At 44.6% G+C, this 140,746-nt stretch overlaps 2 protein-coding genes across 4 annotated transcripts; both read right to left on the bottom strand.

Moving 5' to 3' along the window:
- Positions 1–42,348: 42,348 nt before the first annotated feature.
- Positions 42,349–61,602, bottom strand: LOC147861043 (ADP-ribosylation factor GTPase-activating protein AGD3-like). 2 transcript variants are annotated; one of them, XM_087323292.1, is made up of 19 exons: positions 61,309–61,602; positions 51,946–52,022; positions 51,478–51,578; positions 50,133–50,203; positions 49,040–49,102; positions 48,182–48,226; positions 48,027–48,092; positions 47,886–47,933; positions 47,658–47,753; positions 47,533–47,574; positions 47,144–47,359; positions 46,618–46,749; positions 46,341–46,466; positions 46,165–46,251; positions 45,750–46,082; positions 44,774–44,922; positions 44,341–44,434; positions 43,155–43,639; positions 42,349–42,928 (listed from the first exon to the last, which is right to left on the bottom strand). In XM_087323292.1, exons 1-19 carry the CDS (start codon positions 61,351–61,353, stop codon positions 42,817–42,819), a joined length of 2,388 nt encoding a protein of 795 aa, XP_087179418.1. In that variant the 5' UTR covers positions 61,354–61,602; the 3' UTR covers positions 42,349–42,816. The 2 variants fall into 2 exon arrangements, with proteins under 2 accessions (XP_087179418.1, XP_087179419.1); XM_087323293.1 differs by lacking the exons at positions 51,478–51,578; positions 51,946–52,022; positions 61,309–61,602 and having other exon boundaries at positions 50,116–50,190.
- An 8,650-nt stretch (positions 61,603–70,252) lies between these two features.
- Positions 70,253–74,437, bottom strand: LOC147861042 (FAD/NAD(P)-binding oxidoreductase family protein). Of its 2 annotated transcripts, none has more exons than XM_087323768.1 (10): positions 74,173–74,437; positions 73,459–73,694; positions 73,094–73,204; positions 72,919–72,972; positions 72,551–72,838; positions 72,211–72,402; positions 71,611–71,769; positions 71,287–71,523; positions 70,376–70,803; positions 70,253–70,342 (listed from the first exon to the last, which is right to left on the bottom strand). In XM_087323768.1, exons 1-9 carry the CDS (start codon positions 74,387–74,389, stop codon positions 70,489–70,491), a joined length of 1,809 nt encoding a protein of 602 aa, XP_087179894.1. In that variant the 5' UTR covers positions 74,390–74,437; the 3' UTR covers positions 70,253–70,342; positions 70,376–70,488. The 2 variants fall into 2 exon arrangements, with proteins under 2 accessions (XP_087179894.1, XP_087179895.1); XM_087323769.1 differs by having other exon boundaries at positions 73,459–73,685.
- Between the last annotated feature and the right edge of the window lie 66,309 nt (positions 74,438–140,746).

The raw sequence follows: 140,746 nt of genomic DNA, 5'->3' as shown, positions 1-140,746 counted from the left end.
CATACTCCTCACTGTCGATAATTCCATGGGCGGCGGCGGAGGAGGTTGGCGTCCCGGAATGCGAGAAGGATGATAGAGTTCGAGGAGAGAGACATGGAAAACATTGTGAAGGCGAAATGTGGGGGGAAGTGCTAACCGGAAGGCAACTGGGTTAACGCACTCGAGGATACGGAAGGGGCCTAGCTTTTTGTAGTCGAGCTTCGCGTAAGGACGGGTGGTTGCGATATGCCGACGTAGCAATCAAACCATGTCACCGACTGCGAAGGTCGGCGCGACTAAGCGATGTCGGTCAGCGTGAGCTTTATACTGTTGGCCAACAACATGGAGCTCGAGGGAGAGGTCACGGTGGACATCTTGTAAGGTGTGGGCATGCTTCTCGGCCGACGGATTGATGGATATCTCCGGAATGGAAATGCTGAAACGAGGGTGGAAACCGTAATTTGCAAAGAATGGGGAAACTTTAGTTGAGGCATGGATACTGTTATTGTAGGCAAATTCTGCCATGGCAAGGAGGTTCACCCAATCATCTTGTTGGTAGCTAATTGAACAACGGAGGTATTGTTCGAGGATTTGGTTGACTCTTTCGGTTTGGCCATCAGTTTGAGGGTGGTGCATGGTTGACAAGTTCACAGAAGTCCCGAATGTCTGTAGCAGTTGGCGCCAAAAGTGGGAGATAAATTGAGGACCTCGATCAGAAGTGACATCCTTAGGAAAACTGTGTAAGAGGACGACATTTTTCAGAAAAAGGGAAGCTGTCTCCTCCCCTGAAATGGTTTTCAAACATGGGACAAAGTGAGCCATCTTCGAAAACCGATCGACGACCACTAGCACCGTGTCATGGTCACCGACTCGAGGAAGGTCGGTGATAAAGTCCATGGAGAGAGATGCCCAAGGTCGACTGGGGATTGGAAGTGGGTGTAGAAAGCCATATGGATGATGGTGAGCCGCTTTGGAGTGAGCACAGACTGGGCCGTGGTGAAGAGGGTCTGTGGCCGTTTCGACAAACGGCGAGAGTGGGTCGATAAAGGATCAACAGGGGCGGGCTCTATAGCAGCAAGGAAACTCGAGCCGACCCCGCCAGTGCAAAGGGAAGAGACCCAAGACTGGCTCGAGACTGGATCGACTTCGATCGGCATGGTCAAAGGTTCGTCCGGAGGAGCAGCTCTAGAGGAGCTGACTAGGATGGTAAAGGACCTCTAGATTGCGCAGGCACGGAGGGACAGCGGCGAACAGGCCCGTGACCGAAGGCCTCTGGTTGGAAACCAGTGTTTGTGGTGCGACGCGGTCGGCCATGTCTGGAAGGACTGCGGGGACTTCGCCGAGGCAATGAGAGCCAACGTGGTGTACCTATGGAATGGTCGGGTGCACGCTAGCGAGACCCGAAGGGCCCCTGGACCTGAATGTCGGACGAGGGGGTATGAAACGGCTGATGGAAGAGGCAGCGGCTCGCCACGCGAAGACCGTCCACTACTCAGCGTCGGCTGGGATCCAGGTCGGAGGTGGTGAGGCCCGGAAGATGAACGAAGCTAGATTCTGGCCGCTGATGCTGGAAGGCCTCGTCGGCGCATGGCTAAGGAAAGAAGAAGCAGACCGCGCGCTATGGAAGAACTACATGGAGCCTGCCTGAATGTACGGGTGAAAATTGGCGATGTTGAGATCGACCAACACTTCTTCGTGCAGGAGACGTCCTCACATCCGGTTATACTAGGAGAACCATACATCACGGCAGCACGGATGGAGACCAAGGTGTTGGACAACGGTTCGGCCTATGCAAGAGTCAAGAGCCAGGACGGGCGTCACTCGGTCCAGTTCCTGACGGTGCGACCAAACCATGAGCGTAACCGCGAGACCCTCGGTGGCAAAACCCGAGGGGATTTTAAGAGAGGGCTATCAAGGTGTGGGCCGCGATAGTCCGGACACCCCGGAAAAACCCCACAAATGTACAGTACGGAAGAAGACCTGTACCATAGGTAGGAAATTTTGGTTCTCCGACAACAGAGGTTGTACTATGGCCGGCGTCAGCGGCCGGGAAAGGAAGCGAGTGGAGGAGCGGCTCAGGGGATGCAGAGTCCTCTCCCCTGACGAAGAGATCAACGGTGCCATGGAGGCGGTCTCTTTTGACGACACCTTGGGCGAGTTGCGAAAGGTGATCGGTGAAGACCTTAGAGAAGACCGGACCGTTCCGCTAGGTTCGATCGGACGGCCCGCGTGAGTACAAAGTACAAGACTGTGGACTGGAAGGTAAGGCTGGTCGCGGCACCCTTGCCGGAGGGCAGCGAGGAGCGGATAAAGGGGGTCGCATCGGACCCAAGTTTACGGAATCCGGCTGGCATAGGGCACCGGTTCACCGACATAACGCTACGGGAGCTCAAGGTCGGTGGGGGTGGCTTTCTACTGCCGGTGAAGGAGAACAGGTTTGGGAGAATGCTTGGAAGGAATGGGAAAGCCTTCGTGTTCTCACTAGAGGAGATCGGGTGCGTAGACCCGACGATCGTCGAACCGATGGTGATCTTCACGGTACCACATGTACCGTGGAATATTAAACCGATTCCGGTGCCGAGAGCTCACATCTCGAAGTTGATGAAGCTTTTGAAGCAAAAGGTGGAGATGGGCATCCTCGAACCGTCAAGTGCCCTGTATTCGAATCGGTGGTTTACGGTGTGAAGAAGAACAGCACGCTGCGCTTCATTCAGGACCTGCAACTGGTTAACAAGGTGACCATCCGTAATGCTGGAATCGGACCGACCATAGACGAGTTCACGGAGGCCTTTGCTGGAAGGTCGATCTATTCGGTCGGTGACTTATACTCGAGGTACGACCAGTTCCAGCTAGCCGTGGAGAGCAGGGATATCGCGACGATGTGAACTCCTCTCGGCCTAGTACGGATGTGTACCCTACCACAAGGCGGAACAAATTCGGTGGCGCATATGGTGAACGCAATGAACAAGGTGCTAAGGGACTGCATCCCGGACATCACCATGCCATTCTTGGACGACATCCCGATAAAGTGGTGTCCGGTGGATGACGCGGACGAGACTGTCGGGCCAGACAGATGTCGGAGGTTCGCCGTGAACCACGTCAACGACTGCGAGAAGGTGCTGCAGAGGCTCGAAAACGCATGACTCACCTTCTCTGGAGAAAAATCGGCGTTCAGGCAGTCAGAGATGTTACCGGATGGCAAAGGAGTCCAGAGTGTGAAACGGAGGAGTTATTTAATTATTAGGAATGGTTGTAAGTAAGCTATTAGTGTGGACGGACGGACCGGAATCGGTATGCCGTTCCGGATCCGGACCGATCCCGAACAGGTGCGGATGGCACCGTTTTGTACTACAGACCGGAAACCTATTTAAAGGCCCGGATACAATGTAATGAGCAGCGGATAATTAATGAAGCTTAGTGTTTTTTATCTCTGTGTGTTAATTACCGTTCTGCATTCATTGCCATATCTTACGCGTGTGATTATTAAGGACGATCTTGCTAAGTAACCTAATTAAGTCGGATTAATCGTTGAGCCTAATCCTCTTGCCGTAACACCCCTTTGGTGAAGTGTCTTCCGTAGACACCCTGTGTTAGGCCATTGTCCGGTCCTAAGAGTTAACACAGTTTTTGGCGACCATGATTCTTGTTATTGCAACGAACGACGGCATGAATGGATGACTAGATCAACGCACGACCTGGTTACAGATCGAACTCGACGCCTTGCCGAAAGGCAAAGGAGACGTGAGGCTTTCCAGCAAGCGGCGCAGGAAATTAGAGCGGATCGCTCGTTTTCCAACGTAATCCGGAGAGTAGCGGAGGAGGCCCTCTGGTTACAACAAACATCGCACCCGGACGACGGTAGCAGCCTCCGGGAAACCGAATCCCTTCTCCAGGCGTTGGCAAGCGGAGAAGGCGAAGCAGAAGCCTTTTCAACGTATGAATCTGATTCCGAAGGGGAATACAACGTGCACACGAACTACCGTAGCAGCAATGAAACCCCGGGCAGATCGGAGGACGAAGGATCAGACACCTTACCGACACCGGAACCGAAAGTGCTAAGGTTGGAACCTCCGGAACCAATAGAGGAAGAGCGACCTCCAACACCGGAAGTCGAGGAGGAGAGGCCTCCGTCACCAAAAGAAGAGGAAAGACCACCGATGCCGGAAACAAATCAAGGAAGACCACCGACGCCGGAGAAAAACCAGGAACGACCACCAACACCGCCAGCCCGCGCACCGATACCGGACGATGACATGCCGTTCCAGTACTCCAAGTATAGAGATGATCCGGATGCGGAAGCTCATGTTCACGCCTTTGAACAGACATGGGAAGCAAACCATGTGTCCCAGCGATTGACCCCGGAGGAAGAGGAACGCTCTAAGATAGCGGAATTTGGCGTCACATTGGAGGGACTGGTAGCAAGATGGCGCCGGACGCAGGACCCGTCTACCATCACCACCTTCGCAGATTTAAAAGCTAAATTCTTGCATTTTTTCCAAAAGGAGGTGGACCAGACAGTAATGGTGGGCTTATTTTATACCATCCGACATGAGGCAGGGGAGAGCATTCCCCATTTTGTCATCCGGTTTCAACGGATGCATAGTCAGCTTGCCTGCGCACCTCCGGAGGAGGAATTACGGACTATATTCCTAAATGCGCTCCGGGAACCCCTACGCACGGTTTGCACGGTAATTGACTTCCGCGCAAGTACCATCAACCAGGTCATTGACCGGGTGAGAGAGATGGAAAAGACAAGCTCCTGGCTCACATTGGGAGCACTCCAACGGGCGTTACCATCCGATGAAGACCTCCGGTTTCGGCAAGCAATACAGTGCACAACCTGCTTGAATTCCGGACACTCGGCACTAGAATGCACTATGAGGACGCAATGTGTAATCTGTCAATCCAAGGACCATACGACGGATAGGTGCGAGTATAATCTATTGAACCGGCAAGCACCGCCCATCCGACAAATAGAGCCTCGCAGCAGCCAGGATGAAGAAGAGGAACGTTGGCGGTGAATGGACCGCGACCGACCGGCACAGGATGTCCGGTATGGCGATCGACGGGAGAATGATGTCTGGTACGGTGATCGGTAGGATAACTGCGACCGGTATGATAGATATGATCGGTACCGGGATTACAATCGACGATACGAACATTACGACCGGTAGCACTCCCCCGGGTATCGTCAGCAACGGGAGGAATACGACAGATATAACGACCAACCTCGTCAAGAGTACCGCAATAAGAAGAACTATAACAAAAAACGGCATTTCAAAAAAGGCGGCTACCCACGGGATCCGGAACAAGGAGCTTCAAGCAGCCAACCGGCCCAAAACCCCGCGCTTACCATGGGACCTGCCTCTGGTACAACAGACAATGCCGAATCCAACAATACCCGGAAAGCCTACTGCTACTACTGCCGACAAGAAGGCCATTATAGTAATCAATGCCCGGCGAAGAGCTATGACAAACGACCGTCAGTAAATATGGTAGTCCCTGAAGTGGCCGATCTGCAGCAGGTGACCACAAGATCGAAGGGCATGGCCAAGGAATGGGAGACGCAGGACACCATCCGGAAGCAAGCGACGGAATGGGTGAAGAAAGCAAACAAGCAAAACGTAACAGACTTAGAGCGGCAAAAGGAGAACACCGTAGCGGCACTCCGAGAATGAGACATGGCAGGTGTTGCAGGAATGCCAGATTACGCTGCCACTAGGAAGACTCCTACAGCTCGTGCCGAGATTCATGGAAGGACTGAAGACAACCATGACGGAAGGAGAATCATCACCGGCACCGGTACTCTTCTCGAATCCGGAGGAGGGACTAACGGTGGTGGACACCAACAGTCCGGTAATTACTGCCATTGTAAAAGGGAAAGAATTCCCCGGCACAGTAATAGACGGAGGCTCCGGTGTGAATGTAATAAGCCTCCGGACGTGTGATGCCCTCGGAATCCACGAGTGGGAGCCGTGTCCATTCTGGTTATGGATGGCCGATACAAGCTCGGTGCGGCTGACATGATTAATATGGAAATTAGAAGTCACCGTTGGCGGTCATACATTTCACATCTCGGCAGTACTGCTACAATTATAGGCACAAGGCGCGTACCCGCTATTGCTGGGGCGGCTGTGGTTGAAAACGGCACATATCAAACAAAATTGGAGGAAAAATATAATTACCTTCCGGCGAGGAAAAGCCAAGGTACGGGTACCAACACAGCCAAGGACGAGCACTGGCAAGGAATGTACACCGTTGTATGTAGAGTGCGTCAACATGCTAGAAGGGTTAGCTGACGAAGAAGAAGCTCAGTACTTGCAGGAAAACCCGAAGATCGTACCCCTCTTCGAAATTGACATTGCCGAAGCAGTAGCACCATACTTACCGCAGCCGGAAGAGACTGAAGCAGAACCAGATAAAGTTGCAATCCGAGAGTTACGGCAAGCGCAGGAAGCGTTGGAACGGGAAATGGCCGTTTCACAACGCGTAAAAGCGTCGCAACTTGATGAGGTGAACCTAGGGACCATGGACGAAGCAAAACCGGTGCACATCGCCAAGGAGATGAAGTCCGAAGACAAAACGGCGATGATCACACTTCTCACAGAATTTCGCGACGTGTTCGCCTGGTCATACGAAGACATGCGAGGGCTTGACCCTCAATTATACCAGCATCAGATTCACTTGAGCAAGGACGCAAAACCAGTGGCACAAAGACGGTACCGGATGAATCCCAATTATGCCGCCAAAGTCAAGGAGGAAATCGACAAACTGCTAAGAGTTGGCTTTATCCGTCCGGTAAAGAAAGCGACATGGCTGAGCCCGATCGTAGTCGTACTGAAGAAGAACGGAAAAATTCGAGTTTGTGTGGACTACCAGAAATTCAATGCGGCAACGGTAACGGATGCGTTTCCACTTCCGTTCACAGATGGAGTGTTGGATGCCGTCGCCGGCCATGAGGTATATAGCTTTCTAGACGGATTTAGCGGGTATAATCAGATCCGGATGCACCCCGACGACCAAGAGAAAATGGCTTTCGTCACCGAATGGGGGGTGTTTGTGGCCGTGGTGATGATGATCGGACTCAAAACCGCACCGGCAACATTTCAATGAATCATCATGGAAATCTTTGGTGAATATATCTCGGCTTTTATGCAGGTTTTCCTTGACGATTTCGCCCCGTCTATAGCCGGGAGGAGGACCATTTTCAGCACCTCCGTCTTTGTCTAGAAAAGTGTAGAGCGTACCGGCTAAGCTTAAATCCGACAAAGTGTGTATTTGGCGTGTCCAGTGGAACCTTACTAGGACATATTGTGAGCCAAGAAGGCATTGCAGTCGACCCAGACAAAGTGAAAGCCATATTAGAAGCACCGACACCGACAACGACAAAGGCATTGAGCCGGTTCTTAGGCCAGATCCGGTGGCACAGCCGGATGCTTCGATACTTGGCCGACCTAGCTACACCGTTGCATGCCGCCGTACATCGGATACCATTCCAGTGGACCGACACCGAGGATAGGGCATATAGGGCCCTCAAGGTACTATTGTCGCAAGCACCGGTAGTGCAGCCTCCGGATTGGAGTAAAGAATTTCATGTGTTCGTGGACGCCTCCGACATCGCAATCGAAAGCGTACTGATGCAGCTTACGGAGCCAAAGTGGTACCGGCCAGTGTACTATGCCAGCCGAAAGCTATCCCAAGCGGAACGGAACTACTTTACCACGGAACGGAAAGCTCTAGGGATGATCTACAGTGTGACATAGTTTCGGCATTATATATTGGGAAGGAAGTTTTCCTTCCATGTAGATCATTCGGCGCTCCTCTACTTGGTGTCCAAGGCGTCACTCACCGGTAAGTTGGCCCGGTGGACCTTACTGTTACAGGAATTCGAGTTCGAAATATTCCACCGACCCGGTATACAGCATGCCGTAGCGGATTATTTAAGCCGATTAGAGTCCGGAGAGACGAGCGACGGAGTAGCGGACGAGTTTCCAGATGCGGAGCTGTTTCGAGTCACTACGGAGACGGGCTGTGCGCAGCGATGAAAAGGACCTCATACTGAGGGAAGCCCACTGCGAAGTTGTCGGAGGTCACTATGGTGGAGATGCGACGGCCAGGAAAATATGGCAAAGTGGCCTATGGTGGCCAACTACATTAAGAGATGTTGTACGATACGCAAAAGAATGTGACCTATGCCAGCGAATGAGCCAGCCAACGGAGCAGGCTCGGATGCCACACCAGCCTGTACTACCACTCAAACCATTCCAGAAGTGGGGGCTGGACTTTGTTGGACCGTTCACACCACCGGCAATGAGAACAGGTAATCGGTACGTCATCGTCGCGACGGATTACTGCACGAAATGGGTGGAGGCCAAAGCCTTAAGAGACAACACCGATGCGTCAACGGCAAAATTTCTATACGAATACATCTGGTACCGTTACGGATGCCCAATCGAATTAATAAGCGACCAAGGGGGGCACTTTCTCGGCCAAGTAGTTGAAAGCCTGACGACATTCTATGCCGTTGTCCATAAACGGAGGACACCATACTATCCGCAAGCAAACGGGTTAGCTGAATCGACGAACAAAACGCTCCAGAATATCCTCCGGAAGATCGTCAACGAAAACCGAACGGATTGGGATACCAAGCTACATAGCGCGCTTTGGCCATACCGGACAACATATAAAACGAGCATTCGAACAACACCGTTCCGGTTAGCGTTCGGACTAGAAGCGGTAATGCTGGTGGAATTCCAAGTACCCAGCTTACGGATCCAACTATGGGAATGGCTGAACGAGAAGGAGTCGGAGCCAATACGGTTAATAGCGCTGTGTGAACTCGAGGAACAACGATTGGCAAGCATCCTGCACTTAGAATTGGAACAACGGCGACGGAAAGCATTTTTCGACCGGCACAGGAAAGGAAATGAAAAAATGTTCGCAATTGGCAAGCCGGTGTTAGTATTTCAGACCCGGATGGGCAAGATGCCTGGTAAACTACGGTTTAGATGGACCGGCCCGTATTGGCTGACACGTGAGTATAATGAGTCCTACCAGTTAGGTGACGGGAACTGCACGCTCCGTATACGCAACACTCGGCCACAACCGAGCTTAGAATCATACACAGAAAACGGGAAATAAATGCACGACACGAAGAAGAGAAGAGTATACAGGATGTTTACGTGGAAAACCCCAAACTAGGGAAAAAACCACAACAGCCCACAGGCTGCAAACTATCACTATGTTAGAATGTACAACAGTGAGTTCACAGAGGCAACGACCTCGTGCTCACAATCTTCGCCACAGGCGGCGGTTTCAACAGAGGCAACAACCTCGTTCTCTCTCTCTCTCTCTCTGTACACAGTTACACGCTCTCTCTCTTCTTGCACCAACAAGAAAATAACAACTACGTCTAAAAGGTTTGCCCTAAGTCATATTTATACTAATATGACTTTTCGGCTATTTACAAATATAGCCATGATGGACTCTCAGAAAACATATTTACGAATATGTCACTTCATCCGGTGAGCACTCCTCACCGGGTTTGCACCATCCGGCTCTCCGTAGCCGGGTACTCCTCATCCGGTTCTCACCGGGTCTCCACCATCCGGCTCTCCGTAGATGGGTACTCCTCATCCGGTTCTCACCGGGTCTCCACCATCCGGCTCTCCGTAGCCGGGTACTTGTCATACGGTTTCGGCCTCGTCCTATCGGCCTCGGCTGAGTTTGTTCATCAACACTGTTCTTCTCCCTTCCCATCCGGAGGGACCTGTCTCCCAACAAACTCCCCCTTCACTCCGGCATGGTGTGTCTTACTAGTCCGATCCTCTTCCGGCATGCATCGAGCTTGTTGGGTATCAGCATTTTGGTCACAATATCTGACCCGTTCTCGGCCGTGTGGATCTTCGTCAGTGCGAACTCCTGGTCATCTACTCTTTCCCGGATCCAGTGATATCTTCGCTAGATATGCTTCGTCCGGGAATGGTAGGCCGCATTCTTAGCAAGATGGATGACACTTTGACTGTCGCAATAGAGTCAGTATTCATCTTGCCGGATACCGAGCTCTCCGATGAAGTCCTTCATCCATAATATTTCCTTGCCGGCTTCCACAGCCACCATGTACTCCGCTTCCGTGGTTGACAATGCAACCGTCTTCTGCAGCCTCGACTGCCACAAAACAACTCCCCCTGCATATGTCATTAAATACCCGGATGTAGACCGGCTGGTATCCACATCAGCCAACATGTTCGAATCGGTGAAACCGTCAAGTGGAGGTTTTCCGGAGCCGAATCGGAGACACATATTTGAAGCGCCCTTCAAATACCGGAGTATCCATTTGACCGCGTTCCAGTGCTCCTTGCCAGGATTGCTCATAAACCGGCTCACCACTTCGACTGCGTATCCTATATCCGGTCGGGTACACACCATTGCGTACATCAAGCTCCCGACGGAAGAGGCATATGGAATCTTCATCATATCCGCCTTCTCTGCTTTCGTCTTCGGGCTTTGCTTACAGGATAGCCTGCAGTTTGCCGGAAGTGTCGATCCGACCGGTTTCGCATCTGACATGTTGAACCGCTGAAGCACCTTTGTCACGTATTTCTCCTGTGACAGCCATAATTGCTTCATTGACCGGTTCCGAATAATATGCACCCCTAGCATCTGTCTTGCCGAACCCAAGTCTTTCATTGAGAAGGTCCGGTTGAGGGCCCTCTTCAGCATCCGTATTTCGACTTGGTCCCGTCCGACGATCAACATGTCGTCCACGTACAGAAGGAGTATCAAGAAGTCGCCTCCTTCGAACTTCTTTACAAACACGCAGTAATCGGCCTGCGTCTTGTGGTACCCTTGATCGGTCATGAAGGAATCAAATTTCCGGTACCATTGTCGGGGAGCCTGCTTTAGTCTGTACATGCTCTTCTTCAGCCGGCATACCAGGTGCTCCTTCTCTTTCTCCACGAATCTTTGCGGTTGCTGCATATAGATCTCCTCTTTGAGGTCACCGTGAAGGAATGTCGTCTTCACGTCTAGCTGCTCTACCTTGAGGTCCATGCTTGCCGCTATACTCAGCACCGTCCGGATGGAGGTCATCTTTACTACTGGGGCAAATATCTCGTCAATGTCCACGCCCTTTTTTTGTTGGAACCCCTTCACCACGATCCTGGTTTTGTATCTTGGGGGGTTGCCGGCATCTCTCGGTTTCAACTTGTACACCCACTTGTTTCGGAGTGCCCGCTTTCCTTTCAGCTACTCCACCAATTCGTACGTATGGTTCTCATGCAGGGAATCCATCTCATCCTACATGGCACTTAACCATTTGCGGCTGTGGGTGTTATCCTTCGCTTCTTCGAAGCTTTCCGGCTCCCCCTCATCGGTCAGCAGAACATGCTCTGCATCCGGAAATCTCCGGGGCGCCCTTCTCTCTCTGAGAGGATATCTCCGTCTTTGGGCTTCGATAACCGGCTCCTCCATTTGCTCTTCATCCGAATCCGATTCGGGGTCTTGGCCGGTTCCGGTTTCAGCTTCCTCTACTTCTTCTTCAGCCTGTTCGGTATCCTCACCATAACCGGCTGGTCCCTCGAGTGCTAACCGGTCTCTTGTCGGTTGGGTCTACTCATCGTACAGTCGATCCTTACCGATCGACTCGGAGTTTATTATCTTCTTCTCCAACTCCTAGTCGGCGAGCGTCTTGTCCTCCATGAAGATAATATCTCGACTCCGGAATACCTTCTTGTCGACCAGATCCCACACTCGGTAGCCGAACTCATCGTCACCGTAACCGAGGAATATGCATGGCCAGGTCTTTGGATCTAGCTTTCCTCTCCGGTCCTTAGCTACATGCACGTACGCGAGACACCTGAACACCTTCAGTTGCCGGTAGGATACTTCCTTACCGGTCCACACGCTCTGTGGCGTGTGTCCGTCCAACGGTACTGAGGGTGATCTATTTATCACATATGTCACCGTCGACAATGCCTCAGCCCAAAACTTCTTGGGTAGTTTTGCATGCGCTAGCATACTTCGGACCCTCTCCATTATGGTCCAGTTCATCCTCTCAGCCAGTCCGTTTAGTTCCGGCGTCTTCGGCACGGTAAATTCGAGCCAGATTCCCTTCGAGCGGCAATACTCCTCAAATTGCCCCCGGTATTCACCTCCGTTATCTGCTCGAACCGCCTTCAGCTTCCGCCCAGTTTCTCTTTCCACTCTCACGTGGAGCTGTTTGAAGACGGATAACACTTGATCCTTCGTCTTCAACGGTGTGGCCCATAGCTTCCAGCTGTGGTCATCTATGAACGTCACGAAGTACTGCGCTCCGGCATATGACTTCGTGTCTACTTGACACACATCCGTATGCACCAACTCCAGTGGTGCATTACGTCTCATCGGTGGCCTTGGTCTGAAGGAGGTTTGGTTTTGCTTACCGGCCAAACAATCAGTGCACTTCTCCATGTGCACGTTCTTCACTAGAATGAGGTTGTCATCTGCAAGCCTCTTCATCCCCTTCTCGCTCATATGACACAACCTCTTGTGCCACAGCTCACCAGCAGTGTCGGATGCCACGTTCACTTCTTCCGGACATAACTAGGCATTCATTAGGTACAGTCTGTTGATCTTCCGGGCCCAAGCCACAATCAGGCTCCCTTTGTTGAACTTCATGACACCGTTCCGGATGCTACCCGTGTAGCCTTAATCATCTAGTCGACCGACTGATATCATGTTCAGACGAACCTCCGGAATGTGTCGGACATCCTTCAGCAACAACTTGCATCCGGTTGGTGTTGTCAGCCACACGTCTCCTATGCCGACAATTCGGCATGTACCTTCATTCCCCATACGGACACAGCCGTGATCACCGGCTATGTAGATTGAGAAGCATTTCCGGTCCGGGGTAAGGTGGAACGACGCTCCGGAGTCTACCACCCAGGTCATCTCGTCACCGGCAAGGTTTATCTCACTCTCCTCGGTGATGAGCATCAACTCTTCTTCACTTGCCGTGATTGCTGTCGTTCCCTTCCGGTCCGGCCCCCTCCGGTCTTTACCGTTCCGGTCCGGGGTCCACTTCGAATCGGTACCGTCGGTTTCCTTGTCTTTTTGGAAATGCCGACAGTTCTTTTGGAAGTGTCCCAGTTTGCCACAAAATAAGCAAGTAGGCCTCCCCCTTGACTTTGACCGTGTCTGCAACTTTTCCCGGTTCTGGGGACTACGGTTTCTATGTCTTCCGCGTTCCGATTCGGTAAGGAGCGCTTTGGAGTCGGAGCTCGTATCTTTATCTTTCCGACGCACCTCCTCATCTAGCAAGCTCAACTTTACTCTTGCTAGGGATAACCGCTTTCCTTCCGGCCCGGCGTTGCCCAAAATGACAACCAACGTCTCCCAGCTATCCAGGAGGGAACCGAGCAGGAGTAGCGCTAGTACCTCGTCGGCGAGAGGTACTTCCAATGATGTTGCCTGGTGTATCAGCCCCTGGAAGGCATTCATTTGCTCCGCCATGCTGGAACCATCTTAGTACCGGAGTCTTACAAGCTTCCGGAATACCGAAACCTGATTAACAACATTTTTGTTTTGAAACATTATGCCGACCTTCTCCCAGAGCTCATGAGCCTTGCTCTCTTCATTGAAGTTGTTGTATAGGCTCATGTCGATGAAGCACCATATGTACGCCGTTGTCTTCATGTGCATCACCTCCCATATCGTGGCATCGATTTTGACCGGTCTCTTGTCCCCAAACTGAACCGGCAGCCAAAGGTCTTTAACCACGAGCATATCTCTCATCTTCGACTTCCACACTAAATAGTTGGAGCCGGTGAGCTTGAACATGCCGCCCAACGATTCGTCCATTTTCTGTGTTGTTTCGCTTTGATACCACTTGACAGGAACTGCACGCTCCGTATACGCAACACTCGGCCACAACCGAGCTTAGAATAATACACAGAAAATGGGAAATAAATGCACGACATGAAGAAGAGAAGAGTACACAGGATGTTTACGTGGAAAACCCCAAACTAGGGAAAAAACCACGGCAGCCCACAGGCTGCAAACTATCACTATGTTAGAATGTACAACAGTGAGTTCACGGAGGCAACGACCTCGTGCTCATGATCTTCGCCACAGGCGGTGGTTTCAACAGAGGCAACGACCTCGTTCTCTCTCTCTCTCTCTGTACACAATTACACGCTCTCTCTCTTCTTGCACCAACAAGAAAATAACAACTACGTCTAAAAGGTTTGCCCTAAGTCATATTTATACTAATATGACTTTTCGGCTATTTACAAATATAGCCATGATGGACTCTCAGAAAACATATTTACGAATATGTCTCTTCATTTGGTGAGCACTCCTCACCGGGTTTGCACCATCCGGCTCTCCGTAGCCGGGTACTCCTCATCCGGTTCTCACCGGGTCTGCACCAGCCGACTCTCCATAGTTGGGTACTCCTCATCCGGTTCTTACCGGGTCTGCACCATCCGGCTCTCCGTAGCCGAGTTTGTTCATCAGCACTATTCTTCTCCCTTCCCATCCGGAGGGACCTGTCTCCCAACATTAGGGACACTTGTCGGCGAAGTGCTAGGCAAATGGGTTAACGGATTCTGATTGAAGCCATATAGAGGACCGATGCCCAAGAACCCATTTGAGCAAAGGACCGACACTGGTGCGGAAACGACAACCTATGAGGGAAACGACAACCACCAAGATGGCAGAGACGGCGAGCCGGTAACTGGGGAGAATGAGGCCGGTAAGGGTCCAATAGGACCAACGGACAAGTAACCTCACACTACATTTAAAAATAAATAAAAAAGCGAAGTAATCATGCAAAAGCGAGGTATGAATGGACAAGAGAGCGAGGAGCGAAAAGGTACGTTGTGGGCATTTAAGCACCACCACAAGACATAATGCTATTTTAGTACACGACGTGCACACACTCGAAAAAGGCGCCAGAATGCACAGAGAAAAACCACTACGCGTGGAGACCCTCTACTTTCGCGAACCCAGGAGCACAGAAGCACCAAGGCGCTGGAAGATCATCAGACGAGAACCTACGCACAGAGAAGCCCCGCTTTCTGAACTCTCTCTCTCTCAATCTCACTCTCATCACCATCCAACCTCGCCACCACAATCCGACCTCGACACAGACATGGACCCGCAAATGGTGTCAGAAGCTGCCAAGAAATGGCTAAAGCAACATGAGCTTGAGGGCTTCTTGGCGATTATCGAGGTACCGCCACACAAAGAAGCCGACAAGGTGATCAAAGAAATTGACACAGAGGTCATAACGGCGGAGGCGATCCGTGCGTTAACAGGCCTTCCGGAGGGAGGCATACTCACGATTGACAATCCGACCTCGGAGCAACTCATCAAGTATTTTGGTGAGTACTCCCTAGCCAGCAAGGACTACCGGACACAGGGCGGCGGAGATATGCTGTTCCGCGAGGTTGCCCGTGTGCTCCACGAATACGGCCATGTGTACCCTAGACCCCCTGTCATGCCGCAGAACCGTGCAGAACGGATGCGCAGGAGGAACCACCGGCACGGCCCGTAAAGGTTACACTCCGCCGACCGGTGAATAGAGAAGCGGACCCTTTGGCTGCAAAACTCAACGTCGGGACTCAGGAAGAGGAAATAGAGGAGCCTACGGAGCACCTCCAGCGACAGTCGTCGGCAAGGACCGTTGAGGCAGCCGGGAAACGTTCGGACCCTCAGACGGAGGGAACACCGACTCCCCATACTGAGATTCCCACGCCAAGGGAGGAACCGGAACCGGTGCGCATGGCACCGGAATCAGAAGCCCCTACACCACCGGCAGCACCGGCAAGTCCCATTCCGCCAGAGCCAGAAAGGTCAATGCAGCCTCCCTCGGCCAACCAAGAAAAAGCACAAGGGGAACCAGGACAACAGGGTGCTCCACAGGCAGAAACGGAATTGCAACTTGGCGCAATCAGGCGGGACCACCCACCTACAAGCGAGCCCATCCGTCAAACCTCCGTGCAAGTGCAACAACAAGGCACCGGTAGCCTGTGGCTCCGGTGGATAGGCGAACAGATTGCCGGAGCAGTGGGGTATATTGAGGCAGAAGAAAGAGCGCAAAGAGAACGGTTGCTCGTCACAACCGAACAACTAGAGAAGGCCCGGTCTAGAATCTGGTGCCTTGAAAAAGACTTGGATCAGGTCACGGCAGAAATGGCCAAAATGGCCTTAACGGCAACACAGATCCAATCACCGGTGACTCCGGTAAGTGTACAGAATAAAGAACCAGACAAACCTGTACATACTAATAAGACCCCGGCAACGGAAACCGTCACAGAGAGAGATGTGGCGCAAGCCCAGGAGCTTGCGGAATTGAGAGATGAACTTGCCGCACAAGAAGCGCTAAGGAGCCGTGAACGGGAATTGAAGACAGTGGCCGAAGCAGAATTAAAGAAGACTGTTGAGAACCTCCGCCGGGCAGAGGAGAGCCTCCAGAAAGGCCATCAAGCGTACGATCAACTAAGGGAGGAAAAAGGCAAAGTGCTGCAGGAAAAGGACAAGCTGTGGAAGACGGCGGAAACAGAAATTGAACGGCTAAAGGAGGAGCTCCGCCAGCAGAAGGACCGCGAGGACCGGGCCCATCGACAGATCAACATACGGCTCAAGCAAACGACAGATGATTTTGAGCACCTGCACCGGGACTACAAATGGCTGGAAACGGAGCATAAGGAAAGGATGGCCAAGCTCCAGCAGGAAGTTGATCAGGCTGTGACGGCGCTCCATTGGAGACTCTCGAACAAAGCATTCTGGATATTTTGGACGAAGAATAGCAAGGGTCGGATGGTGGATTTGACGTACAAGGTACTGTCCCACGGGCGTGCCATGTGTTACCGGCCGGCAAAGGAGTCCAGAGTGTGAAACAGAGGAGTTATTTAATTATTAGGAATGGTTGTAAGTAAGCTATTAGTGTGGATGGACGGACCGGAATCGGTATGCCGTTCCGGATCCGGACCGATCCCGAACAGATGCGGATGGCACCGTTTTGTACTACAGACCGGAAACCTATTTAAAGGCCCGGATACAATGTAATGAGCAGCGGATAATTAATGAAGCTTAGTGTTTTTTATCTCTCTGTGTTAATTGTCGTTCTGCATTCATTGTCATATCTTACGCGTGTGATTATTAAGGACGATCTTGCTAAGTAACCTAATTAAGTCGGATTAATCGTTGAGCCTAATCATATTGCCGTAACACCCCTTTGGTGAAGTGTCTTCCATAGACACCCTGTGTTAGGCCATTGTCCGGTCCTAAGTGTTGGGATTACGGTCCCTCCGGATGGGATGGTCGGATGTCCGGGAATCGGGAATGAAGACCCGAATGAGGAGTACCCGGTATCGGAGCCGGATGATGAAGACCCCGGTTACGGAGCCGGATGCTGAAGACCCCGGTTACGGAGCCGGATGATGAAGACCCCGGTTACGGAGCCGGATGCTGAAGACCCCGGTTACGGAGCCGGATGACGAAACTTCTATTGTCCTCGTGCACTTTGTATTTCCCGTTTTCTGTGAGTTGATCCTATTCCTCGGTTGTGGCCGAGCATTGTTTTTCAACAAATTGGTATCAGAGCACGGTAACACAGAAAATGGAAGGCGGCGGTAGTGGGCCTCCGGGCATGATGGTGTTGAACTCACAGAACTACGCCGATTGGAAGATAAAGATGGAAGACCTTCTCATCGTCCGAGACCTGTACGAACCGATCGACAATGCCGAGATACCCAAGGGGGTAATAGAGTCGGAGTGGAAGCTCCTGAACCGGAAAGCCGTAGCGACGATCCGGCAATATGTCGATGTAAGCGTCCTACAACATGTGGCGAACGACACCAACGCATATGAGATGTGGAAGAAGCTGTCGGGCCTCTACGAGAGGAAGAATGCATTGAACCGGACCTCCCTGATGAGGAAGATAGTGAACCTCAAGTACCGAGACGGCGAGAATATGGTGGAACACGTGAGCACGTTCATGGGATTCGTGAACCAGCTTGCGGCGATCAAGTTCCCGTTGGAGGATGCAATGCAAGCCATCATTCTGATGTGTACATTGCCGGAAAGCTGGGAGAACTTGGTGGTGACTCTCAGCACCTCCTGCACCGAAGATAACTTGTCTCTACAAACGGTAAAGACAAGTATTTTGAACGAAGAAGCGCGTCGGAGAGATAAAGAACCGGTTTCCGATCCGAAGATGCTGCTTACCGAATCGGATCGGGGAAGACAATGGAACCGGAGTCCGCAAAGACGGGAGAAGTCGGGGACCCGGTCGCAATCAAGAGGAAGGCCCACATGCTTCCACTGTGGGAAGCCGGGGCACTTCCGGAAGAATTGTCGGCATTACCGAAAGGACAACGGAGCCGACGACACCGATTCGAAGAAGTCACCGGAGAGAAACGGTGCATACCGGGGAGCCACGGACCGGAGAGGTTCGGATCGGCGAGGGCAGGACCGGAAAGGAACGACGGCACTCGCGGCAAGTGAGGAAGAAATCATGCTCATCACCGAAGAAAGTGAAGTAAACATTGCCGGCGATGAGACGACCTGGGTGGTCGATTCCGGAGCATCGTTCCACCTGACCCCGGAGAGAAGATACTTCTCATCCTACACAGCCGGTGAGCATGGCTGTGTTCGGATGGGAAATGAAGGTACGTGCCGGATTGCCGGCATCGGAGACGTGTGGTTGACAACCCCGACCGGATGCAAAATGCTGCTGAAGGATGTCCGACACGTTCCGGAGGTTCGATTGAACCTGATTTCGGCCGGAAGGCTAGACGACGAAGGCTACACAGGTAGCATCCGGAACGGCGTAATGAAGTTCAGCAAGGGGAGCCTGATAGTGGCTCGGGCCCGGAAAGTCAACACATTGTACCTGATGAATGCCCGGTTGTGTCCGGAAGAGTTGAACGTGGCAGCCGACACTGCCGGTGAGTTGTGGCACAAGAGACTGTGCCACATGAGTGAGAAGGGGATGAAGAGGCTTGCAGAAGACAACCTTATTCCAGTGAAGCATGTGCACCTAGAGAAGTGCACCGATTGCCTGGCCGGTAAGCAGAACCGAACCTCCTTCCACTCAAGGCCATCGACGAGACGTAGCGCACCATTGGAGTTGGTGCACACCGACGTGTGTCAGGTAGAAACGAAGTCACATGGCGGAGCCCAGTACTTCGTAACATTCATAGATGATCACAGCCGAAGACTGTGGACGGCAGCGTTGAAGACAAAGGACCAAGTATTGTCCGTCTTCAAAGAACTCCACGCGAGAGTGGAAAGGGAATCCGGCAAGAAGCTGAAAGCGATACGAGCGGATAACGGAGGGGAATACCGGGGGCAGTTCGAGGAGTACTGTCGCTCGAAGGGAATCCGGCTCGAGTTTACTGTGCCGAAGACGCCGGAACTGAACGGGCTGGCCGAGAGGATGAACCGGACCATAATGGAGAGGGTCCGGAGTATGCTGGCGCATGCGAAATTACCCAAGGGATTTTGGGCTGAGGCAATGTCGACGGCGACGTATGTGATAAATAGATCACCCTCAGTGCCTTTGGACGGAGACACGCCGCAGAAAGTGTGGACCGGTAAGGAAGTGTCCTACCGGCATCTGAAGGTGTTCGGGTGTCTCGCATACGTGCATGTGGCAAAGGACCGGAGAGGAAAGTTGGATCCAAAGACCCGGCCATGCATTTTCCTCGGTTACGGCGATGATGAGTTCGGCTACCGAGTATGGGACCCGGTCGACAAGAAGATATTCAGGAGTCGAGATATCATCTTCATGGAGGACAAGACACTCGCCGACTTGGAGTCGGAGAAGAAGATGAAGAGCTCCAAGTCGACCGGTGAGGATCAACTCTACGAGGAGCAGTCCCGACCGGTAAGGGACCGGTTAGCACTCGAGGATCCGGCCGAAGACGGTGAAGAAACAGAACCGGCCGAAGAAGATGAAAATGATACCGGGACCGGTCCCGATCCCGAAATGGATTCGGATGAAGAAGAATCGGAAGAACCAGTTACCGAAGCTCCGGAACGGAGATATCCTCTAAGGGAGAGAAGGGCCCCCCGGAGATTTCCGGAACCAGAGCACGTGCTGCTAACCGACGAGGGGGAGCCGGAGAGTTTTGAAGAAGCAAAGCATGACACCCAGAGCCGTAGGTGGTTGAGTGCCATGCAGGACGAGATGGATTCCCTGCATGAGAACCACACATATGAACTTGTGGAGCTGCCGAAAGGAAAACGGGCACTCCGTAACAAGTGGGTGTTCAAGCTGAAACCGGGAGATGCCGGAAACCCCACGAGATACAAAGCCAGGATCGTGGTGAAGGGGTTTCAGCAGAAGAAGGGCGTCGACTTCGACGAGATATTTGCCCCGGTAGTGAAGATGACCTCCATCCGGACGGTGCTGAGCATAGCGGCAAGCATGGACCTCGAAGTAGAACAGATGGACGTGAAGACGGCATTCCTTCACGGTGACCTCGAAGAAGAAATCTACATGCAGCAACCGGAAGGATTCGAGAAGAAAGGGAAGGAGCACCTGGTATGCCGGTTGAAGAAGAGCCTTTACGGACTGAAGCAGGCTCCCCGGCAATGGTACCGGAAGTTCGACTCCTTCATGACCGACGAAAGGTACCTCAAAAAGCAGTCCGACCACTGCGTGTTTGTGAAGAAGTTCGAAGGAGGAGACTTTCTAATACTCCTCCTGTACGTGGACGACATGTTGATCGTCGGACGGGACCAGGTCAAGATACGGATGCTGAAGAAGGCTCTTCACCGAACCTTCTCAATGAAGGACTTGGGTCCGGCGAGGCAAATATTAGGGATGCACATCATCCGGGACCGGAGGAAGAAGCAGTTGTGGCTGTCACAGGAAAAGTACGTGACAAAGGTGCTTCAACGGTTCAACATGTCGGAAGCAAGACCGGTCGGGTCAACCCTCCCAGCAAACTGCAAGTTGTCCAGCAAGCAAAGTCCTAAGACAAAGGCTGAGAAGGAGGACATGATGAAAGTGCCATATGCCTCTGCCGTCGGAAGCTTGATGTACGCAATGGTGTGTACAAGACCGGACATAGGATATGCAGTCGGAGTGGTGAGCCGGTACATGAGCAATCCCGGCAAAGAGCATTGGAACGCGGCCAAGTGGATACTCCGATACCTAAAGGGCACGGCAAACGTGTGCCTCCGATTCGGCTCCGGTAAGCCCGAACTCGACGGCTTTACCGATTCGGATATGTCGGCTGATGCAGATACCAGCCGGTCCACATCAGGGTATGTGATGACGTACGCAGGGGGAGCTGTTTCATGGCAGTCGAGGCTGCAGAAGACGGTTGCGTTGTCAACCACGGAGGCGGAGTACATGGCGGCTGTTGAAGCCGGCAAGGAAATAATATGGATGAAGGACTTCATTAGAGAGCTCGGTATCCAGCAGGAGGAGTACCGACTCTACTGCGACAGTCAGAGTGCCATCCACCTTGCGAAGAACGCGGCCTATCACTCCCGGACGAAGCACATCCAGCGAAGATATCACTGGATCCGGGAAAGGATAGAAGACAAGGAGTTCGTGCTGACGAAGGTCCACACGGACGAGAACGGGTCGGATATGCTGACCAAGGTGCTCACACCCGACAAGCTGGAAGCATGCCGGAAGAGGATCGGATTGGAGAGACATCCCATGCCGAAGTGAAGGGGGAGTTTGTTGGGATTACGGTCCCTCCGGATGGGATGGTCGGATGTCCGGGAATCGGGAATGAAGACCCGAATGAGGAGTACCCGGTATCGGAGCCGGATGATGAAGACCCCGGTTACGGAGCCGGATGCTGAAGACCCCGGTTACGGAGCCGGATGATGAAGACCCCGGTTACGGAGCCGGATGCTGAAGACCCCGGTTACGGAGCCGGATGACGAATGTACCCGGAGAGAGATCCGGATGCGGGGACATATTTGTGAATATGTTTGCCAAGAGCCCTTGAGGCTATATTTGTAAATAACCCAAAAGTCATATGTGTATAAATATGACTTAGGGCAAACAGTTTATTGTTGTTGCTCATTTTTATGCGAAGTGAGAGCAGCCGAGAGAGAGAGAGAGAGAGAGAGAGAGACGAAGAGGTCGTTGCCTCTGTGTATTACCGCTGCCTGTGGCGAAGACAGTGAGCTCAAGGTTGTTGCCTTGTAGCTTCACCAGTGTACATCCCTGTTCATAGTGATAGTTGGAGTCTGAGGACTCCCGTGGTTTTTTCCCATTTAGGGTTTTCCACGTAAAACATCCAGTGTACCTTTCTCTCTATTGTCCTCGTGCACTTTGTATTTCCCGTTTTCTGTGAGTTGATCCTATTCCTCGGTTGTGGCCGAGCATTGTTTTTCAACACTAAGGTTAACAGAAGATCTTGGTGGTCGGGCACTTGTGCGGGCCCTACGGTAGGAAACCGTCTTCGGCAAAGATAGAGGCCATCTCAGCGATGAGGAACGATTGCGGGTTGGTCACGGAGGTCCACAGATTCTTGGGAGCATGCGTGTTCTACCACATATGGATTCCGCACTACACGCATGTTGCGGAGCCTCTCTACGGGCTATTGAAAAAGGGGCGTGGGTTCGAGGGGAGGACGGAGCACACGAAGTCGGTCCGGAGAGTAAAGGGGGCGCTTACGGTAGCACCGGCCCTCCGTAAAGCGGTTTATGGCGAGGGTGTCCCAATTTGCGTGACGGTGGACACGAGCCCGACCGGGATCGGGTCGGTAATCAGTCAGGAGGACAAGGACGGCGTACGATTCCCGATCCGGTTCGAGGCGAAGGTATTGAGCGAGCGGCAGCGAGGATACGCCCAAGTTAAGCGCGAACTTTGGGGTATCGTTTCGGCAGTCAAGGCCGACAAGGACTATCTGATCGAGACGGAGGTAATAATCGAGACGGACTGCCTGCCGATTCTCGGCATGGTTTCCAGATGCGTGACGCCGGACCTGGTAATGCTCAGGTGGATAGCGTACAGCAAGTCCCTGAATCCGGAGATACGACACATTTCCAGAAAAGACAATGCCATGGCCGACATGCTCTCAAGGGCGAGGTTTGAAAACGAGGACGACATGGTTTCAGAGGACGAGGAAGTCAGCGTAGATTTCTTCGAGGAGGCATACATGACGACCAGAGAGGGGAGCACTCCGGCGCTTAACGAATTCGACGAAAGCAAGTATGACGGGGAGTGGCTCCAGATCGGCGGGCTCCTGAAAACAATGACACCGGACGCGGCGTGGACAAAGGAAGAGACCAACCGGATCCGGAAGAAAGCGTATCGATTCTTCCTTCAGGACAGGTACATATGGAAGCACCCGAAGAAGAGGGACGACATCCCGCTCTGAGTGGTGGGGAAGAAGGAGGAACAAGAGGAGTTGCTGGAGGCCTACCACGAGAGTCCCTGGACCGGACACCGCGTAACATGGGCCACGTTTGAGAAGCTGAAGGGGAAGTACTGGTGGCCAGGACTGTACCGGGACGTGCACCGGTTCATGACGACTTGCGAAAGCTGCCAGATGTACTCCATAGTCCGACACCGGGACGAGCTTCACCCGACCTAGCCTCCGACCGTCCACTTCAAATGGATGGTGGATTTGGTGACGATGTCGATGGGGGTAGGACAGATGCGTTACCTGGTGCTTGCGCGGGAAGACTTAACGAACCAGGTGGAAGGTCGTGCACTGCAGAACAAGACAACCGCGGCGGTATGCCGGTTCCTAATCGAAGAGGTAGTGTGTCAGTACGGGTGCGTCGGGAGGATCGTGGCGGACCGGGGAGAGCTGGATGCGCGGGAAGCTGAGGAGCTGTTTGACCAGCTAGGGGTCAAACTCTCCCTCACTACGGCGTACAATCCGGCGGCGAACGGGAAAGTAGAGCATGGGCACGGGCTGATCGTAAAGGCATTGGTGCGTGCATGTGGAGGGCAGGTCGGGAATTGGTTGCGGCTCCTTCCTTACGCACTATGGGCGAACCGAACTACGCACAGTTCGGTACCCGATTTCATGCCGACAGAGCTTATGTACGGACAGAGGCCGATCATGCCAACGGAGCGAACCATCTCCTCATGGGCCACGGTGGACTGGAGAGATCAAATGAGCCGGGAGGAGCTGCTAGCAGCACGGATTCGACAGCTCAAGCGAAGAAAATCGAAGAAGGCGACTGGGTCCTAGTGTATGACAGCAGCCTTGACAACCAGTACAGGGCAACACGGAAGTTTGCAAGGAGGTGGTTCAGGCCTTACGTGGTGACAGGCGCCAACGACAACGGGATCTACCATCTTCCGGAGCTCGACGGTACGAGGATGGCAATACCGGTGGCGGGGAAGAGGATCAAAACGTTTAAGAAACGACACGAGTGCGAGCAGGATCTGGAAAGCATGGACGGCGACAACGGGCGGTCCGAGGAGGATGACGAACCGGGAGACGACGGGTAAAGCATGGGCCAGTTTTCTCCACCAAGAGCTCTATTTTGGCGCATACCGGTGGATGCGTGGTTAGGTGGGGGCGGATGTCGAGAAGAAAACCGTCCCTAGGCGGAAACCGAGTTCAACATGTATAAATCGGCCCTTACACGCGAGCACACTTTTCGTTGTTTGGTAAGTAGGTAGGTACAAGTCGGATGAGATGAAATCCTAGGTAGCGCGCATTTAATAGGGAGAGAATCGAGTTGTATTTCTGTCCGAAAGGAGAGAGAATTAATATGATGTAACGGATGATAGCGACCTCCCTCCTTGGGCTATTAAAGAGAGGGAGAGGAATGAGAGGGGGGATCGGAGGTTAGAGGGGACGAAATGCTGCCGGACTGAGACCAAGCCCTTCTCCTCTGTCTCTCTCCATAGTCATTTTTGCGCAGGTTTTTGGGAGGCTGACTCTGCTCCATGGAACGCCCATGTGCTTTCGGCAGAGTCTCCATCTCGCTCTTCTGTGTGTGTGTGAGTGAACAGGCGTCGGCGTTCGCCTTGTCGGGCTGTTAGTTGTAACCATCTCGATATATATATATATATATATATATCTTATATATATACGTGTTCATATACTCGGGCTTCGAGTAATCCCGTTTCGCTGTGTTGTCGGATTGTGATTCTTGTGTGCTCTCGTGTCTGTGCGTGTGCAACTGCGTCTGTTGCCTTTCCACTCTCCTCCTTCTCAGCTATTTCTTGGTCCAAGACCCTGGTGGTCCCGCCTCGTTCCCCACGCACGCGCGTAACAACTCGACAACGTTAAAGGATGTTCAAGACGTCCCCGATATCAAATTGAATCTGATATCGACTGGAAGGCTTGACGACGAAGGCTACAGTGGTAGTTTTCAGAATGGCAAGTGGAAGTTCTGCCGAGGAAATCTCATAGTGGCCCGAGCACAGAAAGAAGGCCGACTTTGCAAATTGGAATTAAACGTGGCAGCCGACTTGGCAGGTGAGATATGGCATAAGAGGCTAGGCCATATGAGTGAGAAGGGAATGCACTTTGCTAGCCGACCAGAAACTTCTACCAGAAGTCAAGGGAATGCACCTGGAGAAGTGTGTCGACTACTTAACCGGAAAGCAGAACAGGGTGGCATTCCACATGAGACCACCGAGGAGAAGAGAAGCTGCACTGGAACTAGTGTACACGGATGTGTGCTATGTGGATGCTCCATCGAATCGAGGAGGACAGTACTTTGTAACGTTCATTGACGACTATAGTCGGAAGACATGGGCCTTCGTACTGAAGTCGAAGGATCAAGTACTGTCGGTTTTCAAGGAGTTCCAGGCAAGAACCAAAAGAGAGTCAGGTCGGAAACTGAAGGTTGTTTGAACCGACAACGGTGGCGAGTACAAAGGGCAGTTTGAGGAATACTGCAAGTGCCAAGGTATTCGGATCGAATACATAGTGCCAAAGACTCTAGATTTGAACGGGCTTGCAGAGAGGATGAATCGAACGATCATGGAGAGAGTGAGGAGGATGCTCTCTCATGCGAAACTGCCGAAATCCTATTGGGCTGAGGCGATGTACACAACTGTTTATCTGATCAACAGGTCTCCTTTAGTGCCATTAAAGGCTGATGTCCCACAGAGGGTGTGGACAGGGAAGGATGTCTCTTACCAACACTTGAGGGTGTTTCGATGTTTGGCGTATATGCATGTACCAAAGGATCAGAGGTTGTCGAATACGAGTGTATAATGGCCGTATTCACACTGTCCCTTTGGACAGCCCAAGTTTGGGCTATTTCTGTAAATAGCATAAAGGGCAGTTGCCCTAGGACAGTCACTATATAAAGTGACTTTGTAACCTTTAGAAAAGGGTTGGTTGTCATTCTTTATAACTGTTGCTATTGGAATATAATGTTTCTTTTGTGCCTATCTCTCTCTCTCTCTCTCTCTCTCTCTCTTTGTGTCTATCTGGCATATGCGCATATACAGGTTCTTCTTCATCACGAATGTTGCTTGCACTTCCACATTGATGGCCTTGTCCCCAACATTTGGTATCAGAGCGTTGGAGGTACTTCAACCCGTTGTCGGCCGTCATAGTACACCACACAACATTCTGCTTTCGTTTTCTTTGAAGAACAGAGAAGGGAGAAGAAAAACAAAAAAGAAACTCGCATCTAAATGTGTTAAATCCCAAATTGGAGTAAGCCAGCCGGCTGTACTCTGTTCTCGTGATTGTAACCGCTTGAGGGGAGCTCCTTGTGCAACAACCGACCCAATCGTGCTTCATCTTGTTAAACAACATCTGAATAGGTCGCCGGACATTATTCACCCTCTGCAGTTTGGTCTCCTGGCAACAACCAAATTTGTGCTTCATTCGGTTGATCGACTTTTGGGAGGATCAGTTGGATCCATCCCTCTCATCGATGTAGTCATCCGAAGCAGAATCGGCCCAAACAATCGGTTTCGCGTAATCAATATTCGACATACGATCAGAAGCTAACCGGGCTCACTCCGACTCTGCAACATTCGGGAAGACCAGTCTGTTCTGTCCCTCAAGTTACCAAAGCCACTCCGAGCAAATTCAGGAAACAAATATCTGGAACCGAACCGACTTGGGTTCAAAACCGACTAGAACGCTATCGGGTGAGCCGATCGGCTGTACCCCACTAAGGTTCGTAGTCAACTCCGAACTAGGTCTTCCCCACCGAAACCGAATCAGATGGCATCAACATCCGGCTCATCGGAAATGAGTCTAAGGAGGTTCGACGGTTCGAACTTCAACTTTTGGAAGGAACAAATGCAAGACTATCTCATAGTCAAGGGTCAGATAGACCCGATTGAGAATGAAAATCCTCCAAAAGCATACAAGGCAAACGAGTGGCTAAAGCTGGACATAATTTTCCATGCCACAATTCGGATGCATTTGTTGGAGTCAGTGTACTTCAAAGTGCAATCATGTTCGACAACTTCTGAACTATGGAAAACACTGTCGGAAACTTATGAAAAGAAGGTCACTACAACGAAGATGTATCTGATCCGGCACCTCTACAACTTGCGGATGAAAGAATCTGATTCGGTTCAGGCACACCTCAATGAGTACGAAAGCATAAGCTCCCAAATCTCGTCTCAGGGGACGAAAATCGAGGATTAACTCAGAGCAATGATACTCATGAGTAGTCTCCCCTCGTCATGGGAAACTTTCGTTACAACCGTGTGCAATGCTTCAACAGTTGTCGTTAAGTACTCTGAAGACACGAGCGCAATCCTGACTGAAGCAACTCGGAGAAAGTCTTTCGCCAAAGACTCGGCAGATGAAGCGTATGTAGTACAAGGTTCAATCGACCAATCGAACAACCGGGTGAGAAGTTCTTCCCGACCGCCGAATAATCAGCGAAGCGAGAGCAAGTCCCGGGATAACCAATCTGCAACTACTACAAGAAACCGGGACACATCAAAGCTGACTGTCGGGCACTCAAAGAAAAAACCGACAAAGCTTAGAGAGTGGATCAGAAGAGTAGTCGGCATGAGGAGGTCAACTACGTCGGCTCTTTAGCCGAAATTTTGACGACCGACCCGAACATACTGTCCATAGAGAACCCATTCAAATCAGAAGTTCTTCTTATGACTGAGGAATCGAGCACATGGCTCCTAGACTCGGGCGCATTGTATCATGTGACACCTCACCGATCTCAGTTTCGACAATACTCGGACCGGCACTCCGACTCAGTTCGAGTCAGAAACTCGCAACACTGTGCTATAATCGTAATTGGCACCGTAGAGCTCAACCTTCCGAGCGGCTCTACACTCGTACTACACAACATCTGACACGTTCCTGAGGTCTCAAGTCCCTTGATCTCAATCGGACAACTTGACGAAGCCGGCATCCGTGCCGGATTCTCATTAGGAGGGTGGACACTCCACAAAGGGAACCTCCTACTTGCTTCAGGACCAAAGGTACATTCCTTGTATCCTTTATATGTCACACTCAAAGAGGGTGACTTATTTTTTATTGATATCCCCCTGTCATCGTTATGGCACGGACAACTTGGAGACCTCAGCAAGGCTGGCATAACGCACCTATCCAGAGCCGGTTACATCCCTAAACTCTCCTTCTCATATTACCAATTCTGCAAGCATTGCCAGTACGGCAAACAGGTAGCCGCATCACACCCGACATCAGCACCAAGAGAATCGAGTCCCCTCGATTTGGTCCACTCGAACGTCTGTGGCCCAATGCCACATTAGTCTCTCGGTGGTGCTTCGTACTTCGTCAGTTTTATCGACGACTCGACTCGGAAGGTGTGGGCTTACCCCATCAGAACTAAAGATCGGGTGTTCTCGATCTTCTTCGAATGACTTGCAATGGTCGAAAATCAGATTGGTCGAAAACTGAAATGTCTCTGAACCGACAATGGAGGAGAATTCAAGTCTGAAGAATTCATCAAATTTTGCCGAGAACGCGACATTCAACGTGAATATACGACACCTTATAGTCTGGAGTAGAATGGAATTCCAAAACGTATGAATCGGACGATTCAAGCATGCATAGTATCCATGCTCCAACAATCCGGATTGTCGGATGGCTTCTGGGCAGAGGCTCTACTTACGGCAGTACACATCATAAATATGTTGTCAAGTAGACCTCTAGGACTTAAAATACCTCAGGAAATATGGACCGGCAATAAGCCGAATTATGACAAGCTGAGGATCTTCGGCTGCGAGGTGTATGCCCTCATACTGAAAGACGACTGCCGGAAACTCGAACCAAGATCAAGGAAATGTGTTTTCCTTGGATATGGACCCGATGGCGAGATCAGATACCGACTCTGGGACCCCGAGCACAGACAAATCATCTGAAGTTCAGACATTGTGTTCAACGAGTCGGTTATGCATAAAATGGCCGAAAGGCCTATTGAAGTCCGAAGGGTAACATTCTCCGAAGTGCTAACCCTTCATGAAGGCCCAACCCACAACATGAGATCGGTGTCATGGGTAACCAACAACTCTCGCACCGAATCCATCGATTCGACACAGCCGAATGGCTTGGCTCCCGACCATCCGACATCGACACCCAGTGCGACTAGTCCAGTCATACCTCGTAGATCCGAGAGACTGTCGCAACCTCCAGAGAGGTACTCTCCCGGAATTTTCTTTACCGACGCCGGCGAACCGACGTCTTACGAAGAAGCATCGGCATCTGCCAATTCAGCCACATGGCATCTGGCGATGGAGTCGGAAATGCACTCCATTCGGGCAAACAAGACTTGGAACTTGGTCGAATTACCGAAGAATCGTCGTGCTCTTCCATGTAAGTGGGTCTATCGACTAAAAGAGACGTCCAACTCCACCAACCCAAAGTACAAGGCCAGATTAGTTGCGAAGGGATTTAGACAAGAATATGGCGTCGACTTCGACAAAATCTTTTCACCAGTGGTGAAAATGACGACCCTTCGTTTCATGCTCGACGTCGTGGCCACCGACAACTTGGAGTTGATTCAACTAGATGTAAAAATGGCATTCCTCCATGGTGACTTGCAGGAGGTAATCTATATGGAGCAGTCGAAAGGCTTTGTGGCATCCAGCGAGGAACATCTAGTCTGCCGACTTAGGAAGAGTCTCTACGGCCTGAAACAAGCACCCCGACAGTGGTACAAGAAGTTTGACGACTTCATCCAATCGGTCGGCTTATCAAAGAGCGATGAGGACCATTGTCTCTTCACCAAAACAGCTCAAGACAAGTCTCTCGTCTTCCTCATCATCTACATGGACGACATGCTACTCTCCGGTCGGCATGCCGGAGAGAGCTCACCGAACTCGTTCGGAAACTGCGGTTGAAGTTTGCCATGAAGGACCTCGGTCCGGAAAGACACATACTTGGTATGAAGATTAGTCAGCATCGCGATAACCGACAACTTTTCTTGTCTTAAATCGACTACATCTGACATGTCTTGGAACGCTTCAACATGCACTCAGCCAAGCTTGCCTCGACCCCGCTCCCCATTAACCTTCGGCTGTCTCAGCGAGACTGCCCGACATCCGGTCCAGAGGGGGAAGATATGAAGTCAGTACCGTATGCACCGACAATCGGCTCCCTTATGTACGCGATGGTCGCGACACGGCCTCACATTTCTCACGCCGTAGGAGTCGTCAGCAGATTCATGCACAACCCAGGCCGATCGCACTGGAACGCAGTCAAGCATGTGTTCAGATATCTAGCTAGCACAAAAGACCACGGCATTCTCTTTGGCCCAAACTCAACCTCAGGCGTAGTCGGTTACACCAACTCGGACTTCGCCGGTTGCGTCGACAGTCAGAAATCAACAACTGGATACTATTTGAAATTCGGCAATGGAGCAATCTTGTGGAAGTCGAAACTTCAAGAGTGCACAGCCACCTCAACGACCGAAGCAGAATATGTAGTTGCGTCCGACGCGGCAAAAGAAGCTTTATGGCTCGGTCGGCTGGCGCACACGTTTCGACTAGTCGACCTTGACTCAACTCCAATTTGCTACAGCGATAGTCAAGATGTTGTTGCTTTGTCAAAGAATCTGGTTCACCACAACGCCTCCAAGCATATCGACGTTCGATATCACTTCGTTCGGGATTGCGTCATTTCAGGGAAAATCGGTCTCGAGAAAATATCCACAACCAATAATGTTGCAGATGGAATGACCAAGTGTGTTTCAGTGGATCGTTTCCGGTCCCTTCGGCACCAGATGGGCATAACGAAAAATCAGTCCAGTTAAAGTCGGACACACAGCACAGGATGGTTTCGGACCACCGACATCGGTTCTTTGAGGATCGGCTTCAGCTCTTCCGACCTGACTGGTTCGGTCTTTTGTCTTCGAATCTTATCGACTCTAACAAAACCGATATGTCCGATAAACCTTGTATATACCTGTCATTTTTAGATAACCCATGTATACGCCCATTACGGGGGAGTGTCGAATACGAGTGTATAATGGCCGTATTCACACTGTCCCTTTGGACAACCCAAGTTTGGGCTATTTCTGTAAATAGCATAAAGGGCAGTTTCCTTAGGACAGTCACTATATAAAGTGATTTTGTAACCTTTAGAAAAGGGTTGGTTTTCATTCTTTGTAACTATTGCTATTGGAATATAACGTTTCTTTTGTGCCTCTCTCTCTCTCTCTCTCTCTCTCTCTCTCTCTCTCTCTCTCTCTCTCTCTCTCTCTCTCTCTCTCTCTATGTCTATCTTGCATATGCGCATACACAGGTTCTTCTTCATCACGAATGTTGCTTGCACTTCCGCATTGACGGCCTTGTCCCCAATAGAGGTCAAAGCTCAACAACAAGTCGAAAGCAAGTATATTCATGGGATACTCGGATAATGAGTTCGGCTACAGGCTATGGGACCTAGTCGACAAGAAGGTAGTGGGAAGTCGGGATGTAGTCTTTCTAGAAGACAAGACAATTGAAGACTTGAAGCAACAGAAGTAGGAACCGACTCCCCAGTCAACCTCGACTACCATCGACTTAAGGCCAAGTGAGTCGTCACCGACAACTGTAAGGAGACAGTTGGCCGACAGAGCCGAATCCAAGTCGGTAGACTCAGAAAGACTGACAGACTATGAGTCGGAGTCCGCAGAGCTGCTAAAATCAATTGAGGAATATGAGTTAGATTTTTCCAACCTGGAGTTGCCAATTGATGAGCTGAATCCCGAGCAAAGAGAAGAGTTGGCAGAGACCTCCGGAAGAGAGCCAACAACGAGTGGATGAAGGTACCCACTCAGAGAAAGGAAGGCACCGACTACATATGCTAGTCAATACATTCTCTTGACTGATGACGGTGAACTAGAGTGCTATAAAGAAGCCATTGCCGACGAGAGCAGAGAAAAATGGCTGAACGTGATGCAAGAGGAGATGGAATCCTTGCACGAGAATTACACCTACAACCTAGTAGAGCTGTCGGAAGGTAAGAGAGGACTCAGGAATAAATGGTTCTACAAGGTGAAGACTGAAGAAGTCGACGGCGAGCCCAGGTATAAAGCCCACATAGTGGTGAAGGGTTTCCAATGGAGGAAGGGCGTCGACTTTGACGAAATATTCGCACCAGTCGTGAAGATGACATCCATACGAACTATTCTGAGCATAGCGGCCAGTATGGATCTGGAGATCGAATAGTTGGATGTCAAAATCGCATTTCTGCACGGGGAGCTAGAAGAAGAAATCTACATGCAGCAACCCGAAGGCTTTGAGGAGAAAGGAAAAGAGAATCTGGTGTGTCGACTAAGGAAAAGCTTGTACAGACTGAAACAAGCTCCACGCCAATGGTAGAAGAAATTCGAGTCCTTCATGATGGAACATCGGTTCCAGAAAACATAGGCCGATCACTGTGTGTTCATCAAGAGGTACGAAGAAGGAGATTTCTTGATTCTCTTGCTATATGTTGATGATATGTTGATAGTCGGTCAAGACACAAGGAAGATTGGAAGCTTGAAGAAAGCTCTTGGCAAATCATTTGCCATGAAAGACCTTGGACCGGCAAAGCAAATCCTAGGAATGCACATAACCCGAGACAAAGCTCAGAAGGTGCTATGGTTGTCACAACAGAAGTATGTGACGAAGATCCTAGAGAGGTTCAACATGTCAGATGCAAAGCCAGTCGGCTCCGTGTTGCCGACAAATTGCAGATTGAATGCGAAGTAGTGTCCGAAAGGACAGAAGGAAAAGGCTGACATGAAGAAGGTACCATATGCCTCAGCCATCGGCAGTCTAATGTATGCTATGGTCTGTACGAGACCAGACATAGCATTTGTTGTGGGAGTAGTAAGCCGATATATGAGTAATCCAGGGAGAGAACACTGGGCAGCAGTGAAATGGATACTGAGGTACTTAAAGGGCACCTCGGGGGTGTGCCTAAGGTATGGTGTCGAAAAACCTGTGCTGGAAGGTTTTACCAATTCAAACATGTTAGGAGATGCCGACTCAAGCCGATCCACGTCAGGGTACGTGATGACCTATGCAGGGGGAGTAGTGTCGTGGCAGTCACGACTGTAGAAGTCTGTAGCCTTGTCGACTACAGAGGCAGAGTATATGGCAACGGTAGAGTATATGGCACATGGCATTTGTGTATTAATTACCGACGCTTGAATAAAGTGACGATCAAGAATTCATATCAATTGCCCCAGGTGGACGATCTAAAATTGAGCGTCTCTAGGGAGCTCGATATTTTACGAAACTTGATCTCCGTACGCGCTACCATCAAATTCGTATAAGTGAGGACGATATTGCTAAAACAACATTTCATACGCGTTATGGCCATTACGAGTTTTTGGTCATGCCTTTCGGTTTGACCAATGCTCCGACTACATTTCAACAAGAAATTAATGACATTTTCCGAGAACAACTTGGAAATTTTTTCATTATTGTCTTGGATGATATTCTAATTCATAGTCTTACATTAGAAGAACATGTTAAACATGTCCGCTTTGTTTTACAAACATTGCGCAGCATGCAATTCTACGCAAAGATCTCAAAATGTGAGTTCTTCAAGAAATCAATTACTTATCTTGGACATCTCATAACCGAACGAGGAGTTGAAATTGATCCTTCTCGCATCGAGAAAATCAAACTTTGGCCCACTCTTCGGAATATTCGAGAAGTTCGATCATTCCTTGGTTTTGTCGAGTTTTTGCGAAAATCCCTTCGTAATTACTCCCAATTGATGACGTTGTTTACTGATCTTCTAAAAGGTCAAACGTGTAAGCCTACAAAACCTATTGTGTGGAATGCTACACTAGACGTCGCCTTTAAGGAACTCAAGCACCCGCTTGTGCACAAAGTGATAATGCACTTCTATGTGCTTTGTCCGAGCATGGAACACGGGGTTCTTGGCCAACTGTATGCTACTCATGTTGTCGTAGTAGATCAAGATCGAAGTTGATACTTCGATCTGAAGGTCTTGCAACAACCGCCAAAGCTAGATGGCTTCACAGGTGGCGATGATAGCGCCCCGATACTCAACCTCAGTGCTCGAAAGAGCCACTATTGGCTGCTTTTTGCTACTCCACGCAACAGTCGTGCTCCCAAGAGAGAACATATATCCAGAAGTGGACCGACGATCGGACGTGTCACCTGCCCAATCAGCATCTATATAACCGACTAGCTTTTCAGTTATACGGTGTCGATATAACAGTCCCCAATCCTTACTGCCACTCACATACCTCAATAGTCAATGCATGCACTAAAGGTGCTCGACGGTCAACCTCTGCATAAATTGGTTGATCACTCCAACCGGTTAGCTAATGTTAGGTCTGGTGATTGTTAAGTAATGAGGCTTCTGACAATTTGTCGGAACCGTCTCTCATTACAGGTCGGTCCGGAGTGGGGATGAAGCTTCAGGTTCCAGTCCAGGGGTGTTGAGACTTGTCGACAATCCGTCATGTAGAACTTGTACAACATATTCAACACATAATTTTGTTGTGACAACAATATCCTCGATTATAAATTGAGGCAAACACATCAACAATGGTTGTTTTAAATGGCATGAACTATCAAAAATGGAAAGGAAAAATGAAAGATTTCTTTTTCGTTAAAAATTTGCATTTACCTATGTTTGTGACGAAGAAACCTGAAAAGAAAAATGATGAAGAGTGGTGTTTTGAAAATGAACAACTATGTGGTTTCATTCGTCAATGGGTAGGAGATAATATTTTGAATCATGTTGTGAATGAAACAAATGAAAAGACGTTGTGGAATAAATTAGAAACCTTATATGCTTCTAGAACCGGTAACAATAAGTTGTTTTTACTTAAACAAGTGATGCATTTGACTTATAAAGAAAATAACTCCATTTTTTATCATTTAAATGATTTTCAAGGTTGTTTTAATCAATTGTCTAGTATGGCTATAAATTTTGGAGAAGAAGTTCTTTCTTTATGGTTGCTAAATACTCTTCCCGAGTCATGGGAAATGTTTAGAGTTACTCTAGCTAATGCGGCTCCTAAGGGAGGTGTGACAATGGAATATGTGAAGAGTGGAATTATAAATGAAGAAATGTGGCAGAGGACGCAAGGACCAATATCACACTCGGAAGCTTTGGTTGTTGAAAATAGAGGAAGAAGCCAAAACAAAAGTTATGGCCGAAACAACAAAGGTAGAAGTAGAAGTAAGTCATTTTTGTGGTAAGACATGTCACATAAAGAAATATTGCTTCAAATGGAAGAAGGAGAATAAAGTGTCGAACTACATGAAAGATAAGAAGAATGTAAATGACAATATTGATTCTATTAATGTTGCTTCCTCTAATGATTTACTTGTTGTATGTAATAGTTACAATGAAATAAACATAAGTAGCCATTAAACCACTTAGGGTTCTTGATAGTGGTGCCTCCCTCCATCTTACGTCTAGAAGGGATTTTTCTCATCTTACACTCCATGTGACTATGTTGTTGTGGCGATGGGGAATGATGGATTCGCAAAGGTAATCGGCACAAGAACTATTTGCTTGCAAAGCAACATGGGATTTAAGTTGATTCTACATCAAGTACAACACATGCCCGATATTATATTGGATCTAATCTCTACAGGTACATTACATAACGAGGGCTATAGCTATGTGTCTCAAAAAGGTAAGTGGAAAATCTGTAAGGGTTCTTTGATTGTTGCTAAAGCTAATAAATGTTGTCACAATGGTTTATATCTTTTGCAACCTTCTATCACTACTAACTTTGTCAATGCAATTGAGAATCAAGATGTTTCAAAATTGTGGCATAAGAGATTATCCCATATTAGTGAAACAGGGCTTGACTATCTAGCTAAGAAGAACATATTTCCAGGTTTAAAAGATGGGAAATTAGATACACGTGACCATTGTTTGGTAGGCAAGGCTTAAGAGGGTTTCCTTTAAGCCTTCATTTGTTCGACAAGAAAGTGTACTCGAGCTAGTGCATTCCGATGTGTGTGGACCCTTGAAGGTAAGGTCAATAGGTGGAGCACTTTATTTTGTTACTTTCAATGATGATCAATCTAGGAAGCTTTGGGTTTGAATGTTGAAATCAAAAGATCAAATATTTGATGTTTTTAAAGAGTTTCATGTTTTTGTTTAGAGAGAGAGAGGGATGAAACTGAAATGTATTTGCACCAATAATGGTGGCAAATAATGTGGATCTTTCGATGCATATTGTCGAGAGCAAGGTATCAAGCATCAAAGAAAACCTGCTAAGATTCCCCAATTAAATGGTGTGGCTGAAAGAAGGGACAGAACCCTAGTTGAAAGAGTTAGGTGCTTAATCTCAAATGCGAAGTTACCCAAATCATTTTGGAGTGAGGCTTTGAATATTGTTGCACATATAATTAATCTTTCTCCTACTACTACATTGCAAGGTGATGTACCAAATAGAGTGTGGTATGGTAAGGATGTGTCTTATGATTACTTACGTGTGTTTGGGTGTAAGTGTTTTTCTTATATACCCAAGGATGAAAGATCGAAGTTAGATGCTAAATCTAAACAATGCCTTTTTATTGGATATGGTTGACTAGATGATTTTGGTTATAGGTGTTAGGATCCTGGGGGAAAGAAGCTTATCAAGAATCGTGACGTAGTGTTCATCGAGGACCAAACCATTGAGGATATTGGCAAGGTGGAAAGGTCGAGTTCCTCTTCAGATGGTGATCTAGTAGATATTGACCCAATTCTTATGGCAGATGATGATACACATGAGAGTGATTCACAACAAGAGGAGCAACATGAGGATGTTGGTGAGCCGTTGATTCTAGCAAAACAACATCATAGCTAGCATCATCTACAATCAACAGCTCACCAACATCCTCATGTTGCTCCTCTTGTTGTGAAGCACTCTCATGTGTATCAGCATCCACCATTGGAATTGGACCAATACCTACTAGGTCACCATTTGAAGAGGAACTCAACCTTTCCACCTTGTCAATATCCTCAATGGTTTGGTCCTCGATGAACACTACATCACGACTCCTAATAAGCTTCTTTCCCACATGATCGTAACACCTATAACCAAAATCATCTTGACCATATCCAATAAAAAGGCATTTTTTAGATTTAGCATCTAACTTCGATCTTTCATCCTTGGGTATATGTACAAAACATTTACACCCAAACACACATAAATAATCATAAGACACATCCTTACCATACCACACTCTATTTGGTACATCACCTTGCAATGCGGTAGTAAGAGAAAGATTAATTATATGTGCAACAATATTCAAAGCCTCACCCCAAAATGATTTGGGTAACTTCGCATCTAAGAGTAGGCAACTAACTCTTTCAACTAGGGTTTTGTTCCTTCTTTCAGCCAAACCATTTAATTGGGGAGTCTTAGCAGGTTTCTTTGATGCTTGATACCTTGCTCTCGACAATATGCATCGAAAGATCCACATTATTTGCCACCATAATCGATGCAAATACATTTCAGTTTCTTCCCTCTCTCTCTCTCAATAGAAACATGAAAATCTTTAAAAACATCAAATACTTGATCTTTTAATTTCAACATTCAAACCCAAAGCTTCCTAGATTGATCATCAATTAAAGTAACAAAATAAAGTGCTCCACCTATTGACCTTACCTTCAAGGGTCCACACACATCAGAATGCACTAGATCGAAAACACTTTCTTGTCGAACAGATGATTTCTTAAAGGAAACCCACTTAGCCTTCCCTACAAAACAATGATCACATGTATCTAATTTCACATCTTTTAAACTTGGCAATACATTCTTCTTAGCTAGAAAGTTAAATCCCCTTTCACTAATATGAGACAATCTCTTATGCCACAATTTTGAAACATCTTGATTCACAACTGCATTGACAATGTTATTAGAGATAGAAGGTTGCAAAAGATATAAACCATTGTGACAACATTTATTAGCTTTAGCAACAATCAAAGAACTCTTACAGATTTTCCACTTACCATTTTGTGACGCATGGTTATAGCCCTTGTCATCTAATGTACCTGTAGAGATTAGATCCAATATAATATCGGGCACGTATTGTACTTGATGTAGAATCAACTTAAATCCCGTGTTGGTTTGCAAGCGAATAGTTCTTGTGCCGATTACCTTTGCGAATCCATCATTCCCCATCTTCATAACAGAATAATCACATGGAGTGTAAGATGAGAAAAAATCCCTTCTAGACGTAACATGGTGGGAGGCACCATTATCAAGAACCCAAGTGGTTTCATAGCTACTTATGTTAATTTCATTGTACCTATTACATACAACAAGTAAATCATTAGAGGAAGCAACATTAATAGAATCAATATTATCATTTACATTCTTCTTATCTTTCATGTAGTTCGACACTTTATTCTCCTTCTTCCATTTGAAGCAATATTTCTTTATATAACCTATCTTACCACAAAAATGACAAACTAAATCTTTATATCTAGACCTTAACTTACTTCTACTTCTACCTTTGTTGTTTCGGCCATCACTTTTGTTTTGGCTTCTTACTTTATTTTCAACAACCAAAGCTTCCGAGTGTGATGTTGTTCCTTGCATCCTCCGCCGCATTTCTTCATTTAGAATTCCACTCTTCACATATTCCATTGTCACACCTCCCTTAGGAGCCGTATTAGCTAGAGTAACCCTAAACATTTCCCATGACTCGGGATGAGTATTTAGCACCCATAAAGAAAGAACTTCTTCTTCAAAATGTATACCCATACTAGACAATTGATCAAAACAACCTTGAAAATCATTTAAATGATAAAAAATGGAGTTATTTTCTTTATAAGTCAAATGCATCACTTGTTTAAGTAAAAACAACTTATTGTTACCGGTTCTAGAAGCATATAAGGTTTCTAATTTATTCCACCACGTTTTTGCATTTGTTTCATTCACAACATGATTCAAAACATTATCTCCTACCCATTGATGAATGAAACCACACAGTTGTTCATTTTCAAAACACCACTCCTCATCATTTTTCTTTTTAGGTTTCTTCGTCGCAAACACAGGTAAATGCAAATTTTTAAAGAAAAGTAAATGTTTCATTTTTCCTTTCCATTTTTGATAGTTCATGCCATTTAAAACAACCATTGTTGATTGTTTGCCTCAATTTATAATCGAGCAAAAAAAAAAACAACCTCCGCTTTCATACCACTTGTTGAGGTATAGACACGTAAGAGTGTAACACACGTCACGTTTATGCTCGATTATTATGAGGTAAGGATCAAATAAAAAGACCACAAAACACACACAATGATACAATAAAGATGACACAAGATTTAATGTGGAAACCCCCTCAATGACGAAAACCACCACGGGACAAAGTCCAAAACAATCCAATATCAAGAAAGGGGATACAACACAAATACAAGCTTTACTTCTAGATACAATAGAGAAAAGTAGATATATGTAGCAAAATACTTTCCATTTTTTATAGTTCATGCCATTTAAAACAACCATTGTTGATTGTTTGCCTCAATTTATAATCGAGCAAAAAAAAACAACCTCCGCTTTCATACCACTTGTTGAGGTATAGACACGTAAGAGTGTAACACACGTCACGGTTATGCTCGATTATTATGAGGTAAGGATCAAATAAAAAGACCACAAAACACACACAATGATACAATAAAGATGACACAAGATTTAATGTGGAAACCCCCTCAATGACAGAAACCACCACGGGACAAAGTCCAAAACAATCCAATATCAAGAAAGGGGATACAACACAAATACAAGCTTACTTCTAGATACAATAGAGAAAAGTAGATATATGTAGCAAAATACTACCGACAAAGATGGGTACAATAATCCAAACAAATGATAGCTAACTCACAAACATATGAGTGAAAGAGAAGAGAGAATAAAACCCGGATAAGAAAGCCCACAAGTCGAAGTAGTAAGAGTGTTGATCTCACGTGGAGTTGGAAGGTAGAAGAGTTGAGCACCAACCCTTGTTTTTTGTTCTCTCTTCTTCACTATATCTCTCTTTTCCACACGCTCTCCCTCTCTCTTCTATCTCATTTTCTTCTTCTTATACCTCTCAAAATAAAACGGTCGTTTTGTTTTGTTTTCCCCCTTCTTCTTTTTCTTTGTAGACACACATACACTAAAAACGTAACTTACATTTACCCTTTTCAAGAAATAATGAAAGGGTACTAGTTACTAAAGAAAGAAACAAAACGTTCGTTTTGTTTCTTACTACTACTAATAATAAATATTATTAAAGAAGAAAAAACAAAATAGTGACCGGACACATTAACACCTTTATATTATATATATTACTATCATGTATGCGCATAATTTACGCATAATTGTATGTATACAATTATGTGTGAGTGTGAAATTATTATTCTACGTGAAAGGGTATATGTTATGAAAAAAAGGAAATTATATCTATGAGTTCTTGTGGTTCTCAATGATGTTGTTCATCTTGCAATGTCCAATTGTCACACACTAGGTAGATTGCATCTATGTTTATAGATCTTTGATTCGTAATCCGATGGTGGTCACCACTTAATGGAGGTTGACAATAGATCATTTGTCCTAATTATGGCTATGACAAAAGTTGGTTGGACATTCGACTACTATATTCCTTAACAATCATCAATTACATCATAGTCTGTTCCTTGGGCCCCTCCATAAGAATAGTTGGTCATGCCATAGATTTACATTAATTCAATAATTATAAGTCAAAATGTCATCCACTGCTCTCCAAGAATTGGAGGGCTCAATCGACATTAACAAGTACAATGGTGGTGAAGTTGTCAAGCAATTGTTCCAACCAATGTGGTCGTCATAATTTGGAAATATTCTACAAGGTGTATTTTGTGATTGACCTATGGGGTTACAACTACTACCTTATCCAAGGTTGTCACAACTCACCAGAATGATGGTCGGGAGCAAAGCTGGGGTGGAGTGGTGGTACTGTCAAGATGGGTGCAGTGGTTTAAGACATCATTGTAGAAACTAGGCTCAACACGTAGCCTTGCACTAGGGTCAAAGCTTGTATATGATGTTTGACATCAAGTTAATGGAAGTCAAACATCATATACAAGCTTTGACCATTCTCAATGCTGTGTGCTAGGAACATCACTTAGAAAAGCATGTGATACAATCATTGGAGTCCTATTGGGAATCTACCATCCTCTACACTTTGCCAAAACATGCATTATGGTTGCCAATATTATCTCATTGGGCATAGTCACTAATTTAGAAGGTATGCTTTCCAATCACAAACAATTGAAAGTACCTTTTAAAAGCAAAAGGTGGTTTAGGGTTTAGGGTTTCAATCAAACACCAACTAATCAAGTTAAAAGAATTGTTGATAATGGCCTTTTGCATTTAACCAACAATTGTCTATGTCAAAAGTGGTTTCTTCTAACCAATCTCCACTCTACACCAATGTTTTCCTACCGAATTTTCTTATGCATGATAAGATTTCGAAGTTTTGGATCATTACATAACCAAGAGAGAATTGTTGTCATTCATCTAACATCCCCAAATTGATGAGGTTACATATTAGTTTCGAGTAATGTAACACATTTTTGAGTTTACATAAGATAAGAACAAACAAATAGTTGAATAGATGAGGGAATGGAACCCAATGAACTGGAATGGAGAAGAGTCCATGAATTGAACATAATCATTTTTGGGATGTGGAGGTCAATCTGAAACTTTAATTATACCAATAATAGGAAAGTAAACCAAAATGTTAGAAGTAGATACAAGTCTGACAATATATTTACAAGGATCAAAACTAAGCCATCAATTGTATGGACATATATATATACGTAAATACATGTGTATAGATATTACCATTTACATAAATATGTTCCATCTCTAGCTGATTTCTATCTAAAGATTTCAGGCACAAAAAAACCAGCTAGAGATGCAAACTTGAGAGCTGATGAAGAAAATAGTTTTTGATGGTCTCAATAAGATGGTGCCGTCTTACTACTAATCAAGAATCATGTAAAATAACAATGAAGTACGAGAGATGCACAAGAATTCAAGCATAAATTCACCCTAAACTTGGGAGTCATGATTTAAACTAGTATTTAAACGAATCCCATGTTTTGCCTCTTGCCATCTATAGACAAGGGACTAACTGTGTTAAGGAAAAAAATACATCATGGTAACAACAAACAATGATTCCATAATCTCATGAGTTTCAAAGAATTGATAGTGTGCTCAACCAGAGCAAACATCAAGGTGGTAACTTCAGAGACCTAAAATGAGCTCATATCGGAGTAGAGAATACACCCAATCAGCCTGACCACATTCTGCTTTTCTTCTTTGTACCTCTGAAAATATTGAAGAACGGCATAGTCAATGGTATGAAACACAAGCTGTAATGGACCACCATTGAATCCCTATGGTCAAAATACCACTTGAAGCTTTCTTCATGGTTCCGCATACAATTGGCTAATACACACACATGGAACACTTAATGAACATGATTTCACTACTCAACTATCAAATCTGATCAAGCATCAAAAATAACTCTTCATCAGTTAAAGCACCCATTTCCACGGCTGTTTGTAGTGGTGTCTTTCCATTCTTATCCACAGCTGCCGGATTTGCGCCTCTGAAATTTTTAGTTTAAAAAATCTTTAGCGTTATGTTACTATGGCAAGCTCTCATTCTATTATGCATTTCAAAATGATCTTTATTTAAAGAATGGGAAAACATCAAAAACACCTAACTTTTTCAATATTTACAAGAATCCCAAAAATAAAGTTCAGTATATTGGTGTTTTACCCCAAAAATATGTTGTGTCATATACATATATACATAAATATATCAAGAAATACCTTGTCAGCAAAAGCTTTGCAATCGTGTTTCGTCGATGTAGTATGCAATGATGCAATGGTGTCCTGCCCAAACTGTCGCAGGCATTTATATGAGAACCATACTGCAATAAGAGTTCTATCATACCCAAGTCATCCCCATAACATGCTAAATGTAGAAGTGTCCAACCATACTTTGATAAATCTAGTGTGCTGATTGACAAGGAAGCTTTCTCAAGATTTGGAATAATGTTTTCATAGACGACATCTGTTGAACTATGAGAATTCTTTGGGCTGCTACTTCCTGATGATGAAATTAGTTCAGGCTCTACCACTTCATTGGTTAGTGTGCCTTCTTCGTAAGTTGTATTGACATCAGCATCAAAACACACAATGAGACCATATACAGCATGTTTATCATTTGATTCAACTGCATTCCAGATTTTGTGGCTGACATTTATCGCTCGTTCATGATTCTTGTTTCTGAAGACAAAACGTTTTTCGGCATACTGCAGATGTAAAAAAGTATTCAGAATATATTTGAAGCAATTGGCATCAGCGCTTTCGATTGATGTATGACTCACAACAGAAATCAAATAAGTTATTACATAGCAGTTTATTTTTCTTAGAAAACTTCAATGTATTAATATGACTCCAACTGATAGACAACTATTCACTCAGATGGTCGCCAAAGAGTTAAGGCAATATTGAGATTCACCATCATTATAATATCCACTAGTTCATTATGCTCCTAAAACGAAAATGTAATTGATATTTTCACTAAAATTTAAAAGCAATACTACTCAACAATACAAATGTTTCACAGTTGCTGCTTATAACTTTAGATGTTGATTAAATTTAATCATCTATAGCTGCTAGCATATAATTCATTCACAATTGATCTTGAAATTTTGGCTGTCTTTTTTAGCATATATTTAGCTCTCAAATTCCTACATGTAAATAGGACTTTAGGGTATGCCATTTAACCGCAACCATTGGCAGGGTGGGAGTTGAATTCCTCACCTCTGGCTTACAGGGCAATGGGAGCAATAATTTTTATAGCAGCAATTCTTTAGCACGAAACTAATTCTTTATACATCATGATATTATCTTTGTATTGATTGTAATGGACTGGTTTTGAGTACATTTGGCCTGATTCTATTGAAACTCTTTTTCTATTTTCAGGGCATTTCAGAAGGAAGCACGTTACCTTGGAATGTATATATTTCTCTTTTATTGACAATGGGTCTCTTGCCTCAGGCTTAAAAATTGTCCCTCTTGGTAGTTCTTCATTCAGGTGATTCCTGCAAACAAACTCTATGATTAAGGATTTCACAGATTATCAACTCAAGTGAAGACTTAAAAGCATCATCAACTAGGTCCATACGGTATCCGACTCAATTTCCATGCAACACCTAGGTCATTCAAATTAGATTCAACAGATTCTTCGGGATTCATAGTCTACTTTTTGGCGCATTCTAGAGTTTCAGATGGGTTGTGGACACCCTAGGGGTCCACAGTACATATGCATAATTGACACATCACATGGGTATGCCACAATCCAAAATACATACTTCAAGATAGATTATTTGGTAAGAGTGCAACAGCTAAAGAAATATTGCTTGACAACACAAATGTTGTACCTTTCATTAGTACTAGGCACATCATCAATCTTTTCCCCATCACAGAAGCACTCCTCCCAAATACTATTTGCAAAGTTGTTTCCAATAGACTGAAAGAGATTGATAACAGACGGTTCCCAAACTTTTACATCTAGGGTTAAAGACCGCACCTGCTCAAAACATATGGCAAAAGTGGATGTATGAAATCCTCAACATTTAGAAAAGAAAACCTTTACATCTGGCATTGATGAACTCACCTGCTCAACGTATATCATAGAAGTACATATAAACAATCCAAATAACATGCAAAAGTAAAATAAATTCCAGCAAAGAAACTTTGTTTTATGAAGTCAAAGCATTGGCATTATTTCAAACCTAAGACTGATTCATAAATCAAATAACACTTCATACAAGCTAAAAAATACCATAAGTCACAAGTTTACCCAATTGTTTTATGGCACTCTACTTTGACAGTCAATTAAAAAACATAATAATGGACAGGAAAAATGCACAAAGGAAGTTCCTTTGCAGATTATCATTGCAAAGCTTTAGTTCAACAAGTCAAAAAGAGAGATATACCAACATCTCTAAAATACTATAATGGCCTATGACACCTAAAATTACAATTGCTTATGTTAACTTGTCAAACAAACTTTCACCTTTGAAGAAATCTGTCATTATGTTTTATTATGTATGTAGACACAAAAAAAAAGTAGAAGCCCCTACAAAATTACAGCATCGTGTATGCTATTACTGTATAAATTTCTTGTTAAGTTTCCACAATATTCTTTGCTCCTCATATATACATTGTTCTGAATGAGCATGGATTTCTTTTTGCCCTCATAATCATCCAACAACTGCTTATGTACATATGCATCTTATCCTTCTTGTTATTTGTATGAAAAAAATAACAAAATACCATAACAAAGGTAGTACATTCTTCCAAGGTAATGCATATACAACAGAAAGCAGCATGGTGTGTACTTTAAACAAATACCTTTGAAATATGCACACCAAGGTTGCGATGGACACCAGAACATTCAATGCACAATAAAATGCATAAGTTCAAAGAGGCCCAATCTGGATCGGAAGAGCCGCAATCAGCACAAATATCATTTCCTGAAACTCTTCTCAGCAAATCAATAGGCCTTTCCTGGATCTCTGAAGAGCTTTGCATGCAGTCCTGAGGGTTTGGAAGAGAGCTTCTTGATGTTGCAGAGTCCTCAAATGCAATATGATCAATGTCTGAAGACATCGAACTGCTCTCACTAGCAGTTTGTTGGTGACAACTATCCATGGAGCTTCTTGAAAGTCTCTGGCTACCACCTCCCTAGACCATAATATGCCAGATCAGTTTTGTTGGACAAAGAGAACTGATGAACTATGATTATATGGGCAGTTGATTGTGCAACCTGGTTATGTATTTGAGAATTGAGTAATGACGCAATTACACCAGCTACTTTGTCTATCCAATCCACTCGATCAATTGCACTCTCTGCCTGTACAATGGAAAGACATGGTTAGACAAAGTAAACAATCTGCGTCATAGACAAGTTCAATTTGGGGTGAAGAATTTTATAATGCCTGCCTGAAGTGTATAATTCTTTGTTGGAGAAATAATTCTGAAACAAAATCGCAAATCTTTCTGCTCCGCATCAACTTTGATGGTAGATGTAAGCAAATCAACAGTATTGTGTCCTATAGTCTTCTCATCCTGGTATACAGAGCATTCAAAACAGTGACAAAAATGGAAATTTTGGTTGGCAATGATAAATGATAAAGATATTCAATTGATGAAAATACTGGGTGGCAACCACATGTGATGAAGATATTCAATAATTATAATTGAAGATGAGTTGGCTTACCGTCAGTTTTTCCCAGTGTTTGCGGTAGTAGTATAAGATTCCATGACTATCAAGTACAAAAAATCTTCTCTTCCAATCTCCACGGACACTTGAAGAACGTTTCAGAAGATAGCCTTGCTTGATTATTTGAACCTATAATTCAAGTTCTCTTCAGATTATAAGGCTAGAGATCTTGAAATGGCAGAATATACTGACAGTTCCCATTTAGATCATTAACCTTTACCACATTCAACTCGGAAAATCCATGTTTTGACTACATTTACTTATTTATATTCTTATAAATTATAATATTAATTAAAATAGCCTAATAAATTTTCTACTAATATTCCTGCCTTTCATTGTAGAAAATTTACTTATTTATATACATAATATTATCAATCTAAGATAACCATTCCATAAAGTGAATCATCCTTTTGAGCTCATGCCCATTGTAAATAACAAAGATGTGTGCAATACCAATACAAGGACATAATGAAATGTTGACCTCCATAAACAAAGGAATCCAAAAAGAATTTAATTATGTTACCTTTCCTTTTAATGTTGATTGCATAACTGCTTCTATCATCTTATGTGAGCTCCGACCAACAGTATGAATACCATCTCCAGATGATGACGAGTCTACATCAGATAATGAATGTTGATTATCTCTGTCCATCTGTCGACGGAATTCTTGCATTCTGTCAGCTAGTGCTGCTTGTTCATAGTTGGCCCGCTCCCGAGACTGTTGAGCAAATGTTAAAACCTAAATCCAAAAAAGCATAAAAGGAATTGTTTGTTTTCATACTCATATACTTCTATTTAATGACATTTTTAAACTGCACAGAAATGTGAAAAGAAGCAACATAATATCAGTCAATAAATATGGATCCCCATTGCAAAATGTTATCTACAAATCAAGGAACAAAACAAACCCACCTGATGAATATATGGTTCCATTTGATGAAGCAACTCATAACCCTGTATGATAAATCTGACAAAATATTATACCATGCACAAAAAAATTAGTTATGAGCTGTAAGAAAATATACAGATTGTACTACCTGCTTGAAATACCTAAGATGTGCATCCATCATTCCACTGACAGACTCCAGAAATTCAAATTTCTTCTTAGCTTCAATATTAGATAGAGCAGTAACCTGTGGTTTTCTCAGAGGGTAAGAAATATGGGGACTTGTATCCATATATTAGATATGTCAATTATATGTTAAAAAATGGACCTACACAAATTATAGCTAGAAATGTGGACTAGTGATCTGAATCATACATACTAGATTGAAGCGTGCTTGCTCAAAAGCTGATCTCGCATTTCGAAGGTCCTGCAAGTCGTTTTACGCATGAAAAGGCAAGTGAATGAAAATATCTATTTCAACTTCTCACAAATCCATTCAGGCCATGGTAAAGGCCTCTACCTCTTCGGCCTCAACAACTATGTCTATCTTTGTTCCTTTCTTCAAGGAAAGGAACTTCTCACGAGCCTGCCAACACCTTCACAATTAGAGAAACAGAAGACTCCATGCATACAAGTTTAGGAAGAGAAAATTCTAAAGAGATCATTAACATTAACCTGATCATAGTGCAGATTCGCCTTGTCAAAACGCTTACGGACTTCCTGGATATTTTAATATATAAACAAAAATATTTACCACAATACTGTTGTGTGAGATCTAGTAATATTGATGATATCAACCATTTCCCAAAATCAAAAGCCAAGCCTCTAAGCTGAAGCAAAAACCAAGTAGCAGAATGTTTTGATGATGATCCGCTTATCAATAGGACCATGAAAAGTTCTTTTACAGATAGAGTATAGTTAGCTGAGCCTTTATAGCTCCATATCCAAGTCAAAGCAGCTATGGTGCAATCAAAAAATAATATTCATCTGACATCAAACATTATTGAATAGCTTCCCGTTTGAAATACAACTCACACATAAGGTGTTAAATCCAGTTGGATTTTGCATTAGTGACAGCAAGAGAAATACTATACTCCTCATAATGAAGGACACTTGTTGTCATATCTGGCCATAAACGCAGTGTACAGAAAAATAACTGGGACAGCTAATATTAGCCTTCACCCACCAATTTATTCTTCTATTTGGGTATGGACAGTGAAGCCCTCTTTTAAACCTTATCATGATCACACATGACTGTCTCCCACATTGTTCCAGGATTCTCACTCACTTGGCTTTGTTGGAAACCTTTATCTTATTTTGCTTAATATGAAGCTTCTACCTTATTTTTCTTCATTCAATGCCTCTATTCTCTGCTACATGGATAGTGTAAGATTGTTTCTTTCAAATTTAAGTAAATAAAAATAATCACACTAGATATACAAAATAAACTCTTGAAATAACATTCCTCTGCTTTAGAAATGCAGCTTGACTACCAAACAGCATTTATATTAAAGCAAATGAACTTCCAGTCACCTTTACATCCTGAAGATCAACGCTGGTAAACTTCACCAACCGATCATTGAGCATGTGCTCCACCTATAAAGAGAATTAGAGATAGAACCATAACGGAATTCTTAGACAACAAAACTGAAGGTATATAAAAGCTTGAGAATCTAAATACTCTACCATACACTAGTTATTTTTTTATCCACAAAGCATAACCTAAGGTGAGAAATTACATTCATGATATTAAATCCCATTTCAAGAAAAGCATCATTCAATACTTGAATATAGCATGGAATCAGTCAGACAAACAATGCTAATACCAGAACTTTGTCTGAGTCAAAAGGCAATCTGAACTCATGGTACCTAAAACTGTCATGATGAATAGCTATGGGCCCTACCTAACAGTTGTTTATCAGTTCGAATTTTATTAAACAGTTTGGTTTGGTTTCAAATATAATTAAACGGCTTGGTTTCAGTTCAGTCTGGTTCTACCATTTGGGTTTATTACTGGTTTAATGGTTTATTGCTTTTTTGTTTAACTTCTTTTATTTCCCTAATGGTTTAATTAATGTTCTTTTTGTTTAATGATTTAACTACGTTAACTTAAATGCCTTTTAATTTAATGTTTCTTTTGTTTAATTAATTTGACTTAAATAGTTTGGTTACATTTGTGAATAAATGGTTCGGTTTGATTTCAATTATTCCATAAAACAGTTTGATTTCACCTTTCCCTTAAACTGTTTGGTTGAAATTGCTTAGGTCTAAACAATTTGGTTTGGTTTGGTTTTTGCTATTATAAATGGTTCAGTTTGGTTTTAAGTTCAAGAAATGGAACCAAACAGAAACCAAACCGGGCCCATACCTAATCATGAATCATCAAGCATGACACCTTCTATCTGTGCCAATACACAACCCTTCTGCACATATCATCCATAGACCTAACATGAGTCTAAATAGCTCCAAGTCATTTAATGCAGCCTCAAGGAAGAGAATTAGCTTCATATGATGAGAATGAGCATCTTGCCATTGCGAAAAGGACCATTGGAAGGGAAACACAATATTGTGTCATAGATATAGATCAGAAATAAACATTTCCATAAAACCTACAGTGGAAGGCAACCTGTGAGCGTAGAACTTCCTTATATGTGCCAATCTCACGTAAAGCAATTGTGAACTTGCTCATAACAGGCCCTGCAAAATCAAGATAAAATGAGTCTTTGAAGTTTGAGGCAACCTAGAAACATAAACACGTAAATTAGGTCAAACAAGTTTTGAAGTTCAAATAACATATGAGCAGTCTTTTGATCTCAGTAATAAATTAGATAGAACATGGTTTTGTATTCCTATGACTGCTTTTCCAAGGGAATTTTCACATGGAGTTCGTGGGATAAAGCTACATGAGATTAAGAGTTAACACATTGAGCAGTGTTACAACATAGGAATAATTGTTGCAAAGGATACCCAATAGATTTCATAAGATCATTTCCATATGCCTCTTCAACTTTTAAAATCAAAGTAGAGCACTCTGTAATGAAACCAAAACAATTCACAATCCTTCAACAGTTCTTAACCCCAAGGTAGATAGGCCCCAAATCCGCTTGCAATTGGTCAGTCAGTTAGAATTGGATTTTGATGTGTAGAGGTGTGAGACCAATCCTAAAGTTGTGCCACTATAAAGTCATTTGAAATTTGGATGTTAGGACCTAACTAAAAATTTTAAACGTTATGAGCCGGTTACGATATTTGTGAAGAGGCAGACACTTGACTCGATGAGCAAGGCTTATCTTATTCAATCAAACCTCTTTCCAATGTATAACTCAAAATTCCGTTTTACGCCACCAGAGGCACATTTGAGGCCAAAAATCTGCAAACATTTCACTTAATTGTTTATAATAAATGCTGTGTGTAGTGAAGAGTGCTCTTGAAGTTTCAGGCATCAGTTTCAATTGACAAATTTGGCCTAGACCAGGGTTTTTCTACTGGCTGAGTCTCTAGGTTTAAGATATAATATACTGTATTTTCTTTACTCTGTTTTAAATAAAGAAATATTGAAAAGGGGCCAATTGTTTGAGGTCAATATGGTTCAAATTCGTCGGCCAGGAACAATCTAGCTTCGTGAGTTTGAATCTAAGCCTTAATAAGTCCAAACTCTTCAGGGGTGTTTCTTTCTTTATATAATAATTTCTGGAGGTGAGAATATAGAATTATTATGTTGTTGGTTTTCTACCACCCTTTGGAAACAGAAGAACCAGTATCACTAACCATTGCAACTACACTGCATCATTATAAAATTGTTTTAGCCCAACCACAAGGTGAATTGCCTCTAACTTCACCAATAGACATCATAATATTGCTAAGGTAATTTCGTGAATCAAATATCTACAAGAAAGCTCCAAAGAGAACACTTAAACTTATATATATAATTACAAATGACAAAAAAATGAACTAGGGTGACCAAAATTAACCTCCAACGGCCATACTAATCGGATCATCGTGGCCCCCACCAAAGCCTTCTAATGCACTTGCAAATGCAATATCTCCATCATATGCCTCTCCAAGTTGTTCCCTGAGGCATTTTTGGTTCAAAATCCCAAGATCATTAATGCAATTACTAAGAAAAAATGATTACCATAAAAAACTTGTTTAGAATATGTACGCAAATCCTAGATATGAAAAAACTATAAGAATGCACAAATAAATAATGAAACTAAGCAAACATAGTTAGTGTTGCAGATTCATTCTCCAAGGATAAGAGCAGACATGAAGAATTGTTAGACATTGAAATATACTTTAATCCATATAGCTCCAAGTTTTTTTAATATGTACTTTAATGCAATTTACAAATAACAATAAAAACCGAGTTGTGTCATATCAATCTCAAACAATCAACGACCTTGGTACTCAATTTACAGGAAAAAGTATAGTATTCGTACGTGTATTTACGACAACCTTGGTGCAACCTTTGACAACGGTCTCTCAATAACTCTGCATTTTCTTCCAATATTTGTAGCTACGATTGTATAAAACACAACATTAGCTATTAGATAAAAGCACATGAAGCTTAAACCTAAGAAGCACCACGAGTGGAAAACAACTAGTTACGTTTCAAGTACATGATAATGCATCAAATTGCAAGACATCTAATCAAAATGTAAAAAAAATGAAGACATTCATAATTTTATAGAAAAAGAGACACATGTGCACATAAGGCAAAGATCACATCTACCTATGTCACTAAATCCCATTTCTAAGCGATTTGATGGGAATCGTGCAGAAAATCACTATTAAGTTGACAAAGCTCATATTCAAATTATCGATATTCAAATGCTGTTATTGGTAAATCGTTTCAGGGTCTATTACTTGTAGAAGAGGGGTTATGAGAATTTCTAGAAGTTGCATCCAAAGATGCATAATTATTGCATATATCTTGTAAGGAACTGTTTAGAACCTAGATAAGCGCATTTAGAGAGTGTTATGAAACATAGATAAGCAATTATTCTTGACGAGAGAATCTAAGAATGGTCGAGTAAACAAAGAAAATGATCCAAATCTGAAGTTATTTAAATAGGTTTACCACGTTGTTACACAACCTAGAAAAGAGAAGGAAATTGAAGAACGTAGGGGAGACACATTTTCTTGGCTTGTGATTGCTTTCGAAGCACCAAATAAACACCGAGTATACTGAAACCCATTCTAGACAAGACGCTTGATATGGATGTGATATGCACAGAATGGTGAATGTTACATAATCAATCATAATATAGAAATACGAAAGCAGAAACAGTGAGCCACAGCCAATGAAATGTGGTGAAATACAGAATGGAAAATTAAATAAAGAAAGTAATTTATAAGATACAACACTCTTTGAGCAGGGTTCAATGAGCTAAACCAAAAACTCATCCACAATACAGGGGTTGCAGATACTAGCTGGCAAAAATTCCAACTTTTTACAAAGCACTTATCCTAATTGTACAAAAATCCCATCAGGATAACTGCAAGCCCAGTAGATTCAAATTGAATGATATATATGAAATAACTTTAAAAGAGGGCAACTCTGCACTAATAGCATTCAAAGAAACTCTCTAAGGTATTATTTCCACACGTTCGTCTCAATCTGCTCATGATTGCATTCCCAACACACCTGGCTATCATAAACCGAGGAGCCATCTTCTTCTTTTTCTTTTACAAATGCTCTTAGTGGGTAATTCTTTTAAGAAAACAGGGTTTGTATTAGATGTATAATATGTACATAAGTCTCTAATCAGGTGAACTGACAGATCCGTACACCACCATCAAATGTTGTCACTTGCTGAGGTTTTGTATTAGAAATATGTGCTCGGGTCTACATGCGCTAGCCATGCAAAGAGTATCCAAGCATATCACAAAAATAATAAATATGCCCAATCACAAGTTCCCAAAACAGGTTTGGTACAAAAAACTAGTAAGAGCAAAATCTTCTCATCTGCCTGGATGCTTCATATTATGAAATGGTTTAAAAGATGGAGACTAAAACATCTATTGGTAAGAAGTATGTGATCATCAAGAGGCATGAAATTTGATGTAGGAAGATGCTAAAATGTCAAAATTGGAATATTGCATTGCCAATATTAACCTTTAACATCGGTCCCAATACAAGCTAAAATGCCAAAATGTATCCGACCACATCTTACTACTCTAATGTGCCTTGGCTCTCGAAGAGCCTTAAACACTTCTTTGAACTCGCTTACACAAGGTTGGTATTAAGGTAGCATCATGGCATCATCATTCATGCAAGTATGAAGATACGTGAGGTACACAGTGAAAACCTAGCGGATAGACGAATATCGCTTACTTTAGCACATGCTCGCATATAAGGTAATTTTTGAGAAGTATGATGACTTCTTAGACAGGCATAATAATTTAAGTATCATACTCAAATCTCCAACAAGAAGGTGAGTACATATGTGTGCATTATTTTCACATAGAGTTTTTACTACACCCTTCTTAGGAAGGCATCATATCCAAGACGATACGGTTATTTGGTTCCATATGGGTTCCTCGTGGACGATAAAAAAGACTATATTCTCTCTCTCTCTCTCTCTAAGCTCTCTGTAATCTCTCTGTAAGTTCACTCGGCCATCATTTTCTACGTTCTATAGCTCATTGGAAAGCTCTTTCAGAGAGCTTTCTAAAGAATGTTCATTTACTAAATTCTGTTACTGTGGCGAGAAGTTATGAGCATTTTCATCCACAGCCATCTTTGCCCCACAGTTCCTCAAACGCAAGGTAGATTTTGAAGCCCTAAATTGAGTGAAAGGTACATTCTCTCTCCCTTCCTCTCTGTCTCTCTCTTCCTGTTGGGTTTGTCCCTACAATGGCAAACATTGTAAAGTCGCCACAAAGTTCGGGGTTATAATTGATAATGAGTCGATGTCACCAACAAATCTTGATTCCAATGCAATGGACAAAATGCTTGAGTCACTTGATTTCTCTTCAAGAAACCATAAACAAGCAAGGTGAAGAGATTAGGACGTTAATGAAAGAGAATGTTAAGCTCCAAATTGTTGTCATTGAGAATGAAAGTCTTAAGCAAGTGGTTGCAAAACTTGAAGAAGAGATTCAAGAATGTAAAAGAGCTTATTTCGAAACAAATGAGCGCCTTAACAAGATTGAGTTAAAGGAAGCATTAAAAGAAGAAAAATTGGACACGATGAGGCGGGATGTAAGTGAGATGAAAAATGTATGTACAACGAAGTCATGGGCCAATGTATGTGGTAGGGATGTGGCATCAAACTCATCTAATATGCATGTGATGCATCAAGAGAAGAATATAGAAAGCATAGATGTCCGAGAATTCAAGAAACATGAAAGACGATCAAAGAACATTGTCGTCCGTGGGATTAAAGAAGAGAGTATGGAAACACCCACATCCCTTGGAAAGGCCATTGGTGAATTTTTTAGCATGCATTATGGGATGTCAAATGTGAATGTATATGGGGCACACCGAGTTGGGAAACACGGTGTTACTCGTTCCGAAGAAAGGCCTATTGTATGCACAATGACAGATGATACAATGCGGTGGATCATACTCAAAAATAGTTGGGTATACCTCAAAGGTACGCAATACTTTGTGAGTGAAGATTGTACTATCTCACAACAAAATGCTCGTCGTAAAGCATATGAAGAAAGATTGAAAAATACGGTTAAGGATGTGCCTAAAGATGGAAATCTAGGCAAATTAGGACACGTGACCTATGAGACTAACCCAAGCCTTTTACGACTATGCTTTTGGAATTGCAATGGATACCCATGGAATGCGGGATTTGGCATAGAGGAGTTCACTGATGACTCGGATATCACACTTCTTGTTGAAACATGGGAGCATGATACTCAAAGGATTCAAGGTTTAGGAAACTATAATGTACACTCTTTAATATGGAAAAAAAATCCAAGACAAAGAAGAGGACAAGGAGGGGTGGCGTGTTTGATTAAGAAGGAAATAGAGAAATATGTGTCAATCATAAAAAAATGATGAACATAAATGCTACATATGGCTCAAAATAGAAACACCTAATGATTTGCCCACTTTTGTAGTTGAATGTTACATTCCTCATCAAGATTCTAACTTTTATGCTTGTTTGGATAAAGATCAACTTTTGCCAATCTAAAAGATGATATTGCTTATTTCAAATCCAAAGCGGAAGTTATTGTCTTTGGTGACATGAATGCTCGTACAAGAAGTTTCCAACTTGATTCACAAGAATCTTTCATGCCACATATCTCAAGGATGCAAGAGGATATGCAAATGTATAGCCGCTCTTCTAGCGATGAAAAAGATCCGGACCAATATGGGAAGTTACTCTTACAAATGTGCAATAGTACCGGATTGCTTATTGTAAATGGTATTTCCTTATGGCCCAACACTAATGGTTTTACATGTAGAAAACACAACGGAAATAGTGTGATTAACTATGCGCTACTTTCCGAAGGTATTTTGGATCGTATACATAAATTCTCACTTGGTGAATGGACACCGGAATCCAATCATAGGCCTTTATGTATTGATCTAAAATGTATACATAGGTTTGAGTGTGAGAAGGCTATTGAAGATAATAAACAACCGCACTTGAGCATGAACCTTAAGCGCACTTGTATTCCAAGATGGTTGAGGATATGTTACAAATGATAAAGATACAACATGGTGTCACACTAGAATGCAAATGGGAAGCTTTCAAGAAAGTCATTCTCTCATCTACAAACAAATGCTTTTTGACCAACCGCACATCTTGAAAATGCACCAAGAAACTTAGGAAAAATGGTTTGATAAAGAATGTCGTGAAGCTCGAAAGTGCCTTATGGTTTTGGATGTAGTTAAGGATAAAGAGAATTACAAAAAGCATTTGCATGAGTATAAAAGGCTTATTCAAAGAAGGAGAAGAATATGGGAAGTTACTCAACAATTAATCCAAACGCAAGAGAAAGCACATGCATGTGCTAAATTTTGGGGAAATCTGAAGGGGAAACGTGTTGAGAGTTATGGTGACTTAACTCTTCACGACTTGTCTATGCATTGTAAGAATTTATATGAGTTATCTCTTGCCGAAAAGATGATGTGTTATGGTTCTCTTTCACATGTCTCCCTTCTTTACAATTGAAGATATATGCATAGCACTTAGAAATTGGCCTCTCAAAAGGCAAGCGATCTTCAATGTATAAAGGTTGAAATGCTCAAATGGACGGGAAAAGAAGCACATGTATAGATAAGCGATATGTTTAATGATGCATTGCAACATGGTATGCCGTACGATTGGACTACAAATTGGATCAAACCTTTACATAAAGGTGGAGATGTAAATAATGTAAACAGCTATCGAACCATCATGGTTGGCTCATCACATAGAGAAGAACCTCACATCAACTTCCTAGAATTGCATGTATAGATAAGCGATATGTTTAATGATGCATTGCAACATGGTATGCCGTACGATTGGACTACAAATTGGATCAAACCTTTACATAAAGGTGGAGATGTAAATAATGTAAACAGTTATCGAACCATCATGGTTGGCTCATCACATAGAGAAGAACCTCACATCAACTTCCTAGAATTGCATGGGAAGCATGCAAAAAGATCCAAAAGACACATAAAAGCAAAATTTTATGTTTTGGTTGGATGCAAGATATAGAAAAATGGTTTGGTAGATGGGATGCAAGACACTTGCTTCATGATGCATCACTAGATTCCTCTGTAAATGAGGCCTTTTTGCAACGCCAATGTATCATGACATGGGACAAATGTGGAGGAGGCTCACGCTTCACACATTATACTACACATGTTGCACCTAACTACAAAACCATATTCTTTGCGGAACGGGGAAACCGTTGTCGTGATGTGGCGTACTCGAGAGTGGGAAAAACCGACGAAAGGGGGGGGTCAAAAATGTGAATGTGCAATGTGTGTGCACACAAAAGCGATTAATTGTGCATATGCAAAATAAAAAGGAAAAGAAAGGGTGGAAAGGAGGTATAGAAGCTCGTGCAAAAAGTAAGAGAGAGGAGAGATAAAAGGTAGAGGGGAGACAGGCTATGAATTTATAGAGATAGAATTATATATTATACAAGAGAGAGTTAATGGGCTAGTGGATAGTCACATTGACTTCTAGCTAGAGGTGCACGGTTCAAATCTAGTATTACAGTGCAGCGTGATTTAAGAAATTTTATTCCTTTTTCATTGAAGACAAAATTGGCGACCCCCCTTCCTTTTTTTCTATAAAAGGAGGTCGAGGGGGGCTCATTCGAGAGGACGTTTTGGGAGGAGGAGACTATCGCCAATTTTCCTTCAGAGCTCTTCATCTTCTTATTCACCACTTCTCTTCATCTCATACCCCTTCATCCCCCCCATCGCCATGTGCTCGTCTTCTTCGCGTCGGCACTCGAAGTGCTCGTGAGCCCAAACTTCGTTGGTTCGATGTTGCTCCGCCCCGTTCGTCCTTGCGAGCCCGTGTGCTCGCCGTTCGGGTGGTCGTGGTTCGTTGGGATTGGCATTTTGGTGGTGCTCGTGTGTTCATCTTCACCGTGTTTGGATTTGCTTTTGTCTCTAAGGGCATTTAGTATTTTTGTTTTGATTGAGCTTGTGGTTAACTATAAGTTGCCATTGTAAACAAAACCCTATTTTATAAAGGGTCCTCTTGCGTTGGAATCGAACAAGTATTTATCTCTTTGGTCAATATCATTCATGTTTCTTTCTCTCCTTCTTTCTTTATTTGTGTCTTCCTTGTACGTTCGGCCGTCTTGTGATGAGGGAGCGTTTCGGGCGTGCCCATGCACCTCTCCTCCTCATAAAGACGTACGAGCATTTGTGCGTGTGCTTGTGTCTTTCTTGTACATTCGGTCGTCTTGTGACGAGGGACCATTCGGGCTTGCCCATGCACCTCTCCTCCTCATAAAGGCGTACGAGCATTTTGTGCATGTGTTTGTGTCTTCCTTGTACGTTCGGTCGTCTCGTGACGAGGGAGCGTTCGGGCTTGCCCATGGACCTCTCCTCCTCATAAAGGCGTACGAGCATTTTGTGTGTGTGTTTGTGTCTTCCTTGTACATTCGGCCGTCTTGTGACGAGGGAGCGTTTCGGGCGTGCCCATGCACCTCTCCTCCTCATAAAGGCGTATGAGCATTTGTGCGTGTGTTTTGTGTTTTCCTCGTACGTTCGACGTCTTGTGATAAGGGAGCGTTCGGGCGTGCCCATGCACCTCTCCTCCTCATAAAGACGTACGGACATTCGTGTTTGTGTCATCGTCCCCTTGTGCGTTCATCTTGCTTGTACCCGTTTGGTCACTTGGCTCGTGCGATGATCTCGAAAGGTCGACGAGTCGTGATCAACGAGAGCCACTAGCCTCACAAAACAAAGGGCAATGAGACCTTGCTCGAGAAGGGGTCGAGAAGTAGTATTGGTATAAAGCAAACCTCAAGTCTTCTCTATCCCTTGAGTACTCCCTAGTCCAAGACCCCTGTGGTCCCGCCCAAGTAACACACGTGCGCAAAACTTCGCGACATCGTACACATCGATACATGTTAGAGACCATACCATTATCTACCATTCGAACCATTGCTTCCATGCAACTTAGCTCACATGCACTGCGATGTTAGACAAGGCGTTGGGGCACAAGTGATGAGAGTGGTCGACTATGCACACTTTGCCCTAAACAAGTTCGCTAGTTTGAGTATCATACTTTGATACAATGCTCTGGCTTTGATCATATTCGACCATGCTTTCCACATCTCTTCGACCGAGCCCAATCCTTGCATGAATTCCTCTCACAACCACAATGTGCACTCTTGATTGCAACATTCATTGGTAAAGTTCTTGAACATCGAGAGTCACTACTCACTTTCACACTTATCACGTGAAATGTAATATTTTTGGTTTTATAGGTCATATTTGACCTCCGACGACGATAATATAATCTATCTATCTCTCTAAAGATCCAAAAGACACATAAAAGCAAAATTTTGTGTTCCGACTAGATGCAAGATATAGAATAATGGTTTGAAAGATGGGATGCAACAATAGATTCCTTTGTGAATAAGCCTTTTTGCAACACTAATGTATCTTGACATGGGAAAAATGTGGAGGCTCACTCTCTACACATTATACTACATATGTTGCACCTAACTACAAAAAACATATCCTTCACCAAACGGTAAAACCATATAGATGATTACATGGTAGAATCCCTCCCATTGTCTATAATCTGAACCATTTTTCCAAACGACTTAGCTCACACTCACTATGATAGGAAATGGAGCATTCAGGCACAAGTATGAGAGTAGTCGACTACAAAAACTTTGCCTTAAACAAGTTCGGGAGTCTGAGTATCAAATTTTGATACAATGCTCTGCCTTTGATCACATTCAGCAATGTTTTCCACACATCTTCAACCAAACCCAATCCTTGCACAAATTTCTTTAACGGTCACAATGTACATTCTCATTTGTTGCATTCATTAGTAAAGTTCTTGAACATCGAGAGTTGCTACTCACTTTCACATGTATTATGTGAAAATATTATAGCTTTGGTCTCATAGGTCATATTTGACCTCCGAAGACGATACAAAAAATCTATCTATCGATCTCACACACATAAAAGCTGTAGAAAAATGTAGAAAAATGTAGAAAAATGGTTTGGAATATGGGATACACTATACTTGCTTCATGATGCATCAATAGATTGCTCCATGAATGAGGCATTTTTGCAACACCAAAGTATCATGACATGGGGAGAATGTGGAGGCTCATGCTACACACATAATAATACATACGTTGCACATAAAACAAAACCATATTCTTCACCAAAGGGCGAAACCACATACACAAATACATGTTAGAGCCCATACCGTTGTTTGCAATCCGAACCATTAGTTACATACGAGCTAATTTACACTCACTTTGAAGTGAGACAAGATGTTGGGTGCATGCTAATGCTTATCCTCCCAACCATAGGTCATGCCTTTATATAGTAGCCCTCATACATAGGGGCTACTATGCATGTTTATCCCTTTTCCCCCACAACATTATAGTTGCAATGTCCACACTCACCGCACTCACCCCTAGGGACATCTTAGAATGGGCACCATGACACTTTTCGTCATGACAAATATCAAAATAATTCTCTCAATCAGATGGCTTGAATAGAGCCGTGCATAAGAATCATCATGGGGATGCCATCTAATGTTGCTGACATCAATGGTCCAAATACATAGGAAAATACCCCCCTTATTTATCTAACTTTTACAAGGAGAAGGCAACTGAATCATTGAAGTTTCTAGTTTGAAATATGAATCACAGCAAAAAAATCAGAAAAAATGAGTCAGATGTTGTACATTCTCATGAATAATTTCCTATCATTTCATGCATGTAAGCAAATACTCAGCCAAAATATGTAAAACATTCTACTGAATTCTTATATTTTTGGTGTTTTCGCAAAACTTTCTAAACATCATCAATTTTTAAATATTTTATTTCTCAAAATGCTGTATTGATGTCATACTTCTTCCACATCAAAAGAAAAAACCGCAGAAACTTCCCATATTAAATGCAGTAAAGTCGCAAGAAATTTGATTGCAGAAAAAGATAGGATTTAAATAGATCAGCCGCAAAATCATGATAAAAACTTCCACAGAAAATGCAAATTACTCGCATGACATTCGCCTACCCTTTGCAGCAAATTCGCTCATTGATGCAAAAGCTAGCATGAAATTCTCGGAAAAGGAGACGAGAATATTTCAGAACTAAAAAGGTGCAGAGAAGCTTAGGGATCTGACCTGTTTTCTGAACATTGGGGAGTCATCGAGCTTGCCGAAATGCATGATGTTCTGATGGTTGACTTAAACCTGTTATTTTGAAGAAATCGCCAAAAGAATCAGTCCGCGAAGCAAATCAAAGTATTAAAAGTTGCATGCCACGTCATTGAGAGGCATCGAAGGTCCGTTTCCTTGAGTAGGGTTTATCTGTAGGTGTGTGCCAGAAACGACAAGGAAATTAGGGTTTCTGAGGAATGGCAACGATGGATGGATGGATGGATGGTCAACGAGAGTGGGAATAGGAGAAGAAGGACTATAAAAAACGCAAATGTTAAAATGGAGGAAAAGCGCCCAAAATATCTTCTTCTTCGTTTATTGGAAAAACATGGGAGGAGGAGGAGACACAAGAGGCCTCAAATAACTATAGTCTATATGTAGTAGTAACAGTCAGCAGCAATAGTATACATAGTAGTCGCCATCGGTCATCATCATCATCAATTATTATGTGGGGCTGGCACCGCCCGCCAATATCACCAGAGACACATGACAATGAAAAAAGTATATAGTTTTATCTTTCGTTTGCATATGTCCATAATCAACCCAATGAGCTTCTCAACCAAAAACCAACTCCTCTGTATCCTCCCACTTAACCCTAACACAAACGGCATCATGAATCTATGAGAAAACAACAAAAATACGCAAACGAAGGATTAGCAAGAGATGTGATATATATAATCAAGGATGTGTTAGCTCATCGACATACAAGAATATGAGCCACGTGTCGTGAAGGCGGAATACTTGCTTTGAACCGGAATGCCAAAGATGGGGGTTGGAATTCTACCGCTCTAAAAATTTCGATGTGAAGTCCAACTTCCGACTTTACCAAATCTTGCTCGTGCTTTTTCCAATCATAAACTTAAATGTGGGACATTGGGGAAACTAAGAAATTTTGCCCTTCGACTTGTGACAAGGTTTTAATGAAAGGAGTGGCAAGTGATTCCCTCGGTCTTAAACAGAAAGAGCAACTTTGTAGGTTCAAGGAGGACATAAGCGTGCTTGAGCTGAGTTTTATAGAGCACTTTTCTTGTGTTAAATTGTCAGGAGTGGCATTTTAGGTCTACACAAGAATACACTTTTGTAGGTTGCATGAGAAAACAAAAGTCCTACAAAAGTTCCAATCTTAGAGAACCATGTGAAAGAAGTCTTGTGTGTTTAGCCTAAACAATCAACTTGTCAAATGGATGAGGAAATTTGTCATTCCTCTTCTCCTTCGACGCATCTCTCCTAAAACAAGATTACATAAAGTATTAAAAATGAAGATTAAAATAAAAATGTAAATGTAAGTACGGAGGATTTTAGGGAATTTTAGGATTTCATTGGTGTCAAGATTTAGGGTTTGTTATTCATCTTCCTTGTGAGTTGTGGGAGAGATTATTATCCTTGTTGAATTGTGACGAGGAGGTTTCATCTTCTTCTTGTATGGTTCCAATTAGAGTTTTCAAATGGTGACAGTATTTTGGGTTCTCTTGTTGGAAACAATTGATGTTTTATCGTCTCTCCTTCTAGGTTGAGTTTAGGAGTTTTCCCATATTATTATTTTTTGAGTGGGGTGTGGGATTTTGGAGGTTTTATGTGTTGGATAACAAGTCCCGCCGGATGGAAGTGGAGCTCGAGTTGAGAAAAAGGGGAGAACTGATTCCCATGGAGTTGATGAGTAAACTCGGTCGAGGCCGAAATCGAAATCGAAATTGAAAATTGATTTTATGACCAATTCGAGGGGCTATAATTGTAAATAGTCTAAACATGCCCCTTGTGGGCTATATTTGTAAATAACCTGAAAGTTGTTTTAGTATAAAAACAACTAGGGCAAACTTTATGGAAGCCAGTTGAATCATTATAGTGGTTGTATAGCTACACAAATGGTAGTTGCCTATGTAACTGTAAGATAGAAAGCGAGTGAGAGTTAGTGTGTGTAACTTTGTAACCATTTGTCAGTCAAACGAAGAAGATCTCGAGGTCGTTACCCTAGAGTTTCTTATTGTACTTCCTCTCATCATAGTGATGTGTTCGGAGTTTGTAGACTCCACGTGGTTTTTCCCTTTCGGGTTTTCCACGTTAAATATCATGTCTCTGTATTTTTCTGTTTCCTACTATTTGTGTATTACCTTACTCGTTTCCTTGCACCCGAATATCTATATATAAGCATACGAGCAACTGCTTGTGGCCGGTTCCTATCCCTACATTATGCAGTTGTGATAGGCAGAGTCGTAGTGTGTATGTAATATGTATCTTCTTGGGTGTTGTGTGAGAATCGCCAATGGAGGGAATTACAAGGTGTGAAGAGTTACGTGTGGAAGCTTGTAGACACAACAGGCTCTACCAAATAGCAACAAAAAAATAAATGAAGGTTTAATGGAAAACTTGTAACACAGAGAGTATGCAGGAGAGATTGAGAGAGCAGAAAACAAAGAAAACTCTATTCAAAATAATACTCTATAAAAACACTATGTACATACAATGTGCTCTGTGTGCACTTTTATACAAGTCCTTAAAAGGACTGACAGAAGTACTAACAAGTACTTCAATGCTCGTATTGAGCCATGACACAAACCCCCAAAAATATGCATGTTTAATAGGCTAGGACCGCAGGCCTCTAATGGCCTACTGGTTATGCACAAATCTGGACATTGATCCAGTTCCCTCTGATCCGGCTCTCCGTTCCGGACACTGATCCAGTTCTTCATTCCAGATTACAAACTAGCTCTGGCTTATTCAGCCGATCCGGATCATGTTAAGCTTGTCCACTCAACACTCCCCTTCAAGCTCAACTTGAGGTCGGATTGTGGTGTCTGTCGTTGCCGGTCCTTGCTTCCGACTTCTCTTGGTGTCTTCACGCCTCGCTCACGCTCCTTGACCTATTTGATCCCGCTTTCCATGACCCATTTGGTTCTGCGCACCTCAACCTTCTCAGTTGGCATGTCTGCTCATAAGGCTCATCTGAGCTCCTTTGTTGTTGTGATTTCGGCACTTCGCGATGCGTCCACTCCTCTGTGTCAGTGTCGACTTCTGTCGCCTTCTCATCCGTTTGGCCTTCAATTGATTTGGCTCTTCTAAATTGAATTGTTCAACCGAATCGGCTGCCTCCGATTCGTTCCCACTCTTGACCGAATTGGTTGTCTCCAAATCATCTTCATCCTGTAGGCCCTCCACCACATCAGACCATGTCCAGGTCTTGACCTTCATCTTTCGGTCGGCTCTATCCTTCTTGACTCTGTCACCATTGCAGCCGCTTGTTACGACTTCTTCGGTCGACTCGACTCCTTTTTTCTCCTTGTCTCCCCCTATTTCGGTTTCGTTCTCCTTCTCTCCAGTTGTGCCTTTACCTGTTCTCCCGGTTCCTGTTCCGGTTCTCCCCCTCAAGTTTTGTGTATTTAAACTGAACTTTGTAACGTAGTTTTGTGTTGTTGTTGTTGTTGCCTCCATCTATTGTAACTTCTATTCTTTGAATAATATAGTTGCTCTTGTGTGCCTACTCTTCTCTCTCTCACACACACACTTTGTCTATTGATCACGTTCTTTGTACATCTCGCATAGTTACATGTCAACTTGTTGTGCTTCATAAAGGGTGATGTTTCTTGTTTCCGCATATTAACGGTCTTCGTTTCCAACAAAATGGTGTAGCCGAACAGAAGAATCAGCACATACTAGAGGTGGCTAGCTCAATGATGAACAAGACAAACATGCCAAGGTCGTACTGGGTAGAAGCGGCAAACATTGTCGTGTACCTAATGAATCGGTGCACAAACTCCAACGTGCATGACGTAACCCCTCATGAGAAGTACTATGGAAGAAAGCTAGGCCTATCTCACCTACATTGCATATGTAAACATTCCCGATGAAAAGCAACAAAAGCTCAATCTGAAATCGGAGAAGTGCATACTCATGGGGAACTTGCTCGAACAAAAGAAGGTACGAGTGAGTAGGGATGTCATACTCAATGAATCAACATCCTGGTACATAGTCGACTTAACTCCATCAAAACCTATCGTAACCGATCTCGACATAGACTTAGAGGAGGAGGATTGACTGAGGCTTACACTAGAGGAAAGTTCAATCTCAACCTGGTTGAGTGGACCCAAGAGCCTCAGAGCGATCAAAGCACATTGCAGTCAAGTCCGAAATCAAACAAAGGGAAGGCGAAAATGCTTGAATATGAAGATAGCCAATCCGATGGGGTTGTGTCAGGAATAGTACTAAACAGAGAGCGGATTAGTACTAGAGAAGGGAGGTACTATTAGTACTAAGAGGACGGGCTTGCGTAAGACTCCCGAGAGAGGAAGAGAGAAGAGGAGAGAGAGAGAGAGAGAGAGAGGATGATAACAGATTATATATTATAAGAAGAGTAAGTACAAAAGGGCTATGAGGCTAAAGACTGGCGTAGAACCAATTTGGTTCAACATAATGCCTAGTGCCCTCTTTTATAGTGTTCTCAGGAGTAATCTTAAAGCTTCTAGAATGTTCTAGAGAAATCTGGAATATACTTTAATTTCCTATAATCTAAATGAAAATAATATTCTATGTATTACAATAGATGATATAATGGTCAAGAGCTCGACCCATATAACCTAAGGTCATGGGTTCGAGTCTTGCCATATCATGACACTATCCCCCCTTTAAAACGACGAGTGTCACGAGTTGTTTTGGATGGAGGACCCGGTTTGTGTGGATATTGGCGATGGAAGTCTTCAAGAAGCGCACGAGCATTGGTCACATTCTCGATCGGTTCCCAAGTACGTTCGCTAGGACTATAGCCTAGCCAATCGACTAGATAGTAGAGCTTGTTGCGAACAATCTTGGAATCAAGGATGGCGGAAACCTCGTACTCTGGTCCATCTTCAAGCTTGATCGGGGGTGGAGGTTGTATAATACGTCCTGGGATGGTGCTCTCGTGATAGGGTTCAAGGAGAGAACTATGAAACACTGGATGTATCCGAAGTTGAGGAGGTAGATCGAGGCGAAAAGCGACATCATTAATCTTTCCGATAATACGAAAAGGACCTAATCGCCGATAATCCAACTTCTCACATGGGCGAGTAGTCTTGATGTGTCGTCGTAGCAGCCACACCCGATCTCCAATGTTTAAACTAGATGGAAGTCGATGACGATCCACGTAGACCTTGTGTGTTTGTTGAGCTTGCTGGAGATGTGTAGATAAATCTGCTTATATCTTGCATAACTGCTCCAAACGATCCTCTGCGCAAGGATTTGTGGACACCTCTAGGGTTTCAAGTACACTCCACCGAGGGTGACATCCCGTATAAGCATAAAAGGGCGTAACTTTAGTCGATGCGTGGATAGAGTTATTATAGGCAAATTCGGCGAAGTGGAGAATTTCTGCCCAGTTATCCTGATGATAGCTGAGAAAGCACCACAAATACTACTCCAACGTTTGATTTGTTCGTTCGGCTTGGCCGTCGGTTTGTGGGTGGTAGTCGGAGGAGAGGTTACAAGTGACCTTGAGCATTTTAAAAAAGGTGCTTCCAGAATTTTGACACGAACTGGGGCCCACGGTTGCTGACGATACTATCGGGAAGTCCATGATGCCGACATACTTCACGCATGACAATTTCGGCGGTGTCTTCACTGGAGATTTCCTTAGTACATGGCAAGAAATGAGCCATCTTCGTATATCGATCTACCACTGTTAGAATCGCATTGAACCCCTTAGAGACTGGAAGATCTGTGATGAAGTCTAGAGCAATGGATTGCCACGGCTTGTTTGGAATTGGTAATGGTTCTAATAAACCATATGGATGATTCCTTGGCATTTTCGCTCTGCAGCATGTATCACAAGTCCGAACAAAAGCTTCGACAAATTGTCGCATACGGGGCCACCAGAACCCTAAACCCAGTTGTATATGTGTCATGACAGTTTCGTACTACTCGAAGGCGGCAAGAACCATTAGGAGCATACAAAAGTTCTTTAAAGAAGAGTAATCCATCATGGTATTTGAATTGCCGATAGTCCGTACTTGGTGGTTGCGACTGTGAACACGACGCTCGAGAGGGATCAATTTGTGCTAGTATAGCTTGGGCGAAAGCATCTGTCTTCAGGTCCGCACGTATGATATTGATAACATGGGAATCCATGGGCATGCCAAAAACCTGTGTTGCTTGCAGTCATGTCGGTCCCAAGATTACTTGATTTTGATTATCGAAAGCTGGCTCGCCGGGATGCGGTGTTAGATATGAACGCCGTGATAATGCATCTGCCTTCCCTTGGTGCTTCCCCGGACGATATATAATTTTGAAGTCGAAACGCGTGAGGAAGTGGGCCCACCGAGGTTGACGTCGATTTAACACACGAGCATCCTGAAAGTAGGCAAGGTTTTTATGGTCACTGAATACGGTGACTTGATGAGAGGATCCCTCTAAAAATTGCCTCCATTGCATAAACGAGTCCACTATTGCCAATAGCTCCTTATCATGAATTTCGTAGTTGATTTCGGCTGCGTCAAACTTGCGTGAGTGAAAAGCCACAGGATGTAGCTTCTCATCATTACCCCGTTGTGACAAAATGCTCCCCAATGCGAAATCCGATGCGTCAGCTTCGATAATGAATGGTTTTTCTGGATCGACATGAGCTAGAATTGGAGCTGATGTAAAAGCCTTTTTAAGACTCTCGAAAGCCATATCTGCTTCTTCAGACCAAACGAACGATTGTCCCTTCCTGGTAAGCTGTGTGAGAGGCAGAACGAGCTTTGAGTAATCTTGTATAAACTTCCGGTAAAAATTGGCAAAGCCTAAAAAGCATTGCACATCCCGCACCGAGCGCGGAGTCTGCCATTCTACCACCGTCTTGACCTTAGTTGGGTCCATGGAGATGCCTTTTGATGAAATGACGTAGCCGAGAAATTCCACCTGGTTGCACCCGAAACTACATTTTTCTAGCTTTGCATAAAGACCATGTTCTCGAAGTCGTTTTAGTACTAACAGTACGTGAGAATCATGCTCTTCTTCAGTCTTTGAATAAACCAGTAGATCATCCAAGTAGATGATCAGACACACATCCAAGAGATCTCGGAATATATCATTTGCCATCTCCATCAAAGATCCAATCCTCGTATACTTTGATAACATGGGCAATATTCACCTAGCTCGCAACTCGGTTTTTCACACTGTTACCCCATAGGAGTTGTACGGGGGAGGTATAAGGGTGGAACACTATAAAGTGGTTGTTGTGCATGTGTTCATACACATATTCATACTCACACACTCATACACATACACAACCACTTTATAGTGTTCCACCCTTATACCTCCCCGTACAACTCCTACGGGTAACACATGTGTAATGTAGTTCAAGTCCAAGTGGTCTTGCCTAACCTTACACACACATGCACACATTTTTGCGATATTGTGGTTTGGTTTCTTGTCTCCTTTTGCACATGCCATGTCATGGAAATGATCTTTTACCATTATTATTGATTCCTATCCAACCTTGGCCTTTGATTTTGGTGAACTTCATCAGAAACCTTTGTTAGTGGATTGGTTCATTTCCAAGTCTAAAACCATCTCTTGTGCAGATGAAATTTTTTTTGTGTACTAATGTGGTGCATCTACATGGAATTCCATATGATATAATTTAGATCCAAATTTTGTCTCCCATTTTGGAAGCATCTTTTCAACTTCCATATGATATAATTTAGGACCTCAACTTGTCTCCCACATGTATCATACTTTTCGACAATTCAATTTGATTTAAAGTTTTAACTAAACAATTCAATTTGGTTTCGCATGGTTTATGCTATGCATAAATGGTTTGGTTTGATTTAAAGGTCAAGAAATCAAACTGAACATGTACCTAGGTAAGCATATATAAGCCCGACAAATTCTTTGACTAGATCCAATTTTTGTGGTCATTGATAGTTTTACATTGCTACCCAGATGGCTTTCACAACATCAAGGCGCCCATCTATCGTGTTATCATGGCACTCCAACAAGATCTTGACTTGAGAGGAATTGTTCGAACTGTAGAGTAGGTTATGAAGGAGGAGCTTATCTCCAAATGTTAACTAGTCTAGATCACTACGCTTCAGTTCTTCAGTTGGTTTCAACAAATTTCTTGAAACTCCTAGCGAACCAATCAAAGACGGTTTCTATGATGATATATTTGATTGTTGATTCATCCCAAAGGACTTGGTCAAGCTTCAAAATATATTGAGTTTGCTAACTATAGACCTCTTCCCCCATGACAAAGCTCAAACTTTACACAATGAGAGGGCATATGTTTTAACATGCTATGAACCTAATTGGAATACCGTTTCAACAATGAAGAAGTTAAGCCATCAACCTAGCCCTCAACGAAGCATGCTAGGTTTTTATGGTCGTGATCACTTTCATAGGATGTTGGGATCCTACCAAGTAGGGTTTCCATACCTCTAACATGGAGACGATGACAACCAACTCCTTATCATACAATATGTAATTGATCTCTAAAGGTTTAAACTTTTGGGAGAAGAACACAAAAAATGTGTAGGAGATGACAATCATTTACTTGGGATAGTTTGGCACTTAGGGAAAAGTTGGATGCATTCATTCCACGATGAAGGTTTTAGTTAGATTAGAATCGAGAAGATAGGAGTTGAGGTAAAGGCCCTATTCAAAGTCTCGGAGGTTAGTTGACACTAAGAGAAAACAATCCATACTACTAAGAGAAACCAATAATTTACTTGGGATAGTTTGGCACTCAGGGAAAAGTTGGGTGCATTCATTCCACGATGAAGTTTTAGTTAGATTAGAATCGAGAAGATAGGAGTTGAGGTAAAGGCCCTATTCAAAGTCTTGGAGGTTAGTTGACACTAGAGAAAACAATCCATACCTAATAGAACCACTCTTTGGCTCAGCCTAACAAAGATAGCAGTTGATACTAGAAATTGATCTATATGCACATATCCCTTGTCAATTTAAAAAATAAGAATGTGTGTCAATCTTTTATTCAAAAGAATAATCTTTTCAAGTGTTCTCTTACAAATACAAAAAAACAAAAGGAAAAGTAGATAATCCTATTTTTCCTTTTGGAAAATAGTTAGATAAATGGCACTGCCCTTTTTGGGGCATGCCTAAACAATATGAAGTTGAAAAACAATCATCTGCATATGAATCTCTCGTTGATTCAAATGATAAGGAAGCACTGTTTCTTCATACACCAATCACATCAAGGAGTTCGGTATGTTTCCTTACAGATACAAGGGAATTTGCAGCCATGAGTCCACTTGCAGCAACAGCTGGTATGCCTATTCCCGGAAATGTAGAATCTCCACAACAGAAAAGTCTGGGTATAGGAGTTGACGAATTAGGAAATGTTCCCTTTCCGGCACGGATAGCCGGGCCATATGTGCCACGATCCCTACGAAGAAATCTCCCATGTGTCAATGGAGTACCCACCAACTCTACTTCACATTTATCACGAGAAAATTTTGGTCCAAGAGCCCGCTTCAGAGCTTCCCACATAACCTTCATCCCAAAGATTTCACATATTAGTGTAACAAAAATTAGGGAAATTTTCCAATACACTCCTTGTATTAGGAATAATATCAAACCTATCTGTTGATGTTAAATTTTGTTTTACTACATACCCTTAGTTGTAAAGTACTATCTTTAAAAAATACAATAACTAGTTACTATTTGAGAAGAGAGGTATCATTTAATGACTTCCATAATTAGTTATTCCCCAGCATCTGTGCATAAAACTTACGAATCTTCTTAAATATAACCATTGTTACTCGTATTTTTAGAAATATCACTACATAAACCTCGTAAAAAAGGACAGTAGTTTATCTTTCGAAAATACAGCCAGATGAATTACTATTTGAGAAGTGCTACCAGTATTATATAACAATTTCTCACAACGCCTTCACACAAAAATACATGAGAGGGATATTATAATCATTATGAGAGATCATGTTGTATCATATAATAATTTAATTGAAGGCCTACCTGTGACCGTTCTTCCTTGAGATCCTTATATGCTTTACTTCGTCGATCAAGACCCTCCCATAGGTTATAGGGCTCAGTCCCAGGAGTGTATGCATGCAGCACATGCTTACCTTTTGGTGCCAAGTTGGGGTCTAGAACACTAGGTATCGAAATAAGCACAACATTTTGTGGTGCATCCACTCCAATTTTCCAATCATTAACAACTATATGATGGATTTCTAGATCTTCTGGCAAGTCCTGCATTCAATAATATTTATTAACTTCAACAAACATGATAGAAAATCTTTCGAGAAGAAACATTATAGATAGGATAGACAGAGTTACCTTTCTGTCTATACCAAGATGGAGATGCATAAAGGATTCACATTGCGGAGTGCTAACTGATCTATTACGATACTCTGCAGGGATATCATCTTTTGGAAGCATATTCATTGTGTCCCATATTGAAGCATTACTTATAACTGCCTTCCGAGCTTTAATGACCTACTGACAGAGAGAGTAATGCAATCAGTGCAAATACACTAGTAGATGGATGAAAATTGAAATGAATGCTACATAAAGAATGACCTGCCGGGTAAGGGATGGGGATACTATGTTTAAACCTTCTATATCACATGCATTCATGCCTATTTACAAAAATAAATGACCTTGGCTGTAGATTTTACATGAATGAAATGCACAGTTTAGCTATGTAATCTATCTATAACACATTATAGTTCGCATTTTCTTGATCTCAAATGCTATTGTTATGTATCTATTAGTGAACCCTCGCTCATACCAGAGAATGTCTAAGTGAAAACATCATCATACTTGGGAGGTTCAATTTTCGGCACAATATGTCAAAAGCGTTAAGTTATTAAGCTTAACTTCATCATTGCCAATGTGAACACCTACATCATAATAAAATCAGTAATAATTTCTTACTGTGCCATCTGTAAGTTTGACTCCGATGGCACATCCACCATCTATGATAATTTCCTTCACATGAGATTTCAACATCAGCTTCCCTCCATATTTGTGAAGACCCCGTACAAGGGCATTTACTATTTCCCCAACACCACCAATTGGGTACTCGAGGACACATCCGGGCTTATACCATTCAGCAAACATGTATATCTGCTTTCAGCAATGTATCAAAGTAATTCAAGAGCTTGAAATAAACCGTTTTCTGTTCTGTTTCTATGCTCAAATGAGTTCACAACATCATAAAGACTATATCCATGTAAGGACTCAAGCCAATGTGGCCAGGCATATATATACCTACAATTTCAGCTGACAATGTCCCATCAGCTTTAAGTCCAGAAAGAAGAAAGCAAAGAAGATCCAACCAATTTCGTATGAACGGGTCCTTTAAGTCTAGCAAATCCATAATTACAGAAAATGGCTGCAAGAGCTTGGTTGCTCTAAGTGCATTTTGTGGGCCCATTTGCAATAAAGATTGCATGATCGTGGGTGCATAACGCAATCCAGCTGTACGCAAAACCCCCAAATCCCCTCTAATAGATGCTGGTGGAAGTGCCATTGCTGCTGCCGAAAGAGGAAGAATGCCATCCTGAAACACCATAAGAGCATAAATATAAATACGAACAGTAAAAAAATAATATCATAAAAAGGTGTGATAGTTTAGCATACCAAAAGCTTGCGCCATTCTTCAACTGCATTCGGACCTCCATATTTCTTCAGGTCCTGTTTTTCAATGATGCTTTACTTTACTATGCTAAGACATGACATGGGTGACACAAACAAAAACACACATTCTGTAGTTGCTGACGAAAAGAGCAGTTCAATTGGGAAACAGAAGAAATGCCTTGAAAAAATCAGTTGGTCCAATGCGTGACAGGAACTCTCCTTCAGGTAAATGAACCATCCATGAGTCATATCGTGCACATTCAACCTTCTCATCCAATGCATCCAGAACCTACATAAGAGATTCATGTTGCTTACACAATATGACAGGAAATACTACTTGGTATTTTAAACCTATCCGTAAGAGCAATACCATAAATAGAGGGGAAAGAACTGAACGGAAAAACACCAAGATACCCTTGACTTCTGGGGGTGTGTGTGTGTTTACAGGAATACCCCTAAATTAAGTAGTTTTTGAATACTTGAGGATATACTGATAGATGCCTGAAAGTTTAATTATTTTTCCCAGCTAAAAGCAAATCAAACCTGTGCCATTGGGTTTGCTTGTAATCCACGGGATGAGAGGCCAGAGAAAAGAGAGGGCCCTGAGTCAAACTGATAGCCCTTGATCTCAAAAGAATGCGCGGCTCCTCCTGGTGAGTCATGGCTCTCGAGCACCACAACATCCCCTTCTCCGTACCTCGCTAGCAAGCTACCGCAACACAAACCTCCTATCCCACTCCCAATAACAATGAAGTCCACCTCTGATATCCCTGTAAAGTCTGTATTAATGCTATCGATGTTTAGAATCAACCACTTGTAATTGCATCAGGTGGTGTGTTTTCGGAACTCATAGATTAAAATTTGTGTTGCATTATGAGTAGTTTAATTTTTAGTATGTATGCATGCATGTATATATGTGTATGCATCACCCATAAGATGGCGATTGCATTTGTTTTTCGATCCATCCATTGTCTCACCATATACATAGTTTACGACCAATCGATCTTGGCACCATGAAGTGAAGTAGGCAAATGTTTGTGTTCGATATAAATAAGTGCCAGGCAGTTGAATCCGCACATTACCAGGAATATGTGAAAGCCTATCATCTTACACAAACTCTTTCTTGGTTCCGCAGATTCCAAGAGATGGAGGGAGGACAATAATCTTTGTCCAAATTTGAGTTTCTAGTCAGTTGCAAGGGACGAGGAAACTAATCTTTCAGAATATTGCGGTGTAAAGAAATGTTGAAAAGTGTACCTGGAAAGCTTGAAGATGATGAAGTTGAAGAAGAAGCTCCGACTCGGGAATCAAACCCAAGACGCTGTTGCTTCTGTACTGAATTAGCTGGCCCATAGATTGCTCGTGGTCTGATGGGTCGAGACACATAGTATGAAGGAGGAGGAGGAAGAGGATGAGGAAGAAGAAGAAGAAGGGAAGAGAGCGATGGTGTGAAGGGCAACCACGTAGCTCCCATTGATTTACCTTGTCTTTCTCCTTGGAGAGAGAAGCAGAGAGAGAGAGAGAGAGAGTAGAAAGGAGGAGGAAGCTAGATTTGTGGAAGAAAAGAACAGAAGCCACTTTTACATGCCACTTTCGGCCGACCGGGACCGGGCGGTCGGCCACCCGACCACAATCTCGTAGCGGACAATTGGATGCCGCCACAACCAAAAGCTCTATCAATCCAATCACCACCACAAGTATCGATATCATTCTGCTTTTGAACGATCGACCTCTCCATGGCTCACATGCCCTTGATCCGGGAAATCATACATCCATGAGGTATATGAAACCTCGTTCGCACGGTTTTTCAATGGCATGATCTACATGAGTGGCCCCACTGTAGCGTTTTTTGCGCAGTTACCATACCAAACCCTAGCTTCATCATATGAGTCAATTCAAATGGGACACCTTCTTTGCCAATGTATCATGACATGGGAAAAATATGGAGGCTCATGTTGCACACATTAACTACATATGTTCCACGTAACTACAACACCATATCCTTCACTAAGTGGCGAAACCATACAAGTTCGGGAGTCTGAGTATCACATTTGTTTCAATGCTCTACCTTTGATTACATTCAATTATGCTTTCTAGATATCTTCGATAAACCCAATCTTTGCACGAATTGTAACATTCATTGGTAAAGTTATCTGGAAAGTTCTTGATCACAATGCCCACTCTCGATGGTAACATTCATTGGTAAAGTTCTTGACATTGAGAGTCGCTACTCATGTTCACATCTATTACATGAAATGTAATATTCTTGGTCTCATAGATCATATTTGATGAAGAGGCATAAGTGTATTAATAATATCTCTAAAGTGGCCCTAACACCAAAACATGATACATTACGAGGATGTGAATCCCAATCGGTGTAGTGGGATGTGTACTCAACCGCAAAGTGACACGAACTCTGTCGCCCACATGGTGAATGATATGAAACATTTTACTAAAAATTGCATCCCTAACATTACCATACCTTTCCGAGATGACATTCCAATAAAAGGGTGCTCCAAAGTGGATAAAGATGAGACCTTGGATGGACATGGGTGTAGGCACTTCATGGCTAATCACATTGCCAATTGTGACAAGATCTTGCAAGGACCGGAAGATGCACACATGACATTCTCAAGTGAGAAGTCAAACTTCTCAAATTATCAGAGATTCTCATGATGGGGCTATTTCTGCAGGGCATGCGGATGGAAGCCTTCATCAGCAAAGGTAAATGCCATCAAGGAGATAAAGGAAGAATAAAAGTTGTAGATGGAAGTGAGAAGATTCCTAGGTCCATGTGCTTTCTACCACATTTGGATTCACAATTAGGCTCACATGGCTTAGCCCTTGTATGGGCCACTCAAGAAGGGGTGAGTTTTAAGAAATGGGAAGACGAGCACACAAAAGGCAATGAAGAGGCTAAAGGAGATACTACTAATGTCACTAACATTAAGGAAGGTCAATACGAGTCCAACTGGGATTTTGGTTGGATCATCAATCAAGAGGGTGAAGACAATGGTTGATTACACTAGAAGGTTCGGGGCAAAGGCACTTAACGATTGACAAAGGGGATATGCCCAAGTTAAGGGAGATTTATGGGGCATAATGTTTTTGGTGAAGGCGTAAAAAACTAATCTAATTGGCATAGTGGTTGTGATTGAAATGCATTGTCTTCAAATCCTTGGCATATATCAAGGTGCACAACACTAGACCTAGCCATGCTAAGGTGGATCAAGTTGTCGCGGAAATCTACGACTTGCGGTCAACTCAACAGGACCACCGAGGTCTTGAACCAAGGAGCTTGACAACCTGAGCCGACTGAATGATCACTATGGCCGATTCGGCCCTATATTCGGCTTCCGGTTGGAGAGCACACAGGCTCTTAGAATCACCTCGACAAGCACGAGAGGAGAAAAGAAGACACAAGCAAGACAGAAGAAAGGAAAGAACAAGACAATGATCACCCAATAGACAACACATAGTCGATTACTAGCAAATAAAGAAGATACCGGAATAAGAACGACCAAGACCAAGGTCACAAGCTAGGTACACCCGGATACAGAAAACAACAATTAATCAATTAACGACAAAAGATGTGAGTAAAAGAATGGACATGGGCCGGCTAATCAGAGCACGATGCTTGATAGTTACATGGTTGTGAGCCTCTAGTCGGGAGCACACGGGCTCACTACGCGAGCAGAGGCCGATAGAACGTAATAGATCTAATTAGAACCAGAACCCTTTACTCCAAATTCGACTGCGCTTCGACCTCCTAATAAAAACGATCCCCACAACAGACACCTTCCCTCCCTTTTATAACTTCAAGGAAAGGGAGGGTCCACATCACATCTGGTTGTTATGACAACCATTTTCTTTAGAGATCTTCCCCCCAATCTCCTCCCATCACCTACCCGGTATTCCCCTCTTTTTGAGGGACATTAAGTGCATATTAAATATTCCCACTTGTACATTTCTAACAACCCTTTACTTTACCTAATGTTTATATACAAATTCCCTTTTTGTGTGTGCACGTGCACACCCTTGTTTGCTTTCACCAGTATATTTTCTTGCTGTCGCCGGAATCCTTCACGATAATGTATATAAAGTCGATGAATTCAGAGGTTTTTCACATCTCATGCAAAAAACAATGTCATGATAGACATGCTAGCAAGGGCAAGGTATGAAGATGAAAGAGACATATTATCAGAAGAAGATATCGCTCTAAGATGGCTTGAGCAATTGTTGAAGAATGGAATATGCAAGTGCGCAACACCTTTAATGAAAGCAAGTATTGTCAAAGTTAATATGCAGAAGCTTTGACAAACCGGTTTACTCGGATAGCAATAGAAAATACACATAGGTTTAATGGAAGCTTGAATCACACAGACAGAGAGGAGCAAAACAACATAAACTCAATTCAAAATAATAACACTCTGTGTACGTACACTTAGAAGGACTAACAAGTAATTCAATGCTCATACGAGCAACTGACACTAACTCCAAGGAATATGCACACGTACTAGGCTCGGATCATAGGCTCCAACGACCTACCGGTTGTTACTTGTAGGAGTGTACGGGGCGGTCTAAGGGTGGAACACGATAATGTGGTTGATGTGTATGCGTAATGTATATGAGTGTGTGAGGATGAGTATGTGTATGAACACATGCACATTTATGTGCATGTGTAACAATCTTATTTGTAACGGTCATATTATGTAACCGTTACATTTGATGTACTATATAAACCCCTTATGGGGCATGTAATGCAATATACATTTTTCCCTCTCATTTTGGTGTGTCTTTGTCTCTCTCTCTCTCTCCCTCTCTCTCACAAGTAACCCCCTTGGGAGGAGGGGTGAAGCCATTCACCCCCCACCCATTAACACCGGCACGCTTGAACGACCGAACTTCCCTTGAGAAGAAGTCACTCTCTCCCTCCCTCACTCTTCCTCTTCGTCACTAATCTCTCACTCTCCCTCTCTACGTGTTTGCCTGTCTCGGTTCCTTCCCTCGGCTCGTTCGATCCGGATTCTATCTGGAGGGACCTATTTCCCAACAAACTCCCCCTTCACTCCAGCATGGGATGTCTCGTCAGTCTGATCCGTCTTCGGCACACGTCCAGCTTGTCGGCAGACAGCACCTTGGTCAGCATGTCCGACTCGTTCTCCTCCGTATGGATCTTCGTCAGCAAAAACTCTTTATCTTCTACCTTCTCCCCTAAAACCTTGCAAGCCATCGGATGGGTCCAGAAGGTATCCGGATACTGGAGCGGAAGGAGTTCGGCTGGATCTAGTATGAACCAAAAAATAGGAACATATTAGTAAATATGTTCATATGTGACTGTTGAGGTCATATTTGACTCTCCCGCTGTCGTTGCTTGTTCCGACTTTATCGGATGTACTGACTTCTTCAGTCAACTTCGCTTCCTTTTTCTTCTTGTCTCCCCTTGTCTCTTTGGCTCTTTGTCTGGTGCCATTACCTGTTTTCCCAGTTTCCGTTCCGGTTCAAGTTCTCCTCGTATCAGTACCGGTTCTCCTCCTCATGTCTAGCATGTCGAGATGCTGAAGACCAAACATCTCTGAAAAATGATGCAACTTGTCTAGGATGAGAAATTTGGTGAAGATGTTGGCAACCTACCAATCCGTCAAGACATAGCGTTTGACAGGGTTCTTTTTGCAGGTCGATCGACGCAGTTTCTGCTCTACCGATTTCTTGGCCTTCTTGGCCGACTCAGACTTCTCTTCTGAAGGTTCATCTCGGGAATCAGATTCGCTCCGATCCGACTCATCTCTTCCAGTGTCATACTCCGACATCTTCTTCTTCCCCTTTTCTTTGCGCATGAACCGTCTCCTCGGTTCCTTGCACGGAGAGAGCACGACCGAGTGTCCACTACTCGCCGGTTCGTCATCCGGTTGACCACTCTGACTCAACCTATCCGGATTCGGTCCACTCATCCGGAGAGAAGTCAGACTATTTGTCTATTCAGATTCCGGGACGCTTCCCTCTGTTCTGGATTCCACCGGATCATCAACAACAATCGGCTTGGGTTCGGGTGGCGAGAAGTAACATGATGTCGATTCATCGAAGACGACATCTTGGCTAACTTGGACTGCTTTTGATCGGGGGTTATAACACTTATAACCCTTTTGTTCATCTGAGTACCCGACGAGAATGCATTTTTCAGCTTTCGCGTCTAACTTCCTCCGTTTTTCTTTCAGTACATGCACATATGCAATGCTACTGAACACCCAAAGGTGTGCCAAATTTGGATTCCGCTCAAAATACAGTTTGTGCGATGACTCCTTTGTCCCTGAGGCAGATATCTGATTCTATATGTAGGCGACTGTCTGAATCGTTTCGGCCCAATAAAATTTGGCCATGTTTTTCTCCTCAAGCATCGCCATTGCCGCTTCTACCCGCGTCTTGTTCCGACCATCAACCATGTCCTGCCCCGGCGTGTATATACAGGAGAACTCCCGTCAAATTCCCTTTGTTTGCAGATAACTCGTGAACTGGCTGGAAAAGTATTCTTTTCCGCCATCCGATCTCAAACACTTGATCTTTCTTCCGGTCTCGCGTTCGACAAGGTTCTTCAAATCCCGAAAGCACGAGAAGACTTCACTTTTCCTCTTGATTAGGTAGATCCAAGTGTGACTGTGAAATCGTCGATGAAGGAGACGAAATACCAACTCCCAACGACACATATGAATGGATGAGATCAAGACACACATGAATGGATGAGATCAAGACGATTCCATCTCTAATTCTTCTCATTGGGGAATGGAAGCCTATGCTGCTTCTTGAGCTGGCATGCTTCATAGGTTTGGCCTTTCCAGCCACTGAACTTCGGCAGTCTGGAAATTACGTGTTTTGACTGCAACTCTTGAAGGTTCTGGAAATTGATGTGGCCGATCTGCTTGTGCCACAGGTCGATGTCCGACTTGTCCTTTTGCCCCTTTGCAAACATAGCAGTGCCAACATCATTTGTCTCGAGGATAAACATCCTCCCGTCTTCGCGCCCTTGCGCGACTTTGCCCTCTTCTTCGATGAAGCACCCAAGATGTGTGAACCGAACCTGGATCCCTTGGTCGACAATCTGGCCGACCAAAACAAGATTCTTTGTGATTGTCGGGATGTGTAGGACGTTCATCAACGCCCTTCTGCCCGACATGGCTAAGAGGGACCTCGCCGATGTGCTCGATGGTATGAGGAGTGTCGTCTCCAGTATGGACAACTCCCAGTTGCTCCGGTTTTTCCAGGAATGAAAACCACTCTTCGTGGCTTGTCATATGGTTCGATGCTCTAGAGTCAACATACCACACTTGCTTCGAACCATAAGTGATCTTCTTCATCGAGTTAGCCTTGTGTTTCATCACAAAGGTTGGGTCTGTTCCATTTCTGGAACTGGATCCTTCTAGTCCCTCCGCGTAGTGCGAGCTTTTCCGACTTCCTCCTCCAAGTTTGCCGGATCCAAATTTGTCCGAATTGGCACACTTTTTCCAACATGCGCGCTCTCTCTATGGCCCTTCCGGCCACAATACCAACATTCCGGTGCGGTCTTCTCTTGCTGGTTTCCATTGCTGCTTTCACTCCCCCTGTTTCCGAAGGGTCTGAAACTATTGTTGGCACCATCCTTGTGCCTTCGGTTCAGCTCTTGTCAACCGCTTCCACCGCGTGCCGATCCACCTCGTCCACCACGACCAGGGGCCAATCCGCCTCCGTGTACAACATCCTGTTGTCTGTGTGCATGGTTGTTGACACACCCGCATGGTTCTCCTCTACTAGGAGCATCGACTGTAAGTCGAAAAACGAGGGCGTATTCTCTCTTGTATAGACTGCCATCTAGAATGCTCCGAACTTTGACACCAGGCCCCTGAGACAAACCTGCACCATCTCATCGTCCTCGACGGTTACGTTGACAGAGGCAAGTGAGTCGCAGATGTCTTTGATCCGGACCGTATAGTCGGTCACCGACATGTCCTTCTGTCGGACATTGCTCAACTCCTGTCAGAGTTGTAGCTTCCGGGCCGTGGTGCTTGCGGCGAAGACCTTCTTCAAGTTTCCCCAAGCTTCCTTCGGCGTCTTGGCGTCCCAGATATGGCTCAACAACTGATCGCCGATACTAGATGCAAAGCATTACATACCTCTACTTGCCACTTGTTCCCAATTCGGGAAGTCCCTCTGTGCCACATCAAGTGCTGTATCGTTAGCTCCGTCGACATAACTCCAGTGCCCGTGCAGGTACTGGTGCATCTTGTATGACCAAGATGCATAATTGAATCTGTCGAGCTTCTCCGTCGGGAGCGAGCTAGCCATTCCTTGGTCCATATTTTTCTTCTATCTAATCTTTACCGGGGGTTAGGGTTTGTCTTCAGAAAACGCTTGTCGGCTGCAAAGGTTCTTAACCCTCACACTCTGATACCATGTGGAAGAATACGATTGCGGAAGCGAAGACAAAACTGGCTCGTCCGGATAGCTAAAGAATATAGACACAAGTTTAATAGAAACCTTACACGGGAGAGAAGGAGAGAGCAGAACAATAAACTTAATTCAAAATAATAACGCTTTGTACATAGAATGTGCTTAGAGAGCACTTTTATAGAAGTCCTTATGGACTGGAACAAGAAAACCAACGGTTGATAGGGGATCTGCAACAAATCGTTCTCGAAAAACAATAAACGCAACAACAACATGGGGAGTTAGAATTACGGGTACAACAACTCGAAGCAGCGTTGCAACAACAAGGATCAAGTCCCCAAGGATTTCATAAAGAGCCCAAGATTGGACTTCCTGTGAAATTTGATGCAACGCGATTGCAATTCTGGGGATTCCTTAATCAGGTACGCTTAGTCATCTAGATGCATCCTTCCCGATATCCCACTGATGCATCTCGAGTCGGCCTAATAGGCACGTTACTTAGCGGCTCCGCCTTGGCATGGTTCGTTCCGCTTCTAGAAAAACAATCACCCTTGCTTAATAACTTTGAAGATTTTATTGGTGAGTTTAAAGCCTGCTTTGGAGATATCGACAGCATCAGGATGGCGATCAACAAGATCCGAAGATTGCGTCAAGGCGATCGTCCAGCCTCTGCCTACGCGGTAGATTTCCGTCTACTCGCCTCAGATATTCCCTGGGATGATCAGGCCCTCATGGATCAGTTTCGCTACGGCTTGCGCAATGATGTCAAAGATCTGCTTTTAACCTTCCCCGAAGAACCAAAGTCTCTTACGGAGGCAATCAGTCGAGCGGTCCGATGCGACAACCGCCTTTTCGAACGGCGTTCGGAGCGTCAATTACAAATACCACGCTCTCGGCCGGAACCCACATACGCCTCAGTCACGGCTAAACTGTTTGCACCTGATGTACCCCAAGCCAATATTCCGACACCGATGGAGATCGACACCATGCGTCGAGGCGGCCCGTTATCGGAAGAAGAAAAGCAACGACGACGTGCCAATTGATTATGTCTTTATTGCGGTGGACCAGGGCATATCGCCATCAATTGTCCCCATAAGCCAAGAAGACAGGTAAATCAAATCGTCGCTTGTACTAAACCCGAGTCAATTCTTCCCTTCGGAGTGTCTGATAGTATTAATAGTACTAATAGAGTGTCAAATAGTATTCATAGTACTAATATCCCAAGTATCTCAAACAAATTTGAAATCCTTAGTCAATTAGATGAAGAGTTAAACGATTGAGTCCAGCCAAAATAGGAGCTGTTTGGTTGGACAGCAGCCCTAGATCAGTACAACCCATTAGTGGTTCCATTCCTTCCAAGCAAGTTAGCAATGTGTTCCTAGCCGAAGTCATTGTTAGTACTAAAAGTACTCCCCTAGTACCCGTCCTAGCACTCTTAGATTCCGGAGCTAATTCCTGTTTCATGGATCGAAATTTTGCCGAAGCTTCTCAGATATCCCTAAGAAAACTTCCTTGTCCCGCATTTGTAGTAGTCATTGATGGTCGTCCCATTGCTTCCGGGAATATTGTAGAAGAATCAGAACCCATTCAAGTTGTCCTAGGTAGTTTTGTGTGTGTAATATTATTTAATATAATTAGTAGTCCAGAGCATCCCATTGTCCTAGGATTACCTTGGTTTGAATTACATAATCCAGCCATAGATAGGAGAACAAGAGAAGTCCGATATCGACCACCCCAAGAATCTACTCATCGAGTTTCGACCATTTCACTCCATCAATTACGCGAAGAAGGACACAAGGAGGCAATGTTCCTATTTGCAATATCAATACATCCTTCCAGCACTATTAAGAAGGACTCCTCAGTACAACTTCCGGCAAATTATCATCCTTATGCCGATGTATTTGACAAGGTAAAAGCCGGTACCCTTCCTTATCACCGTCCCTATTACTGTCCCATCGATTTACAACCAGGAACCGAGCCACCATGGGGACCAATTTACAACTGGTCACCCACCGAGTTAGAAGTCCTTCGAGCCTACATAGAGGAGAACTTGGCAAGCGGGTTCATCCGTCATTCGAAATCTCCGGCGGGTGCACCCATCTTCTTTGTCAAGAAGAAAGATGGCTCACTTCGTCTCGTCGTTGATTACCGCGGATTGAATAAGGTCACCATCCGGAATAGGTATGCACTTCCTCTTATATCAAGTCTTTTAGAGCGAGTTAATGGTGCCAAGTTTTTTACCAAAATCGATCTACGAGGAGCATATAACCTCGTGCGGATCCAACCGGGAGATGAATGGAAGACCGCCTTTCGCACGCGGTATGGGCATTTCGAGTATACTGTTATGCCGTTCAGCCTAACCAATGCACCCGCAATCTTCCAACACATGGCAAATGATATATTCAGAGACCTCTTGGATATCTGTTTGATCATCTATCTTGATGATCTATTGATTTATTCGAAGACCCAGCAAGAGCACGATTCTCACGTACTATTAGTACTAAAGCGACTCCGCGAGAATGGTCTTTATGCCAAGCTAGAAAAATGTAGCTTTGACTGCAAGCAAGTGGAATTTCTAGGCTACGTCATCTCCTCAAAGGGCATTGCCATGGATCCAGCTAAAGTCCAAACCGTACTAGAGTGGCAAATTCCACGGTCGGTACGAGATGTACAATGTTTTCTAGGTTTTGCTAACTTCTACCGTAAGTTTATACAGGATTACTCGAAGATTATCCTACCCCTCACACAACTTACGAAGAAGGGCCAAGCATTTCTTTGGTCCATTGAAGCAGATATGGCTTTTCGGCATCTTAAGAAAGCCTTTACATCAGCACCGATTCTAGCTCATGTGGATACTAGCAAACCATTCATCATGGAGGCCGATGCTTCAGATTTCGCCCTCGGTAGCATCCTTTCTCAATAAGGAGATAAAGAAAAGTTGCACTTTCTTACTTCCTCTCTCGGGAATCTTACGCAGTCCCGTCCTCTTAGTACTAATAGTACTACTCTTCTTAGTAGTAATTCCATCTCTGCTTTAGTACTATTCCTGACACTGGATCATTCAGCCGATCCGGATCCGGTTGAGCTTGCCCGCTCAATAGGTATGCTCCGTATTCCATTCGAACTTCTTCCCCGTGAATAGGTTGTAAGTAAAAGATATAAAACCTCGCGAATCCCACGGGTATAGTGTATTAATCAACACTTAGATAAGAATATGAATTTAGATAAATAAAAAGAAAGAGATAAAAAAACTTGTGAATCCCACAAGTATAGTTTATTAATTTCCCTTCTAAAAATATTCAACCCCATATACATCTTTCTCTCTTCCTTATATAGTGATGGAAGAGTCTAAGTTTACCATGTGCAAGGATCATGCCTTTTCTAACTTTAGTTTTCATGCACACTATATGTGCATGATTAGCTTTTTATCACATCTTTTCATTTAACTCGAGTGTGTATGCATGAATAACTTTTTTTATCATGCTTATCTCGAATATTTACATGGGATAGAGTTTAGTATAACTTTAAAATTCATAATATGCTAGTATAATGGTAAGGCTTAAAATCGTTAACATGGAGGTACAAGGTTCGAATTTTGCACTATGCATGTAACATAATTATTGTAGTATTTTCTCCTATTTCTTTATACTTAGTCAATCGGGTACTCCACACATATTTTACGTAGTGTATAAAGTACATCACGACACTCACCCCCTCCGAACCTTCACATCCTCTGGTATGTGCCAAAGTCTCCGGTACTTCCTTGTTACTCTTCTTCATCTGAAGCACCCTCTGTCTGTTCCCCTATGTCGATTATTAAATCCAACTCTCTTTCCTCGCTTTCTGCACCACCGTGATCTTTGTCTGATTGCTCCACACTGACGGTCTTGCCTACAGTCATGCAGGGTTCGTTGTCAGTTCGCTTCTTGAAAATCTTCACCCGTTTCCCCGCTATAGGCACCCATAGTACCGTTCCATCGAACTCACTTAGTTGGTAGGTTCCATTGTCAAAAACTTTCCGAACTTTGTATGGTCCAAAATGTTGAGGAATCGATGCGGAATAGATCACAATAAACAAATCATGCGCTGAAATAGGAATCAGAAGAAATTCCAGAAAGACAAGTTAAATAGATGTATACACAGAGATTTACGTGGAAACCCTAAAATGGGAAAAACAACGGGAACAGATTCTTCACTATACAAAATAGTGGATATACAATAGTGAGAAGATTACAACACTCTCTCACGAGTGCATCAGCTGCATAGGGCTCTTCGCATTTGCTGTTACTCACACAACTATGGCGCGGCTCACACTTCTCTCTCTCACACTCTCTTGCGTTCTACAACTTCTGCACACACATAAAGTTTGCCCTAGTTGTATATATACTTACACAACTTTCTGTCTATTTACATACGTAGCCCTCATGGGGCGCACACTTATACTATTTACAGGTATAGTCACCCGAGTTGGCTATTTACACAATTCCGGTTTCAGCCTTGGCCTATCAGCCTCGGCCTTGGCCTTGGCCTATCAGCCTTGTTTCCACACATCATCATTATTATTATTACTATAATAATAATAATAGTCGAATCTTCAAGCAGTCGACTCACTGTTTTCGACTCTTCGATTGTCGGCTTTCCGATCAGTTGGTTCTTCCTCCCACTGGAGGGACATATCCCCAACAAACTCCCACTTCACTCCTGTGGGAGGAAATCTGTCAGTCTTGTATTTTGTCGACAAACTCTGAGTCTGTCCATAGGTAGGTTCTTCATCAGCATGTCAGATCCATTGTTGTCGGTATGGATCTTCACAAGGGAAAACTCTCCTTCTTTGACTCTCTCCCGCAACCAATGATACCTTCTCTATATGTGTTTGGTCTGGGAGTGGTATGCCGCGTTCTTGGCTAGGTGTATGGCGCTTTGACTGTCACAGTGAAGCAAGAACTCCTTTTGCTTCATGCCTAGTTCGGTGAGAAAATTTCTCATCCAAATCAGCTCTTTTCCGGCCTCTACCACTGCCATATACTCTGCCTCTATAGTCGACAAGGCTACAAACTTCTGCAGTTGTGACCACCATGACACTGCTCCCCTTGCATAGGTCATCACGTACCCTGATGTGGATCGGGTTGAGTCGGTATCTCCAGATATGTTCGAATCAGTAAAACCTTCCAGCACAGGTTTTCCGACACCATACCTTAGGCACACCTCCGAGGTGCCTTTCAGGTACCTGAGTATCCACTTCATTGTTGCCCAGTGTTCTCTCCCTGGATTACTCATATATCGGCTTACTGCTCCCATAGCAAATGCTATGTCCGGTCTCGTACAGACCATAGCATACATTAGACTGCCGACGGCTGAGGCATATGGTACCTTCTTCATCTCAGCCTTTTCCTTCTGCCCTTTCGGACACTGCTTTGCATTCAATCTGCAATTTGTCGGCAACACTAAGCCGACCGGCTTTGTGTTCAACATGTTGAACCTTTCTAGGATCTTTGTCACATACTTCTGTTGTGACAACCATAGCACCTTCCGAGCTCTGTCTCGGGTTATGTGCATTCCTAGGATTTGCTTTGCCGGTCCAAGGTCTTTCATGGCAAATGACTTGCCGAGAGCTTTCTTCAAGCTTCCAATCTTCCTAGTGTCTTGACCGACTATCAACATATCATCAACATATAGGAAGAGAATCAAGAAATCTCCTTCTTCGTACCTTTTTATGAACACACAGTGATCGGCCTGTGTTTTCTGGAACTAATGTTCCACCATGAAGGACTCAAATTTCTTGTACCATTGGTGTGGAGCTTGTTTTATACCGTACAAGCTTTTCCTCAGTCGACACACTAGATTCTCTTTCCCTTTCTCCTCAAAGCCTTCGGGTTGATACATGTAGATTTCTTCGTCCAACTCTCCATGCAGAAATGCGGTTTTGATATCCAACTGTTTGATCTCCAGGTCCATGCTGGCCGCTATGCTCAGAACAATTCGTATTGATGTCATATTCACGACTGGTGCGAATATTTCGTCAAAGTGGATGCCCTTCTTCTGTTGGAAACCCTTCACCACTATGCGGGCTTTATACCTGGGCTCACTGTCGACTTCTCCAGTCTTGACCTTGTAGACCCATTTATTCCTGAGTGCTCTCTTACCTTTCGGCAGCTCTACTAGGTCGTAGGTGTAATTTGCGTGCAAGGATTCCATCTCCTCTTGCATCGCGCTCAACCATTTTTCTTTACTCTCGTCGGCAATGACTTCTTCATAGCACTCCGGTTCACTGTCATCAGTCAAGAGGACGTATTGACTAGCATATGTAATCGGTGCCTTCCTTTCTCTGAGTGGGTATCTTCGTCCACTCATTGTTGGCTCCAATCCAGATGTCTCTACCAACTCTTCTCTCTGCTCGGGATTCTGCTCATCAATCGGCATCTCCAGGTTCGACAACTCCAACTCATATTCCTCAATTGATTTTAGCAGGTCTGCCGACTCTGACTCATAGTCTGTCGGTCTTTCCGAGTCAACCGACTCGGATTCAGCTCTGTCGATCAGCTGTCTCCTTACAACTGTCGGTGACGACTCACTTGACCTTAAGTCGATGGTAGTCGAGGTTGACTGGGGAGTCGGTTCCGACTTCTGTTGCTTCCAGTCTTCAATTGTCTTGTCTTCTAGAAAGACTACATCCCAACTTCTCACTACCTTCTTGTCGACTAGGTCCCATAGCTTGTAGCCGAACTCATCTTCTGAGTATCCCATGAATATGCATGCTTTCGATTTGCTGTCGAGCTTAGTCCTCTGATCCTTTGGTACATGCATATACGCCAAACATCCAAACACCCTCAGGTGTTGGTAGGAGACATCCTTCCCTGTCCACACCCTTTGTGGGACATCACCCTTTAATGGCACCGAGGGAGACTTGTTGATCAGATAAACAACTGTGTACAACGCCTCAGCCCAATAGGATTTCGACAGTTTTGCATGAGAGAGCATGCTCCTTACTCTCTCCATGATTGTTCGATTCATCCTCTCTGCAAGCTCGTTCAACTCTGGGGTCTTTGGTACTGTGTATTCGATTCTAATACCTTGGCTCTTGCAGTATTCCTCGAACTGCCCTCTGTACTCGCCACCGTTGTCGGTTCGGACAACCTTCAGTTTCTGACCTGTCACTCTTTTGGTTCTTGCCTGGAACTCCTTGAAAACCGACAATACTTGATCCTTCGACTTCAGTACGAAGGCTCATGTTTTCTGACTGTAGTCGTCAATAAACGTTACAAAGTACTGTCCTCCTCAATGCGATGGAGCATCCACATAGCACACATCCGTGTGTACTAGTTCTAGTGCAGCTTCTCTTCTCCTCGGTGGTCTCGAGTGGAATGCCGTCCTGTTCTGCTTTCCGGCTAAGTAGTCGACACACTTCTCTAGGTGCACTCCCTTGACTTCTGGTAGAAGTTTCTAGTCGGCTAGCAGGTACATTCCCTTTTCACTCATGTGGCCTAGCCGCTTATGCCATATCTCTCCTGCCGAGTCGGCTGCCACGTTTACTTCCGATTTGCATAGTCGGGCATGCATCATATACAATGTGCCTTCTTTCTGTGCTCAGGCCACTATAAGATTTCCTCGGCAGAACTTCCACTTGCCATTCCGAAAACTACCACTGTAGCCTTCGTCGTCAAGCCTTCCAGTCGATATCAGATTCAATCTGATATCGGAGATGTGTCGAACATCCTTCAACGTTAGTCGACACCCTATCGACGTCGTTAAACACACACCTTCGACTCCGGTTATCTTGCATTCTCCACTATCACCCATCTTTACATAGCCATGATCCCCAGCTATGTAAGTCGAGAAATAATCTCTCGACGGAGTAATATGGAAGGATGCACCGGAGTCGATCACCCACGTGAAATATTCACTCACAAGATTTGCACTTGTCTGTTCACAAATGAACAAGAGTTCTTCATTGCTCATAGCAATGGCTGAAATGTTGTTTTCATCCGGAATTTTCCGGGGTTCAACATTATTTTCGACAGACTTATCTTTCTTCATGTGTCGGCAGTCCTTCTGGAAGTGTCCAGGTTTTCCACAATAGAAGCACACAGGCTTACCTCTGGACTTCGATTTGGCGTGGGATTTGTCCGTTCGTTGCGGACTTCTTCTTCGCCGGTCTCTTGCTCTGTCCATGTGTTGAGTCAGATTCGACTCCATTTGGGACAGGATTGGACTTTGTCTTTCCTCCTTGCCTCCTCGTTTAGGATGCTTGTCTTCACCGTCTGTAAAGACAAGTTCTCTTCTTGATAGGAGGTGCTGAGAGTAATCACCAGGTTCTCCCAGCTTTCCGGTAGTGTGCACATCAATAGGATGGCCTGTATTGTGTCATCCAAGGGAAACTTGGTCGCTGAAAGTTGATTCACATACCCCATGAACGTGCTAATGTGTTCGACGATGCTCTCACCGTCTCTGTATTTCAGCCATATGATTTTCCTCATTAGCGAGGTTCTGTTTAGCGCGTTCTTCCTCTCGTACAGACCCGACAACTTTTGCCACATCTCGTGGGCATTCGTGTCGTTCGCCACATGCTGAAGGACACTTACATCGACAGATTGTCGGATTGTGGCCACCACCTTCCTATTCAGAAGCTTCTAGTCTGACTCCAATACCCCCCTCGGTATTTCTGCTCTGTCGACTGGCTCGTATAGGTCTTTTACTATGAGAAGGTCTTCCATTTTGATCTTCCAGTTTGCATAGTTCTGAGAGTTTAGAACTATCATACCTGGGAATCCGCTCACACCTCCTTCCATGCTTGCACCTCAAGCTTTGATAACAGATTGTTGAGAAATCGATGCGGAATAGATCACAATAAATAAATCATGCGCTGAAATACGAATCACAAGAAATGCCAGAAAGACAAGTTAAACATCTGATGTATACACAGAGATTTACATGGAAACCCTAAAATGGGAAAAACCACGGGAATAGATTCTTCACTATACAAAATAGTGGATATACAATAGCGAGAAGATTACAACACTCTCTCACGAGTGCATCAACCGCACAGGGCTCTTCGCGTCTGCTGTTACTCACACAGCTATGGCGCGGCTCACACTTTTCTCTCTCACACTCTCTTGCGTTCTACAACTTCTGCACACACATAAAGTTTGCCCTAGTTGTATATATACTTACACAACTTTCTGGCTATTTACATACGTAGCCCTCATGGGGCGCACACTTATACTATTTACAAGTATAGTCACCCGAGTTGGCTATTTACACGATTCCGGTTTCGGCCTTGGCCTATCGGCCTCGACTGAGTCACTCATCAACTCGGCTCCTCTCTCTTTCCCATCTAGAGGGACCTGTTTCCATACATCATCATTATTATTATTACTATAATAATAATAATAGTTGAATCTTCAAACAATCAATTCACTGTTTTCGACTTTTCCACTGTCGGCTTTCCGAACAATCGGATCTTCCCTGTCATCGATTGTCGGCTTTCCGATCAGTCGGTTCTTCCTCCCACTACAGGGACATATTCCCAACACGAACCACCTTTTAGCAAATTTCTAGATCGTTGTGTGTTGATGATCCAAACTACTGTCATAGACTATCACCCAATCTCCTTCTTCAATCTTCTGTGGTCGTAGACGGTGCTTTGTGTCAAATTGCCTTTTGTTGCGGAACCGTGGTTCTTGTTGTCGGCGTATTGCTTCCGCTATGTCTTCCGATCTTCTCTCTAGTTGTTGTATCTGAACCGCTAATAGCTCTTCCCGGCTCATCTCTTCCTTCCATGACAGAACTGTCCATATCGCAATTGCGGTTTCTGCCAACATTACCGGTGCTTGGCTGGTCATAAGTTCCGCTGGCATATAACTAGTCACGGAACTATGCGTTGTGCGATCTACCCATAGTGCATACGGAAGCATCTGCGGTCAATTCTTCACCCTTCTATCCCATGCTTTTGCAAATGCTTTAACGATTAGACTATGACAGTCCTCGTTCGATCTTCCTGTTGGCTTCCAGATTGTATGCCGTGGTCAGTGTTAACCGTACACCATGTTTGGCGAAGAATTCCCTAGCTTTATTAGAGTCAAGTTCTCCCCGATCCGCAATCACTCGTCCTACGCACCCATACTTGCAGAACACTTCTTCCAAGAGAAATTGGCATACTGCAGAACGTGTCTTCTTCCGTAGCGCCTGACCTTCTACTTGGTTCGTCGAATCTTCCCGAGCAAGTACTTCTTTTGTCTGATCCCGGTTGGCATGGCCACAATGTCAATCATCCATTTGAAGTTGATTGTCAGTGAGAATGTCAGATGTAATTCATCTTGGTGTTGAACTCCGGAGTAGATTTGGCATTTCTCGCAGCTCCTGTGAACTCCGGTACATCTTTATACATATTCTTCCACCAATATTTTTGCTTGATCTTCGCAAATGTTGCCCATGTTCCCCGATGTCTAGCCCAATCGGATTTGTGAAATTCGGATATTATTGGATTTCATTGCTCTTTTGTTCCGACTACCCACAGTGGTACTATGCCATTCGGTCTTTTCGGCTCCCTCCAGATTAATCCATTGTTCAAGAAGAACTTCCGGACTTGCCGCTTCTTACTTCGGATCTCGGCTCTCTTTTCCATATTGTCCAATGATTCCTCGATTTCTTGTAGCACCTTCCCGATCATCAGGCTTTCTCCCTCGTATTCAGCTTCCCGAAATTCTCGGATTACATTCACCCGACAAATGTGCTCTGAAGTAAAGTAGTTTTCGGAAGCTTCTTCATTATCAGATTCGGCTATGTCGTCTCCGAACCGTGCCCTTGACAACATATCCACTATTGCATTGTCTTTTCCAAAGATGTGTCGTACCTCCGGATTAAGCGACTTTACATATGCAATCCATCTTAGCATAGCCATATCCGGTATCGTACAACACCACATCATGCCGACTATCGGAAGACAATAAGTTTCGATCACTACTTCGGCTCTGATAAAATAATCTCGATTTGATCTTATCGCTGACACGACTCCCCATAATTCTCTTTTAACTTGTGCATATCCCTGTTGTCTTTCGTTGAGAAGTTTTGCTCCGAAATGGATCGGATATCGCAAACCATCCGAGTCGACTTGGTTGATGACCCATCCGATCCCGGTCAATATATAAACTGACTTTGTAACGTAGTTACGTGTGGTTGCTCATTTTGTAAAAGGTTGAAATAAACTTCGTTGACATTGTGCTTACCTGTCTCTAATTCTCTGTTGTGTACTTGTTGCATCTTGTTTTCGGCTCATGTTGCCATTGATCTTTCTTCGTTTGTACATAATCTTATGATCTTCAAATAGAGAGGGTCGACTGAGTTCTGCATTAGATGGTGGTGTTCCCAACATCTGGTATCACAACATGGTTGTCTGTTTGATTTTGCTGCCGCCTTCTATCTAGTCTCCATCGACAACTCTTGTTTGTGTATCCTGAAGATCTTAGCTGATCTCGACAAGCAAGCAACAACAAGATTGTTTACGCAAAGAGAAACATGACGAAGTCTGCACTCTACCATTCTAGGTCACTCTTGGTTGTGTGATTGTAGCCACTCGGAGTGAAACTTCTATCTTGACTAGGCCAAATCGTTGCTTCACTTGGCTAGGCGGAAATCAAATAGGTCATCTGACGCTTTTCTCCTACTCGCCGTAGTCACTTGAAGCAAACACGACTCCAAGGGCAACCCCAATATGTGTTTCATTCGACTGAATGACATTCGGGAGGACCAGTTGGATCCGTCCCTCTCATCGTTTCCGTTAACCGAAACAAGATCAGCCTGGAGTATTGCATATAATTCGTGTTGAGAAATTTCGGAAAAATTGAATCATCAAATTCGGGTTCAACTCGACTATGTCAGTTGATAGTAGTCACTCTGAACAGGATTCATTGATATTCGTAATCAACACGACTTGTGTCCAACTTCGGCTAGAACGGTATTGAGTGAGCCAAGCTCCAACACTCCATCACAGTTCGTAGCTAACTCCGGATAAAGTCTATTATGCCAACACAGATGGCTTCAACATACGGCTCGTCAGAAATGAGTCTAAGGAAGTTCGACGGATCGAACTTCAACTTCTGGAAGGAGCAGATGCAAGACTATTTAATAGTCAAGGGGCAAATTGACCCCATTGAGATGAGACCCTCTAGAAGGATACAAGTTGCTTGAATGGGAAAAGCTCGACAGAATCGTCAGAGCTACCATTCGGTTTGCTAACGATTCAGCCAACAATGCTTAAATAATACAAGGTTCGACCGACCGATCGAACAACCGTGGAAGAAGTTCTTCACGGCAGTCAAATAATCAACGAAGTCGGAGCAAGTCCTGGGATAATCAAGTCTGCAACTACTACAAGAAACCTGGACACATCAAAGCCGACTGCCGTGCACTGAAGGCCAAAAACGATAAGGCTTAGCGAGCCGAGCAGAAGAGTGACCGGCACGAGGAGTTCAACTACATCGGCTCTTCGGCCAAAGTATTGACAAATGACCCGAATATACTATCAATTGAGAACTCAGTCGAATCAAAAGTTCTGCTTATGACTGCAGAATCAAGCATGTGGCTCTTAGATTCGGGTGCGTCCATTCATGTGACTCCTCATTGATCCCAATTTCGGCAATACACTGCCTGACATTCCGACTCAGTTCGGGTAGGAAATTCGCAACATTGCGACATAATTGGTATGGGCACCGTATAGCTCAACCTTGCGGGTGGCTCTACATTAGTACTACGCAATGTCCGACATGTACCTGAGCTCTCACGACCACTGATCTCAGACGGCATCCGTGCTGGCTTCTCATTAGGAGGGTGGACGCTCCATAGAGGGAACCTCCTGCTTGCTCGAGGACCAAAGATACACTCATTGTATCCTTTGCACGTCACACTTAGAGAGGGTGACTTGTTTTTGGTTGACATTCCCGTGTCATCACTCTAGCACGGAGACTCGGACACCTCAGCAAGGTCGGCATCACACACTTATCTCGAGTTGGATACATCCCCAAACCCTCCTTCTCAGATCATCAGTTTTGCATTGCCAATACGGTAAGCAGATAGCCGTAACACACCCTTCATCTGCCCCGAGAGAATCGAGTCTGCTCGATTTGGTCCACTCGGACTAATGTGGTCCTATGCCACATCAATCCCTCGGTGGCACTCTGTATTTCGTCAGCTTCATTGATGACTCGACTCGGAAGGTGTGGGCTTATCCGATCAAAACCAAAGATTGTGTTTTCTCGATCTTTTCCGATTGGCTCTCCATGGTTGAGAATCAGTCCAGCCGAAAATTGAAATGCTTTCGGACCGATAACGGGGGAGATTTCAAATCAGAGGAATTCGTCAAATTTTGTCGACAACATGGCATCAGATGTGAATTTACGACACCCCACAGTCCGGAGCAGAATGGAATTGTCGAGCGAATGAATTAGACAATTCAAGAAAGGATAGTTTCCATGCTCCAACACTCCGGACTGTCGGATGGCTTCTGGGCAGAGGCCCTACTTACGGCTGTACACATAATCAATAATTCGATGAGTAGGCCTCTAGAACTTTGGATCCCTCAAGAACTATGGATCGGTAGTAAGCCGAATTACGACAAGCTGAGCATTTTCGGATGTGAGGCGTACCCTCTCATCCCGAAAGATGATCACCGCAAACTTGCACCAAGGTCCAAGAAATGTATTTTCCTCAGTTATGGAACAGATGGAGAAATAGGATACTGTTAGGAATAGTACTAAAGTAGAGATGGAATTAGTAGTAAGAAGAGTAGTACTATTAGTACTAAGAGGACGGGACTGCGTGAGATTCCCGAGAGAGGAAGTGAGAAGAGGAGAGAGAGAGATAGATGATGACAACAACTAATATATTATGTGAAAAGATAAGTACAAAGCAGCTGAGAGGCTTAAGACTGGTGTTGAACCAATTTGGTTCAACATAATGCCTAGTGCCTTCTTTTATAGTGTTGTCAGGAGTAATCCTGAAACTTCTAGAATGTTCCAGAGAAATTTGGAATATACATTACTTTCTTATAATAAAACATAAATGAAAATAATATCCTATGAATTACAATAGATGGTGTGATGGTTAAGAGCTCGACCCATATACCATAAGGTCATGGGTTCGAGTCTTGCCATATCATGACACTATCTCCCCCTTAAAGACGACAAGTGGAACGAGTCGGTGCTGACTGCGGACCGGGTTTGTCCGGATACTTTCGGTGAAAATCAGCAAGTAGATCCTGAGCATTGGCAACATGCTCGACGGGTTCCCAAGTGCGTTCGCTCGGACTATAACCAACCCAATCCACCAAATAATAAAGTTTGTTGTGAATAAGTTTGGAATCGAGGATGGCCACAACTTCATACTCCGAGCCGGCGTCCAACTCCAGCGGGGGCGGCGGTGGTATAACACGATCGGGAATGGTGTTTGCTTTATAAGGTTCAAGAAGAGAACAATGGAAAACCGGATGTATCTGAAGCTGCGGAGGGAGATCAAGGAGGAATGTGACATCATTAACTTTACCCGTGATACGGAAAGGACCGAGTCGTCGATAATCCAACTTGTCGCACGGTCGAGTAGTCTTGATGTGACGACGTAAGAGCCATACTCGATCTCCGATGGCAAAAGAGGAGGGAAGCCGATGACGATCCGCGTAAGTCTTCTGTGTCTGTTGAGCATGACGAAGATGAGTCGAGAGATCTGTCTGGATCTTGTGTAGTCTCTCCAAATGATCCCCGGCACGAGGATTGGTAGGTAGCTCAGGGGTGTTGATCACCGACCAGCGATGATGAGAACCGGTATAAGCGTAGAATGGGGAGACTCGAGTCGAGGAGTGAACATCATTATTATACGCAAACTCCGCAAAGTGGAGAATCTCGGGCCAATCGTCCTGTTGATAACTCCGGAAACACTAGAGATATTGCTCCAGCGTTTGGTTTGTTCGTTCTGCCTGCCCATTGGTCTGAGGATGGTAGCCGGAGAAGAGGTTGCAAGAGACCTTGACCATCTTGAAGAGATGCTACCAAAATTTGGAGACAAATTGCGGTCCTCGGTCACTGATGATACTGTCTGGGAGGCCATGATGCCGAAATACCTCATGCATGACTAGGGCGGCGGTTTCCTCGCTAGTGATGGCCTTAGTACACGGAACAAAATGTGCCATCTTCGTATATCAATCGACGACGGTTAAAATAGCATCGAACCCCTGCGAGACCGGCAGATCTGTGATAAAATCAAGACAAATAGATTGCCACGACTTACTTGGAATCGGTAAGGGTTCCAACAAGCCATATGGATGGTGTTGTGGCATCTTTGCTCAGCAGCAAGCATCACAGGTCCGAACGTAGTCGTCGACAAAACGGCGCATGTGGGGCCACCAAAAAGATCGTTGCACTAGCTCCAATGTCTTAGTACTACCGAAATGTCCCGCTGTATGGGTGTCGTGACAATGCTGGACGATTTGAAGGCGATAGGAGCAATCGGGGACATATACGCGCTTTTTAAAGAATAACAAACCATCATGATATTCAAATTGTCGGTAGTCAATACCTGGTTGGTGAGACTGAGAACAGGATGCCCGAGAAGTATCAATGTGCGCCAGGATGTCTTGAGCAAAACTATCTGTCTTCAAGTTTGCACGTATGTCATCGGTAATCCGTGAATCCATCGGGGTGAGAAAAATCCGCGTCGTGTGCAATCGTGTTGGTCCCAAGATTACTTGCTTTTGATTATCAAATGTTGGATCACCAGGACGAGGTGCAAGATATGAACGCCGTGATAGTGCATCTGCTTTTCCTTGATGCTTCCCCGGTCGATATGTGATTTTGAAGTCGAAACGCGTGAGGAATTGCGCCCACCGAGCTTGCCGTCGATTTAGTACGCGAGCGTTCTGGAAATAAGCAAGATTTTAATGATCACTAAAGACAACGACCTAATGTGGAGAGCCCTCTAAGAAATGCCACCATTGCACAAATGAATCCACGATGGCTAATAACTCCTTGTATGTATTTCATAGTTGATTTCCGCAACATCGAATTTGCGCGAATGGAAAGCCACCGGATGCAACTCTTCTTTATGTCCTTGTTGAGAAAGGATGCTACCGAGGGCGAAATCTGAAGCATCGGCCTCCATGATGAATGGTTTGCTAGTATCCACATGACCTAGAATCGGTGCTGATGTAAAGGCTTTCTTAAGATGCTGAAACGCCATATCTGCTTCAATGGACCAAAGAAATGCTTGGCCCTTCTTCGTAAGTTGTGTGAGGGGTAGGATAATCTTCGAGTAATCCTGTATAAACTTACGGTAGAAGTTAGCAAAACCTAGAAAACATTGTACATCTCGTACCGACCGTGGAATTTGCCACTCTAGTACAGTTTGGACTTTAGCTGGATCCATGGCAATGCCCTTTGAGGAGATGACGTAGCCTAGAAATTCCACTTCCTTGCAGTCAAAGCTACATTTTTCTAGCTTGGCATAAAGACCATTCTCGCGGAGTCGCTTTAGTACTAATAGTACGTGAGAATCGTGCTCTTGCTGGGTCTTCGAATAAATCAATAGATCATCAAGATAGATGATCAAACAGATATCCAAGAGGTCTTCGAATAAATCAATAGATCATCAAGATAGATGATCAAGCAGATATCCAAGAGGTCTCTGAATATATCATTTGCCATGTGTTGGAAGACTGCGGGTGCATTGGTTAGGCCGAACGGCATAACAGTATACTCGAAATGCCCATACCGCGTGCGAAAGGCGGTCTTCCATTCATCTCCTGGTCGGATCTGCACGAGGTTATATGCTCCTCGTAGATCGATTTTGGTAAAAAACTTGGCACCATTAACTCGCTCTAAAAGACTTGATATAAGAGGAAGTGCATACCTATTCCGGATGGTGACCTTATTCAATCCGTGGTAATCAACGACGAGACGAAGTGAGCCATCTTTCTTCTTGACAAAGAAGATGGGTGCACCCGCCGGAGATTTCGAATGACGGATGAACCCGCTTGCCAAGTTCTCCTCTATGTAGGCTCGAAGGACTTCTAACTCGGTGGGTGACAAGTTGTAAATTGGTCCCCATGGTGGCTCGGTTCCTGGTTGTAAATCGATGGGACAGTCATAGGGATGGTGATGAGAAAGGGTACCGGCTTTTACCTTGTCAAATACATCGGCATAAGGATGATATTTTGCCGGAAGTTGTACTGAGGAGTCCTTCTTAATAGTGCTGGAAGGATGTATTGATATTGCAAATAGGAACATTGCCTCCTTGTGTCCTTCTTCGCGTAATTGATGGAGTGAAATGGTCGAAACTCGGTGAGTAGATTCTTGGGGTGGTCGATATCAGACTTCTCTTGTTCTCCAATCTATGGCTGGATTATGTAATTCAAACCAAGGTAATCCTAGGACAATGGGATGCTCTGGACTACTAATTATATTAAATAATATTACACACACAGAACTACCTAGGACAACTTCAATGGGTTCTGATTCGTCTACAATATTCCCGGAAGCAATGGGACAACCATCAATGACTACTACAAATGCGAGACAAGGAAGTTTTCTTAGGGATATCTAAGAAGCTTCGGCAAAATTTCGATCCATGAAACAGTAATTAGCTCCGGAATCTAAGAGTGCTAGGACGGGTACTAGGGGAGTACTTTTAGTACTAACAATTACTTGGGCTAGGAACACATTGCTAACTTGCTTGGAAGGAATGGAACTACTAATGGGCTGTACTGATCTAGGGCTGCTGTCCAACCAAACAGCTCCTATTTTGGCTGGACTCAATCGTTTAACTCTTCATCTAATTGACTAAGGATTTCAAATTTGTTTGAGATACTTGGGATATTAGTACTATGAATACTATCTGACACTCTATTAGTACTATTAATACTATCAGACACTCCGAAGGGAAGAATTGACTCGGGTTTAGTACAAGCGACGATTTGATTTACCTGTCTTCTTGGCTTATGGGGACAATTGATGGCGATATGCCCTGGTCCACCGCAATAAAGACATAATCAATTGGCACGTCGTCGTTGCTTTTCTTCTTCCGATAACGGGCCGCGTCGACGCATGGTGTCGATCTCCATCGGTGTCGGAATATTGGCTTGGGGTACATCACGTGCAAACGGTTTAGCCGTGACTGAGGCGTATGTGGGTTCCGGCCGAGAGCGTGGTATTTGTAATTGACGCTCCGAACGCCGTTCGAAAAGGCGGTTGTCGCATCGGACCGCTCGACTGATTGCCTCCGTAAGAGACTTTGGTTCTTCGGGGAAGGTTAAAAGCAGATCTTTGACATCATTGCGCAAGCCGTAGCGAAACTGATCCATGAGGGCCTGATCATCCCAGGGAATATCTGAGGCGAGTAGACGGAAATCTGCCGCGTAGGCAGAGGCTGGACGATCGCCTTGACGCAATCTTCGGATCTTGTTGATCGCCATCCTGATGCTGTCGGTATCTCCAAAGCAGGCTTTAAACTCACCAATAAAATCTTCAAAGTTATTAAGCAAGGGTGATTGTTTTTCTAGAAGCGGAACGAACCATGCCAAGGCGGAGCCGCTAAGTAACGTGCCTATTAGGCCGACTCGAGATGCATCAGTGGGATATCGGGAAGGATGCATCTGGATGACTAAGCGTACCTGATTAAGGAATCCCCAGAATTGCGATCCCGTTCCATCAAATTTCACAGGAAGTCCAATCTTGGGCTCTTTATGAAATCCTTGGGGACTTGATCCTTGTTGTTGCAACGCTGCTTCGAGTTGTTGTACCCGTAATTCTAACTCCCCATGTTGTTTTTGCGTTTGTTGTTTTTCGAGAGCGATTTGTTGCAGATCCCCTATCAACCGTTGGTTTTCTTGTTCTAGGGCAACAAACTTTTCTTTTAGGCACTATAACTCGGAGAAAACGGATTGATATTCTTGGGCGCTAATAGTAGCCATAGTATAGGGAAAAGGGTAGGAGGATGAGGGAGAACGACAAGTAGGTTGGAGGAAAGGAAGAAATTGGTTCAAACTGTGAGGAATAGTACTAAAGCAGAGATGGAATTAGTACTAACAAGTGTAGTACTATTAGTACTAAGAGGACGGGACTGCGTAAGATTCCCGAGAGAGGAAGTGAGAAGAGGAGAGAGAGAGAGATAGCGAGGATGAGAGAGAGAGAAAGATGATGACAGCAGCTAATATATTATGTGAAAAGATAAGTACAAAGCGGCTGTGAGGCTTAAGACTGGCGTTGAACCAATTTGGTTCAACATAATGCCTAGTGCCTTCTTTTATAGTGTTGTCAGGAGTAATCCTGAAACTTCAAGAATGTTCCAGAGAAATCTGGAATATACATTACTTTCTTATAATGAAAATAATATCCTATGAGTTACAATAGATAGTGTGATGGTTAAGAGCTCCACCCATATACCATAAGGTCATGGGTTCGAGTCTTGCCATATCATGATAGCTAGAGCTGGATCGGTATCCAGAACAAAAAGATGCATCGAAGAGACGGACCGGATTGTAATTGGTAGGCTGTTAGAGGTCTACGGATCTAGCCTAGTACGTAGGCATATTTTTGGGAGTCGGTGTCAGTCGCTCGTATGAGCATTGAAGTACATGTCAATACTTCTATCAGTCCATAAGGACTTCTATAAAAGTGCTCTCTGAGAACATTCTATGTATAGAGCGTTATTATTTTGAATTAACTTTATTGTTCTGCTCTCTCCTTCTCTCCCGTGTAAGGTTTCTATTAAACTTGTGTCTATATTCTTTAGCTATCCGGACGAGTCAATTGTGTCTATACAAGATGCACCAGTACCTGCACGGGCACTGGAGTTATGTCGACGGAGCTAACGATACGGCACTTGATGTGGCACAGAGGGACTTCCCGACTTGGGAACAAGTGGCAAGTAGAGGTATGTAATGCTTTGCATCCAGTATCGGCGATCAGTTGTTGAGCCATATTTGGGACGCCAAGACGCCGAAGGAAGCTTGGGGAAACTTGAAGAAGGTCTTCGCTGCAAGCACCACGGCCCGGAAGCTGCAACTCTGACAGGAGTTGAGCAATGTCCGACAGAAGGACATGTCGGTGATCGATTATACGGCCCGGATCAAAGACATCTGCGACTCACTTGCCTCTGTCAACGTAACCGTCGAGGAAGATGAGATGGTGCAGGTTTGTCTCAGGGGCCTGGTGTCAAAGTTCGGAGCATTCTAGATGGTAGTCTGTACAAGAGAGAATACGCCCTCGTTTTTCGACTTACAGTCGATGGTCCTAGTAGAGGAGAACCATGTGGGTGTGTCAACAAGCATGCACACAGACAACAGGATGTTGTACACGGAGGCGGATTGGCCCCTGGTCGTGGTGGACGAGGTGGATCGGCACGCGGTGGAAGCGGTTGACAAGAGCTGAACCGAAGGCACAAGGATGGTGCCAACAATAGTTTCAGACCCTCCCGAAACAGGGGGAGTGAAAGTAGCAATGGAAACCGGCAAGAGAAGACCGCACCGGAATGTTGGTATTGTGGCCGGAAGGGCCATAGAGAGATCGCGCATGTTGGAAAAAGTGTGCCGATTCGGACAAATTTGGATCCGGCAAACTTGGAGGAGGAAGTCGGAAAAGCTCGCACTACACGGAGGGACTGGAAGGATCCAGTTCCAGAAATGGAACAAACCCAACCTTTGTGATGAAACACAAGGCTAACTTGATGAAGAAGATCACTTATGGTTCGAAGCAAGTGTGGTATGTTGACTCCAGAGCATCGAACCATATGATGAACCACGAAGAGTGGTTTTCATTCCTGGAAAAACCGGAGCAACTGGGAGTTGTCCATACTAGAGACGACACTCCTCATACCATTGAGCACATCGGCGAGGTCCCTCTTAGCCATGTCGGGCAGAAGGGCGTTGATGAACGTCCTACACATCCCGACAATCACAAAGAATCTTGTTTTGGTTGGCCAGATTGTCGACTAATGGATCCAGGTCCGGTTCACACATCTTGGGTGCTTCATCGAAGAAGAGGGCAAAGTCATCGCGCAAGGGCGCGAAGACGGGAGGATGTTTATTCTCGACAGATCAGCCACATCAATTTCGGGAACCTTCAAGAGTTGCAGTCAAAACACGTAATTTCCGGACTGCTGAAGTTCAGTGGATGGAAAGGCCAAACCTATGAAGCGTGCCAGCTCGAGAAGCAGCATAGGCTTCCATTCCCCAATGAGAAGAATTAGAGATGGAATCGTCTTGATCTCATCCATTCATATGTGTCGTTGGGAGTTGGTATTTCGTCTCCTTCATCGACGATTTCACAGTTACACTTGAATTACAATAGATGGTGTGATGGTTAAGAGCTCGACCCATATACCATAAGGTCATGGGTTCGAGTCTTGCCATATCATGACAGATACCGACTCTAGGACCCCGAACACAGATAGATTGTTCGAAGTTCGGACGTCGTGTTCAATGAATCGGCTATGCATCAATCGGTCGAAAAACTGATCAAAGTCTGAAGGGTAATTTTTTCTGTTGTGCCAACCCTTCATGAAGGCCCAACGCACAACACACGGTAAACTTCATGGGTAGCTGAACCTTCTAACACCGACTTGGAGAATTTCGACTAGGCACAACCAAACGGTTCGGCATTGGACCATCCAACCACGACACTCGATGCGACTAGTCCAGTCATACCTCGAAGATTCGAGAGACTGTCGCAACCCGCAAAGAGATACTCTCCTAGTATCTTCTTTACGGATGCCAGAGAACCGACGTCATACGTAGAAGCATTGGTGTCAGCCGATTCAGCCACCTGGCATCTGGCAATGGAGTCCGAAATGAACTCCATTCATGCAAACAAAACTTGGGACTTGGTCGAATTACTGGAAAATTGATGTGCTCTTTCATGCAAATGGGTCTATCGAATTAAGGAGACGTTCGATTCAGCAAACCCAAAATTCAAAGCCAGATTAGTAGCAAAGGGTTTTCAACAAGAACATGGCATCGATTTCAGCGAAATTTTTTCGCTAGTGGTGAGAATGACAACCCTTCGATTAATGCCCATCATAGTGGTAGCCGAAAATTTTGAGCCGATTTAGCGAGATGTCAAAATGGGTTTCCTCCATGGTGATCTTGAGGAGGAAATTTATATGGAGCAGCCAAAAGGCTTTGTGGCATCCAGCCAAGAACATCTAGTCTGCCGACTCAGGAAGAGTCTGTACGGCCTAAAACAGGCGCCACGACAGTGGTACAAGAAGTTCAATGAATTCATCCAATCGATTGGCTTCTCAAAGAATGATGAGGACCATTGTCTCTTCACGAAGACAGCTCGAGATGGATCACCCATCTTCCTCATCATCTATGTGGACGACATGCTAATCTTTGGACGCCATGCAGGCAAACTCACTGAACTCGTTGGACAACTGCGGTTGAAGTTTGCCATGAAGGATCTCAGTCTGACACGACACATTCTTGGTATGAAGATAAGTTGGAATCGTGATCAACGACAATTGTTTCTGTCCCAATCCGGCTACATTGGACGTGTCCTAGAACGCTTCAACATGCAATCGGCAAAATCCGCCTCTACCCAGCTCCCTATTAGTACTCTATTGTCTCGGCGAGACTGCCCGACATCCGGTACGGGGGGGGGGGGAATTATGAAGTCGGTACTGTATGCACCGGTAGTTGGCTCGCTAATGTACACGATGGTCATGATACGACCTAATATCGCTCACGTCGTTGGAGTTGTCAGCAGATTTATGCATAATCCCGATTGATCGCACTGGAACGCAGTCAAGCATGTGTTTATATCTGGTGGGCACAAAAGATCTTGGTATTCTATTCGGCCTGAATGACATCTCAGACGTAGTCGGATATACCGTCTCGGACTTTGCAGGTTGCATAGACAACCGTAAATCGATAATCGGATATTGTTTTAAACTCGGCAATGGAGCGATCTCATGGAAATTGAAACTTCAGGAGTGCATTGCCACATCAACTACTGAGGCTGAATACGTAGCCACATCCGATGCAGTGAAAGAGGCCTTATGGCTCGGTCGGTTGGCCTGCACGTTTCGACAAGCCGAAATTGGCTCGGCTCCAATTGTTTATAGTGACCGTCAGCGTGCTATTGATTTGTCGAAAAATCTGGTTCATCACAATGCCTCCAAGCATATCGATGTTCAATATCATTTCGTTCGGGATAGTGTCATTTCAGGGAAAATCGACCTTGAGAAGGTACCTACAACCGATAACATTGCGGATCGATTTCAATCCCTTCGGCATCAAATGGGCGTAATGAAGAATCAGTCCGATTAAATTGGACACTCAGGACATTTCTCGGACAATAGACCTGGATAGTTCGAACTTCGGCTTTAGTCTCTCCGAACTCGGCCAATCCGGCCTTCTGCTCTTCGGAGTCCACCGACTCGAACGAATTCTCGACTGTTCGTAAACCTTGTATCAATTTGTATTGTACATTCATTTCGGATTACAGCTTTTGGATGTATACGCCCATTACGGGAGAGTATTGAATACGGGTTTTTAATGGACATATTCACACTATCATCTTTTGAACACACTACACTTAGGCTACTTATGTAAATAGTGAGAAGGGCAGTTGCCCTAAGTTAGTCAGTATATAAACTGACTTGTAACCTAGTTACGTGTGGTTGCTCATTTTGTAAAAGGTTGAAATAAACTTCGTGGACATTGTCCCTACCTGTCTCTAACTCTATGTTGCGTACTAGTTGCATCTTGTTTTCGGCTCATGTTGCCATTGATCTTTCTCATTTGTACATAATCTTATGATCTTCAAATAGAGAGGGTCAATTATGTTCCGCATTAGATGGCGGTGTTCCCAACAGGTAATTCATGAGAAATAACCACAAAATTATTATTGAATTGTATACTTGTTCCATTTTTTGTTGCTTCACTTACGGATATTAAGTTTCTCATTACACTTGGAACATAATAAACATTTGGAATGTTTACCGTCTTTGATTTGTTTAGAGACAATTGTACTTCCCCTTTGACAATGACTACGTTTGTGCCATGGTCGCCGAATGTAACTTGGAGTACTTGTGGAAGGGGGCAATAGTTATGTAGAAGATTTCTGTTATTCGTCAATTGATGCATCGCCCCAGTGTCGAAGAATCAGAGGTTGTCGTTGCCTTTCTTTTGATTCACTTGACTTTCATTTGCATCACTTGTAAAAGCTTGTATAAATCTATTGTCTTCATCTTCTTCACAATAGTTCACATTATCATTTTGTAATGATGCACTATGTATTTCGGGATAAGACTTCTTCCCTTTCCTTTTAAGATCAAATTGCTTCTTTCTACAATCGTTTTCAAAATGACCTTGTTTATTACAATACCTACATGTGATCGTAGATATCGTCAAGCCTCCCATTCCATTTGATTTGTTCTTCTGTTGAAACTTCTGGTTGTTTGGAAACTGTTGAAACTTCTGGTTGTTTGGAAACTGTTGAAATTTCTGCTTCACAAAGTTGCCTCGATTATTTCTCATTGAGGCTGCCATGGTCATGTGGCTAGCCTCGTGTTGTGAACTCGTTCTTTTCCTTTGTAGTTCATCCTGCTTTAACTTTGCTACTAAATTTTGTAAATTTAAATTTTTGTCTTCACCAAGAATACCTACAAAAGTCATCCATGATTCTGGTAGGGCTCCCATTAAAATTTCACATTTAGATATTTCATCGATATTATTGTCTGAAGAGATGGCTGTATCTAATTGCTTTTGCCACGTCATTATAAATGTGTTGATTTGTTCACCTTCTTTCATCTGTAAATACATTAATGATCTGAATGAAAAAAAATTGTTGTCCCGTCAGATGGTTGATGAATCTTTTGCAAATACTCCCACATTTCATTTGTTGTGTGTAAGTTTCGAACATAATCGACTTGCTCGTCACTTAAGTGCATTATTATCTCCATTCTAGCGTCTAGGTCTCTCCTTTTCCACATGCTCATCTTACGTTCTTGTTCAAGCATTTTCATGGAACCATCTATTATATCTTTTAGATTATTACGCTCCATTATCAACTCCATCCGTGCCGTCCACATCTTGTAATTGTGAGTAGTGTCAGGAACCCGACGTTCCTTATGCGCGACGCTCGGCCACAACCGAGCGTAGAATGATACACAGAAAACAGGAAATAAAACACGACACAAAGGAGAGGAAGATACACAGGAGGTTTACGTGGAAAACCCAAAGAGGGAAAAACCACGGCAGCCCACAGGCTGCAAACTGTCACTATGTGAGAATGTACAACAGTGAGTTCACTGAGGCAACGACCTCGTGCTCACAGATCTTCGCCACACGCGGCGGTTACAACAGAGGCAACGATCTCTTTCTCTCTCTCTCTCTCTCTGTACACTATTACGTGCTCTCTCTTCTTCTTGCACCAACAAGGAAGAATGACAACAACAATAGTTACTAAAAGTTTGCCCTAAGTCATATTTATACTAATATGACTTTTCGGCTATTTACAAATGTAGCCTCGATGGGCTCTCAGAAACATATTTACGAATATGTCTCTTCATCCGGTTCATACCGGGCCTGCACCATCCGGCTCTCCGTAGCCGGGTACTCCTCATCCGGTTTCGGCCTCGGCCTATTAGCCTCGGCCGAGTTTGTTCATCGGCACTGTTCTTCTTCCTTCCCATCCGGAGGGACCTGTTTCCCAACAAACTTCCCCTTCACTCCGGCATGGGGTGTCTTACCAGCCCGACCTTCTTCTGGCATGCGTTCAGCTTGTCGGGTGTCATCACTTTGGTAAGCATATCTGACCCGTTCTCGGTCGTGTGGATCTTCGTCAGTGCGAACTCCTGGTCATCTACTCTTTCCCGGATCCAGTGATACCTCCGCTGGATATGCTTCGTCTGGGAATGGTAGGCCGCATTCTTAACAAGGTGGATGGCACTTTGACTGTCGCAATAGAGTCGGTATTCCTCTTGCCGTTTACCGAGCTCTCCGATGAAGTCCTTCATACATAAAATTTCCTTGCCGGCTTCCACAGCCGCCATGTACTCCGCCTCCGTGGTTGACAATGCAACCGTCTTCTGCAGCCTCGACTGCCACGAAACAGCTCCCCCTGCATATGTCATTACATACCCGGATGTAGACCGGCTGGTATCCACATCAGCCGACATGTCCGAATCGGTGAAACTGTCCAGTTGAGGTTTTCCGGAGCCGAATCGTAGACACATATTTGAAGTGCCCTTCAAATACCGGAGTATCCATTTGACCGCGTTCCAGTGCTCCTTGCCGGGATTGCTCATAAACCGGCTCACCACTCCGACTGCGTATCCTATGTCCGGTCGGGTACAAACCATTGCGTACATCAAGCTCCCGACGGCAGAGGCATATGGAATCTTCATCATATCCGCCTTCTCTGCTTTCGTCTTCGGGCTTTGGTTACCGGACATCTTGCAGTTTGCCGGAAGTGTCGATCCGACCGGTTTTGCTTCTGACATGTTGAACCGGTGAAGCACCTTTGTCACATACTTCTCCTGTGACAACCATAATTGCTTCACTGACCGGTCCCGAATGATGTGCATCCCCAACATCTGTCTTGCCGGACCCAAGTCTTTCATTGAGAAGGTCCGGTTGAGAGCCTTCTTCAGCATCCGTATTTTGCCTTGGTCTCGTCCGACGATCAACATGTCATCCACGTACAGGAGGAGTATCAGGAAGTCCCCTCCTTCGAACTTCTTCACAAACACGCAGTGATCGGCCTGCGTCTTGTGGTACCCTTGATCGGTCATGAAGGAGTCGAACTTCCGGTACCATTGCCGGGGAGCCTGCTTCAGTCCGTACAGGCTCTTCTTCAATCGACATACCAGGTGCTCCTTCCCTTTCTCTACAAATCCTTCCGATTGCTTCATGTAGATCTCTTCTTCGAGGTCACCGTGAAGGAATGCCATCTTCACGTCCAACTGCTCTACCTCGAGGTCCATGCTTGCTGCTATACTCAGCACCGTCCGGATGGAGGTCATCTTTACTACTGGGGCAAATATCTCGTCGAAGTCCACGCCCTTCTTCTGCTGGAACCCCTTCACCACGATCCTGGCTTTGTATCTCGTGGGGTTGCCAGCATCTCCCGGTTTCAACTTGTACACCCACTTGTTTCGGAGTGCCCGCTTTCCTTTCGGCAGCTCCACCAATTCGTACGTATGGTTCTCATGCAGGGAATCCATCTCATCCTGCATGGCACTTAACCATTTTCGGCTGTGGGTGTCTTCCTTCGCTTCTTCGAAGCTTTCCGGCTCCCCCTCATCGGTCAGCAGAACATGCTCTGCATCCGGAAATCTCTGGGGCGCCCTTCTCTCTCTGAGAGGATATCTACGTCTTCGGGCTTCGGTAACCGGCTCCTCCATTTGCTCTTCATCCGAATCCGATTCGGGGTCTTGGCCGGTTCTAGTCTCAGCTTCCTCTACTTCTTCTTCTGCCGGTTCGGTATCCTCACCGTAACCGGCTGGTTCCTCGAGTGCTAACCGGTCTCTCGCCGGTTGGGTCTGCTCATTGTAGAGTCGATCCTTCCCAGTCTACTCAGAGTTCATTATCTTCTTCTCCGACTCCCAGTCGGCGAGCGTCTTGTCCTCCATGAAGATAATGTCTCGACTCCGGAATACCTTCTTGTCGACCGGGTCCCACACTCGGTAGCCGAACTCATCGTCACCATAACCGAGGAATATGCATGGCCGGGTCTTTGGATCTAGCTTTCATCTCCAGTCCTTAGCTACATGCACGTACGCGAGACACCTGAACACCTTCAGATGCTGGTAGGATACTTCCTTACCGGTCCACACTCTCTGTGGCGTGTCTCCGTCCAAGGGTACTAAGGGTGATCTATTTATCACGTATGTCGCCATCGACAGTGCCTCAGCCCAAAACTTCTTGGGTAGTTTTGCATGCGCTAGCATACTCCAGACCCTCTCCATTATGGTCCGGTTCATCCTCTCAGCCAGTCCGTTTAGTTCAGGCGTCTTTGGCATGGTAAATTCGAGTCGGATTCCCTTCGAGCGGCAGTACTCCTCGAACTGCCCCCAGTACTCTCCTCCGTTATCTGCTCGAACCGTCTTCAGCTTCCGGCCGGTTTCTCTTTCCACTCTCGCGTGGAGCTCTTTAAAGACGGATAACACCTGATCCTTTGTCTTCAACGGTGTGGCCCACAGCTTCCGGCTGTGGTCATCTATGAACGTCACGAAGTACTGCGCTCCGGCATGTGACTTCATGTCTACTTGACACACTTCCGTATGCACCAACTCCAGTGGTGCATTACGTCTCATCGGTGGCCTTGATCGAAAGGGGGTCCGGTTCTGCTTACCGGCCAGACAATCAGTGCACTTCTCCAAGTGCACGTTCTTCACTGGAATGAGGTTGTCGTCTGCAAGCCTCTTCATCCCCTTCTCGCTCATATGACATAGCCTCTTGTGCCACAGCTCACCGGCAGTGTCGGATGCCACGTTCACTTCTTCCAGACATAACCAGGCATTCATCAGGTACAATGTGTTTAACTTCCGGGCCCGAGCCACAATCAGGCTCCCTTTGTTGAACTTCATGACACCATTCCGGATGCTACCCGTGTAGCCTTCATCATCTAGCCGACCGGCTGATATCAGGTTCAGATGAACTTCCGGAACGTGTCGGACATCCTTCAACAGCATCTTGCATCCGGTTGGTGTTGTCAGCCACACGTCTCCTATGCCAACAATTCGGCATGTACCTTCATTCCCCATCCGGACACAGCCGTGATCACCGGCTGAGTAGGATGAGAAGCATTTCTGGTCCGGGGTAAGGTGGAACGATGCTCCGGAGTCTACCACCCAGGTCATCTCGTCGTCGGCAAGGTTTATCTCACTCTCCTCGGTGATGAGCATCAACTCTTCTTCACTTGCCGCGATTGCCGTCGTTCCCTTCCGGTCTGGCCCCCTCCGGTCTTTACCGTTACGGTCCGGGGTTTGCTTCGAATCGGTACCGTCGGTTTCCTTGTCTTTACGGAAATGCCGACAGTTCTTTTGGAAGTGTCCCGGCTTGCCGCAATAGAAGCAAGTAGGCCTCCCCCTTGACTTTGACCGTGTCCCCGACTTCTCCCAGTTCTCGGGACTACGGTTTCTATGTCTTCCGCGTTCCGATTCGGTAAGAAGCGCTTTGGAGTCGGAGCTCGCATCTTTGTCTTTCCGACGCGCCTCCTCATCTAGCAAGCTCGACTTTACTCTTGCTAGGGATAACCGTTTTCCTTCCGGCCCGGCGTTGCCCAAAGTGACAGCCAACGTCTCCCAACTATCCGGGAGGGAACCGAGCAGGAGTAGCGCTAGTACCTCATCGGCGAGAGGTACTTCCAATGAAGTTGCCTGGTGTATCAGCCCCTGGAAGGCATTCATGTGCTCCGCCATGCTGGAGCCATCTTGGTACCGGAGTCTTACTAGCTTCCGGAATACCGACACCTGATTGACAACATTTTTGTTCTGAAACATTATGCCGATCTTCTCCCAGAGCTCATGGGCCTTGCTCTCTTCATTGAAGTTGTTGTACAGGCTCATGTCGATGAAGCACCGTATGTACGCCGTTGTCTTCATGTGCATCACCTCCCATATCGCGGCGTCGATTTTGTCCGGTCTCTTGTCCCCGAATTGAACCGGCAGCCAGAGGTCTTTAACAACGAGCATGTCCCTCATCTTCGACTTCGATACTGAATAGTTGGAGCCGGTGAGCTTGAACATGCCGCGAAATGATTCGTCCATTTTCTGTGTCGATTTCGCTCTGATACCACTTGTCAGGAACCCGATGTTCCTTATGCGCGACGCTCGGCCACAACCGAGCGTAGAATGATACACAGAAAACGGGAAATAAAACACGACAGAATGGAGAGGAAGATACACAAGAGGTTTACGTGGAAAACCCAAAGAGGGAAAAACCACGGCAGCCCACAGGCTGCAAACTGTCACTATGTGAGAATGTACAACAGTGAGTTCACTGAGGCAACGACCTCGTGCTCATAGATCTTCGCCACACGCGGCGGTTACAACAGAGGCAACGATCTCTTTCTCTCTCTCTCTCTCTCTGTACACTATTACGTGCTCTCTCTTCTTCTTGCACCAACAAGGAAGAATGACAACAACAATAGTTACTAAAAGTTTGCCCTAAGTCATATTTATACTAATATGACTTTTCGGCTATTTACAAATGTAGCCTCGATGGGCTCTCAGAAACATATTTACGAATATGTCTCTTCATCCGGTTCATACCGGGTCTGCACCATTCGGCTCTCCGTAGCCGGGTACTCCTCATCCGGTTTCGGCCTCGGCCTATTATCCTCGGCCGAGTTTGTTCATCGGCACTGTTCTTCTTCCTTCCCATCCGGAGGGACCTGTTTCCCAACAAGTAGTTAGTTTCTCAACTACATATTTTCTTACCATACTTGATGGATTTGCAGGATGGTGATTGTTTGATGTGGATGTGGATAGGTTTTCTGATTCTTCTTCAAACTCCATCTTACTTAGATTGTCCGAATCAATACAAGAACAAAATGTTTTGTGTTTTGATTGATGCTCTGATACCTTTCTCTAATTTTGCTCTTATACCATATAAGAAATCAACCAATAACACAAGAGATAGGAAGAAGATAATAGAGAGAGAGAGAGATCAAGAAGTTAACAATTGTATTTCTCACACCACATGAATAGTGGTTACTATGTGTATATAAGAGAGAGATGGTAGTTACAAAACGTTTTTATAAAAGAGGGGTATTTTAGGAATGATTATTTATTACATTATTTATCAAATATGTTCTAATTGTACGCCTAATATTATACTTTATTTTATAATCTAACACAAAGCCGGTTTTCTTTGAGATATCTAGCACCTCCTGCCAGAAAGTCGACTTCGCTTTAGATGTCTAACCCACACATATTCCCACTGTAGTGAAGGGTGTGCTTCACGATATAAAAATGAACTTAAATATTATATTCAGTAATATTTTAGAGACTTAACTCACATACCAAGTGCAAAGTACACACCACTAGGTTAAGTTATTTGTTTTTATTATAAAGGATATACAAATAGACTTCAATATTGTGTTCAGTAACATTTGAGAGACTTGAACCCACAACTTTACATGCCAATTACAAAGTATATACCACTAGACTAGATTATTTGTTTCTTCCAGTCTATTTTCATACATGAGAGCTCAAATGAGCGAGATGTCTATCATGCATCACATGTAATGCATGTATGCCAAATCGCGATCATGCATTGCATGCATGTCTTGTACACTCACATGCATTGTATGCATGGGGGCACCTATAAAAAAAGTGGAAGGAAAAGAAGGAAGGATCAAGAAGAGAAAGTAAGAAATCAAACAATTTATCAAGCAAATAAGCTTGCTCATTTGGGGAAGTGTCTTGTCCCTCGGTGTTGAAGTCGAGGGTTCAAATCAAGGGTCGGTAGAGAAAGGTTTCATCTTGTTATCAAGCATTGTAAAGTTGGTAAAATCTTGTTTTCTTAATATAAATCATGTTCATATCATATACTCTTGCTTCTTCAATCATACATTGTCTATATCTTTTATCTATACTCGTCTCTCACACACACATTACTTTGTCTTCCTATCCTTAACCTTTCAACATCAACGCACAAGCCTTATAAAATATATTACGAACTTCCTTTAACCTTAGTCCCTGCGACTTCGCTGCATGAGCCACAACTACTCCGACACATTTGGTGAACCCGACGTGAAGGCGGCGACAAGGAGAAATGGAGGAGCAAATGATGCTTATGTGTACGATGATGGAACGAATGATGCGAGAGGAAGGGATGATGGCAAGCATCGACAAAGCCGTCGACAATATTCTTGCACAAGTAGGAATCTTCGAAGGTATAAATTTAACAAGATTTCTCAAGATTTACAATGAAGAAATGCTTAAACATGGTGTCGACGAAGCTGCAAAAATTAATAGCTTTAGTCAAGTCGTTGCGATTGGGCTACAAGAGATGATCCAAGAGCTATAGAGGGAGCATCAAGCATGGGCGATTTTCGAAAGAGCATTATTGAATGAATACAACCTCAACGATATGTCAAGGATAACAGGGCGAGCTTTCATGGATTGGGTGTTGAAGTCGAGGGTTCAAATGAAGGGTCGGTAGAGAAAGGTTTCATCTTGCTATCAAGCATTGTAAAGTTGGTAAAATCTTGTTTTCTTAATATAAATCATATTCATATCATATACTCTTGCTTCTTAAATCATACATTGTCTCTATCTTTTATCTATACTCGTCTCTCTCACACACATTACTTTGTCTTCCTATCCTTAATCTTTCTAACATCAACGCACAAGCCTTATAACATATATTTCCAACTTCCTTTAACCTTAGTCTCTGCTACTTCGCCGCACGAACCACAACTACTCCGACATCGCAGTTGTCGCATAATTACTTTTTGCCGTTATCTACTCCTCTAGGACCTTCTTCATGCCTCCTTTCCGGAAGTTCGGTTGGAGTGGCTTCCGAGAATCTATCGAATGGATCCGATTTCCCTCGTAGTAGATGAGATCTTGTCATGGAGCCTCCTTGTAACACCGGGTCATTTAGAACAGGTAATATGTCGCATTCCTTTATTGATAAATACATGAGATGTCAAGAATTACTATTTTTTAACAAACTTGACTTTTTAAAAACATCATTAAAAAATACAGTTAATATTATCAAGATTTCAAATTTAACTTATATTTTCTCAATTCATACACAAATTTATCCTAATATTAGGTTAGATTACAGGAAGGTTATAATTGTAATATGCTTCACTTTACATAATGTTGAATTTGAATCCAACTTAACAATTTTAGAAATACAATTTTGTTGCTATATTTGTCTCTAATTCCTATAAAGATTGTTATATTAAATTAGCAAATAACATTTTTGGTTATAATTAGAAACATATTCACATGCCCAAAAACTACTACGAACATTATATCCCAATCATACATGAACAACCTGAATGTATTATCAAGTGAGCAACAACATTGACTTAATATTATTGTGTTCACTCGAAACTAAATAACCAAGATTAAAGACAACATAAATCCTAGAATAAAGCTAAATTCAATTATATTAATAAAGAAACAATTCTAACCAACATTTGTCATACAATCGATAAGTTCATCATCATCTATTCAATGAAAATTATACTTAACCACATACTTTGCGAGTCAACCTTTACAAATATATGATAGACACTTAAAGTTTGCACACCAATCAGATAGTGTAAAGAAATGGTACTCAAACAAAAAAATCTTATATCCCAAAACAAGTTTAGTGTTACAAGTCTTTAGTTACAAATACAAAGTAGTATACAATCACTCCATTAGGAGGTCTAGAACAGGTTGCTCTACAAGATCAACTGACAGTTGTATTGCATCTATATGTTCTATCTCCTTAGTTGAATCTTGTATTTGATCAAACCCCGATGCCTCTTCAAGGTCGACAAGGTCCCCTCCTTCCTCATCTATAGGTTCCATTGGCTCTTTGAAAGTCAACTGAAACATCTCAGTTTCGTTGATATGCTTTGCCCCAACCCCTTCATCCTGGTCGAGACAATCCCAAATGCCTTGGATCCTCATCTTTATAAAATTGACTTGCTCGGGGTCCTTCTCTAATGCGACGCAGTTCCTGAACAATTTAAGAGCGCACACAATCGTTCCTAAATAAACAATCACACATGCAAAAGGAAAAAAACAAAGACAGAAAATAATATTTTATTTTAAGAAAAATTGATCACACTTATAAAATTACCTGTTCCAGAAAATACGTTGAGAACCCAATCATCAGGGTTTGAGAACAACTCGACCAATCGATTAATCAATCATTGGGGCCTTTGATATGGGCTTACAAGACTCTTGTCACCTGACATGTGGCACAATTTCTTCGTTATAGCTGGGCACATGATATAGTTGACAACGTTCCACTCATTGACATGTGCCCAAGCCTTCTTCTATCACATACATGACAACAGTTATGTCAAGATTTGAACTCTTGACCTCTTGTATTATAGTCAAGTATTATATTGTAGCCAACATATCCAAGTACATAATCCTGTTATGTATATCTTCATAGATTATCTATTCATGTTCTAGGAGTTTTTAGAAAGTTCTAGAACTAAAAGGTTCTAGAGGGTTCTAGAATATTCTCCAAAATATTCTCAAGAATATTCTAATACATGTACTTCAACTCACAGTATAAATACTTGTAACCTTCTTGGTCCCTTTCAAGGGATTCAACACCAGTCATTGACACATCAATCTAGTATTCTCGTTCGCCTCATCTTTGTATCCTTGATCTTTATTTTTGTCTCCATTCTCTCATGTCACTCACAACATCTAGAGTTCCTAGCCTCGTCACATCTAGCTCCAAGTTTGTCCGTTGGTTGTAGCCTCATCTTCTGTGCTCCGTCGTAGTCTAGGGTTGGTGTGTCCATGACATCTTCTTAGAAATAGCATCGTAATAGACCACACACAAATGCTCCACAACGCTCACCATTCAATCACCTGGGGTACGAGTTATGTTTGTTTTAACCCTATTTTATAATTGAATTGAAACAAGTTAATATATATGTAGTGAGCACCATAGAATCTATACATTAAATATATAGTAACATAAAGCTTACCAATGCATGTGTTCGGTGGCATGGCATATGTGACCAATAAAGCCTGATCCATACTATGAAATATAATGATTCACCATAATGGAGCCAGGGTCAGCTCTGTAAAGTCTTTAACCATCTTCTCTATTTGCGGATATTTGTATGGTATATCGTCGTATGTAGAGCTTGATATTCGAAATCCATACGGTATATCCGCGACGAGCAATGTATAATGTCGCTTGGGTAATATGTCAAGCATATTACCCACATCACCATTATATACACTATAGTACAATTGTCGGAAAGGATCAACCTTGTGCTAAAGCTTTTCACAGTATCTGAGTTCTCAAGCACCTCGAGCTCCTTTCCTTTTGTCATTCGTTTCTCATATTTAGCTCGTTCCAAATGGGTGATGAAGGTGCTTGGTATGCCTTCATTGTTGTCACCCATTTTCTTTGAACGAGGTGGTTTCTGTAATTATAAATTTTGTAAGAAGAAACCCATTATCCTAAAATCAATTAATATTTGTAAAACATACATACCCATTCTCTAAACACAATGAAGAATTCTTCAAGAGACTTGTACGATGATGTTTTTGGGCACGATTGCTCCACTTCTTCCCACGTAGGCAGGGACAACTTTTTCATTGTCAGCTCTTGTATCTTCATATAAACCTTATGGCTAAATATTAAAAGAAGGTAAGGTTAGAATGAAGAGCAAATCAACAAATCAATACAAGGAAAAAAAATCATCACATAGAATACTCACTTTTGAAACTCTGTGACCATTTCATCATGGCTGCATAGCCTCTCTTGATAATATAGATATTAATAATCTGTCATCTTTGATTCCTTGCAATGACTGCCAAGGAAGAAACTTCATATCCTCGGCTAATTCTTCAATTACTAATTCACTTTTACGTGACTTAGAGTTTATGTCCACTTGTGGGTCGAGGTTAGCCTTCTTTGATCTTTGACCCTTTATTTCTTTTCTCTCCTACATATTAAAAATTCGATCTTGAAGGTCCCACACCTCCCCTATTCTGAACGCAAGTTGAAACCACGAGTTATATTTCCTCAGGCCTTCAGACTTGGTTCTTTCGTCAACTGCTATCCCCACTTCAAGCAGACATTATCGTCGCAATCCAGGATGCAACCTAAGACCAAATTTTTGCAATGCATCAAGGTACTCGTGATGGAAGAACTTGATGTGGACGACCCGGGGAAGGGTTGGGAAGCATTGGAGACCCAAGAAGGATCTTCCACACCGGGCTAGAGACTACGACGGTCGGCATCGAGAGCTGATGTAAGACCAAGATACTGATGGTGGCGGCGAGGGGACAAGGGCATCGACTGCGGACGGTGAGTGGGGTCCTATGAGGGAACCAAAAGAGTGGAAAGGAGGTTCAAGGCCCGCAACGCGGCCACAGACTGGAACCGGAACTGGACCCGATCCACAGGGTCAGAAGGACGAAGACCGGACACGTTGAGACACCGGGTGGTGGCTGAGACATATTGCAGGCCGGAGAAGGATCCCCCACACCAGGCTAGAGACTTTGGCGCTCGGAAGCGGGAGCCGACGTAAGACCAAGAGACTGAATGTGGTGGCGAGGGGACGAAGGCGGTAGCAACAGAGGCACTGAGCAACCAAGGCATCGTGAGGGCAATGGAGGTGAAGAGGGCTGAAACGGGCCAGGGTGATCCTTCACAGGTAGCAACACGGGAAGCTACCGAGGACACCCAACATACAATGTAGAAGTGCGGATGGGGCGATCCTACGACGATCCTCACACCGATCCGGAGACTCTGGCGGTCGGCCCGAGAGCCAACGTGAGCCCTAGAGAGAAGGACGGTGGCGACAGGTGAACGGGATCTAGCAGAAGCTACGAAAAGGAGCAGAAGGAGATATCAGGCCGGTGTCGTGGCCACGAACTAGATACGAACCCAGTCGGTAGGGTCGGAAGGATGAAGGAGGACGCGCACGCATAGCACGGGTCGGTTACGAAGAAATTTTCGAAGCCGGAAAAGGATCCTCCACACTTGTACCGGAGACCCTCGACAACTTAGTCGGGGTGGCGACGGCTGGCGTGGCAAGCGTAAGCCCGAGGTGATAAGCTGGTGGGGGCGAGGGGACGAATGCAACAACGGGCGACGACGCCGGACCCAATCAACGCGATGCGGAGATGACGGGCCATGCGGGCCAAAGGACAAGGGTGATCCTGCATGGGTAGGTACCCGGAAAGCTACCAAGGACACCCAAGCGAGAACGACATGCTGAGCCGGAAAGGGCACACCCGGAAGTGAATCGGAAGGCGTGCATGTGACCAATGAGGGCCGAGGTACGAGCACGGGGGGAAGACCAGAGTTCGGCATGGGCGAGGTCGAGCGAAGGAGGATGCGGATTGAGCCTCTTGTGAGGCAAAGTCAAGGGTTACACGGCACATGGAGGTGCCGAGATGAGAATATGGGCGCAAAGATGGATTGTTCGGGTCGGTAGCCTCGAAGAACATCGACGGTCATGATATGGCAAGACTCGAACCCATGACCTTATGCTACATGGGTCGAGCTCTTGACCATTAAACCATACATTGTAATATATAAAATATTATTTTCATTTATGTTTTATTATAGAAAATTGATGTATATTCCAGATTTCTCTAGAACATTCTAGAAACTTTAGGAGTATTCCTCAAAACACTATAAAAGGAGGCACAAGGCATTATTTCGAACCAAATCGCTTCAACGCCAGTCTTAAGCCTCCTAGCTACTACTGTACATTCTCTTCACATAATATATATCTTTTCTTATCATCTCTCTCTCTCTCTCTCTCTCTCGATCTCTCTCTCCCTCCCTTTCACTCACTCTTTCCTTCTCTCGAGAGTTCTTCACCTCTCTTAGTACTAATACTTCTTTTAGTACTAATTCCTTCTCTGTCTTGGTATTGTTCCTGACATCGACGACCCAAGAAGGATCCTTCACACTAGTTCCAGAGACCCCGACAATTCCGCCGACGTGGCAACGTGAGATCGAGGGAGATGGACGGTGGCGGCAAGGGGACAAGGGCAATGGCGAACAATGGCACCGGACAAGCAATCAAGGCATCACAGATATTGACGGTGGCCAAGCAGGCTACTACGGGATGCTCCTCGAACGCGGAGGACACCGGGTGTACGGGGAAGCGAGGGGCGTGCATATGGTCGATCAAGGGCCATAGGACGAGCACGCGTGCGAGAAGAGATCATGGTGAACGACCTATCGAAGGGTCGAATGAGCCTACAGAGAGGCAAACGCGAAGAAGGGACCGGAGCCGACGGTTCGGAACCGGCGGAGGCCAACACGACAGCTGTGATGCGGATTATGGAAGACTAGTTGCTCGCACCGCCGGAATCTCTCACGCTTCTTCGGATTTGGCACGTACCGGTGGACGCGCGGTTTGGTGGGGGCGGATGTCGTGAAGATTCCCAGGCTTAGTGAGAAAACCAGGAATAATGGGAACATCGACAGGGTGTGGCGTGGGCAACCACCCTTGTGTATACGTGCAAAATAATAGGGGCGCCTTTATGGCGCCGAATAGGAGTTAATTCGGGATAGAGGATCCCATGTACAGTGGGATTTATCCCACATTGTTACGCATCCCTCTCCGTGTTCTATAAAAGGAAGGGAGCATCATTTGTAAAAGGGTTCCTCATTTTGAGGTTCCATAGGTCCCCTTTAGTAGGTTCCATTTTTGGGTTTCTTCATAATAGAGTTTGTTTCCATTTTGTTCGTCTAGGGTTTTATCTTGTACACTAGGCTTCGTGTTGTGAGGCTAGAGTTGGGTTCCCTCTCTTCTGTTCTGTTCGGTCTTTGTTCTCTGTTAGGGTTGTTGTTGTCTCCATGTTGTTACTGTTCGTGACGAGCCCGAGTGCTCGAAGGCATCGGTCCTCGGCTCTCTCTCTCTCTCTCTCTCTCTCTCTCTCTCTCTCTCAGGCAAGATCCCCACACGCGTAGGCGAGCCCAAGTGCTCCCCGACTAGCAGCTTGACAACAGAAGATTGTTGTTCCGGAAGAGGCGTGTCCTGCACAAGATTCCAATCTTGCTGGTGAGCCTGTGAGCTCCCAACTAGTTTTGGGATGTAGACGCCGTCTTTGTCTCTATGGTGAAACCAGCTTAGCCGGCGTTGCAACATGCTATGTACATACACATATCTATGTCTATATATATAAGGGTGTGTTTTGGGAGTTCGCTTAGGGGTCTCCGGTGCCTAAGTGCGGATGTGTGTGTTGGGTGCTGGTTTGGTGTGTCGGTTGTAATCGATGTGTGTATATGTGTGTGCACGAGCGTGGTTAACCGGGCCACGACCCGTACTTCTTTTGAGGCCCTTGTACATACGGGCAAGTGGGCCACGTGGGTATGTGCACACGCGCTTTCTTCCTTCAAGAGTCCGGGTTGCTTCCTGAACGCATCCGGAACCGTCTGGGTTGGTCTTCCGCGAACACCATCCGTAACCGATCCGGCCGGCAACGTGGTAGTCTCCGGAGGATTCGGCCTTCCAGAAACTCCTCCCTTCGTAGTCCATGACCTTGATGGTACTGCATGGGTGAGATTCCGTGACACCGGTATAAAGCGCAAGCTGATCGACATCGTTCCGCTACACCCACCTTTGTAGTTGGTGATCAAGTTTAGCTCTTATGTCGCCATGTTGATACTACTCGACCTTGCGGAAAGTTGGATTACAAGAAGTTGGGGCCTTTCCGCATCATTGAGTGTGTCAATCCCATCACTTTCTCGCTGGTACTTCCTCCACATTTCCAGATTCATAATGTCTCCCATGCCTCTCTTCTCGAACCTTATCATCCATCACTATTCCTGGAAGACACTCTCCACCTCCACCTCCAATTGAGCTTTCCATAGGTGAGGAGTATGAGGTGGAAAAGATTCTGGACTCTCGTTGGCATCGTCGACAACTTCAATAGTTAGTCCTATGGAGGCAACTTGGGAACCAACCCAACACTTGGAGAATGCACTGATGTTGTTCATGCATTTCATCACCAATATCCACAAAAACCGGGGAGGCATCTTCGGAGGTGGCCTTAATAGGGGGATAATGTCATGGACATGACAACAATCATGTCATGATTTAAACTCTTGACTTATTGTATTTAATCGATATGTTTTAACCAATACATCCAATACATAATCATGTTACCTTAACATACTAGATTATTGTAGATTATCTATTCTACATGTAGGATTTTAGAAACCAATTTCGAACCCCAAATATTCGATGCTCGCTCCTTGATTGATCCATTTGAAAGCGGGATGTGGGTGCCACACAAGATGTGTTTCATGAGAAAGCCATATTGCACAGGATTTGTGCCAATTGATCATGGCATTGGATCTCTTGCAAAATACGGCTAACCCACTTTCGAGCTTTTGTAGGTTTTCCAAATCCCCTTGCAGGTAGACCGCTGTGTCATCTGCAAATTCTATATCCAGGATGCTTTGATGAGAATAAGGCACGGGAAGACCACGTAGGTTGAGATGCCGCGAGTTGAGAAAGCAAGGGAGTGCTACGACGTATAATAGAAATAAGGATGGAGCTAGTGGGCATCCTTGTCGTACAGATCAGGATATTCGGAAAAAGGGGCCCCTTTCACTTGCCAGTGAAACACAACTGTTGTCGTTCCTATAATGTTGCAATGCCTTCGGTCCATGTCTCTTGAAAGCCGAGTTTCCCCATCATACTTTCAAGAAAGTTCCAACAAACCTTGTCATATGCTTTCTCAAAATCTAGTAGCACCACCGCTACCTTATTGTTGGTACGCTTGGCAAGGGCTACTGCTTCCTAGAATGAGAAGAGGTTGTCTAGGATGCTTTGATTTCTAACGAAACCTGTCTGGGATGGATGAATGAGTTGAGGGAGAAGAGGTGTTAACTGGTGTGCTACGATTTTTGCGAGCAACTTATAGACAGTATTGAGAAGAGTTATGGGCCACCACTTGCTAATGTCGTTGGCACTACCACCACTTTTAGGAATGAGATGTATCATCCCTTGTCCAAATTCCTCCAACATGTTTCTAGACGTGATGATCTCCTCATATGCCTGGAGGAGGTCTTCTTTAATAGTGTCCCAAAGGCATGTGAAAAAGTGAGGGGTGAGGCTGTCGATTCCGGGGCAACTATCTATATCCAAATCAAAGAGGGCCTCCCATATCTCGATGGTTGATAGGGGACGCACGAGCCATGTATTCATTTCCATTGTGACTTTCTTGGGTATGCTTTGGAGGATAATATCTTCTCTTATGTCTTCCCCTGTGGCCATAGTATCTTCAGTAAGTAGGTGCTTATAGTAACCTATGGCAATATTCCTCACTTCATCGCCATCCTCAATGGTCATTCCATCCGCTCAGTTGAGGCTACGCATCATTGTTCTAGTGTGCCTCAGGCCTTTGGAGCGGAAGAATTCCTTCGTGGTTTTGTCCCCTACTCTAACCCATCGTGCCATGCTTCCATGAAACTCCACGTCGTATATTTCCTTTTCCGCCATGTTGAGTTCATGTTTGGCCATGGCAACTTGTCCTGCAATCCAACTACATGACGGGTATCTTTGTTGGAGTCGTTGTAAGGTTATTAGTCCCCGTTTTGTCCTCTGTCGTTTTTCCTGAGCATCCTTGCTTCTGGTCTTGACAAACTCATGTAGGAGAGTTGAAGCTCTTGTTAATTTAGTTAGAAGTTTGTCAGATGTTGATGAAACATTGACGGGTAATGACCATTGGTTGGAGAGTCGTTCCTTCACCTCTATAACTGTGTAGATAGTGTGCGGGATGCGAGGCTGGAATGGGTCCCATTCTCGGCGCAATTGGAAATGACCGACTACCGGGTAATGGTTAGAGAAAGTTGTGCCTGGAGTTATGCGAGACCACCCTCCCTTCGCTTCAAGAGCCTCCCCCACATAAATGCGGTCAATGTGGGAAAGGTTGGGTTCACTATTCCACCCGTCTGATTGGGAGAATAAGAGAGAGTCCCTTTTTCATAGGAAGTTGTTAGAATGCCAGATGTCTCACAGGTTAAGGTGTACACATAGCTTCTCCCATTGTTTACATTCCCTTCCTTGTAGAACTATGGGGTTGTTGTTGGAGCTATCGTGAATGGATTCAATCATATTAAAATACCCTCCAATGCACCACTCTTCTGCACCCGCTACTTGTAGACGGATGCGTTCCCAGAATGTTGCCCTTTCTGTTTTGCTATTTGGAGCATAAACATTCATGAAATTCCAGCGTTGCCCTTGGATGGCCAACATGCAAAAATGTGCCCTACCAAGTATAAGTGATTCCTGGTGTATGAGGCCTTGGGTTAGATGTTCCCGAATTAGAGTGCAAATACCACCATGATTTCCATCCTCCCCTATTGCTGGCTCTCAAATTGTTCGCCATGATCCTGGTAAAAGATCTCTGACTTCCTTTAAACGAGTACTATCAAGGTGATGTTCCTGCAACATGATGATGTCACCATCACCCCCTAATATATATTCCTCAAGATCTCTTCTTAGTTTCCATCTGTTTTGCTGGTCTAGTCGATTCCTGAGCCCTTGCACATTCCATGTTACAATCTTCATAATCATGGAATGGAGTGGGAAATTTGTGCCTGATGCTTTGCACAACATGCTGTGAGTGGGGAGCACTCACCATTTAGACAACCAGTCATTTCCATTGATGGAATGATGGTCCACATCCATGAGTGGATTTTGTGGGCTATCCTGTGAGCTTCAATCGCCCCTTCATGCTTCTCATAAAAATAGAAAATTTTTGGAGTTAGTTGGGTGTCTATGATAGTCCGCAGGTGGATGTGGCAGAGATGAGGTTCCTCTTCATCCATGGTGCACCAGAATTCAGTGTTATGCCAATGCTGCTTTACTTCGTTCATGAGGTCTTCATCACTTATTTTTGCTACAAAGCATGCTGCTTGGCTACATAACGTATCTTTAATCTTGGATTTCGACCAATCTTCCAATGTCGGAAGCAAGAGTGGAAAGGAGATTGAGGTCGTTGGAACTCTGTTATTGTGTACTGTTGATACATGTACCCTTATTTTTTCCACTGTCTTGTGCCCAATACCTAGCCATTTCAAGGTGTTTAGCGGGTGTGGTTCAAGGTTTTGGCTAGAGGAATCACACTCATTTGTGTCCGGGAAGACTATGATATGAGGCGTGACATTATACTTTCAAGTCTATTATCTCTTTGTTAACAAAATATATCTAGAAGTGATTGACAAATGATAGAGGGTTTGAGTGCATATTAAAGGCTCTTGTAATTAGGAGAGGAATTGTGAGAATAATGATGCCTTTGTTGTGGTTGTCATTAAGGGAAGGTATCCCTCAACTATGACTACCCTATGAGTAAACAAACACACCCTAAGGATAGAGACCCCATGCTCTACATCGAGAACCTAGTTTATGGTAAAAAACTTAAGAGAAACTCTTTTGCATGATTAATAATGTGTAAATTTGTCTCTCTTTGAAAGAGATTTGAGGTACAAAGTGTGCATGATAGCTTGTTGAACCACACTACCACATTATCATCATACTATCTTTAAATTAATAACAATCCTTGATTAAATTATTTTTGCCAAAAGATATTTTCAAGCACTTGATAAATGGTGGAGAACTAGGATGCATTGAAAATGTTCTTCTGGTTGCCTAGGGTGTCATGTGCCATTTGTTTAAGGGGATGTACCTCCTTGAAACTGTGATTGCCCTTTGCATAGACAAGTAGAGAGGATCCACACCCTAAGGTTGACCCCATGTGCTAATTGTAGAGGGATTGATAGTAATTCTCAATTGAAAATTTAAAGTTTATGAACGTTTGGTTAACAAAATATATTTTCAAGCTCTTGACAAATGGTGTAGAAGTAGGCCATGTTGGGAAAGTTCTCTTCATTACCAAAGGAGTGGGCACCCCCCTGAAACCATGATTGCCCTATAGGTAGACAAACAAATAGGATCTACGGGTCAAGGTTGCAGACCCCATGCACTAATCCTAGGAGAATTAATAATAATCCCTAATTCAAATTTTCAATTCTATGAACGTTTTGTTAGCAAAAGAGATTTTCATGCAATTACAAACTATAGAGAACCACGTGTTGAGAGCGTTGTCTTCGTTGCCAAAATAGTCGTGTGCCATTGATTGGGGGGACACCCTCTGAAACCATGATTGCCATGTAAGTAAACAAACACAAAGGTTGTACACGCTAAGATTGAGGGGCCCATTTGCTAAGCGTAGGGGGTTGGGATAACTTGAAAGAAGTAAGGGGCTAATAGGATTCAAATTACTCTCATTGAACCTATACAATATTTATTGTCTAATTATTTTCTAGATATGTAGAGTCTATTTTTGTTTTGAAGAGACTAGAATTATGATCATTATAGTCCAATATTATTGAATATCATAAACACATGACAACACCGACTCAAGTTTAATATTAATCCCTAATTGGAGGACATGGTCCTTTGCTTATAATATTATCGAATATGCGTAGATGCACATCTTTTCCAACCTATATTTTAATACATTTGACATGCATTTTATTATATTTGACAATGACGTATAATTTAGGCTACAACGTTGAATTAGTATCACGTGGAGGATGGAGGATAGCCTTGACTTTGAGAGTCATATTTCTATCCTTGACATTATTATCTATCAGCATCTCTCTCTCTCTTAATATATATATATAGGTATAGGTATATATCATAGTACAAGCACAAACACACATAACGAGGGGAAGTTAATATTCGATAAAGGAAATACTACCTTTTGTCCAATATTGAGCAACCACCACATATTATGAAAAATCAACATATTAACTATGCACCTTTTACTCTTCTATTAGTGTTGATAAGTAGTTTTGTTGGTTGCATAGCGCAAACACAACAAAATCAATTTCTAAATGCACATAATGTTGAGAGGCAAAAATTGGGCATTCCACTTCTAGTTTGGAGTAAAACATTGGAAGACTATGCCAACAAATACGCCATAAGCCAAGATAAACCCCAAGCTAATTGTGCTGGTGCATTACGCCATTCCAAAGGTCCTTATGGAGAGAACTTGTATTGGTATTGGACTACCACCCGCGCCCTAGCAACAACTAATCAAGCCTTGACAGATTGGATATCTGAGAAGCGATACTACAACTACAAGACCAACACTTGTGCCAGTGGCCAACAATGTGGCCACTATACCCAAGTGGTGTGGGCCAAGACACGACGTGTTGGATGCGTCGCTCATAAATGCACCTCCAACCCCCTTGCAACATACATCATATGCAACTACTACCCCCCTGGAAACTATATTGGCCAACGTCCATACTAAATATCCATCTTATTTTCATGCATTTCCACCTTCGACTACATGTGTTCCTAATTCATCTAAGCTAAGTTATGGTTTACCCTCCTCCATGTCTTTCTAATTCCTCCCAAATCATATGTATCATTAGAAAGCAAAGTGATTTTTTTTCAGTTTCCCATGTTATTTTGCTAATGCGTATAATTCACTTACCTAATCATTTATCTCACCTTTGAAGTGTCACCAATTTATAAAAGACACCTAATTAGTTGGAAACCATAGATATTATACTTCATGAGAAAACTAATTGTTTTGGACAAAATGGCCTTTAGGAGTCCATGTGAGAATTTTGAGGGCTCGAAATTTGATTAAAAGGGATAAAAAGAGTATTTATTTCCTATACTATTCTTATTAAAGTCCTATGATAAAATCTAATGTATTCGCACACAAACTTAAATGGATGCAAGAACTTATGAGTACCAAAACATTACAACTCACACAAGAAAATTTCTTGAAAAATAAATTTAATACTAATACCTTCTATTACCACCGCCAACAGAAATTTATAGAAAAACATTTCAATAAGTACTAGTAACTCCTAAAACTAGAGTCTACCCTTCGAAGAAAAACAACCTCCTATTAAATAGGAATCATTGGAATGTCAAACGTTCACTAATTGAATAATTTGTACTTCCAAGGTTCTTTATATTCTTTAACATAGGTAGACCTAACAGATGTAACACTCTCACGCCAAGAGTGAGAGTTTCGACCACGAAACTTATGCATGGTGGCAACATTTAGCCCCCATGCTAACTATGGTTTTCCTTAAGAATTTGGACAGTTTAGCGGCTCCATTAACCACTCAAACCTTGCTTCCCGTAGCGTCTCCTCAGTAACCCACAAAGCTTCCGCTAATGATAATCCCGATCACTTGATCAAGTAGCGTCTTTTCCCTCGAAGAACTTGTCTCTTTAATATGGCCTCTAGTTTGCATGGCATGCTATTGGTTGCCTAATGACGCTACGTTTCATCTGTATGAAAACTCTTTAGTAGTTTGACACGAAAAACGTTGTGGATTTGTAGGAGACGTTGTTGATTTGTTTTGTTATCTTGTATGGGCCGAAGTACCTGTGATTGAACTTTGATGTGCGACCCTAAGGTAACGACCAATTAGTCGCACTGACTAATACTAAGTTTCCTAGGTAAAAATCCACATTTTTATGTTTCTTGTTGACCTGATTAATCATCTAAGACTTTGTCTGAGTCAAATGCACTTGTGTTGCTTTCATTCTCTCCTTCCATTTTTCTAAAAACCTGGCCACATCAGGATCTTCTACCTGTGTTTTGTTTGTACAATATGTAACAAGGCAATCAACGTGATTACGTCATTACCTATTGATAGATTCAATGGAGAGAAGCTTGTTGCTAAGTGGATAACTGCATTGTTGCAGAACTCAAGCACGTCGACTTGCTCCACCAGATCTGATTGATCTACCTTAACGTAACAATGAATATAATCTTTGATGCCTTGATTAAGCCTCCATTGGTTTCAAGATGCGTCGACGTTAACATACAGAGTTTTGAGCCCAAAATCCAGAGCAACTCTTGCCAAAATCCAAACGCTAACCTAAGATCCCTATCAAACACAATGCACTTCGCTAATCCATGGTACTTAAAAATATACTTGAAAAACACCTGAGCTACGTCATTGGCTGTTAGAGGCAACTTTGTAGGTATGAAATGAGCTTGTTTTGAGAAGAAATCCACAATCACCATCAAAGTATTGTATCCTTTGGAGGGAGGTAGATCAATAATAAAGTCCATACTAATTACATCCCATGTGCGATACACAATCCACATTTGTTGCAATCGACCGAATGCTTTGCCTCATCTTGCCTTCATTGGTTTAGAGACTCTGCATGAGGGTATACACTCAATAATTTCCTTCTCCATTTTAGTCCCCACGGAATACCTTTTAGTGGCCCTTAATGTTTGTTTTTGTCCTCCATGCCCAACCATGTGACAATTGTGCACTTTATGCAATATTTTAGCCCTTAGTTGTATATTATTAGGAATCACCACCTTATCCTCACTCCATAATAGCCCATCATGCAACCGGTCTAATCCATGAGTCGTTTGTCCACTTCCCACTTCATGTATTAATTATCATACTACTACTTCATTTTCTTGAGCTTGCTAAATCTCTTCGACCATCCTTGAACCATGATGACGAAAATGTGATGAATTTGTAGCAGCCTGCTCAATGCATCCGGTAGTGTGTGCAACTTCCCCTTCTTATGCACAATTTCTATATCAAACTCTACGAACATGTCATTGCAAGGATATGTTATGTGTTATTACCTTTGTGAATTTATCTTGCACAAAATGTCTCAACTTCCGTAGTGCATATACTACGGTGAGCATTTCTTTCTCATGGGTAGGCCATCTGCTTTCTATTTCGGAAAATGTTTTTCACTCATATGCTATTGGATGACCATCTTGCATAAGGACCACCCCATAAACATAATCCGATGCATCAATATGAATTTCAAAAGGCCCAATGGAATCAGGTAGTTTCAACACTGGCTAAGAACACACCGCCTCCTTCAACTGGTCAAAAGCGTGTTGTTCTATTTTGGACCACTAAAACACTTCTGAGCCTCTCATAAGATTTGTGAGTGTAGTTGCAATTCTACTAAAAGTTTTAATAAACTTCCTAACGTACTATAAAAAACCAATTAATTGTTGTACCGCAAAGACTTTGGTGGTTCATGACTATTTCCCCCTTGGCGGGATCCATCTTCAGCTTGTCCCTTCCTACTCGGAATATGATAAACTCTTGCTCGCCTACAGAATATTCACATTTCTCGGGTTTTTCATAGAAGGTGTGTTGAGCTGGAGGGGGAGTGTTGAGCGGCAAGCTCAACCGGATCCGGATCGGCTGAATAAGCCTGAGCCAGATCGGCATCTAAAAGGCCAGATCGGTGAGCCGGTGAGCTGGGGAGCTGGTTAGCTAGATCCAACAGTAACCGGAAGCCTAGTAGCAGCCTAGACTACTAGGTAGTTAATGTCTCGTAGTTAGTATTAGACACTCGTCTGAGCATTGAAGTACACCGTACTTTTGTCAGTCCTCTTAGGACTTGTATAAATAGTGTTGTTGAGCATGTTGTATGTATAGAGAACTATTATTGTTTTGATAATATATTTAATTTGTTTTGCTCTTTCTCTATCTCTCCCGCGTACTGTGTATATTCAAGCTCTCCATTAAACCTGCGTTTCCATTTTCGGTTTTCTATTGCTTCCGCACACTATTCTTTTTACGTGGTATCAGAGCGCGAGGGTTGAGAACCTCTGCAGCCGACATCAACATCTGGAGACAAACCTGAAGACTCGGTAAGAACAAAAAGAGAAGTGATGGACAAAGGAATGGCTAGCTCGCTCCCAGTGGAGAAGCTCGACAGATCCAACTACGCATCTTGGTCTTACAAGATGCACCAGTACCTGCTTGCACATGGTTACTGGAGCTATGTCGACGAAGCAAACGATATAGCACCTGATGCGGCACACAAGGACTTCCGAGTGTGGGAACAAGCGGCAAGCAAAGTGATGTATTGCTTTGCGTCTAGTGTTGGAGACTAGTTGTTGAGCCATGTCCGAGATGCCAAGATGCCAAAAGAAGCTTGGGGAAACTTGAAGAAGGTTTTCGCGGCAAGCACTACTGCCCTAAAGCTGCAACTCCGACATGAGTTGAGCAATGTCCGACAGAAGGACATGTCGATAGCTGATTGATTACACAGCCCGAATCAAAGAGATCTGTGACTCACTTGCCTCTATCAACGTCACTGTAGAGGAAGATGAGATGGTGCAGATTTGTCTTGGGGGCCTTCCATCTAAGTTTGGAGCGTTCCGAACGGCGGTATGTACAAGGGAGAATACGCCATCATTTTTCGACTTACAATCGATGCTCCTTGTAGAGGAGAACCACGCAGGGGCGTCAACAAGTGCACCCACCGACAATCAGATGCTGTACACGGAGGTGGATCGGCCCCGTGGGTGTGGTGGACGAGGTGGGTCGGCTCGCAATGGTAGCGGCCGACAAGAGCAAGACTGAAGGCACGGAGAATGTGCCGGCAGTAGTTCTGGACCGTCCACAAGCAGGAGGAGTCAAGGCGGCGCTGGAGGCCGACAAGCAAAGGCCGACACCGAATGCTGGTACTGTGGTAAAAAGGCCCACAGAGAAAGCGAGTGCTGGAAGAAGTGTTGTCCGCCGGAATAGTAACCGACGGCCAAAAGTGTAGGAATAAGAAACTATATAAAGCGTAACGTATGTAACGGTTCACGCGGGTACGCGTGAACGGCTAATTAGACCCTACATATATAAAGGGCAGAAAACCTCGTAAGGAGGTGTGTAAATTCTGGGAATTGTAAAAAGAACGCCTGATAATAGAATACTATCTTCTCTCAGTTTCTGTGTATAGCTATGGCTAATTCAATGTCTGTGTCTCGGATACGTAATCGTAGTAGTACGTAAGCGCAACCTGTGAGAAGGAGTCAGTTGTAGCCGTCTCCTCTTACACACAACGGAGTCACAGAGGTTCTCTCCTTACGTAGTACAATTAAGCTCTGTTCGTTGTTCCACACCCACCTTGGGGTCTAGGTCGAAGGACTGACCACGGCCCGTGTTTCCTAAGAGGCAACAAGAAGCGCGCTGATTTGGAAAGATCTAGATCTGGCAAGACCGACAGAGAGAACCGGCAATACTCGCACTACGCAGAAGGATCGGGAGTATCCAAAACCAGAAAAGCCAGTAAAGGGCCAGCCTTGGTGATGAAACACGAGGCTAACTCGATGAAGAAGACCACTTCCAAATTGGAGGAAGTGTGGTACATTGATTCTGGTGTGTCGAATCACATGACGAGCCACAAAGAGTGGTTCTCTTTCTTGGAGAAACCGGAACAACCGGGAGTTGTCGAAACCGGAGACGACACTCCTCACCCAATCGTGCATGTCAGAGAAGTCCCTTTGAGCCACGTCGGACAGAGGGGGAAGCTGATGAACGTATTACACGTTCCGACTATCACAAAGGACCTAGTTTCAGTCGGTCAGATTGTTGACCAGGGGATGTAGGTGCGGTTCATGCACCTTGCGTGCTTCATCGAGGAAGAGGGCCAGATTATTGCACAAGGGCGCAGAGATGGGAGGATGTTCATCCTCAACACCAATGACGTCGGCACTGCTATGTTTGCGAAAGGGCAGAAGGTCGAATTGGACATCGACCTGTGGCACAAGCGGATCGGCCACGTCAATTATTGGAGGCTTCAAGACCTACAATCGAAACAAGTTGTTTTCGGTTTGCCGAAATTTAGCGGCCGAAAGGCCAACATTTGTGAAGCCTGCCAACTCGGGAAGCAACACCGGCTTCCATTCCCCACCGAACGAAACCGTAGCCGTAACAAGCTCGACCTTATTCATTCGGATGTATGGAGACCGACACAGAACATTAGTCTTGGCGGGAGTCGATACTTTGTCTCCTTCATTGACGACTACAGCCGGCACATATGGATCTATCTCATTGAGCGGAAGAGCTGAAGAGCGGAAGAGCGAAGTCTTTGAGTGTTTTTAGAACCTGCAAAGCCTGGTTGAATGGGAAATGGAGAGGATGTTCAAGTGCCTGCAGTCGGATGGCGGAAAAGAATATTTTTCCGGCCAATTCAACAATTATCTGCAGCAAAAAGGAATTCGGAGAGAGTTCAACCACAGATACACACCGGAGCAAAATGGTGTGGCCAAGAGGAAGAACTGGTCGATTATCGACACGGCAAGGGCGATGCTAGGCGAGAAGAGCATGCCCAAATTTTACTGGGCTGAGGCGGTCCGGACGACCGTCTATATCTAAAATCGGATCGGTGACAAGGTGTTTGCGCATGAGCTGTATTTTAGGCGCAAGCCGAATTTGAGACACCTTCGGATATTCGGTAGTATTGCATATGTGGATGCAAAGTCGGAGAAATGCATCCTGATCGGTTACTCGCATGAGCAAAAGGGGTATAAGTGTTATAACCCCTGGATGAAGCAGGTCCGAGTAAGCCGGGATGTTGAGTTTGATGAGACTACATCATGGTATGCCTTACCGGCTTGGACTTCCGACCTCGACCCGATACCGGAGGATGAGGCTAGTAAGCTTGAACCGGTCTAGTTAGAAGACGAAGGGTTCGAGACTCTAGATGTGAGTCTGGAATCATTTTGGTTGAGCAGGCCGAATGAGTAGTTGAGTCGGGATGACCAGTCAGATGAGGAACCGGCTAGTAGTGGAGACTCTGATGTGCTCTCCCTGTGCAAGGAACTGAGGAGACCGTTCACGCGCAAAGAGAAGGGGAAGAAGAAGATGCTGGAGCACGAGACCGGCAATGGTGAGTCGGATCGGAGCGGATCCGAATCCAAAAAAGAAGAAGGCGGATCTTTGGCAACGAAGACTGAACTGGCCAAGAAGGGCCCCAAACCGGGTAACGCTAAGTTACGTCGGTCTTCCCGCTAGAAGAACCGTGTGAATTGATACGGGTACAATGAGTACATGGCGCATCACTATGTGTACATGACCAAGGTGGCGGAAGTGCGTGAGCCGAAGAGCTACGCAAAAGCGGCAAAGGACGCAAACTGGCGTGCCGCTATGGAGGAAGAAATGCGGGCACTTGATGCCAACGACACATGGGACCTAGTTGACCCTCCTCGACACTATAAACTGATCGGATGTAAGTGGGTGTACAAGGTAAAGTAAAATGCCGATGGTTCGGTTAACCGGTACAAGGCCCGGTTAGTGGCGAAGGGATATGCGCAGACCCATGGAATCGACTACGACGAGACCTTCGCTCTAGTAGCGAAGATGACGACGGTTCGTGTGGTGTTGGTAGTTGCTGCGGCAAGGGGGTGGCATTTACACCAGATGGACGTGAAGAATGCATTTCTCCAAGGCGATCTTGAAGAAGAGGTCTTTATGACCCAACCCCCTGGTTTCCAGTCGGAGATGAACAAGTCGGCGGTATGCCGGCTGTAGAAATCACTTTATGGCCTAAAGCAAGCCCCCCGAGCTTGGAATGCGAAGATCATGCACCGGTTGCGTAAGATGGGGTTTGCGGCCTCCAAGTCCGACTCTTCATTGTTCATCTGGCAAGGTTCAGACGGTCCGGTTTGCATCTTGCTGTATGTTGATGATCTAGTCACCACCGGACCCAGACTCGATGAAATCAGCCGAGTCAAGTCCCAGCTGTCGGACGCATTTGAAATGAAGGACCTGGGGGACCTTCGTTATTTTCTTGGGATCGAGGTGATCTAAACCCCCAATGGCATACTGCTCTCACAAAGACACTATGTGTTGAATATGCTGTACAAGTTCGGCATGACGGAATGCAGACCAATCTCCATACCCCTGGACCGGAACCAGAAGCTTCGTCCCGACTCCGGACAGGCCCGCAATGAGAAGTGGTTCTGACAAATCGTCAGAAGCCTTATATATTTGACAATCACCCAACCCGACATCAGTTATCCGGTAGGCGTGATCAACCAATATATGCAGAAGCTGACCATGGAGCACCTTCTGTGCGCGCATCGAATTTTGTGATATGTGAGCGGAACGAAGAACCGGGGACTGTTATACCAGCATGGTATAACCGAAGAGCTAGTCGGCTAAACCGATGCCGACTGGGCCAGCAATGCATCGGATCACTGATCCACTTCCGGCTATATGTTTTCCCTTGGTAGCGCGGCTGGTGCGTGGAGTAGCAAAAAGCAACCAATAGTGGCCCTTTTGAGCACTGAGGCTGAATATCGGGGCGCTACTGTTGCCACCTGTGAAGCCATTTGGCCTCGGCGACTGTTGCAAAACCTGCGGATCGAGGTGCCGACCCCGGTCCTGATCTACTACGACAACATTAGCAACATGCAGCTTGAAAAGAACCTTGTATTCCATGCTCACACAAACCACATAGAAGTGCACTATCACTTCATGCGTGACCGTGTCTTGAGCAGTGAAGTCGAACTTCGGTATGTGCATACGGATCGGCAAGTTGCCGATATCTTCACCAAACCGCTCGGATTGGACAAGTTGTAGCACTTCACCGAAATGCTTGGTGTTTAGCATCTCGACGTGCCACACTTGAGGGGGGGAACAGGCAATGACACCGGAACGGGCAAAGGCAAAGAAACTGCCGATTGCGTCGGTGAAGGAAGAACCGACAAAGGGAGAGACTAGAAGAAGAAAGGAGTTGAGTCGACAAAGGAAGTTGACACATCCGAACAAGTCAAAACAAGTGGCAGCGGTGGTAGAGTGAAGAAGGACAAAGCCAACCAAATGAAGAAGGCCAAGACCCGGACATGGTCTGATGTGGTGAAGGTCCTGGAACCGAAAGAAGAATTGGGAGCGACCGATTCGGACAAGAGCTAGAATGAATCAGAGACAACCGATTCAGTTCAACAGACGGATTCGGAAGGACCGGATCAATTCAAGGCCAAGAGGACGAGAAGACAGCGAAAGTCGACGCCAACACAAAGGAATCGGCAAATCGGCAAGAGCCGACGTCACAACAACAAGGGAATTGAATTGGGATTGTTGAGCAGACAAGTCGACCGAGGAGCTCGAGGTGCGCAGAATCAGAAGGGTCGCGGCAAACGGGACTGGAGTGGAAGAGGAGCGCAAGCGAGGCGGAGTGACGCTAGAAGGAGCCGGGTGAAAGGACCGGCTGCCATGGAGAGTGACACTACGATCCGACCTCAAGTTGAGCTTGAGGGGGAGTGTTGAGCGGCAAGCTCAACCAGATCCAGATCGGTTGAATAAGCTTGAGCCGGATCGGCATCTCGAAGGTTGAGTCGGATCGGTGAGCCGGTGAGTTGGGGAGCTGGTTAGCTAGATCCAGCAGTAACCGGAAGCCTAGTAGTAGCCTAGACTACTAGGTAGTTAATGTCTCGTAGTTAGTGTTAGACGCTCGTGGGAGCATTGAAGTACACCGTACTTTTGTCAATCCCCTTAGGGCTTGTATAAATAGTGTTGTTGAGCATGTTGTATGTACAGAGAACTATTATTGTTTTGATAATAGATTTAAGTTGTTCTGCTCTTTCTCTGTCTCTCCCGCGTACTGTGTATATTCAATCTCTCCATTAAACCTGTGTTTCTGTTTTCGGTTTTCTATTGCTTCCGCACGCTATTCTTTTTACAGTTCCAAAATAGTGGTTGTCGTAGCCATTCATTCATCCATCCTTTTCGGTTGCATTAAGACCAACCCTTCTCTTAAACTTGACTAGGACTTCATTATGGCGTTAACCACCCTACAACTTTAGAGCTGGACTAAACAACCACCATGTGTTTGCCTGCCAGGGAGCACCATTCGTGGGACACCAAAGGTTAACTCCATTCCTAAGGAGCACCTTCCACAATTCTGGTCCAGATTGCAAACTTCGCATTAGAAGCTTACCAAGTAGAGCCTTACTTTGGTGAATTGGATCCACCGGCCCAAGTCTTCCCTAATTCTTCGTCTTAATTAAACAACCCCACATCACTTTAGCTGATGTCATCTTATTGTCTCTACCCAACCAAAGGAACCCTCTTACCATTGCCTTAATATTTTTTATGCAGGCTTTGTCTAACATCCAACATGCCACTAAGTGCTAGATGGTGGCGATCAAAATATTGTTCACCACAACCACCCTACCAACAAGGGAAAGCTGTATCGATGCCCACAACTAAAGCTTTTTTCTAATTTTGTCTTTTACCTGCTTGAACTGCTAATTTTTAGGTATCACAACTCCCACTAACGTTAGGACACTAAAGCAGTCGTGGGTTTGAACATACCCAGTATCCTCTATATTTGTTCCAGTTAATTTTTCCCTCTAACGCTTTGCAAAAACAACTCAATCTGTCCTTCAGCCATCTGTAAATTAGCATCATTGTCTTGTAAGTAAAGCATACTGTCTTTTGCATACTCGGAGTCCAACAAATCCTTGCTCGTATGTGGAACAACTAAACCCCTTATTCATGCATCCAATCTATTCAAAAAGAAAGAGAATTTCTGTATAATAAATAGAAAAAGGTGGGGGGCTAGTGGGCACCCCTGCCTAATAGACCCGCGTAATAGAATCGATGGGCCATGATGCCCTCTCACTAACACCCTACTCGAGCTTCCATTGTAAAGGGCCCACGCAACCAATCTCCATGTTAAAGGTAATCCCAACCCCTCCATGACTTTGTCTAAAAAAGGCCACTGAACTCTGTCAAACACCTTCTCAAAGTCTAGCATGAGATAGGCAATGCGTTGATTGACTTTGTTTGTCAAGGAAATCGCCTCCCAAACTGTCAACACATTATGAATTATGCATCTGTTTTCCATGAACCCTGTTTGTCAGACATGGATTACTTCATGCAGGTAGGGTTTTACCCTCTTGGCTAGTATATTGGCAAATAGCTTATATATTGTGTTAAGTTGCATGATCGGTCTAGTCTCCATTGCCTTGTATAGGTTATTACACCTTGTACCGTAGGAATTAGAAATATCATCCCCTCTTGAAATTTCGTAGGTATCTTTACATGCCAGACATATTTCACCCGCATTCGACCCATCAGCAAATCCCATACACCTAGCTGAGACCCCTGCACCACCATTTTCATGACCCCCACCTTGTCCTCTTTATACAAAGTCATGTGAAAATCCCTTGCAAGAATCCATGCATCTGCAATTGGCAGGCTATCGACCAATTGCCTCTAAAAAACGGCCCGCTTTGTTGGCGAATTGGGCGCATACACGTGTTAGGAAATAGGTCCCTCCGGATGAGGAATACCCGACTACGAATGACCCGGTGAGAACCGGATGAGGAGTACTCGGCTACGGATGACCCGGTGAGAACCGGATGAGGAGTACCCGGCTACGGATGACCCGGTGAGAACCGGATGAGGAGTACCCGGCTACGGATGACCCGGTGAGAACCGGATAATGAGTGCCCGGCAAGCGCCGGATGATGCAGGCCCGGTGAAGAGTGATCACCGGATGAAGGGACATATTCGTAAATATGTTTCTGAGAGTCCATCGGGGCTATATTTGTAAATAGCCGAAAAGTCATTTTAGTATAAATATGACTTAGGGCAAACTGTTGTTTATGTGTGTGGGTGTTGTCATTCTTGTTGGCGCAAGATTAGAGCGCAACAGTGTACAGAGAGAGAGAGAGAGAGAGAGAGAGAGAAAGAAACGAAGAGGTTGTTGCCTTTGTTGTAACCGCCGCCTATGGTGAAGATCGTGAGCACGAGGTCGTTGCCTCCGTGAGCTCACTGTTGTAATCTTTGTGATATAGTAATAGTTCGCAGTCTATGGGCTGCCGTGGTTCTTCCCTAGTTTGGGTTTTCCACGTAAACATCTTGTGTACTCTTTTCTCTCCTCTGTGTCGTGCATTCATTATCCGTTTTTTCTGTGTTTCGATTTTAGACTCGGTTGTGGCCGAGTGTGGTGGAAGGGAGCGTGCATTCCTGTCAAAGTGGTATCAGAGCAAGGTAACACAAAAAAATGGACGATTCGTTGGGAGGCAAGTTCAAGCTCACCGGCTCCAACTATTCTGTGTGGAAGTCGAAGGTGAGGGACATGCTCGTGGTTAAAGACCTTTGGCTGCCGGTTTAGTTCAGGGACAAGAGACCGGACAAAATCGACGTCGCGATATGGGAGATGATGCACATGAAGACAACGGCTTACATACGGTGCTTCATCGACATGAGCCTATACAACAACTTCAATGAAGAGAGCAAGGCTCATGAGCTCTGGGAGAAGATCGACATTATTTTTTAGAACAAAAATGCTATTAATCAGGTTTCGGTATTTCGGAAGCTAATAAGACTCCGGTACCAAGATGGCTCCAACATGGCGGAGCACATGAATGCCTTCCAGGGGCTGATTCACCAGGCAACATCATTGGAAGTACCTCTTGCCGATGAGGTACTAGCACTACTCCTGGTCGGTTCCCTCCCAGATAGTTGGGAGACGTTGGTTGTCACCTTGGGCAACGCCGGGCCGAAAGGGAAACGGTTATCCCTAGCAAGAGTGAAGTCGAGCTTGCTAGATGAGGAGGCACGTTGGAAAGATAAGGATACGAGGTCCGACTCCAAAGCGCTCATTACCGAATCGGAACGCGGAAGACAAAGGAACCGTAGCCCCTAGAACCGGGAAAAGTCGGGGACACGGTCAAAGTCAAGGGGGAGGCCTACTTGCTTCTATTGCGGCAAGCCGGGACACTTCCAGAAGAACTGTCAGCATTTCCGAAAAGACAAGGAAACCGATGGTACCGATTCCAAGCGGACACCGGACCGGAACGGTAAAGACCGGAGGGGGCCGGACCGGAAGGGAATGACGGGAATCGCGGCAAGTGAAGAAGAGTTGATGCTCATCACCGAGGAGAGTGAGATAAACCTTGCCGGCGACGAGATGACCTGGGTGGTCGACTCCGGAGCGTCGTTCCACCTTACCCCGGACCGGAAATGCTTCTCATCCTACTTAGTCGGTGATCACGGCTGTGTCCGGATGGGGAATGAAGGTACATGCCGGATTGTCGGCATAGGAGACGTGTGGTTCACAACACCAACCGGATGCAAGCTGCTGCTGAAGGATGTCTGACACGTTCCGAAGGTTCATCTGAACCTGATATCAGCCGGTCGGCTAGATGATGAAGGCTACATGGGTAGCATCCGGAACGATGTTATGAAGTTTAGCAAAGGGAGCCTGATTGTGGCTCGGGCCTGGAAGGTAAACACCCTGTACTTGATGAATGCCCGGTTATGTCCGGAGGAAGTGAACGTGGCATCCGACACTGCCGATGAGCTGTGGCACAAGAGGCTATGTCACATGAGCGAGAAGGGGATGAAGAGTCTTGCAGACGACAACCTCATTCCAGTGAAGAACGTGCACTTGGAGAAGTGCACTGATTGTCTGGCCGGTAAGCAGAACCGGACCTCCTTCCGATCGAGGCCACCGATTAGACGTTGTCGTGAAGAAAACCGTCCACAAGCAGAATCGGTGCACCGGAGCGTAGGAACCGGCTCTTCATGCACGTGCGCCTTATGTTGTACATAGGAGATCCTAGGTAGGCAGATTCGGTAGGTAGGAAGTAAAGGGGAAACGGCTCCTTCCTTGCCTATAAAAGGAGGGAGACGAGGAGGGAAAAGGGATCGCGGAGAGTCGAGGACGGAGTGCTGTCGGATTGGGTGCGAAGGCTTCTCTCTCTCTCTCTGGTTCGCAGACTCCATAGCTTCCTTCTGTGCAGGTTTCGGGAGGCTCGCGCTGCTCTGAGGAATGCCCGAGTGCTTCCGGCAGCACCTCCAACCTACTCCTTCCTTTCTGTGCGTTTACGAACAGGTATCGACATCTGTTCGCCGGCCTGTTCGGTTGTAACCGGCTTCGTGTTTTGTTGTCTGTCTTTGTTAATACATACATACATTTGTGTCTCTCTGTGTCACTGTCCCACTCGCGTCTTTGTGTCGAAGGGCCGTGTCCCTGTGAATCTACCCTCGCACGTAGTGGGTCTCTTTTCTTTTCTCTCTTGCTCTTCGGTACAGGACCCCCGAGGTCCCGCCTCATTCCACGCATTCGCGAGGAATACCTCGACATCTTTGGTGAACTTGACGTGAAGGAGGCGGCAGAAGAGCAGAAGATGAAAGGGTTGGATCTTGCGGAGGCCATGGCTTCAGCCGTGGATCGGATATTGAGCGCACGCGAGGGCTCCGGCGCCCTCGACAGAGCCATTGAGGCGGTCGTTGGTACGATCGGCCGGTTTAGCGGAAAGGATGCCACAAAGTATTTGGCGTCCTACGGGGCAGAAATGCTGATGCGGGACATTCCGGAAGAGAGGCGTCTTGCCGGGTTTCCTCGAGTGGCGATGCCGAGCATCCATGCGGAGGTGCTCGAGGTGCGGGCGGAGAGCCGTACCTGGGAGGAGTTCGAAGGCCGACTCCTGGAAAAATACGGGCTGGACGACGGGCTCCGGCTTTGGAAACGAGACTTCATGGAATGGGTGGAGTCCCCTGGCAAGGGAAGAAACGCGTCGGCACTCCTCCGGGAGTTCGAAGAACGCTTTGCGCGCCTTTCGGCGCTTGACCGAACCGTTCTGGATACGAGCCGGGTCCTACTGTTCATCAAGTCGGTGGACGAGCGGGACCGGGATCAAGTCGGCTCCTTGCTAGAAACCGAAGACGGGCTGACAACCGACTGGGCTGCGGTTAAGAGAGTCTGTGGCCGTTTCGACAAACGGCGAGAATGGGCTAACAACGGGGCGGCCGGTGCGGGCTCTGTTACAGCAAGGAGGCTTGAACCGGCACCGCAAGTGCGAAGGGAAGAAACCCGGGAATGGCTCGAAACCGGTCCGGCTTCGACTGGCATGGTCAATGGCTCGTCCGGAGGAGCAGCGCTGGAGGAGTTGACGCGGGCGATAAAGG

The sequence above is a fragment of the Azolla caroliniana genome, unplaced genomic scaffold, assembly GCF_043228905.1.
Source record: "Azolla caroliniana isolate FFs.n. ecotype wild unplaced genomic scaffold, voAzoCaro1.0.p SCAF_8, whole genome shotgun sequence".
Taxonomy (NCBI): domain Eukaryota; kingdom Viridiplantae; phylum Streptophyta; class Polypodiopsida; order Salviniales; family Salviniaceae; genus Azolla; species Azolla caroliniana.
This window is presented reverse-complemented; position numbering and strand designations above follow the sequence as displayed.

What these genes read in the sequence shown, in the direction of transcription:
- LOC147861043 (XM_087323292.1), bottom strand. Translation starts at nt 61,353, where the DNA reads ATGCATTTCGGCAAGCTCGATGACTCCCCAATGTTCAGAAAACAG. An exon ending in CAAGGTTGTCGTAAATACAC is followed by an intron (nt 51,579 to 51,945) that starts GTACGAATACTA and finishes AAAATGCCTCAG; the next exon opens with GGAACAACTTGGAGAGGCAT. An exon ending in TTGATCTTCAGGATGTAAAG is followed by an intron (nt 48,227 to 49,039) that starts GTGACTGGAAGT and finishes TAAAATATCCAG; the next exon opens with GAAGTCCGTAAGCGTTTTGA.
- LOC147861042 (XM_087323768.1), bottom strand. Translation starts at nt 74,389, where the DNA reads ATGGGAGCTACGTGGTTGCCCTTCACACCATCGCTCTCTTCCCTTCTT. An exon ending in ATCTTGGTATAGACAGAAAG is followed by an intron (nt 71,524 to 71,610) that starts GTAACTCTGTCT and finishes TATTGAATGCAG; the next exon opens with GACTTGCCAGAAGATCTAGA. An exon ending in TCAAGGAAGAACGGTCACAG is followed by an intron (nt 70,804 to 71,286) that starts GTAGGCCTTCAA and finishes TTTGGGATGAAG; the next exon opens with GTTATGTGGGAAGCTCTGAA.